Below are 144,179 nucleotides of genomic sequence, written 5' to 3'. Positions count from 1 at the left end.
CCCATGTCATACACACATGTGTACCCATGTTAGTACATATCTGTAGTAGAATGCATACTGGCCATCGAAAGATACCATGAGATGTTAACAATGTGTACAACAGGGTGTGTCGCACATCCCACGTGTCCACTATGCACGTACATGCAGACAGTGTGCACACACCATGTTCACAGATGTACACCTGCTAATTTGTAATGCACACATCACACACGTACTGTCCACTCACTAACACATGCTAGCAACACTGTACACTTCAGCCAAGTGGCACATGGGTGGACAATACATACTCAGACCTAACACTGGTATAAACAATGCTACAATGACTATCAGAGCCGTGATGCATAATGCCTTCTCAGATATACCTACAAGGATATCAGTACACTTTCCTGCTGGCAACGTGCTACTATTGCTACACTGCTATAATGTCACCCTGTGCATCAGAACCATGTTAGCCTATTTCTGCATCAATGTGACAGATGACAGGAGGTGGCACAGGTGTCATCATATGCACAGGGTGTGTTGTTGGTTTGCCAGAGCCCGACATTGACCCATCCGATCGACATGTCTGTGTGTGTGTGTGTGTGTGTGTGTGTGTGTGTGTGTGTGTGTGTGTGTGTGTGTGTGTGTGTGTGTGTGTGTGTGTGAGGGACAACAGTACAGCATGGGCCAATGTTGATGTAATGTGTGTGTGTATGTGTGAGCCCTAGTTGTTTGGTTAATGTGTGTGTTTCTGCATGCACACAACTCCACCATGTGGCTGCCATATACGGGCAGTTGTGGGACAGCCACAGACTGTACATGCCAGGCCATACAGATCACCGTCTCTGGCCACAGACACAGTACCTGTGCCTGGCAGGGGTGCTATGGGCAGTATTGGGTACCAACCCTGACTGGGTGCTATCATCAGAGGCAGAGGTATGATGACTGGACCCATGTCCCTGCTGGGATTGGCCAGTGCCACGTGCACGTGGTCTAGTAGGACGGTTAATGGACAGGCCAGCTCCAGCATTGCTGGGGCTGCTCCTGCCACTACAGGAGCAGCTGTGATCTGTGGTCCGTCCACAATGACTGCCAGCTGTTGCTGTTGCTGGCATGCATCAGAGTCAGCTTCCCATCTGTCCCGCATGGTCCTGGCTCATGGCTAACACATTGTGGAGGACATCTAATGTCTCCCTCAAATGACTATCAATGACCTCGGTGTAATTCCAGATGGCACCGGCAAGGTCACAGATGCTGTCATTGATAGCAGTGTAATGGGCCCTCTGCGCCCTTAGTCCCTGTCAGGTGTACCGTTCCATACGTGCCTGTGCCTGCATTACAGGCCGGAACATACTGGAGGTTGTAATACCTCTGGGGGCATGTCTGCCAGGGGCAATACGTCCAGTGGTGCTCCCCTGAGAACCCCTGGACATCCGCCTATGTAGTACCATTCCAGTAATCTGGCTATGGCTGCTGTGAGGGGATGCATGTGCCATGGGTACCACACTCTCCTGGTCAATGCTGACTGTATGCTGTCCCTCAGCTAAGGCCATTGGTGATGAGGGATGTATTGGCAGTATGAGTGTGCGCATAGATGGGGTTGAACGCTGTGTACTGTCAATTGGTGGACCAACGACAGACCCTGACAGACCTTCCTCTACCACAATACATGTCTCATCATCTCCACTATTAGTGGCAGTGACATCAGGTTCCCTGCTGCATTCAGACACCCCTAACTCAGCACCTGTGGAAGGAAGACAGGAAACACACTTCACAATCTGTACATGATGTTAGCACACATGCACTCATGAGCACATGCACACATGCACACATGCACACATGCACACATGAGCACATGAGCACATGCACACATGCACACATGAGCACATGCACACATGCACACATGCACACATGAGCACATGCACACATGCACACATGAGCACATGCACACATGTACACATGCACACATGAACACAAATACACTGCTCACCACAGCACATAAACACACACACCAGCAATCCAACACATACACAATAGTGGGTGAAGGTGGGTGACAGTATCACAGGGCAAACAGTCACTTCACACGTGTCAGCATGCAGAATATGTGTTGCTCAAGACCATGTAGTGCAAGTGCTGACGGCCCTATTTAATGACATTATACATGGCTGTGATGCATGTGTGTAGTTGTTCAGTGATTGACTACACCCTGGAACACAATGTGTACATGGACATAACATTGCTGTGCAAGCATTATCTGCTCTGCAATGTCCTGTGCACCACCACTCAATGGTATACATAACATGGCTGCATGTGTTATCTTGTGACACATAGATTGCCATGTCTGCTTACAGTGTCTGTGTCCATAGCGAATAATAGTGGGCACAGGTGTAGCAAATGCATGCAATGTACAGATATGGGATGAGTGGTGCATGAAGACGTGAAGTAATCCCAATGCTCGACATGGCCATTGTACAGTGGTTATGGTGAATGAGGGACATATTGCAGATACGTCGGTGCCAGCCATGACATGGCATGCTACACGACTGCAACATTAAACACCACACATACCCAATGTGTGTCATGTGACCTATACACCCAATAGCATTCCCGGACATTTATATGACTAGACAGATGGTGACAGCTGTACATATTGTGTATACTGGCATATGTAAGCGCACACATAACATGCTATGCACATTGTGTATAGGTGCATATATTTGCACACACACAACAATGAGGTGCAAAGCAAAGACTATTATGTGTAGTACTGTGGTCACTGTAACTGGATGGGGTGTGCTTCCATGTGCCATCATCATCATCATCATGCAACTTGTGGTCATTCATGGCTACTACTGTGTGACAGACCACCGCCTAGCATGCTGTACCTGAACTGCAGTGCTGTAGCTACGTTCACTATTACACAGCCACTTTGTACATGGGTGTATGAGGTGCCCAATAGGGAGCATTGTCTAACATGACTGTGTTATGTGTTGAAGAGTGTTGCATTGCCCCATGATAGGCCTCTACCCCTGAGGTACATCATGTGTGTGTGGATGACATGGGGGATACTGAGGTGTGACCTTACAGTGGGTGTGTGATTACGCCATATGTAGCATGTCTTTGCGTACTGTGTATGATAAAAGTGTTATGTTGTGTACAGGTGTTGCAACTATGCCTATCCAATGTGCAGTACGGGGTTGCCACAACTGTGTCTTATGCTCTGTGTATTGCATGTCAATGAGGCAGCTACTGACATTACTGAGCTGTGCAACATCTTACAGCAAACATGCATGGCACGCATTATGCGTAGGTGTGTTACGTGTACATGGCCTACACCTCCCCTATGACATGCATATTTCATTACCAACATTGCAGTTATAACACACTCACCAGCATGGATCGGCTGCCCTGCTGTCACACCAGAGGGACCTACGAGAATATGAGAGAGTTAGTCAGCGGCCACAACTGTGGCATTGCTACAGTGGGTATGCTAAACTGCAGTATAACAACAGTCAACAGTCACAGTTGTAGAGATATTATTCGAAATATCAGTATTGCACAACACTAGGCAGCAGAACTGCTAAACACACAGTACACATCTCACGTAGACATAATCTAACACTACAGTTAACTGTCATCTACAGATAGGGCATGTTACCTGCTTGCTCCGGGTGGATATGCTGGGTGGCTCTGGCCTCCATGACAACACATGTCAGAGGTTGATGTTGCTGTTGTCCAGGAGCCACCACGCTTAGGAGGAGCTCCTCCACTCTGGTGAGGGGGGGGGTGAATGGCCACCCCACCACCTGTGGCATGCTGTTGTCTTTGGATATTAGACGCATGCCGCTGGACATGTCTAATTAAATCACTGCAGTGATGGCGTACCTGCTCATATGTCCGGTTATGCATGCCTATGTCATTTACCCGACGAACAAGTTCCTGCCACAGTGCAGTCCGCTCCTGCTGGTGCTGGCGACTTCTAGAGAAAAGTATTGTGTACTGCTGCAATAGTCTTTGTAGTATTACCTCTTCCTCATCTGCTGTGTATGATGGATTGCGTTGGTGGGCCATCTGGCTGAAAAAGATATGAACAATATGTGTGAGCGAGTCCTGTGGCACACTTTACACCTTTAACCACAGATATCACTTTACTGACATATATACCATCCTATTGTCTGTCAGAGGTTACACACGTTCAATACCACTTAGTGGTTCTCAGCTCACAACTAACTAACAGTGCCTGGCACACTCTATATATCACACCACTATACAACAGTACCTGACACACTGTTTGTGACACATTGCAAAACCTGAAGACAGGGGTGTATATCACACCAATGCACGAACAGAGATGTCATCCATTGCAATGGATGTAGAGTACAGGTACAGTAGTACCAGTCAACCACCCTAGTCATTGATGCCATAGCCCTGCCTAACAGATGTGTACAGTTGTTACTATAGGTGGCATACTGCTGTAACAGAGTATATATATTGCTGGATACACACGTATACCCTGTAACACATATAGGATTGCAGCCATTGTACAGGCATGATTACACACATCAGACAAACATACAACACACCACTGTATGCCAACACAGATGAGCATTACCTGTGTACCATACAGTACTGTGTGCCACTACTTACACACCTTTATGCCTGAGTTTTGTCCTCTTTGCAGACTACAGGAAACACAGATGACAGTGTTTCCAAGCAATGTGAACACACACCATACTGTGCATTTTAGGCCTACAGCTTCTGGTAGTACTACCGTTCATATGGGAGTTAGATTCACCAGCAGTACCACTCACTAAGCATACATGTATTGCTTTAGCCTACAATGAGACACCACATTCGTCAAAAAGGAACTATGTCACATCATATGCCATACAACTATGTCTTCCTAACAGTACATTACACATCATTTGCTGTCCTCACAGCTAGGATAGACACTACCATGTCAGATACAACTTCACACTAAGCTATCAAACCTTTACAGACCTTGCACACATTCAGCGTTACACTTATTCAACCTCACATAGCAGGTATTGCATTGAGTACATGTGTGAGTGCATAGTGTCATAGGGAGGTAATATGCTGCTAGCCCTAGGGCCTAAGACAGCCTAGCCATATGCTACCCTGGCCTTTGACACACATGTACTTTGATTTCACTTGCCCCTGCCAACCAGAACCACAGAAGTGTTTCCTGGGGTGTATTACCAATCTCCCACACAATCATCAGGGGTTTTTATGACAACTGCTAAGGAGGAGCTTTGTTTGCTATTGCTAGGTGGTCTATTCTGGTGTATGGCATATCTCTGAAATGGGAAACTGTCCCTCCAGCATGTGCTGTTTAGTGAGCTGACAAGGTTTAGGGCTCTAGAGCGTGTATCCCGGAGGGATTGTGATATGTTGCCATGGTGGTTGTCACCCAGCTATGGGTGTGACATACCTCTGTATGTCCGGTAGAGGTCACCTCTGTGTGGCCAGTATGCAACACAGTGTAGATGTGGTTTTGTGAGTCAGTCTGCATAGGGCATCTCTTTGCTGCCAGTATTACCCTTTGGGAGGTATGTCTGTGGCTTTTTCACCTGGTGTAGTTGTCATGTGAGGTACATACCACACAGGCATCGTGATGGGTAGAGGGGAACATTGCCCTATATTTCTATAGATGACACACCTGTTGTCATGACACATAACCCACAGACTGATTACAGGTGTAGTGTGGCACTGTCTTCATCAAAGCGGAGGCTACTGTCCACCTGTGTCCCATATTCCCTTATCACGCCTTCACTGTTAGGTAGATCTCTACCTATGTGGTAGTTAATGGGTGCAGTGTTTTGGAAAGGAGGAATCGCACTGCAGTATCAACACTTGTCTACAGTCCATGCCATGGTCACCACACACCTGTTGCAGTACATATGACCCCATGTCACTCCGTCTCTCCCTCTCTCTCTATATGGCTATATATATATATATATATATATATATATATATATATATATATATATATATATATATATATATATCTATATCTATCTATATATATATATATATATATATATATATATATATATATATATATATAATATATATGCATATCTATACACATACATATACACATCCATTGCTGTACACATGGATGTACATATAGGCACATGTACAGTCCACCTTTCATGGTGGGGATATCACTTATGCGACAGTTGAGGGATGTACAGTTATGTGATTATATTGCACAGTGTTGTGCAGAATGCATGTGGGTGTCCTCAGCCCATGTAGCATTAGCAGGCTTCACTGGCTGTAACACAGTAGATCTGACAAATCAGTCCCAAAGCATTTAACCACCACATGACAAATATCAGCACTGCATGCTGTTTTCTAGGCCAAACACTATGACCTACATAGATATATGCACATATCAACCTTCAATGACAGATATCTGTCCACCCTTCACTAACAGTTGCAGTATGTCCCTTGCCCTATGCACATGTGTGGATACAGATAGATACGTACTGCTGCCACACATGGATGATTTGCAGTGTGTAGAGTACTCTTCAGGAGCATCTACTACATGCCAACACATACATGTGAGTTACATACCTTACCTTTGTATTTCCCTGCTCTGTGTGTTACGGTTTTGTAGGTTTTTTTTTTTTTTTTTTTGGTTGTTTGTTTTGGGTTTCCCCCCTCTATTTTGGTTTATGTCTCAGTTTCTCTCTCTGTTGTGTCTCTGTCTTTGTATAGGTCTGTGTCCGTGTCTCTCACTCTCTCTCTCTATCTCCCAGCACCTGCAATGATAGAATTGCATGTGTGGACTGCAGGTACAGCCTGCTTTTCTAGGTATCTGCACTTGTGCATGTGACAGCCTCAGCACCAAATGCTGCCCACCATTCAGTAATTTACTAAGTTACCTGGCACTAAGTTACCTGGCACTTGCTCACTAAAGCAATTATATAAGTCAGCACTAAAAATTAAAAGCACTACATCCTCACTCCCCACTGGCCCTTGTTTTCAATTATTAAGGAATTCCCAATATTATTCTAGCATGTCCAAAGGTCAGTTGTCAATCTCCTCTCCGGTCCAGCTGGTGAATCTGGGAATCTTGAGGCAATGTTGCAACTGCCTCATGTACACAGACAACCCTCTCCTCCTCCCAACAAATTCCAACACATGTGAGAGATGCAACCATATAGCCAAACCGGAGGCTAAGCTCTCTAAACTCAGTACTGGCATAACCAGTCAGGAGGAGAAGGAAACCACACTCACTACAATTCCAGTCTCACATAGACCTACCACGACAGCAAACCAAACACATAATCACACAAAAACATACTCAGAGGCTCTAAATAAAGATCTGCCTAAGCAGCAGAGACCTCCAAAGCAGACACCCAAGCAACCGCTACACCAAAACAAAACACGTGCAACACATATCTCACAAAGCCAGTGTGCCGAACAGTCACTGCCCATAAGACTAAACAACACACCTGATACACTTGTAATAGGTGACTCTATCAGGCACACTGGCGTCCCGCTCACCAGGCTGAACAAGGAGAGGGTCACGGTGAGCAGCCTGTCGGGCGCTAGGATCCGCCACATAACACAAGCACTCAGGTCACTCCAAGGCAAGTACAAATATGACTCAGTCATTGTCCATGCTGGTGTGAATCACCTGAGATGTACCTCCCTGGACTACATGCAAAGAGACATAAAGGAGCTTTCTGAGCATGTAGCCCAGGCTATGACCCTGACCTTGAGTAGCATCTTCAACTCACCAAGAATGATGCCACAATATGAAGACAAGATGATCAATTTCAACAATTGGCTTAAGTACTGGTGTCATTCAAAGGGGATCCAATGCCTGTCAGCTTGGGATGATATGCTCGACAAGCCACGATGCTTTGCTAGGACGGCTTGCACCTGTCACCCTGGGCTTTCGGATATTGGCAAAGGCTCTTGCTACCCCCATAGTGCCTTTTAGGCAAGGCTCAAAGACAAACCCACCTCCATAGGTATCACAAGGGATAAGAAACTAAGAGTAATGCTACTCAACGCCAGAAGTCTAAACCTCAAGATGCACGCACTCAAAACTCTCCTTAGCATGGAGAACATCAATATCTGTGCAGTAACAGAAACCTGGTTCAGGGCTCCCAGAGCACCCCAGCACTACCAGGTTATACCTCATACCATGCCTTTCGCCCCAAAACTTGGACGAACCACAAAAGGAGGAGTATAAATATTCATCAAAGATACCCACACCTCCAGGTTGGTGGCAAAGCAAAGCATTAGAGACTATCCATGTGCAACTAACAGTGGGTAAAACTGCCTTCCAGTTTATAGCCTGCTACAGACCACCCTCCCAAACCCAGGAACCCCACTCGGCCTTCCTGAGAACACTGGAAAATATGAAGGTCTCTCCAAACACCATTATATTGGGTGACTTCAACTACCCAAACATAGACTGGGAGCATTACTCTAGCTCCAACACCCTAGCCCAAAGGTTCCTAGAATTTATAAACTCAAATGCTATAGAACAACTTGTTACCACTCCCACAAGAGGGGAAAACATACTGGACCTGATCATCACCAACATGGGGACTCTATGCTCCAGACCAGAAGTGTATCCCTCACTGGTAAGATCAGACCATAAACTAATCTCACTGGATTATCACATCCTGACCCCACCCCCTGCCCAGAAAACCACAGTGAAAAACTTCTCTAAAGCAAATTTCACACTCCTCAAAACTGAGGTGGAATCCTTCAAAGCCCCCGGGCCTGTGGAAAATACGGCCCAGTCTGCAGAATCCTTTATAAACGCATTCTATGAACACCTTCAGGAATGCATGAATCATGCGATCCCAAATAAAACCAAGACCCAATCCTCTAAAGGTAGACGTCCTGTCTGGTGGACCCCAGCCATAAACAAACTATACAATAGGAGGAGGAAGCTACTAAATGATAGAGCAAAATCCCAAAAAGGGAAGGCATCACTGATCAGTATACGCAAAAAACTACGGGCACTCATAAAATTGTTTAAGGCCAGCTTCGAGAGAAAAATTGCACAGGACACTAAGGATAATCACAAGGCTTTCTTTAGTTATGTTAGGAACCTGGGTGGTAATTCCCAGATATGCTCAGAATTAGTCCAAAATGACAAAAAATACACTGAACCCACAGACATTGCCAACATCCTAGCTGACAGGTTCAGCAAACTTCTCCCCTCCCACCAAAGGGCAAATATGTATCCCAGCAGAGTGCTGCCCCCCTGACATCTCAGATGCTCAGGTAAGAGCTGCCCTCTCCAAAGCAAAAAACACAGCATCAATGGGACCAGATGGTGTCCCAGGCTGCGTCCTACATGAACTCCAAGAGGAGCTAAACCCAAACATAAAACTACTGTTCAATCTCAGCCTTACTACAGGATATGTGCCCAAAGAGTGGCGTACAGCAACAGTGGTCCCTCTCCATAAAGGTGGTGCCTCAACAGATCCTGGAAACTATTGCCCCATAAGCCTGACTAGCTTGGTCTTCAAAGCTATGGTAAGGATCATCATGGACCTCATAAATAATGATATTGGGGACCTACAGACACTGGATCCTACCCAGTTTGGCTTTGTTAAGGGCAGATCCTGCCTCTTCAACCTGGTTGATTTCTTTGAAACAGTCACCAAGGCGATTGACAAGGGGAAGGTGGTCCACACAGCCTACCTGGACCTCGCAAAAGCCTTCGATACAATACCCCACTCGGGCATTATAGATAAGCTCACCAGCTTAAATATAAACCCCTATGTCACTAGATGGATTGCAAACTGGCTCAAGGACAGAACCCACATGGTTAGAATTGCTGGAGCCATGTCAGACTCCAAACCAGTTACAAGTGGTGTCCCACAAGGCTCAGTCCTGGGACCTCTCTTGTTCGGTATATATTTCTCGGAGGTACAGGCCAACACGGAAGGACTGTGGCTGACCAAGTTCGCAGATGACTGCAAACTGGGCACCATAATCGACTCTCCAGCAGACACAAGCATCCTCCAAAAGGGCCTCATAGAAACAGACAACTGGAGCCAGAGCCATGGCCTCAAGCTAAATGCCAAAAAGTATATAGTCATCCCCTTTGGCAAAAACAAAGTGCCCACAAATTACCACATAGCTGGTAATCCATTAAGTACAGAAGAAGTAATTAGGGACCTGGGGACCCAAGTTGATAGCAATCTCTCATTTGACAACCACGTGGCCAAAGTGGTTAGAAAAACATTTTATATAGCCCACCTAATTATGAAGGGATTCACTTCTAGATCAGGGGAGGTCATCATGCCTCTTTACTCATCCCTCATCAGGCCCATAATTGAGTACAATGCCCCTTTTGGGATGTACCTTATCAGACACCTGCAGCAACTGGAAAGACCCCAAAAGTACCTCACCAAGAGGATCAAAGGGCTCAAACAGATGCCATATGCTGCCCGGTTAAAGAAACTCCAGCTCTACTCAGTGGCATACCGCCTGTTCAGAGGCGATCTGTGCCTGATGTATAAAGCCATGTCCCACCCGGAATTAATGGACATGCTGCACCTCAGAAAATCCAAATCCCATCAAGCTACGCGCTCGAGAGACTTGAACCTCAGCACTGCAATAAATAGGACATGCTGGAGGGACAGATTCATAAACCAGAGGCTCCCTTCACTCTGGAATAAAATCCCAGTCCAGGTTAGGCAGAGTCCCTCATTGACTCTCTTCAAGAGGAATCTTGATGAGTGGATGGGAGATCGTAGGTTTACCCTGGGTATCACTTCTGTGTCACTGTTAGACAGAGGCACAGTATACTAACCTCGAAAAAGGGCATAGCAAAATAAATTTAAAATGGGTGGCGAAGGCCAAACACATTCTGGCTAGGCTTATAAATGCCCTAGGGCAGATAGCCTAGTATGAACCTATGAACCTATAATTGCATGCAGCCTGCTGTGTGGTGATTGCATTACTCACTGTGATTGCAGCCCACTGCTATAAAATGCTAGGTTAGGTAGGCATAGCCCTTTCAGCTGTCCAAGGTGGGGCCCATGCTTGTTTGCTCTGGACACCGTTGCGTCATTCAGAAGGTTGGTATATGTCTCTTATCTGAAGCTAGGGTTGTAGCCAGTTATATGCATGTTGTACTCAAACCTGAATGTTGCTGCTTCCAGTACACACTTCTCAGTGTAGACATGTACTCACCCCTCCAAATGCTAACACAGGATACATGGGAGTATGTACTTTATTTCTGACTTACACAATTAACTGCCATACAAATGTGGTTATTGCACTGTATTCCTGTGGCCAGTATTTACCCTGGTCTGATACTGTGTAGTGTTTGTAAGGTGCTACTGTAACATTATTCCCTGCTAGGATGGCTGGTTCTCCTTTCATAGTCATGTCATGCAATTTCACAACAACTGCTGTTAAAGACCCACAAAACAGGATTTGTGTTATACCATTCCTGATTTCCATTTACATTCCCTCATTGTAATGCATGATATATTTATTTCAGAACTCAGTTATTTGTATATCTGCTGTGGCTTAGTGGTAATTCTTGCAGTCTATTGTGTCAATGGTCAGGGGTTCGAGAATGGCAGAGGGTTTTTCTTTTGCTGCTGAGCAGAACAAGGGCCCTGCCATAGAGTGTCTAAGGCACTTTTAATCAGTTGTAAGCGGGTTTGCATGGGTTTGCACGATGCTTAGCGAGGCTTAGCTAAGCATACACATGTGCACACTTACTTAAACCCACTTACTACCGCTTAAAAGTGCTTACTCCTACTAACCCCCATGCTAATTTCTTTTAAAGAAAAGAAAATGGGGAGCTAGGAAAGTGGTGAAAAAGGGGGCACAAAGAGGGACAGACAGTAGGTAAACAAGCTCAGGATGTGCAGGACGGGTGTAGGGAAGGTCCATAGCTGCCCATTTCTTTACCAGAAACAGCTGTGCATATGCAATAAATTTGGAGTGATATTTGAAACCTTCCACCCCTGGGAGTGGGGTGAGGACAACAAAGTATGTTGTACTGCCAATTATAATTATCAGTTTACATGTCCAAAGGACATATGTGCGAAATGGGCAGCTATGTATGGGGCGTAATTTTTTGTGGGTACAGATTGGGAGGTAAACAGACAAGACAGATGCATACAGGGGTGGTGAATGACACATGGGGTGGGTGAACACAATTGACAGGATCGGATGTTTGGAAATCGCAAGCCCATGAGTCCACGGATGGTAACAGTGGAACTGAGATCCCCACCCATGGGCAGTCACCACTGCACCTTCACATCCCCAAGGGTGGCTGAGCTGGGGGCTGCATAGGATGGGCAGGCTCATCCATGAGACACACCACTCTCACCTCAAGCTGATGTAGGAGATCAGTAACTGAACACTGGATCTCCCTACGCACCACAACCCGGACCCTTTTAAGGGTGACACGTAGCCCTTCTCCACCCACGCTTGCACGGGGGGGACGAGCCTCAACCCCTGCAGCGCTTCCACTCGAAGGTGGCACAGGACCAACGGAGGAAGGGAGCCAGGGCTGGTCACCAGACCTGCTGGTGCCAGGTGCACTCGCCAGCTGAGGAGGGACAGGTGGGTCCGCTGGGACCTGCCTTCCCATACGTTCGGTGATTAGGTGTGTTTAATTACAACATAAACAACAGCATTCCAGATTAGCTGTAACAACATGCAGTAATATTCCCATTAACCCAACACACAAAGGTTCCAACAGCTGAACAGCAAGCATAACACATGCATATATTGAACCACAGTGGATATTCCAACAGCATGCAGGGATGTTTTTTAGCAACAGGCCACCATGATTTTGGTGTTTAAACAGGGCACATGCATCAACGTGACTGCAAATATCTATAGAACAATAGATTATATGTCCCAACAAATTTTAAGATTACACATACACATTGAGGCGTGGAATTGCATAGTTTATGCACATACAGTAGGGTGTAGAAAAAAACTTTGGTTAACATCTTATAATTACCTTTTAGTCTACACTACATTCCTAGTGACTGCAGGTGTCTATCCCCTACATGTATTATTACACTTGCCACCATACATTAGGTTGCATAATGGGTTTGGCTAGTCCAATATATGCCTGACCTATATCTGACATACTAACTGTGCAGGATGCAGATGTTACTGCTACATATTTCTTGATTGCATTTCTATTTCTTTATCTATATATCTGGGATGTTTTCACATGACATTTTCACTTTGATTTGTAAAGAACCCTGCATTTCTTGACTCACACTCACATTTCTGGGGATAAACTAAAATGCTACATGTGTGCCAGATTTACTTATGCATGCCAGCCAGTAACTGACTGTTGCGGACTTTATATATGCTTCACAGCTACTAGCACTTCCATCACCCACTTTATATGGGACTGCACAACTCCGGGTTGCCAGCACTTTTTCAAACAGTACTATTTGTATAATGCAAGGGTACAACAATATTTCAAACACTGTGACACAGACACACTCCAGATTTTAGACCTTTATTAATGGCATTACACACTTTTCCACAAGCTCACTCCTTTATTTGTTTTAACAGTGCATATGGCAGACATGTTCCAGACAGATTTTACCTTTATTAATAGGTTAGAACACTTTTTTTTCAGTCTCACTCACTTATTTTATATGACAGTGCCTGCAGAGATAGTATTCCAGACATATGTTACCTTTCTTAATGGGTTACTACACTCTTTTTCTGCCTCTCTGACGTTTTTATCTGACAGTACATGCAGAGGACTTATACAGGAAATTTTATGGCTGTATTATTGGACTACAATACTTTCTTTCATGCTCTCTCCCATATTTTATATAACAATACATGCAGAATGATCACTAACCTGCCTGGTGGAGCAGCCTTAGCAGCCTATCAGCATAGGCTTGCTGATTCGCAGCACGGTCACCTGCAGCTGTAAAGTAACTGAAGGGATATTGAGACATACCTATCCATTATACATACTCAATTATCAATTCTTACATACTGCATTCCATGGCTACATACTCAGTTTTGGGGCATTCTGCATCCCACGGGCCTCCTGTATTCATTGGTTCAGGCGATCCTGCTTCCATCTCTTCAGGTCTGCATGGTGGTGACGGACGTGCTCACCAGTCCGAGGAATGCCTGTGGCACTTGTGAGGTCATGAGCTAACTGGTTCTAAGCCTCTGCCTTGTACTCCATCCCTTGGAACTGGTCCTGCAGGAGTCTTGACTCATGACGGTGGACAAGGAGCCAAACCATGTATTTCGACTCCTCAATGCCCCAATGTTGTGCTCAGAAGCGTGTTCCCTCTCTGACACCAGCCATTCTAACTGCAGATGTGAGCTACAATCAGTTATGGCATGTATTCCCACCTATGGGGCTTAAATATGCTGCATTTCCGACACATTTTTGTGACTGGCCATTTTTTAAAATTCTCGGCTCACTGGAGACCTGCTTAGTAATGGTTAAACTACCATTAGTAAGTATATGTCAGTTAACAGTGGCTGTTTCCCCTAAGTTATCATGGCTTAGTGGTTCTGTACTTTGCTTGTGATGCACAGAGTCCTGTGTTCGAACCTTGTCATTCATTTTATTTTCATACTGTCCAGGCTAGGGGGTGTGGCTGCATTTAAGCAACTTTGCTCTACATTGCTCCTTGGTGCCCTACGGTGCCCTGGTTGGCGAGGCGTGCATGTCTGCGCAAACAGATTGCACTGGTTAAAGTGCTATTTTGCTATGGGCACCTCTATTGCGCTGGGTTAACCGTTATTAAACTATGGGCAACTCTATTGCACTGGGTTAACCGTAATTAAACGATGGGCAACTTTATTGTGCTGGGTGAAGCACTGCTTAGCTGCAGGCAATTATATATCAGGATAATTTAAAATATTTATTTTGTTCACTGTTACATTGGCCATTTCACTGCATTTTACTACTATTTACACATATTTTTGTCTGGTATTATTTCATATACTGATTTAAAAATAAATACGAAGGGGAGTGGAGGGACTCAAACCGTGAATGCCTCTTCCTTGTGCAAATGCCCTACCATTATGCTATTGCGTGCGATTTGCATTCACATTCTTTCTTATGCTCTTCCATGTCTGAATTGCTAACTCTAGTTAAGCAATGGGCACACCCGTGCACACACATGCAAATACGGGCAGCTATTTCGGGTATTTAAAAAAATAAAATTAACTTTTTACTTTTTATAACTGTGATGGGGGTTTACAATATCAAGGAGTGTGGTGTTGGGTGCAAGGACATTTGAGCAGACTCGCTCTTGTGTATTTGCTTTTACTTTTCAATCACTTGCAGGGACGTGGACATTTAGACTGCTCGGCAGTCGGACACGCCCCCTGCTTTCTTACACGGTCCGTGTAAGACTTACAGTTGAGTCAGCGTGCCCTCATGCATATTCATGACATGCTGACATCATACCATTCAACTGCAGCCTCCAAGTAAGACTTATTAAGTCTTACACGGAGGATTCGTGAATCCAGGGGATTGACTATAAAATATATATGACTACACATGCTACTAGAATTCAACAATTTCTTCCATATCTGAATAATGATCAAACTGGATTCATAACAACTGGGAATACTTATGATATCATTAAAAAGATTATAAACCATAATTGATTACACAAATAATACTAAAGATAAGTTGTATATGCCTAGACATTGATAGCCCTTTTGACTCAGTTAATTGAAAATACATTTCCTTGGTCTTAGAGGAATGCAATTTTTCAAATAGTTTTTTATAACTTATAAATCTTTCTTATGAAAACTTCTTTGTTTACATAAAAATAAGTTTGCATATTTTAAAGTCAATTTTGATTTCTAAGGTAACTAAGCAGGGTTGCTCATTGTCATCTCTGCTCTTTACTTTAATTATGGAACCATTTGGAAACTACATAAGATCAATATTCAATATCAAAGGCATACAGACAAACAATAATTTAACCCTAAAATATTATTGTTTGGAGATCATATTGTTTGGACATCATATTCTTTTGACTCTAACTGAAAATAAAAATTATCTTCATGTTGTTTTTCGTACAATACAGACTTTTCAGAAAAAATCTGGCCTTTCTTTAATAAAAAACAATCAAAAAATGTTACCTATGAATACCAGTGTTCATGACATGAAAGAAAGCTTTTCTCAATATTACATGGAAGAGAAAAAAATAAATATTTAGGGAATATAATAAATGTAAATTATAATAACAGCTTAGCCAGTATAAATGCTCATTAATAAATGGAATGAGTTATTTTTTTCCTATGGAAGAGACACTTTCTTTAATAAAAATGATTATTTTCACAAAAGTTTTAAACACAATACGATCACTATCTTTACTTTCTTCCAAACAAAATATAAGAGTTTAATTCCTTCATTTTTAGATTCCTTTTTGTATCTCAATAAATCAAGATTACCACTAAGCCATTAACATATGAGATTGGTCTTATGGTGGCATTGGTTTACCAGATTTAGAATTATAGTCTTTATCACCAATAATAAAAACAATTTCCTTCTGGTCAAATAATTATGAAAAGAAATACAAGAAAGCTTTTGGATAAAATCCAATCATCTAACATACTTACATCAAAATAGTAGACAATACTCATCTTTGGTTATTTGGTTATTAAAATGTTATATTTTACATAATTGGAGCCAATTAATGAATTCTTCCTCTATCTCCATGATAATAACTACTTTCAGAAATTGTATTAAAACATATACTTAAAACAACATTTATACATTTAATTAATCTACAATGACTGCAGTTAAGGAAAATAAATTGATCTATTAGTATCATGGATATAAACTGTTGCAAAACAGTAGAACATATAATGACAAAATTTGATCTAAGTAAGGAAAGATGGGTAGATATCCAAAACTGTAGATATTCAGTAGAAAATAAAATTAACTTAATACCATTATCTGTACAAATTATGTTCCTAAGTTCATTGATATTTTACTTAATTTGATCCATCAGAACTTACTGGAGAAAGGACTTCTATCCAGAATATATAAAGTGCTTAAAATACTTCAAAATATTACTCTGAAAGTTATTGTGTTTATTTCAACTCCATAAATTGATGCTCTCCAAGTGAAGATAAAAACTATTCTGCAATCATCAAAACAAACTACTTCCTCATTAACATGAAAGATATTCTCCTTAAAATTCATGCATACAACTTTCATTACTCCACATAGAATTGAATTAATGTATAAAAAGTAGGATATTGCAGATGTAACTTGAATATTAAAGCAGATTGCCAACATGTGTTTTGACTGTGTAGTTATTAAACCATTCTGGGATATTATTAATGTTTTTTTTTTTTTTTTTTTTTTGCAGACCTTATTTCATGATCAATTTACTTTAACTAAATCATTAGTTCTATTTAATACTCCAATACCTCCTTGTGTCAAAAAATAAATTACTCACTTCTATGGACCATCTTAACAATTGCAAAAATGGTAATTACCAAGAACTGGAACAAATGAATCGACTCCAAATTTGAAAGAATTTATAAATATTGCAAGTGAAATCTATCAATTAGAACATCTACCAGTCAAAACGAGAACAACTAGGATTATCACTTCTTATAACGCTTGGATGAAATTCAAAGAACTGCTAAATAAACAGTCACCAAAATGTCAATAATAAAGACTATTTCATGAATATTTAGAGTTTTTGGTATATAGTAGACACCTCTATAAACTGTTGCTTTTGTTGTGTTTTGATATTCTTTTTTCATTAGTTTAATATATATGTATATGTTTATATATATATATATATATATATATATATATATATATATATATATATATATATATATGTATATGTATGGGTCTACTGCTCTACATCGGAAATACACTTCTTTAAAATAGAGCAGCAGACCCTACACTTCAGCAAAAGTTCACTTCAAAGAAAGTGCACTTTCGCTGAAGTCTAGCTCCCTGGGCGACCCCAACAAAAAAAAACACTAAAACATGTTTTTGCAGGGGGCAAGCCCCCCTGCACCCCACACCCCCCTACTTAAATATAACAACTCCGAGATCGCACTACAGCGGTAAAAGGGAATATTCCCATTCCATGCTGTGGTGTGACTGCTGAAGTCAATGTTCGAAGTTTCACTACTTCGAACAAGTGGACTCTGTGAAGTGGGGATCGAAGTAGTGAAACTTCAAACATATGCACGGATCCCATATATATATATATATATATATATATATATATATATATATATATAATACTGTATTCTGTTATCTAATTGTAAAATTTTTAATAAACTATTTGAGAAAAAAGGTCAACAAGGGCATGCATGGAGAAAAGAGTGTCATCCCACAAACAGATCTGGCCAAGGCATTTGACAAAAATCCACACTGGGGTATTACAGAGATAGTGTCTCAAGTGGGCATAAACACCTACATCACCAACTGGTTAGACAAAAATAACACACACAGAACACATAATGTCGAACTGTGTGAGGCAGAGTTGAGTGACCAGGTCAATACCTCAGGGTTCTGTACTAGGCCATTTCCTGTTCAGTATTTAAGTCTCAGAAGTTAATAAAAACTTAGACATCATTTGTCTAACCAGCTTTGTGGATGACTACAAATGGTAGGCAGTCATTGAATCCAAGAACACTAAAGATATACATGCCAAATGTATTAATACACAAAAATGATTGTTGCCAGAGCCATGGGGACACACTACCTTAAAAAAGGAGGGTTATTTCCTTTTGAAAAAAGTATGAGCTAATTTCAATATAGACAGCACACCATTATGAGCACACCAAGTGGTATGTGACCTGGGCAGTTAGGTAGCTAGTAAGCAGAGCTTCCACAAGCATGTGACCACAGAGGTGACAAATCTCTTGTATGTAGCACGGGTCTACTTTGTTTCATTGAAAGCTCATTTAACTCAATTTCTATTCACCCTGACCAAATCTCTGAAATTTCAAATTGCTGAAAATTCATTTCACCAAATCTCATTTCACTGAAGTGAAGTACTGGCACTGTGTAGAGTTCTGGAAGGCATTTGAAAGGTATATGCCCTTTTCCCCACTGTAGTGAGTTCCTGGAGTTAGTATATATAGTTTGGGGGTGTGTGGGGGCACAGCCCCCCACAATGAGGGGTGTGGAGGGCATAGCCTCCCCACCTAATTTGTTTTTATATTATAATTCACCAAAAGCTTCAGAACAATACATTTTAAACCATAGACATGCATACTTACAGCACCAATGACTAACTCTTTCCAGAAGACAATATAAACCCATTTTTCATTTAGGTACATATTTGTACTTTGGGGCTTTTCTCCCTGGGCCTCCACTGAAAAAGGACACAGTCCCAGTCAGACTATCATGGTCAACATTGTAAAATAAATAAATAAATAAATGATAAGGACAAGAAATGCAAAACTGAAGGCATCTAGGATTAAACTAAGGAAAGATAAGACAGTTGTAATGGTAACAAGTGGGGGAATCAAAAGATGCTGAGAATTGAGATAAAAGGGAAACTAATGAAACAGTTTAACAGCTTCAAAGATCTAGGGGTGGGGGCTGATTCAGGAGAAGGGAAGTCTAAAGGAGAGGTGAAAGCTAGAATCAGAGGAGCTGCAGCCAACTAGCACAAAGTGTCAGGAGTGTTGTGTGACAAAAGAATGCCAAAGAAGATGAAAATTAAGATATACAAAACAGTGATGCTACCAGTACAACTGTATGGTACAGAAACCCGGACAGTAAAGGCAGAGCAGTTGACAAAGCTGGAGATGATGGAGATGAAGTGCTTGAGTGGGTAGTAGGATGAACACAGTGGGACAAATAATGAAATGAGGATATAAGAGCAGAAGCCAAAGTAGCACCAGTTGCAGAAAAGGTCAAAAAGAACAGATTATGGTGGTTTGGACATATGTGCAGAAAAAGCAGAATACATTCTGGTGAAAAGGTTTTGAGACAGACAGGGAAGAAGGTAAGAGAAAATGAGGGAATCCAGCAAAGTGGTAGATGGACTGTGTGAGAGAACACCTGTGACTGTCAGCCATGAGTGTCAAAGAAGGTAGCAGAGTGGCATTGACTAGAGAATGATGATGACAGTTGATATGACATCACAACTTCATGTAGAAAATGGGAAAAAGGTGGTGTTGATGACAATGATGATCATCATCATCAACTCATGCAATGAAATGTCATCAGTTGACATCTTATATGACCTTTTTCCAAGGTTGTGTGGAATCCACCCCCCCTCGGTGGCCTTGTCTATCCTACACACCATCTTGGCATTTAACTCATGACAGCATTGTTTCTGCCACCACGTTTACTCCCTTGACCTCTAAACTGGTCAACAAAAGCCCAAAAAAGCAGGGTATAATTAAACAGAGGGAGATGATCTACCACACAGTGCACCACTAAGTGTAAATTCTCTCCCCTCCCCACCCTTCCTGGTTGTGACAAGGAAACAAAATTTCACAACACAATTTACTGCTTACATATACTAGGCATTGAATAAGAAATACAAACAACATTAAAACCTTGCCAAAAGATAATTCACAACAGATTCTGAACAACCAGAGAGAAATTTAGGTTCATTAAATCATAACCAATATCATGCAAATGTATGCTATCTCGTCAAAACCAAATTGGACCTTTGTCTGGAAAATCTTAGTGGTTAATTCTATGAAATGTCAATGTTGGAGCTGCTCTGCATAATCCTGTGATTCACAAATGTATGCATTGACTCAGTTGCTCTGGAAGATATCATAGTGTCCCAAAGTAGTCTCAAATGATGGCTGATCAACAAGTAATAGTCCTCAGGCAAGCTGACTGTATTAAAATAACATTCTAGAAATTTCAGTGAGTAATCATTTTTGTTAGGAGTCTAATGCCATCACCACTCAGATGCAAAACTAACATCTAATGAATACCAGTCTGATTAATTTCTGCTTATAGCTTGGATAACATATGGATTCGATACAAGCCTGGAAAGCCTCTCAAAATCACCAACACTCCAGCTGGACATAAACCCAAATTACAATTGTTCTAACTGTTACTCCCTTAGACATTAATGCAATGAGGGAATGTCCAAAAATGACATCACAGGCCACTGCTAGGAGAGACACTCACAATTAACACCAGGCACAGGGATTATCTAATATATTTCAAAAAGGCAGGAGAAGACCAATGTTCCACCAACTTCATAACTTATACGGGTTGTCCTTGCCCCACCATATCTGCTCATCTCCCAATATGGAATGAATGTAATGAAATGCCTGTATTTGGTAAATTTTTAATAAGCAATGCTCTGTGGAGAAAGACAGAAATGGACTTGAGCATAATAACCCTGTGGTAGGGGTCCATAAAGACTAAATCATAGGGTGACCTAACAAAGGGAAGACTAAGCAGCACCCTGGCCCAATGAACTGGACATAAATGCTGATATGATACATTGTGAACTTAACTAAGCATACCATGATAGCTGATCAGTTTTCAGTCTTCATAACCAAACAGAGACTGAATTGTCAAGGATATAATCATCCTTCAAGGTAAGACCAAAAAGCAATTCACCAACCCCAAAAGCCCCTCAATACATTTAAGTCATAGGGGTTACATAGAAGGCTTAAGCATGATAATTTGGAATTCTGATATTGAGTAACAAACTTCTGTCAATGAACTGTCTGCTGGTGGAATATTGCCCTCATATTCTTCAGCAGCCCAGAAATGTCCTAGAAACTAACCATGTTTTTTGTGAACTTTGTTTGCCTTACCAGCTTAACCCAAAAACTGAGAGCTGACATGTGGATACAGAGCATCTTGACTGTCTCCGTATGAATGCACCTGGAGATTGAAAACTGAAAACTGACTAGTAAGAGAAGGGAAACAAAATCTATAGGCTACTCATACCTCACCAACAAATTAAAAAAAAATTTTTAAAAAAAGCGTATGTTCTCTTAGTGCTCAGAGACCAAGACTGGGAAATCATAAAGGCTGTTACTCAATTCCAATCATCCAAATAGATGCAGGGATGGCCATGAGTAAATCCTGTACTTCTGGTGCAAGTACCCTGAACTTGTCGATGTGAAATTAGAAAGACAATTAGCAGACTCACTGGTTCTGCCTTGTATATTCAAAACTCTGAAAGATAGATTATTTTGGAAACTATAAAGAATGAGCTGTTGTATTAGGGACTGCACTCTTTCTGATTTTGAGTTTCTGTTGGAAAGGACCCATATTACTGCCATCCTATTACAGTGGAATGCTATCCTACTCTTACAGCGTTGATTATGGCACACCACAGCAGCCACCCAGATAGGCATCAGTTCCAAAAATGTGGGATCCTTACAAGCCTGTTCACTCCAAAAATGTGGCCATGCAGCAGCAAATCATCTACAGTAGAAGTATGCACCCATGACAGACTCTCCATCTCTGTCAGTGTACAGCTGTAACTTCAAAATGGAAACCTGATGCTTTTGCAATAAACATTGCTATTGTAATTCAACAGGAAGGAACACCAGATGGACAAATCTTGCTTCACTTATTGCAAGACCCACATCCAGTGGTACTTTTGCTTTCCCTGAGCAGGTTATTTAATCCCTGACTAAAATTGCTACCCAGAACACTGCCCATCAGGCAAAGTTAAGTAATCTAAGTAATTGCATAACTTGTTAGACTTCCCAGTTTTTTAACTTGTAAAAAATTGTCACTATGGCTTGTCAAATTACTCAGCTTGACTACTGACAATTTAAACATGAATGTGGTTACATCAGTGTCTAATCCCAAAAAAACAAGTGATCTTGTAAGCACCACAACTTTCTTTTTTTTTGATAAGTAGACCACCCAACTCATTACATAACTGAGTAAAGAACAATAAGGCTGTCTTGGCACCCTTAATGCCACTGCCCACAAATAAAAAGTCATTCAGGTAGCGGACCACTAATTGACCCCAGGCTGACTGTTTCCAATTCCAATGGAAGGCTGAACTAAACTTATCAAACTCAGAGCAGGCCACTGATGACATGGTTGTACTGAAGTGATATGCTCCATTAACACACAAACCCAAGCAGGACCAATCCTTTTATATTCATAGATATATCTATATATCTATATCTATATCTATCTATCTATCTATATATATATATATATATATATATATATTTTTTTTTTTATCCTATCTCTCACTCTCTGTATATATATATATATATATATATATATATATATATATATATATATATATATCTATATATATATATATATACACACACACACACACACACACACACACACACACACACACACACACACACACACACACACACACACACACACTCACACACACGCACATGCACACTCACGCTCTTTTATGTTTGTATATACAGAGAATCTGCAACAGTATATATATTATATAGACATACATACAGATATATATATATATATATATATATATATATATATATATATATATATATGGGTCTACTTTGACCCATCAAATTTACATTTCAGAGAAATGCAATTTCGAGAGTCCATTTTTGCGAAAGTGTATTTATGCGAAAATGTTCACCGAAAAGCAAAAGAAAAAATATACTAAACACATTTATGCAGGGAGGGCAAGCCCCCCTGCACCACCATGTGGGGGGTGCCCCCCTACTTATATATTCTGACTCAGAGATCGCACTGCAGTGTGGAAAAGGGAATATTCCCTTATCCTCACTGTGCCGTAATCTACAATAAGCTCCCCTCCCATATTCCAATTAAGAAACACTGTGCCTGCACCACTACAGGATCCTGGAACTGGCAAACTCTCTTTGGTGAACTGATTTTTAGCAAAAGTGCATTTTGGGATAAATGTACTTTAACGAAAATGGACTCATGAAGTTGCATTTTGCTGAAATGTAAATTCGATGGGTCAAAGTAGACCCAGATAGATATATCATTAGGTTCATCTGTGTATACTAGGCTAGCAACCACAAGGACCATTCTAAGCCTAGCAGTGCAATCCAGATGAGACTAACAAATTGAATTTATATAGGGAGTGATTTATTGATTGCATGTGTTCATCAGAGACATATGCGCCAGACCACGGTTGAATTTCCAATAACCAAATATTGGTCCAAATTGCACTTAAATATGATTAAGAAGAAATGCTGATTCACATGGATGGGGAGCCTTTTCTAGAGAATGGGAATTCTCTGAGAAACATATCTGTCCCTCCAATACATACTGTTTATGTCACAAGGTAAGTTTAAGTCTTTTCATCTAGCAGTTCTGATGCTGTTTGTTTTACCTATATGTAAAAGTTTCATCAATACATGGCCCAGGGATGCATTGTATGCCATGCAAAGATCACCTCCCAGAAGTCTGTCTGATACCTTGTAAGGAGACAGGGCTTCAAAGTGATCATTGTAGTACGTTTTGTTTATTCACTATATTTTTTTGTAAGGAACCTTTTCTGAATGTTCCAGTTGTTCCATGTGCATGCTCAAGTACATACTGAAGGGGACATTATACTCTATAATGGGTATGATGAGGGTCAAATACAGTGGTATGATGACCTCTCTGAACCAAGATGCCATGTCCTTACTAATAAGTTAAACAACATAGAAGGATTTTCTTGTTACCTTAGTCACATGTTGGTCGAGGTCTAGGTAACTATCTACATGAGTTCCCAGATCCTAGCCTAAAGAGGGGTAATTTAATTCTCCCATGATTAGGGTGTTAGGTTAAATGGTGAGTGTCTCTAGTAGGTCCAAGTATGCATTGTGCACTTCTTGGAACATAGAGGGTGACCTACAGCTGTCTAGGATATGGTACAAGGTTTTATCTATGCTGATCTACACATCAAGGTACTCCAATGCATCATCCTGTTTGACCAACCTAGAGGTATGCTTGTTATCGGTATATATTAAGACACCTCAGCCTGTAGCCTTTGTCTGTGCAGCTACTAGCTTGAAAGTGTGGAAGACAATGAAACCTTGCACTGCTGGAGTACTCTATGTTACTGTAAACTATGTCCCGGTAACCACACAGATGTCTATATTCTAAAATGGAGTTAGGAGGGCTTGGAAGGAGTAAATATACATATATATATATATATATATATATATATATATATATTTTTTTTTTTTTTTGTATTTAGGCTCCTGGCTTTGAGCAGTAGCACCTTAAGGTTAGGTTTGGTTGAGATTTTGCAATGCTAGTAGGTTTGTCAATTTGGCATTGCCTAAAAAAGGTATCATTGGGATGGATAAAGATGTAGCCAATATTAAAGCCTAGAGGGGACAGGTGAGACCATCCTTGGCAAAGCAATGTGCTCTGTTAACCATGTCCTCCCAAGCTGACAAATATTGCATCCCTTAGAATGACAACCGAAAGATAGCCGATTGCTAAAACTCAATCATCTTTTGCTTATATTGTGGTATCATCCTCAGTTTTGTAATATGCTGCTCAATGAGAGGCTCATACCAGCCTGAGACACATAGTCCCAGGAGGTAAGACTCAGGTTATTTACATCTAAATAGACTATGACAGAATCACCAAAACCACAAAATACACATTCTGTATGAAATAAAATGAACCACAAGCTACAGATCCAAATTTCACTTTATTGTCTCTAGCGCTTCGGTCGAAGACCTTCAAGGAGTAACACCCTTGAAGGTCTTTGACCAAAGCGCTAGAGACAATAAAGTGAAATTTGGATCTGTAGCTTGTGGTTCATTTATTGATGGAATCATACTGGTACCTGTGCTGTATGACTTGAGTGTGTGCTTGATATGGTGGATCCTGTTTTCATATAGGCAGCTGTCATCTTCTCCTTATTCAGCCTGGTTAGAGGGATATCAGTATATCTTACTAAGGAGCCTCTTATGATGAGAGCACTGGACAATATGTGTGCTTGTCTTAGGGGCTTAGTGTTTGGGCTCCACTGATTGAGACTGAATGTGTAGTGTTAGATGTTGTTTTTACTGAGTACCTTTGGGCTTGCTGAAGCATAGCTTTGCCAACAGGTGGTTCAGGCAATCTTTGTTGTTTAGGAAGATTGCTTTTAAAGTGCCCCAACATTTCTGTGTTGTATGCTTTGTGAAATTAGTGTTATGTGTGTGGATTCAGCAACCTGATGTGAACTTTTGTGTGACAGTTTAGCCTCCAGGGTCATTGTGCAGGTACACCTCTCACATATTGTGTCTGTTTCTTTAAGGATTAAGTGGTTGTTGGTAAACGTGAGACGTTGTCTCAAAATGCCTATATCCACCAAGCTGGCTATAGAGAAGTTAGAAAATTGCATATCTGTGCTATCCAATCCATTTTGTTGGATCTGTAAGGGGTTGGTATATTGGAGTTAGAAGTCTATTAAGGGTGCTTTGTGGTGAAGACTAATAAGGGTGCATTACTAGAGCAGATTATGACAAAAAATTCTAAATTCTGCCAATTTTAATGTTTACACAGTACTGAAATCTACTAAATCTAGTAAGTATTGCCACTCAACGCCCAACTATATAATATATTCTTAGCTCTCTGTATTGGTATATATAAGCAGTACAAACTTATATGTATAGTTGGGTGACACTTTGTGAAACAAGACTTCTTAATTGAAGGTGACACATCTAAATAACCTTCCTGTTTTTGTTTGTATTCAACAAACACCTGTGCATAAAACCTTACATCAAATAATAGTTACTTGTGAGACCTATAACATCACTATATAATCAGTCTTGGAATAAGAGAACCTACTAGCATGTGAATACCAGAGATGTGCTTTAAGAAAAACTGCTGTCACTAAAACTTCAGCAGCGGGAAAAGTGCACACAAGTAAAAGTGTTATCCTATGTGAAACCGAGGAAATATCTACTACAAAACCCTATAAGAAAAGCGCTAATGCAAAGATACTTTTACCAATTTTCTTGAACAATCCTGCTTTGATATAAACGTCATGGAATTAACTAATTACAATACCTTGCATGATGTGCATTTGTAAGGAAAGAGCCATTAACTTTACCTACAAAAGATCTAACATTTTAACAATTAATAATCTGGTCTGACTACAATTTAAACATCTTCTTAACACTAATAATACTACTGATAAGTAACTCACTCTCTCTCTTTTCTTTTTTTTTCTTTTCCAAAACAAACAGCTGGACCAGAACCTGTGTCATTTGAGTACAAATTCAATACTGGAACAAAAATTCATCAGTTCACTTGAGTACAAGTGTGATAAAAAATTGGTACATTCCACAATTTAAGCTAGTTGGTCACTGTGGTAAGTGGCTATTTATATCAATCCAACAGCTCTGCCAAAACTGACAAATCTCATTCATTTAGGTGTTAATTAACTCCAACCGCATCCTATCCCCACACCTCATAGATCACTGCATAAACCTCTCAGCAGCAATGAAGAGAAATTGTCAGTTTTTACCATGAAATTGTAGTTCATATAGCTGGCAAGGATTTTAGAATGCAATCACCTTTTTTGGAACTGACGATTTTTCCAGAGTGCATAAGTGGTTAAACTGTAGTTTTACGTTTCTAATCCGAAGACATAAATGTATCAGTGCTGCATGAGTTAGAGCTAGTCACTGTCAGTAATTTGATACCACCCACAGCTCAAGAGGAATATCAAGATGAACTTTCAGGTAACCATTTAAAATGGGACCTGCTAGGGTGATTCCTGAAATGTGGAGACTGAATGGCCAAAAGATTGGACTTTTATATATTAAGGCTGAACTGCCATTTCTCAGAATATTCCCTTCTCTTTGAGGTTTTGCAACACATAGTGGAGTGTAGGGTGGCTTTCCCCACCTGCAAAAAGAAGTTTTAAAGACAAGAGTGATTTTCAAAATTTGATCTCCTGCTTTTCAGTGTTTTTTTTTCATTTCTCATCAGTCAGCATTTTGAGTGCTGATGCTTCAATAGAGAGACTGGATATCCCAAATGTTTAACATTATATGGAAATAGTTAAAACTAGTATTTCTATAAAATGCAACAAAAGAACGCTTTAAGAATATCAATATACTTTTCAAGCAGTAAAGAGCTTTGTAAAGAATAAAGGAAGATTATTTTATGAAGGTGAGCAAATGCAATATTATTTATTTTTATTTTAAGTTTGCATTTATTATTGTAAATGCATTTTATATTAATAGTACTGCAAGGTATGGATTATTTTCATAAATTCATTCACTTTCTTATATAGTGACCTGGAATATTTCTTCTATAATGCCAAACAGCTAATGAAAAACACTGTTGATGCTGAGTTTGTACTCCAGAGATATAAATCTATTAAAAGTGTATACTGTTTATTTTAGTGCAGGCCCATTGAGGGCACATTTTAACAACAGACATGCAAAGAAAGCTAGAAAAAAATAGTCTCAGGCATAAATAAATGCATGTACACAGCTACATATGAATGCTTGTTGCTCGCACATATGTACACACACATACAGTCACATGCAGACTCAGACACATATAAACACAAAGACACACCCCTGGATTCACAAATCCACCGTGTAAGACTCAATAAGTCTTACTCAGAGGCTGCAGTTCAACGGTATGACGTCAGCGTGCCATGAATATGCATGAGGGCACGCTGACTCAACCGTAAGTCTTACACGGACTGTGTAAGAAAGCAGGGGGCGTGTACGACTGCTGAGCAGTCTAAATGTCCACGCCCCTGCAAGTGTTCAAAATAAAAGCAAATAAACAAGAACGAGTCCGCTCAAATGTCCCTGCACCCAACACCACACTGTCTGATATTGTAAACCCCCATCACAGTTCTAAAATGCATAACATTATTTTTTTTTAAATTCCCAAAATAGCTGCCCGTATTTGCATGTGTGTGCGCAGGTGTGCCCATTGCTTAGCTACAGTTAGCAATTCTGACATGGAAGAGCATAAGAAAGAATGTTTATGCAAATCACACTAAATAGTAATAGTGTAATGGTAGAGCATTCACACAAAGAAGAGGCATTCACGGTTTGAATCCCACCACTCCCTTTCGCATTTATTTTTTAAATCAGTATATGGAATAATACCTAACAAATATGTTTAAACATAACTAAAAAGCAGTGAAATGGCCAATGTATCAGTGAACAAAATAAATATTTTAAAGGATCCCAATATAAAATTGCCTGCAGTTAAGCAGTGCTTTACCCAGCACAATAGAGTTGCCCATAGTTCAATAGCGCTTCACCCAGCGCAATAGAGTTGCCCATAGTTTAATAGCGCTTTACCCAGCGCAATGTGTTTGTGCGGACGTGCACCGTAGGGCACCGAGGAGCAATGTAGAGCAAAGTTGCTTAAATGCAGCCACACCCCCTAGCCTGTCTGGACAGTATGAAAATAAAATGAATGACAAGGTTCGAACGCAAGACTCTGTGCATCACAAGCAAAGTACAGAACCACTAAGCTATGACAACATAGGGGAAACAGTCACTGTTAACATTCATATACTTACTAATGTTAGATTAACCATTACTAAGCAGGCCTGCAGTCAGCTGAGAATTTTACAAAATGGCCAATCACAAAAAAGTGTGGGAAATGCGGCATATTTAAGCCCCACAGTTGGGAATACATGCCATAACTGATTGTAGCTTACATCTGCAGTTAGAATGTCTGGTGTCGTAGAGGGAACATGCTTCTGAGCACAACATTGGGGCATCGAAGAGTCGAAATACATAGTTTGGCTCCTTGTCCACCGTTATGAGTCAAGACTCCTGCAGGGCCAGTTCCAAGGGATGGAGTACAAGGCAGAGGCTTGGAACCGGTTAGCTCATGACCTCACCAGTGCCACAGGCATTCCTTGGACTGGTGAACAGGCCTATCACCACCATGCAGACCTGAAGAGACGAAAGCAGGACCACTTGAACCAATGGATACAGGAGGTCTGAGGGATGCGGGATACCCCACAACTGAGTATGTAGCCATGGAATGCAGTAAGTAAGAATTGATAATGGAGTATATATAATGGATAGGTATGTCTCAATATCCCTTCATTTACTTTACAGCTGCAGGTGACCATGCTGTGAATCAGCAAGCCTATGCTGATAGGCTGCTAAGGCTGCAACACCAGGCAGGTTAGTGATTATTCTGCATGTATTGTTATATAAAATATGGGCAAAAGTGTTGTAGTCCAATAATACAGCCATAAAATTGCCTGAATACGTCCTCTGCATGTACTGTCAGATAAAAACGTCAAAGAGTCAGAAAAATAATGTAGTAACCCATTAAGAAAGGTAACATATGCCTGGAATAATATCTCTGCAGGCACTGTCTTATAAAATAAGTGAGTGAGCCAGAAAAAAGAGTGTTCTAACCTATTCATAAAGGTATAATATGTCTTGAACATGTCCGCCATATACACCGTTAAAACAAATAAAGGAGTGAGCCCATGGAAAAGTGTGTAATGTCATTAATAAAGGTCTAAAACCAGGAGTGTGTCTGTGTCACAGAGTTTGAAATGTTGTTGTACCCTTGCATTATACAAACAGTACTGTTTGAAAAGGTGCTGGCAACCCAGAGTTGTGCAGTCCCATATAAAGTGGGTGATGGAAGTGCTAGTAGCTATGAAACATATAGACAGTCCACAACAGTCAGTTACTGGCTGGCATGAATAAGTAAATCTGACACATGTGTAGCATGTTATTTTTCCCCAGAATTGTGAGTGTGTGTCAAGAAATGCAGGGTTCTGTACAAATCGAAGTGAAAATGTCATGTGAAAACATTCCAGATATGTAGATAAAGAAATAGAAATGCAATCAAGAAATATGTAGCTGTAACATCTGCATCCTGGACAGGTAGTATGTCAGATATAGGTCAGGCATATATTGAACTAGCCAAACCTATTACACAACCTAATGTATGGTGGCAAGTGTAATAATACATGTAGGAGATATACACTTGCAGTCACTAGGAATGTAGTGTAGACGAAAAGGTAATTATAAGATGTTAACCGAGGTTTTTTCTACACCCTACTGTATGTGCATAAACCATGCAATTCCACACCTCAATGGGTATGTGTAATCTTAAATATTTGTTGGGACATATGTCCTATTGTTCTATAAATATTTGCATTCACATTGATGCATGTGCCCTGTTTAAACACCACAATCATGGTGGCCTGTTGCTACCAAACATCCCTACATGCTGTTGGAATATCCACTGTGGTTCAATATATGCATGTGTTATGCTTGCTGTTCAAATGTTGTAACCTTGGTGTGTTGGGTTAATGGGAATATTACTGCATCCTGTTGCAACTAATCTGGAATTCTGTTTTGCTCATGTTGTAATTAAACACACCTAATCACAGAACGTATGGGAAGGCCGGTCCCACCTGTCCATCCTCAGCTGGCGAGTGCACCTGGTACCAGCAGGTCTGGTGCCAGCTCGGGCTCCCCTCCTCCATTGTTCCTGTGCCACCTTTGGGTGGAAGTGCTGCAGGGGATGGGGCTTGTCCCCCTGTGCAAGCGTGGGTGGAGAAGGGCCACCTGTCACCCTTTGAAGGGTCTGGGTTGTGGTGCGTAGGGAGATCTTACATTCAGTCGCTGATCCCCAATGCCAGCTCGAGGCGAGAGTGGCGCGTCTCACGGGTGAGCCTGCCCATCCTACGCAGCCCCCAGCACAGCCACCCTTGGGACTGTGAAGGTTCAATGTTGACTGCCCATGGGTGGGGATCTCAGTTCCACTGTTACCATCTGTGGGCTCATGGGCTTGCGATTTCCAAACATCCGACCCCGTCAATTCTGTTCACTCACCCCATGTGTCATACACTACCCCTGTATGTGTCTTGTCTGTCTTGTCTGTCTACCTTCCCAACCTACCTCCCCAGACATACCTACTTCCTCTACCTCATTTCCCACTCTCACCTGAAAAAAAAAAAAAAAAAAAGGGCAATCTGTACCCACAAAAAATTGCGCGCCATACATAGCTGCCCATTTTGCACACATGTCCATTGGACATGTAAGCTGATAATTAGAATTGGCAGTACAACATACTTTGTTGTCCTCACCCCTCTCCCAGGGGTGGAAGGATTCAAATTTCACTCCAAATTCATTGCATATGCACAGCTGTTGCTGTTAAAGAAATGGGCAGCTATGGACCGTCCCTACACCCGTCCTGCACATCCCGAGCTTGTTTACCTACTATCTGTCCCTCTTTGTTCCCCCTTTTTCACCACTTTCCTATCTCCCCATTTTCTTTTCTTTAAAAGAAATTAGTGTGGGGGTTAGCGAGAGTAAGCACTTTTAAGCGGTAGTAAGCGGGTTTAAGTGAGTGTGCGCATGTGTACGCTTAGCTAAGTATCGCTAAGCATCGCGCAAACCTGCGCAAACCCACTTACAACTGCTTAAAAGTCCCTTAGTCATTCTATGGCAGGGCCCTTGTTCTGCTGAGCAGCAAAAGAAAAAAACCTCTGCCAGTCTCGAACCCCAAACCATTGACACAATAAACTACATGAATTACCACTAAGCCACAGCAGATATGCAAATAACTTGGTTCTCAAATAAATATATCATGCATTACAATGAGGGAATGTAAATGGAAATTAGGAATGGTATAACACAAATCATTTTCTGTGGGTCTTTACCAGCAGTGGTTGTGGAATTGCATGACATGACTGTGAAAGGAGAACCAGCCATCCTAGCAGGGAACAATGTTACAGTAGCACCTTACAAACACCACACAGTATCAGACCAGGATAAATACTGGTCACAGGAATACAGTGCAATAACCACATTTGCATGGCAGTTAATTGTGTAAGTGAGAAAAAAGTACATACTCCCATGTATCCTGTGTTAGCATTTGGAGGGATGCGTACATGTCTACACTGAGATGTGTGTAGTGGAAGCAGCAGCATTCAGGTTTGAGTACAACATGCATATAACTGGCTACAACCCTAGCATCAGATAAGAAACATATACTAACCTTCAGACTGACACAACGGTGTCCAGAGCAAACAAGCATGGGCCCCACCTTGGAAATATGAAAGGGCTACGCCTACCTAACCTAGCATTTTATAGCAGTAGGCTGCAATCACAGTGAGTAATGCAATCACCAAACAGCAGGCTGCATGCAATTACTGAATGGTGGGCAGCAATTAGTGCAGAGGCTGTCACATGCACAAGTGCAGATACCTAGAAAAGCAGGCTGTACCTGCAGTCCACCCATGCAATTATATCATTGCAGGTTCTTTAAGATAGAGAGTGAGAGAGAGAGAGACACGGACACAGACAAAGACAGAGACAGAACAGAGTGAGAAATTGAGACAGAAAGTAAAATAGAGGCCAAAAACCCAAAACAAACCACCAATAATAAAAAACTACAAAACCATAACACACAGAGCAGGGAAATACAAAGGTAAGGTATGTAACTCACATGTATGTGTTGGCATGTTGTAGATGTTCCTGAAGAGTACTCTACACACTGCAAATCATCCATGTGTGGCTGCAGTATGTATCTATCTGTATCTGCACATGTGCATAGGGCAAGGGACATACTGCAACTGTTAGTGAAGGGTGGACAGATATCTGTCAGTGAAGGTTGATATGTGCATATATCAATGTAGGTCATAGTGTGTGGCCTAGAAAACAACATGCAGTGCTCAGGAGCGGCCTTAGGTCAACTGGTGCCCTAGGCAAAAGGGCTCTACGGCACCCCCTACCATACCTCCTGGTGCCCCCATCCTTGTCTTACTACACCACATAAATAGTGGAAAAGCACCCCTGCTAGAGGGGTGCCCTAGGTGGCAGCCCAGTTGGCCTATGCCTAAGGCCAGCTATGGTAGTGTTGATATATGTCATGTTGTGGTTAAATGATGTGGGACAGATTTGTCAGTTACAGCCAGTGAGGCCTGCTAATGCTACAAGGGCTGAGGACACTCACATGCATTCTGCACAACACTGTGCAATTTAATCACATACCTGTACATACCACAACTGTCGCATAAGTGATATCCCCACCATGAAAGGTGGACTGTACATGTGCCTATATGTACATCCATGTGTACAGCAATGTATGTGTACATGTATGTGTATAGATATGCATATATATAATATATATATATATATATATATATATATATATATATGTATATGTATATATATATATATATATATATATATATATATATATATATATATATACATATAGAGTGAGAGAAAGAGAGACAAAGAGACAAGGGGTCATATGTACCACAACAGGTGTGTGGTGACCAAGGCATGGACTGTAGACAAGTGTTGATACTGCAGTGCTATTCCACCTTCCCAAAATGGTGTACCCATTAACTACCACATAGGTAGAGATCTACCTAACAGTCAAGGTGTGATAAGGGAACATGGGACACAGATGAACAGTAGCCTCCGCTTTGATGAAGACAATGACACACTACACCTGTAATCTGTCTGTGTGGTATGTGTCATGACAACAGGTGTGTCATCTATGGAAGTATAGGGTAGAGTTCCCCTCTACTCATCACAATGCCCTGTGTGGTATGTACTTCACATGACAACTCCACCAGGTGAACAGGCCACAGACAGACATCCCAAAGGGTAATACTGGCAGCAAACAGATGCCCTATGCAGACTGACTCACAAAACCACAACTACACTGTATTGCATACTGGCCACACAGAGGTGACCTCTGCCGGGCATACAGAGTTATGTCACACCCATACCTGGGTGACAACCACCATGGCAACATATCACAATCCCTCCAGGATACATGCTCTAGGGCCCTAAACCTTGTCAACTCACTAAACAGCACATTCTGGAGGGATAGGTTCCCATCTCAGAGATATGCCATACACTAGAATAGACCACATAGCTATAGCAAACAAGGATCTTCCTTAGCAGTTGTTATAAATACCCCTGATGATTGTGTAGGAGATTGGTAATACACCCCAGGAAACATCTCTGTGATTCAGGTTGGCAGGGGCAAGTGAAATCAAAGTGCATGTGTGTCAAAGGCCAGGGTAGCATATGGCTAGGCTGCCATAGGCCCTAGGGCCAATAGCATATTACCTAGCTATGACACTATGCACTCACACATGTACTTAATGCAATAGCTGCTATGTGAGGTTGAATAAGTGTAACGCTGAATGTGCGCAAGGTCTGTAAATGTGTGATAGCTTAGTGTGATGTTGTATCTGACATGGTAGTGCCTATCCTAGCTGTGAGGACAGCAACTGATGTGTAATGTACTGTTAGGCAGACATAGTAGTACGGCATATGATGTGACGTAGTTCTCCATTGATGAATGTGGTGTCTCATTGAAGGCTAAAGCAATACATGTATGCTTAGTGAGTGGTACTGCTGGTGAATCCATCACCAATATGAACTGTAGTACTACCTGAAGCTGTAGGCCTAAACAGCACAGTATGGTGTGTGTTCACATTGCTTGGAAACACTGGCATGTGTGTTTCCTGTAGTCTGCACAGAGGACAGAATGCAGGCATAAGGGTTTGTAAGTAGTGGCACACAGTACCGTATGGTACACAGGTAATGCTCATCTGTGTTGGCATACAGTTGTGCGTTGTATGTTTGCCTGATGTGTGTGTGATTATGCCTGTACAATGGCTGCAATCATATGTGTGTTACAGGGTAAACGTGTGTATCCAGCAACATATATAGTCTGTTACAGCAGTATGCCACCTATAGTAACAACTGTACACATCTGTTAGGCAGGGCTATGGCATCAATGACTAGGGCGGTAGATTGGTACTACTGTACCTGTACTTTACATCCATTGCAATGGATGACATCTCTGTTCATGCATTGGTGTGATATACACCCCTGTCTTGAGGTTGTGCAATGTGTCACAAACAGTGTGTCGGGCACTGTTGTACAGTGGTGTGATATACAGAGTCTGCCAGGCAGTGTTAGTTAGTTGGGGTCTGAGAACCAATAAGTGGTATTGAACGTGTGAAACCTCTGACAGACAATAGGATGGTATATATGTCAGTAAAGTGATATCTGTGGGTAAAGGTGTAAAGTGTGCCACAGAACACTCTCACACATATTGTTAATATCTTTTTCAGCCAGATGGCCCACCAACGCAACCCAGCATACACAGCGGATGATGAAGAGGTGATACTGCAAAGCCTATTGCAGTGGTACACAATGCTGTTCTCCAGAAGCAGCCAACACCAGCAGGAGCGGACTGCACTGTGGCAGGAACTTGTTCGTTGGGTAAATGACATAGGCATGCATAACTAGACATATGAGCAAGTACGCCATCACTGCAGTGATTTAATTAGAAAAGTCCGGCGGCGTGCTTCTGATATCAAAAGACAGCAGCTTGCCACAGGTGGTGGGGTGGCCATTCATCCCCCCCTCATCAGAGTGGAGGAGCTGCTCCTAAGTGTGGTGGCTCCTGGACAACAGCTACATCAACCTGACATGTGTTGTAATGGAGGCCGGAGCCACCCAGCACATCCACCTGGAGCAAGCAGGTAACATGCCCTATCTGTAGACTACAGTTAACTGTATTGTTAGATTATGTCTATATGAGATGTGTAATGTGTGTTTAGCAGTTCTGCTGTCTAGTGTTGTGCAATACGGATAGTTTGAATAATATCTCTACACCTGTGACTGTTGACTGTTGTTGTACTGCAATTTAGCATACCCACTGTAGCAATGCCACAGTTGTGGCCACTGATGATCTCTCTCATATTCTCGTAGGTCCCCCTGGTGTGACGGCAGGGCAGCTGATCCATGCTGGTGAGTGTGTTATACCTGCAATGTTTGTAACGAAATATGCATGTCATAGGTGAGATGTAGGCCATGTACACGTAACACACCTATGCATAATGCATGCCGTGCATGTTTGCTGTGAGATGTTGCACAGCTCAGTACTCTCAGTAGCTGCCTCAATGACATGCAATACACAGAGCATGACACACAGTTGTGGCAACCCTGTACTGCACATTGGATAGGCATAGTTGCAACACCTATACACAACATAACACATTTATCACATGCAGTACACAAAGTCATGCTACATATGGCATAACCACACACCCACTGTAAGGTCACACTTCAGTATCCCGCATGTCATCCACACACACATGATGTACCTCAGGGGTAGAGGCCAATCATGGGGCTGTGCAACACTCTTCAACACATAACACAGTCATGTTAGGCAATTCTCCCTATTGGGCACCTCATACACACATGTACAAAGTGGCTGTGTAATAGTGAACATAGCTATGGCACTGAAGTTCAGGTACAGCATGCTAGGCTGTGGTCTGTCACACAGTAGTAGCCGTGAGTGACCACAAGATGCATGATGGTGATGATGGTACATGGTACTACACCCCATCCAGTTACAGTGACCACAGTACTACACATAGCAGTCTTTGCTGTGCACCTCATTGTTCTGTGTGTGCAAACATATGCACCTATACACTCTATGCATAGCATGTTGTGTGTGTGCTTACATATGCTAGCATACACATTTTGCACAGCAGTCGCCATCTGTACAAAGAGTCACATATATGTCCTGGAATGCTATTGGGTGTATAGGTCACATGACACACATTGGGTATGTGTGGTGTTTAATGTTGCAGTCGTGTAGCATGCCATGTCATGGCTGGCACCGACATATCTACAATATGTCCCACACTCACCATAACCACTGTACAATGTCCATGTCGAGCACTGGGATTCCTTCACGTCTACATGCACCACTCATCCCATGTCTGTACATTGTATGCATTTGCTAAACCTGTGCCCAATGTTATGTGCTATGGACACAGACACTGTCATTGGACATGGCAATCTATGTGTCACACAGATAACACATGTAGCCATGGTATGTATACCATTGAGTGATGGTGCACATGACATTGCAGAGCAGAAAATACTTGCACAGCAATGTTGTGTCCATGTACCCATTGTGTTCCAGGGTGTAGCAAATCACTGATCAACTACACACATGCATCAAAGCCCTGTATAATGTCATTAGATAGGGCTGTCTACACTTGCACTGCATGGTGTTGAGCAACACATGGTTTGCATGCTGACATGTGTGTGGTGATTGTTTGCCTTGTGATACTGTCAACCACCATCACCCACTATTGTGTATGTGTTGGATTGCTGGTGTGTGTATGTGCTGTGGTGAGCAGTGTATTTCTGTGCATGTGTGTATGTGTGCATGCGTGCATGCATGCATGTGTGCATGTGTGCATGTGTGCATGTGTGCATGTGTGTATGTTTGCATGTGTGCATGTGTTCATGTGTGCATGTGTGCATGTGTGCATGTGTCCATGTGTGCATGTGTGCATGTGTGCATGTGTACATCTGTGCATGTGTGCATGTGTACATGTGTGCATGTGTGCATGTGTGCATGTGTGCATGTGTTCATATGTTCATGTATGCATATGGGCATGTGTGCATGTGTGCTAACATCATGTAGAGATTTTAAAGTGTGTTTCCTGTCTTCCTTCCACAGGTGCCGAGTTAGAGGTGGCTGAATGCAGCAGGGAACCTGATGTCACCGCCACTAATAGTGGAGATGATGAGACATGTATTGTGGCACAGGAAGGTCTGACAGGGTCTGTCATTGGTCCAGCAATCGACAGTACACAGCGGTCAACCTCATCTCTGCGCACACTCATACTGCCAATACATCCCTCGTCACCGATGGCCTTAGCTGAGGGACAGCATACAGTTGGCATTGACCAGGAGAGTGTGGTACCTATGGCACATGCATCCCCTCACAGCAGCCATAGCCAGATTACTGGAATGGTACCACATAGGCGGATGTCCAGGGGTTCTCGGGGGAGCACCACTGGTCGTATTGCCCCTGGCAGACGTACCGCCGGAGGTATTACAACCTCCAGTATGTTCTGGGCTGTAATGCAGGTACAGGCATGTATGGACAGTACACCGGACAGGGACTAAGGGCAGAGGGCCCATTACACTGCTATCAATGACAGCATCCGTGACCTTGCCGGTGCCATCCGGAATTACACTGAGGTCATTGACAGCCATTGGAGGGAGACATTAGATGTCCTCCACAATGTGTTAGCCATGAGCCAGGACTCTGTGGGATGGATGAGAAGCCGACACGGATGCATGCCAGCAACAGCATCAGCTGGCAGTCATCACGGACGGACCATGGATCACAGCCACTCCCGTAGTGGCAGTACCAGCCCCAGAAATGCTGGGGCTGCCCTGTCCATTGACCGTCCTACTAGACCACGTGCATGTGGCACTGACCAGTCCCAGCAGGGACATGGGTCCAGTCATCATACCTCTGCCTCTGATGATAGCACCCAGTCAAGGTTGGTACCCGATATTGCCCGTAACACCCCTGCTAGGCACAGGTACTGTGTCCGTGGCAGGAGACAGTGATCTGTACAGCCTAGCAGGTACAGTCTATGGCTGTCCCACAACCACAAATATAAGGCAGCCACATGGTGGAGTTGTGTGCATGCAGACACACACACATTTACCATACAACTAGGGCTCACACACACACACACACATTACATCAACATTGGCCCATGCAGTACTGTTGTCCCTCACACACACACACACACACACACACACACACACACACACACACACACACACACACACACACACACACACGCGCGCGCGCACACACACACACATGCCGATTGGATAGGTCAGTGTCTGGATCTGGCAAACCTACAACACACCCTATGCATATGATGACACCTGTGCCACCTCCTGTCATCTGTAACATTGATGCAGGAACAGGTTAACATGGTTCTGATGCACAGGGTGACATTATAGTAATGTAGCAATAGTAGCAAGTTGACACTGCTGAATGAACGATGTCCAAACTGCCCAAGATGAAAAATCCAGGTTTATTCTCCAAAACGCACAAGTTAACAGCAACCACAGCACAAAAACAGCAGAACCAATTCACCAATGACTCAGGTTTCGTCTCAAAAACATTGACTTCATCAGATTGGTGAACTAGTACCACCAATATATATCAAAATTGATTGAATAATTACTCTCAATTAACAAAAACATAAAACTCTGAGCAATAACCAGAGTAACCCTTCGATGACCCTAAATATGCTCAATACATACAGTGTTAAAAATGAATTTTAAAATATATATTTGTATAATATAAGATATAGTATGTAAATGTATATCTGTGTAAATGTACAATATTCATAAATATAATCCTATACATAAAAATACTAAATGTATGTAATATATCAAAATAATGGAAACCTGTTCTAAAGGTGTATATTAAAAACAACTATAATTATCAAATACAATTGTACACAATAAACACAATAAAATAACAATATGATCCATAAACAAACTATTTTGACACATATTCCCTTAATGATTAATATAAAAAAATAAGTAAAATTGAAAAATGAAATGAGCATGTTGTATAAAGTGTTAAATCCATAATATTAACGTATGTAAACTAACAACCTTTAATATTTTTAAGTCTAAGCCAGGGCTTGATGGAAATATATTCATTCAACCCTGGATAACTACATGCATCAAGCCTAAGTTGCCATGTGAGCTCGCTCATATCCAGATGGTACTGAGTAATTCTCCCCTGTTGATCCGGTATCCCTTGCTGTATAACACAGAATTTGAAATTATGGGTACTATTAGCTATAACATGTCTTGCCAGAGCATTAATGGATTTTTTATGTTGTATGTCCGAGATGTGTTCTTTTATCCTGTCCCTAAACCTTCTACAGGTCTTCCCAACATAAAATGCCCTGCAATCTTGACATTTAGCTAAATAAATCAAATTTTTTTGTATAACAGTCATAATGACCACTTATTGTAACAACGCAATTGTTTACAATAACTTTTTGTCCTGTTGTCAAAATATGTTTACATGTGGTGCATCTACCACATTTATAATTACCCCTAATTTTGTTTCATACTACCTTGGACTCAGCTGAGCTTTTCTCAAAAATATCCTTCAGTGACATGTCCTTCTTAAAAACGAATTTAGGCTTTTGTAAAAAAAGCGGATGTACTTCCTTACTTTTGTGAAATACTTCCCAATATTTCATAACAGTTTCTACTATAAATTCTGAATCCCCATTGTACTTAAGAATGTACAAAATGGTGTCGCTACCATATGTATTTTGTTCAATATTGCTTTTAGAGTATCCAAATTGGTCTATGTCTGATATCATTATTGGTACCAACACATTATTTGTTCTTTTTTATCCTTGTAGGTATATCTGAGCAGGCATTATGCATCACAGCTGTGATAGTCATTGTAGCATGGTTTATGCCAGTGTTAGGTCTGAGTATGTATTGTCCACCCATGTGCCACTTGGCTGAAGTGTACAGTGTTACCAGCATGTGTTAGTGAGTGGGCAGTACATGTGTGATGTGTGCATTACAAATTAGTGGGTGTACATCTGTGAACATGGTGTGTGTGCACTGTCTGCATGTACGTGCATAGTGGATACATGGGATGTGCGACATACCCTGTTCTATACATTGTTAACATCTCATGGTATCTTTCGATGGCCAGTATGCATTCTACTACAGATATGTACTAACATGGGTACACATGTGTGTATGACATGGGTTGGCACTATGCTGTGGGTGATACTGTTGATATCTGTCAATGATCTGCAGTCTGGTAGTATACACCACCTCAACAGCATGACTATAACCAATCATTAGATGGTGTCCTGACAAATGATTCGCAGTTGTAGGGAACTCAGTAACAGTTGGATCCTTCCAGTACTATACTATAACAGTAACCAGTGGTATTGACCGCCACACTTTCCTGGGACCACACCTGTGTGGTATATAGCCCTCTTAGGTACATGCAAACACACTAGGGATATGCCCATCCACATCTGGAAATGCATGCATTGGCCTACACTGCATTCCCTGGATGGGACGCATATCATACACACGAGTATCATACAGACAGGTACCAGTTGTCCAATACATGCTGTATAGCACTAAGCTGTCTATGGCATAGTCATCCACATTTACTATACATACTATCCCGACCGTACCACATAGGTGGTAGCCCTGAACATGTATGTTGGGTACCAATGTGTACAGACAGACACATGTTATGTCATCTTTCCCTTGGTATCCACATATCCATAGGTAATGTGGGGTCCTTCGGTGTTTCACATAACACATTAGGGGCCTACATGCATATCCACAGGGCTGGTGTACACCTATAATGACTGTCCATTATTGCCAGTCGTTGTTGTGTATGAACATGTCTGACATATACCCCAGCAATTACCCTTGCTCACAGTACTCTATAGTACGTGTCATGGGTGTGTATGGCAGAGATGTCCTTGGCCACAGATGACTACATTGGCCGGGATTGATGCATACATACATATGTGACCTATGATCCGAGAAGCAGCGGCACAATCTGTCGAAGGTTACAAATGTATTCATGTAATATGCAGGCTTCACACCTATGTACTGATTGAGGTCACATGTACACAAATTTATTTGGCACGCAGATACCCGATGTGTGCAATGCACATACTGTTTGAAACATATGTCATACTGTAGTAAAAGCAAAACCCACACTGCATTGACCACCTGTGGCAAACACACACACACACACACCAAACACACACACACACACACACACACACACACACACACACACACACACACACACACACACACACACACACACACACACACACACACACACACACACACACACACACACACTCAGTGTTTGCAGGACTCAAATCCCTACCAAACTATGTTATGATAGTAGAGAGATATGCATTAACATGGCGTGCTATATGCAATACTGGGTGGTTTCTGTTCTCCTTGAAAATTTGTAGGATGCTGACATCATCGAACTTTCCAAAGAGGGATGTACCTCTCTTAATGTGTTTTCCCAGTCTCCAAAAAGGCTACTCCTCTCAAAGGAAGATACGCATTAACATGGCGCGCTATATGCAATACTGGGTGGTTTCTGTTCTCCTTGAACATTTGTATGATGCTGACATCATCAAACTTTCCAAAGAGGGATGTACCTCTCTTAATGTGTTTTCCCAGTCTCCAAAAAGGCTACTCCTCTCAAAGGAAATCACACACATACATGTGTTTTCCCAGTCTCCAAAAAGGTTACTCCTCTCAAAGGAAATCACACACGTACACACCCCACTATATGCATTACTGGGTGGTTGCTGTTCTCCTTGAATATTTGTAGGATGCTGACATCATCAGACTTTACAAAGAGGGATGTACCTCTTTTGATGTGTTTTCCCAGTCTCCAAAAAGGCTACTCCTCTCAAAGGAAATCACACACATACACGTGTTTTCCCAGTCTCCAAAAAGGCTACTCCTCTCAAAGGAATTCACACACATACACACCCCACTATATGCATTACTGGGTGGTTGCTGTTCTCCTTGAATATTTGTAGGATGCTGACATCATCAGACTTTACAAAGAGGGATGTACCTCTTTTGATGTGTTTTCCCAGTCTCCAAAAAGGCTACTCCACTCAAAGGAAATCACACACATACACACCCCACTATCTGCATTACTAGGTGGTTGCTGTTCTCCTTGAATATTTGTAGGATGCTGACATCATCAGACTTTACAAAAAGGGATGTACCTCTTTTGATGTGTTTTCCCAGTCTCCAAAAAGGCTACTCCTCTCAAAGGAAATCACACACATACACGTGTTTTCCCAGTCTCCAAAAAGGCTACACCTCTCAAAGGAAATCATGTACATACACACACCCCCCACACACACTTGGTGTTTTCAGGACTCAAACCCTTACCTATGTTCTGATGCTAGAAAGATACGCATTAACACAGCGTGCTACATGCATTACTATGTGGTTGCTGTTCTCCTTGAAATATTTGTAGGATGTTGACATCATCAGACTTTACAAAGAGGGATGTACCTCTTTTTATGTGTTTTCCCAGACTCCAAAAAGGATACTCCTCTCAAAGGAAATCACACGCATACCCCCAGCCCTTGGCATTTGCAGGACTCAAACCCCTACCTAACTATGTTATGATACTAGAGAGATATGCATTAACACAGCACGCTATATGCTTTACTGGGTGGCTGCTGTTCTCCTGGTATATTTGTAGGATGATGACCTCATCAGACTGGACATGGTAATGTGTGTACACATTTTTATGCAATCCCAGGAATGATCCATGTAGGTCAGCAGGTATCAACAGCTTGTACAGGACCCAGTGAGTCTCACCTTGTGTGATCTATCTGTGGACACATTGACATCCCTTCATATGTCAACACATATCTATGCACAGATTGTTGGTTTTGTGGATACGACATGTGTCTGTGATGTTGATGAAGAGCTGTTCAAAGTCTATGTGGGACATGTGTAGCTCTGTTCCGTGATGTATGTCCTAGGTGGCTGCCTTCCAGATGGTGTAGCATGCTTGGGAACCATGATCTGCACATGAACATACCACAATTGGTAGGGTTGTGTGTTTGTCGGTTTCTAGTAGCTCTGTTTATGACTTCTGCCATGATGTACTCCATGGCCTTGCAGATCAGACTTTATAGGTTTACTGGACTATACTTCCCATGGTGTGCTGGGCACCAACACATGTGGGGAGTGCCATATGTTGCTGTAACACATTCGATGGTTCCAGGTCCTGTGGAGTGGGTGAGGCTCAACAGACTATTCAGGTGCAGGGTCTGTTTGTTCTGTAGTGCATGCATGACACATATTGGGAAACAATGTAATTCAATTGCTGCCATGCTTTTGGCTTTGGGGGGAGCTGTTCAGCCATTCTATACGTGATATCTCCTGGTATGATGTCAGGGACTATCGTCAGTGGGGGGTGGGTATGTATACATGGGCCTGTCTGACAGGATGTTGGCAATGTCAGTAAGGTACAGTTGTCCCTGACTCAGCACATATATGCATGTACATTACTATTTATTACGTAGCTGAAGGACATGTCATGATTCTCAGTCTGGACTCCTTCTCAGCTACTCTTTACAAAACACTGACAAACCTGAGCACAAATCCCGGTTATACTCTTTTACACACTTAACACCCTACTGATCCTTTGTGATCAGGCTACAGAGTATGTCATCGTAATACACTGGTATGTCCAGGGGTCGGTTTCATGTGTACTCTCCAGTCCAGCTAGTGAATATTGTGGTTATGACACAATGTCACATCTGCCTCATGTACACAGACAACTCTCTCCTCCTCACATCACACTCACATATATGTGGGAGATGTAACAATATTGACATACAGGACGCTGAGCTCTCTCAACCCATGAATGGCATAGTCTATCAGGTGGTGAGGGTGACCACACACACCACATATCAGTCTCAAATACACCAATAGTGACAGCAAACAAACCACATTATCACACATACACATATTCAGAGGCTCTACATACACTCTGCCTAAGCAGCAGAGACCTCCAAAGCAGACACACATACAACTGCTACCCCACTACAATGCCTACATGTCACACAGTTCACAATGTCAGTGTGCCACACACTCACTGCCCTTTGGGCTAAACAACACAGCTGATACACTTGTTATAGGTGACACAATGTCAAACACACTATCGTCCCACTCACCAGGCCAAACAAGGGAATAGTCACTTTGAGCTGTCTCTCAGGTGCCAGGATCTGCCACATAACACATGCACTCAGGTCACGCCAAAGCAAGTCCAGGACTGGCTCCATCATTGTCCAAGCTGGTGCATACAACCTCAGACGTTCCTCCCTGGACCACATGACATGAAACATAGAGGAACTCTGTGATCATGTAGCCCAGCCCAGTATTACCCTGACCTTGTCTAGCATCTTACACTCACCAAGTATGATGTCACAGTATACCAACACACTGATCACGTTTAACAGTTGGCTAACATATTGGTGTTATTCAAAGGGGATACAGTGTCTGTCACCCTGGGGTGACATGCTCGACATGCCACGTAGCTTCCTTATGGACAGCTTGCACCTGTCACCCTTGGACTTTCAAATACTGGCTAGGGCACTTGCTGCCACCATACTGCCCTATTTAAGCAGGGCTCAAAGGACAGAACTACCTCCATAGACATTACAGAGTACACGACACTGAGGGTAATGCTGCTCAACACCACATGTATTACCCTCAAATTGTGCCCACTCAGGAATCTCCTCAGTATGGAGGATAGCAATATCTGTGCACTAACAGACACATGGTTCAGGCTCCCACATGCACACCAGCACTACCAGGTTGTATTTTGTACCATGCTTTCTGACCACATAACTCAGAATGGCCAACACAAATAGGGGGAGTATCCATATACATCACAGATACACATACCTCCGGGTTGGTAGCACTGCACAATGCATCACGGAAAATACATATGCACCTAACATTGTGCAAATCTGCCTTTTGGTTTGCTGCCTGCTACAGACCACACTCTCCAACTCAGCAACCTCACTCAGCTTTCCTGGGAACATTGGACAATATGAAGGTTTCCCCAAACACCATTATACTGGGTGACGTCAAATACCCACACATTGACTGTGGATAGTACTCAGGCCCCAACACTCCACCCAACAGTTGCTACTATTTCTAAACTCATATACTATGGCACAACCTGTCACCACACCCATAAGGGCGGACAACATATTGGACATGATCATCACCAACATGGGGACTGTATGTTCCACACCTGCGATATACCCCTCATTGGTAAGGGCAGAACATACTTTATCTCACTGGACATCCATATCCCGTCCCCACACCCATCCTGGGTAATCTTGGTGAACTTCCCAAAAGCAAACGCCACACTCCTCCAAACCATGGTGGTATCCTTCAGAGACCCTGGGTCAGTGGTAAGTATGGCTCAGACTGCTGAATCCTTTACATACACATTCTATGGACACCTAGTGGATCGCATGGATCATTACATCCAAAATAACAACTGGACTCACTCCTCCAGTGGCAGTGGACCTGTCTGGTAGACCCCATCCATTAATACGCTTTACAACAAATGGAGGAAGCTACTACATGATAGAGCACAATCCGTGACAGGGAAGGCATCTGTGATCTGTACTAGCAGACTGCTACAATCACTCGGGTATTTATGTCAGGCACGCTTCTAACGGACAATTGCACCAGACATGTCGGACACTCACAAGGCCTTCTTCAGTTGATTCAGGTACCTGGCTGGACACTCACTGATATGCTGTGTGTTACTGGATACTGATTAAACATACCCTGAACCCACTGACATTGCCATCATCCTGGCAAACAGGTTCAGTGCAGATGTGTACCCCCATCCCCCTAAGGTGGTACTGTCCATACCAACAGAGTGTAACCTCCCAGACATCACGAGTAAACAGGTGAGTGCTGCCCTCCCCACAGCAGACAACACAGCATCAATGGGACCAGACGGTGTCCCGGCCTGTGATGTACATAGCCTTCACGACAAACGTAACACTCACATTATGTCACTGTTAGATATGAGTTACTGCAGGATATGTACCCACGGAATGGCGCACAGCGATAGTGGTCCCGCTCCACTGAATACTGCCACAACAGACCACAGACAATATCGGCCTAAAAGGCTAACTAGCCTGTTCTGCAAAGCTATGGAGTGTATTGTAATTGGACACATGCACATAGACATGGGAGACCTACAGACACTGGGTCCTACACATTACAGCATTGTTGTGGCAGATCTTGCCTGTTGGAGCTGTTCATATTCTTTCAACAGTTACCAGGTCCATCAGTGCTGGGACGGTTGTCCACACAGCCTGCCTGGACCTTGCACAACCCTTCAACACAATACCCCACTCGGCCATTATGCATAGCCTCACCAGCATCAATATCGACACATATCTGACACAATGGATTGCTACCTGGAGCAGGGATAGCACCCACATGCTCAGTGTTGCAGGTGCCATGTCTGACTATACACCAGTTACACATGGCATCCCACAAGGCTCAGTCCTGGGACCTCTCTTGTTCAGTATATATTTGTGTGATGTACAGGCTATCACAGGAGGGATATGGCTGCCCATGTTCGCAGATGACTGCAAACTGGGTGCCATAATCAGCTATCCTGCTGGCACATGCATACTCATACAGGGTCTCACAGAGATAGGTTGACTGGTGCCTGAGCCATGGCCCATGGCTACATGCCATTACTTGCATAGTCATCCCCTTTGAGGATGACAAGATGCCCACACATTACCACATAGGTTGTAATCCATTACATACAGTAGCAGTTGTTAAGGGTTTGGGGACACGACCTGTTCGTACTCTTGCCTTTGACAATCCTATTGCCATAGTGGTTAGACAGTACGTCTACATAGCCCACCATATCCCACATGGTTTCACATGTTGATCATGTGTGGTCATTGTGCCCCTATACTCTTCACAACCATGCTTGGTTACTATGCCACCTTTGGGATGTACCTTACCCAACACCTGCAGCAACTGTAATGGCCACAAATGTTACTTTTCGAGCAGATGTAAGGACTCACACAGATGCCCTGCACAGTTCCGATACAGTAACTCTAGCACTACTCAGTCACTTACCACCTACACGGATGTGTTGTGTGCCTGTAGTTGAAGGCAATATCTGACCCAGACTAACTGGACATGCTCCACCTCAGGATATCTGACTCCCTTGGTGCTACACACTCTAGGGGCATATACCTCAGCACTGATGTTAAAAGGACATGCTGGGGGGACAGATTATTATCAGAAAGCCTCCATTCACTCCAGAGTATAGTCCCTGTTTTGCATAGGTAGAGCCACCCACTGACCACCTAAAGGTGACATCTTGACAAGTGGATGGGTGATCGCATGTTTACCCAATGGATATCTTCTGGGTCCCTGCTAGACAGAGGCACAATACACTGAATGTAAATGGGCTATCTTGTGTGACCTACTATTCACAGGCACAGTGCTCTGATTTGACTGGGTTGCAGTAGCCAAACACACTCTGGCTATGCTTGTAGATGCCCTAGGGCAGATAGCCTAATATCAACCTCTGAACCTATGATAATTTTCATGATGCACAATGTTATTGCTGATACTGTTTGCAGGTTTTTATCATCTTTGCTTTCACACTTTATATGAACCGCTTAGGTATCTGCAGAACATATTTGCTTATGGCAGTGTTCCACTATATTATATAAGTGTCTGTTGTCATATAAGTGTGTGCACAGGGCAGATTGCTGTATAGTAAGAGGTTCCTGGGTTAACACATGCAACTGCCTGTTATGTGTGGCCCAATGCTGCAATGCTGTACTCCAATATGGCCTTAGTTGTGAGCATGCCCAGTTCAGACTGTCAGTGTTCTGTTGCCTGACATTTGTCTCATGTATTCAAGTGTGTGAGCATGCCCAGTGTGACCTTTCAGTATGTTGCTGTCTGAGGTACACTACATTTGTTGATGTATGTCTACATGTCCATTATTAACATTTGTACTGTGTGTGTTGAAAGTCAGGTTCTATTCTTACTGCAGGACTAACCTTTGTGTCATAACTCGACAGGGATTATGATGTGCCTGCAGGGTTTCTGTGAAATACTTTGCATAGACTTATCAACATTTCTTCACACAGGTTAACCACCACACTACTGTCATGGTTTAGTGGTTCAGTACTATGACTATAGTGCACAATATCCTGGGTTTGAGGCCCAGTGCCACTTATATTTTCATACTGAGCAGACCAGACTGCTTAGGGGCCAGTAGAGCAAATCTGAGCATGTTGGCTTTTGTTCAGCTATGCCCTACCTAGACACAGCTTGTCCAACATTGCTCAGTATTAACCATCATTGCTGGACATTGGCCAATATTGCACTACATTGACCACATCTGTAGTAGCTGGTGTATGCGATTTTGTTTACATTGACTTCATGATGGTAAACGCTGTTTAGCACTACTTTATATTGCTTAACACATGGCAATCATGCCTCAGGTGTTGATGCAGGGCTGCCTATGTCGGATGCACATACTACACTCCCTATACATGTTTGAAAGCAGGTAGTGTCAATGTAGGCATCCCTTTTACTATATGTGCGGGTCAGAGAGAGGTATCATTTCCAGAGTTCCTACTGAGCCAGTGTATGTGCTATGCATTGCCTCTTTGCCAAGGCCAAAGCATACTGGGCATGCCTCCTTCTGCCTACTGGGGCAGGCTCAGGTTGTTCCTCCTCCGAGTCATGCTCTACCTGTGATGGCCTTGGCAATGGTGGGGGGCTGTTTGGCCCAGGCCTATGCTGGTCCTGCTGCAGCTGCTTTCACAGGATCATATTATGTAGCATAGCACATACCATGACAATTTGGGTACATGTAGTTGGTGAGTACTGCAAGGCTCCACCAGATGTGTCCAGGCACCGGAACCATGACTTGAGCAGCCCAAACACATGCTCAATTACATTTCATGTTTGTGCGTGTGTCTCATTATGGCGTTCCTGTTCAGGTGTGTGTGCGTTTCTGATGGGTGTCATCAGCCACGGCTCCAGTGCATAGTCAGCATCCCCCACTAGGTGACCATGTGGGATGTCCCCATTGGCAAATGTCTGGTACAGCTGCGTCAGATGCCAGATATGGGAATCATGGTAGCTTCCAGGGTAGCCAGCACACACATTCAGTATTATGACCTGGGCATCACACACGACCTGGCGGTTGATGGAGGGGAAGCCCTTGCAGTTGAAGTAGACCCTACCCCGCTCACCGGCTGGTGTGTTGATGCATATGTGTGTGCAGTCTATTGCACCCACTACCTCAGGGTTTTCCGCTATTTGCTGGAAGAGACGCATATTTCTGGCCAATACCTCATGGGAATTGGGGAAATATACATGATCACCAACATATGCTGACATGGCATCCAGGAACTAGTGCAATACCCTGGATGCTGATGCCTGTGATATCCCCATCATATCACCAGTTGGTCTCTGGAAGGTACCTGTTGCTAATATTCTTAGGCCAACACATACCTTAGTTTCCACTGAGATGGGTTCCCCTCTGATGGTTCTGTGTGTGAGGCGTGGCCTGCACAGCTCAACAATTTGCTGCAAAAGGTCTCTGTCCACTCTATAGAGCTCCACTATCTCCAGCCCATGTAGCCCCTGGTAGGTAACCCTGGGCCTGTACACTCTTCTCCATCTCCTCACTGTGGGTTGTCCGGCAGCATTTGCATTATCACCACCCTCAGCATGTTGCATATGTTGCCTTATAACAGCAGTGGCAGCCCCTAACATTTTTTGTCTCAGTGAAGCCTTTTCAGTTTTCACTTCTATTAGCTTACTGCAGTGTTGCAGTGTCTCTTGAGAGAAACATAATGGACTGTTGTTTGCAGACTTTTAAGTGCTGAGCTGGGTTGGGCTAGTGTTCTGCCTGGGTAATTGCCTGATTCTGATTGTTTTCACCTGCTAGCTCTGCTAGTACTCCCTGGTAACTTCCACTATTTGGTGTGCTTCCTATTTCCTTACTGTTTCCTTGGGAAGGGGGGCGCCATGCACACAAGAGCAAACATGCACACAGCAGCTAACACACATGCACACATGCTTACATGGACTAAAGCTTGCTTATTCTTCTTAAAACGCGTGCACACCAGTGCAAACGCACTTACAACTGTTTACACAGCCTTACATATGCCTACTCCGGCTTGCATGCTCGCACACACGCTAACATGCGTGCATACTGTCTTACTTGGGTTTACTAGCGCACACATGCATGCATGCATGCTCAGCAAGAAACTTTGGTGTTATCCATGGCATACACCTTCGATTTCTTGACTTTACCTGGCCTACCTGTTGACACACCTCTTTCACTGTTATATAAATGTAAGCTGACACATGACAGTCTGCTCCAATGAGTTTCACTTCTTTCATACATACCCTCCTCGTGATGTCACCTATCTTCTATTCTGTTACTCCCCTTTTCCTACTCCTACACTCCACTGACTCTGCTCATTTGCTATGTCAACTTGAAATTCACTATTCTAACTCTCATTTGCATAGGATTGCCTTCTAATGCTTAGTTATATCTCTTAGACTGAGCTTCCCCCCTTAGCAACCTCTACTCAGTGGCCATGTTGTCTTCAGCCTGCCATTCCCTTGCATTGTAAATTAATTTTAGCTACAAAATCCACATTTGTGGATCTTGATTATTAATTTTCTGCTTTTTAGGACGCAGCACGTTTGCGCGGTGCTGCGCTATGGTTAAACCCTGGAGATCGGGATAAAAAAAAAAGTTATTTTATTTTTAATTTGCATCACTTCCCATTGCCAATGGCCATATTTCTGGCCATTGGTATGCTTCCTCCTGTGAATGCATGCTTTTTTTCCAGCTGACACAGCTCCATTTTGCTATTTGCAGAACCGCACTCAGTTATCAACTGAGTACATTTCTGCAAATAACATTACTCCTACTCGGACAGGTTTGGGTTTCCTGGATTGCAAATTTACCTCATTTGCATGGCTTTCACCTGAAATTGAGGTAATTTGCATATCCCAGCCCTGTCCATATAGGACTAGTTTGGAGAACTCAATTGCACACCCCTACCGGCTGTTCCTGGATCGCTCGGCGGACATGTTGGCTGCATGGAGTCTTACTCTACTCTAAGACTCCGTGCAAGCATTCGTGAATCCGGCCCACAGACAAACCATGCATGTCACACAGACACACACACACACACACACACACACACACACACACACACACACACACACACACACACACACACACACACACACACACACGCAAAGACACACACATACGCATTTTCTAAAAAGCTATGTTAAACACGGAGCTGTTAGACATGCTACACCTAAAGAAATCCCAGTCCCTCCAAGCTACACACTCTAAGGACCTAAACCTTGTCACCAAAATAAACAGGACATGCCGGGTGGATAGATCCCTGTCCCAGAGACTTCCTATACTCCAGAACAAGCTACCCATCTATGTCAAGCAAAGTTTGTCATTACCACTCTTCAAGAAAAATCTTGATGAGTTGATGGGAAATAGGAAATACACCCCAGGGATCACTTTTGTGGCTCTGCTGGATGGCGTAAGCCAGGGAACCTTGTTGGCTAGGCTTACTTAGGCCCTTGGGCTGATAGCCTAGTATCTACCTATGAACTTATGAACCTATGAATTGTATTAACTCATGCAATTATGGTAATTTATTATGAAACATAACTGCAACCTGCTTTGATTATTGTTAGGTTTTTCCTATCTTATTTAACTTATTGAACATGGCAGCTGATAGCATTGTAATATATTCTAATTAACAACTATAAATGTAGAGCTGTTTCCTTCTTCTTGCCAAACTTATAATCAAAACAGCCACCCCATTGTTTTCAAATGCTTATCAATTAATTCTGTAGCAATCTAGGTAAGTAATATACAATATCAGGATGAGCGTTTTTCCCATTCCAGATGAAAAGGAAGATTGTAGGGCGATATAATGATAAAGGCACTTACTTCACAAGTATAAGATATAGGGTTTACTTCTCACATTTGGGAAAATTGGCTATGCTGAAAATGGTCTGCAAGGGCAGCTAGCCTAGTACTTACTTATACATTTGTTTCTGTTTTATCAACTCAAAGATACATTAAGTGTTGTACTACAGTTTGTTTCAAAATGCATTCAATGCTGATAAAAAATTCTGTATTGACAAAACAATAGCACAACACACTCACATTTATATTAAGTACTTATATCCAAATGTTAAAGATTTTGGAATAAAACAGTAAGCTGTATACTGATTGTAAAACTGAGAGGCAAAATGCATACATCGAAAAAAATCACTGCTCTTAAATTTAGATTTGTTCATTAATACATATGAATGTATGGGTCTATATTAGAACATCAACTTTTTAAAACGTCGAATGTTCTAATATCGACCCCTATACAGAGAATGCTGACAATATCAAACATGCAGAACAGCGATTTTTTTTCCCAGAGAACAAAATTTGCTGTTCTGACACACATACACGCAATACACAAGCACACCAAACAAACAGCAATCCACACACATACACCTAAAATCCTACATCTAACCCTACACTAAACTGTACATACACCACTATCTATCCACTTACCTTAACCCAAACCCTCATCCTAAGGTCTATCACTATTGCACACTCACCTCACCCATGCCCTAACCCTAACTCACCTACCCCGCCCTAACCCTCACGTCCACACAATCGCACACTTACCTGACCCATGCTCTAACCCTAACTCACCTACCCCGTGCCCTAACCATCACGTCCACACAATTGCACACTTACCTGATCCTGACCCGTAACTTTCCACCACAGTGCTGAAAATAGCGAAGCCACAGGAATGGCCAACCGAATTCCTTCTCTAGGAAGAAATTCGGTGTTCTGCAGCTTCGCTATTTTCAGCGTTCACTGAATAGGGGTTGATATTAGAACATTCGAAGTTGTGAAACTTCGATGTTCTAATATAGACCCAAATGTACATGTGTTTGCACACAGAGAATGAAAAAAAAAATGTCAATGCAAAACAGGTGAATATTTTTAATTTTCCTCTTAAGAAACAGTAATATTCTAGTTTATATTAACACAAAAGTAAAAACAGACTAAATTCTAGCCTATTGAATGTATGTATGATTCTCCTTTATGGTCCAAAAATATGCCCACAGCTGAATATATATTCTTCCAAGCAGAAAGATGTTTGCATTTGTTATCAAAAAAGAGCAGAACAGTACAATATTACAAAGGAAAACTACATGCGTATTTAAATATTAAACACTTGTATAGCTTTGATATTTTATGTACTGTAGAGAGGATTAAAATAACAAAAGCACAGTAGGTGGTCCCATTATTTTCACAGCTAAAGCATTGTCGTAAAATTATGCATATACTCTTTCTGTGCATTTCTGTTTTCTCTGAAAGTTAACAAGTTTTCTGTATTGTAAGCAAAAGACAATTTATGTTTCTCTTGTTTTGGGCAAGAATTTTGCATGGTACTAAAATATATTTTTCTTTGTAAGATTAAAAGAAAAAAAAAATGAAAAGCTCACAGACCAGACATTGCTGAAAGGAGTTTAATATCATTTGTGCTCTTTTTTTTTAAACTCAGATGTTTTCTTTCTGAAATCTTTTCATCTAAAAGTATTAACAGCTTGCTAGCTAAGAAACAATCTTATTTTCTTCATCAAAGATGCAATCATTTTGCATTTTTAATCCTGCGATAAGGTTATTCTACTTGAACAACTGTAAGGAGGACATTTCACCAACACAGCAACAAACTGAATAATCTGTTGGACGACCCGGTTCACAAGCATTACATCAAGACTGTCTTCTTACAAAAGAATCAAGAAGGTGGTTAGTTTGGTTTTGTGGGATTTGTTTTATGTTAAGTATCCTCTATTGTATTCTTCAGAAAGGAAATAGCATGAGATTAGTTAAAAAGGCCAGTTGAAAGATTAATGCATTAACCATGTTCTAACAAATACTTTTTTTAATAAGAACTTGAACATTTGTCTGCATCAGTGACAAATTTAAATTCTTGTTTTAGCAAACCTGAAGTGAATGGATGAGTTCAGTGTGTAAACAAATGTCTTTCAAATGTTTGTCACTTTAAATTTCCTTTACTTCCACTATGCCGGCAAAGTGCCCTAGCATTATTTGCCTGACATGAATGGGCATATAAATAGCTCTGTCAGATCTGTTTGCCTAGAGTATGATTCCCAGTTTCTTTAATATGGATTTGGTAGATGATGTAAGCCTAGTATTTCACATTCTAGGATCAGTATTTCTTAGTCAAAAAAGTGTCACAGAAATGTGTACTTCCAAGTTACACATCATTTTTCTCTAAATAAATAGAATACCAGGTTTGGTATATATACTGGTGGCATAGGAGACTCAGCGAGAAGGACAGAAAAATTTGTTAGTGTGGATTTTACCTTTTAAAACATACCTTCTTCATATTTCTACTGTGGCAAGCCAGCACTGACCAATATGTCTATTTTAAACAGTAATTATTTAAACTCAGATTTGCCACAAAGTAAGCATAATCTAAGAATAATATGTATACCTCTAACAGAATGGAGTTTTAGATTCACGTGCAATATAAAACATATTATCTTGTGTTGTTTACTCTGCTGAAAGCAGTCCTATACTACAGTGTTATAGGACATTGACAAAAAAGCAATATAGTTTGCTTTCATGATGCATAAAATTAAAATGCCTGCTTAAGAACAAAAGCAAGAAACATACTTTTGAACATTATGTATCAGAGTGAATGCACCCCACAGCATTAGTGCTAAAGCCAATATGCCAACCCCTATCCCTAAACATCTCACTGATCCTAGACTCATTCTAACTCTAACCATAATTTGAATCTTAACACAAAATTAATTAGAAAATTAAGATCTTTGTTGCTGAGATTTACAAATATTATGGTGACTAGAGCTCAGACTGACACTTCCAACATGGCAATATTTATAGAAAATAAATTCAACCAACAGGGCTTAATATTATTTGCTCTCATGATTGTGATACAGCAATGTATCAGGGTGACAGACAATGGACTGATGTGAGGTGCATGTGTATAGTTTTATGATCATGTATTTCAGACTGAGTGATATTCGCAGGGCCTGAGGTGGCGTGGATTTCATTGCAAATCCTCACACTGGTAAAAAGCACTAAATATCTTAAATGCACAAACAATTTATATTCCTACTAAAAAAAGGTTCCCACATTACTTTTGAGTTGGAATTCTGTATAAATATTGTCAAAATATCAGACCCATTTTTGCAGGGGAAGTGTGTTTGCCTGTTATGGTGGTGATATGGACTTAACTAGAAACTGGGGAAACAAGAGGGCTGGGAGAGTGAAGACTTGATGGCAGATGGCAAGCCCAATTAACAGGGGTTGAGGGGATCATGGAATTTAGGGCATAATGCTTCTCTATAGTCAAGTATGGAGAAAAAACATTAGTGCCACACAGGCATGTGTGTAAATAGAGGAGATGGCAGACACCAGCATGAACACCCATAGCTAAATGCTTAAATCATTAAATGCCCCTCACCATAGTAAACTATTCTACATGCAAAAATGCCCTGTTGTTAGAAGAAAATGACACAGGGTCAGGACACCTCAGTCTACTCACACAATCCTTAAATTTTAGTGGTCCTTGTTAAGGGGCAAGGAGGGTTGGGAAAGAAATGCACTGACTACCTGCAGATAATCATCCTAGCCAAAGGGAACAAAACTAGATTTCTAAATACATGTAGATATTTAATAAAATGTATTTCTCCGCATTCTATGCTGTATTTCTTTGTATTACGTTAGTACAAAATATATTACTGTACTTGTTTTTTTTCAAAGTGCAAGACCATTTCACTTTGTTTAAGCACTACTCAGTTGTCTTTTTTTCATGTCCCAAGCCAGCACACTTTATTGTTACAACTGCACCATATTTATTGAAATGTAGTTCTTTAAGTACTTTTTACCCTTGTTACTGTTTGTGAAACCTGTCAAACTTCTTAGCAGTCTTTCACACTTGGAATATTTGGAGTGTATGGTCTGAAGTTTTGATGCTGATCCATTCAGAATTACTACAAATAAGTCTCCATCAGACTGTTACATACAGAATATCCTGTTCCTTATTTGATCTGAGCTGAAATGAGGTGGACTACCAGCCACAACTCTGAGCTGAGATACCAAATGACTAGAGGCTTCTGAGGTTCCCAAAAAACATCAGCTGCCTATTTTTTTGCATGACTGTACTAATTACTCAACTTTTTTTATTGTACTCTGCCTATTTAATACTGTTTTTAATACTGTAAATTGAACAGCACTATCTGTACTGCATTTGTCTTACCTTACTGTGCCTGTTAAATCATATCCATTGCTGTTTTCAATGTTTGCAAAGCTTTTTTGCTATTTTCGCTGTTTGCAAAGTAATTGTTGCTACTTTTCACTGTTTGCACAGCATCTGTTCTTTGTTCTATTTTCACACCTAGGAATGTTTTAATAGACATTTTGTTTGTTGTTTAAAACATTCTTTTGCATTTCCTTGCTGTTTTTAGCTGTTTAAAACATTATCTATTGCCTCACTGCTGTTTTTTCTGCTGTTTAAAACATTTTTAGTGTTTTCCCACCTAAATTAGTGTAGCAAGTAGCTGTAGTATCATCTGGATACAGATTTGCTTCATCTGGATCTCTCTGTAGTGGCTTTTGTATTCTGAGCACATTTTACAGGCCATCTTTGATTGGAAGGGGCATTTCTGCACTCTTGTGAGATAAGTGTGCTGATTGGAACCTGTCTATTGAAGGGTGCTTGGTCTAGGGCTTGGCATAAGCACCCTCAGTGGCTCTTTTGAGTTTTTTTAAAGGCTTTTTTTATGTTTTTAGCTGTTGGTATTTAAGCCTTGCATTTGAGCAGGTTTCTGCTTGTTTGATCCAAGCTGAACTGAGGTGGGCTACCAGCCACAACTCTGAGCTGAGATACCAGATGGCTAGAGGCTTCTGAGCTTCCTAAAAAACATAACTTGCCTGATTTTTGGTTGATTAGACTATTTACTGAACTTTTTATTGTACTCTACCTAATACTGTTTTTAATAGAGTAAACTAAACAGCACTGTTTGTACAACATTTGTATGCCTTACTGTGCCTGATAAATCCTAATTTGTCGCTGTTTTCACTGTTTGCAAAACTTTTTTTTCTATTTTTCACTGTTTGCAATCTAATTGTTGCTACTTTTCACTGCAAAACATCTGTTCTGTTTGTTCTATTTGCTTGCCAAGCATTGTTTTAAATTAATAATTTTTAAGTTGTTTAAAACATTCCTTAGTGCCTCCTTGCTGTTTTCAACTGTTTAAAAACATTATTTAGTGTCTCACTGTTGTTTTGCTACTGTTTAAAACATTGTTTTAGTGTTTCCCACCTAAATTAATGTAGCTAGCAACTGTAGCATAGTCCGGATACAGATGTGCTGCATCTGGATCTGTTTGTAGTGGCTTTTGTATTCTGAGCATATTTTCCAAGCCATCTTTGATTGGAAGGGGCCTTTCTGCACCCTTGTGAGAGAAATGTGCTGACTGGAACCTGTCTGTTGAAGGGTGCTTGGTCTAGGGCTTGGAGTAAGCACCCTCATTGGATCTTTTGAGTTTTTTAAATATATATATTTTTTTAACGTTTTTAGTTTCTGGTATTTAAGCCCTGCATTTAAGCAGGTTTCTGCTTGTTAGTTGCGAGCTGGACTGAGGTGAGCTACATGCCACAACTCTGACATAAGACACCAGATAACTAGCGGCTTCTGAGCGTCCCAGAAATGATAACTTACCTGTTTTTTTACTTGATTACACTATTTACTGGACTTTTTATTGTACTCTGCCTATTTAATACTGTTTTTTAACACAGTAAACTAAACGGCACTGTTTGTAAGGCATTTGTTTGCCTTACTGTGCCTATTAAATCCTAATTTGTTGCTGTTTTCACTGTTTGCAAAGCTTTTTTTTCTATTCTCACTGTTTGCAAACAAATTGGTACTTTTCACTTTTTGCAAAGCATCTTTTCTGTTTGCTCGCCAAGCAGTGGTTCAAATATTTGATTTTTTTGTTGTTTAAAACATTTGTTAGTACACCCTTGCTGATTTTTTAGCTGTTTAAAAACATTATTTAGTGTTTCAGTTTTCAGTTTCTGTTGTTTGAAACATTGCTTTAGTATTATAGGTTCATAGGTTCATAGGCCGGTACTAGGCTAGCTGCCCTAGGGCCTATACAAGCCTAGCCATAACAATTCCTTGGCTATTTCTTCCCACAATATTTACTTACCTGGACCCCTGTCTAGCAGGGTGACTAACATAATCCCCAGGGTGAATTTCCTATCTTCCATCCAATCGTCAAGGTTCCTTTTGAACAGGGCCAAAGCGGTCCTCTGCTTGACATGTATGGGCAGTCTATTCCAGAGTCTATGGAGTCTCTGGGTCAGGAACCTATCCCTCCAGCATGTTTTGTTCATTGTGATGACAAGGTTTAGATCCCTGGAACATGTAGCTCTGAGGGATTGGGATTTCTTTAAGTGTAGCATGTCCAACAGCTGTGTGTTTGACATGGCCTTGTATGTTAAACAGAGATGGCCACTGAGTAGACAATATGTGACAGAATATAGCAGAGAGCAGAAAATGTGACTTTCTTGATTATAAGTATTTTTTAGCATTTTTTATTGCTGTTTTCGATCTATTGTGCTTTTCGACCACTGTTTGTGCTTATTTTGCTGTTATATTACCTGTTTTCCTGTTTTTCTGTGCTTAAATTGTTGATTGCACTTCTTGGCTAAAGTTTTGCTTAAAAGTTAACAAACAGGCTAATACACTCAAGTGCACTAGCCTTTGATAGCAATTTAGTCGAATAACAAAGCATTTACTGTATTTTCTGTTGTTTGTTCAAAAAAACTAAAAAAAACCCCAAAAAAATACTTCTGCTTTCCTAACTTTCCTAGCTAGTTGTTCCAGAGACCAGATTTGCTGATCCCTGGGCTTTGTATTTGGTTCCTGTGTTCCTCCATTTTCTTGTGTGGCCAGAGGGAAGTTTCTTTACTCACCAGTGAGAGTGGGGAGTACTGAGCTGCCTGTTTGTCCTCAGAGGAGTGGTTAGAGACAGCAACTAGTAATTCATTGGCCATTTTGGGTCATTTCCTGTTTTTTCCAGCCCCCTGCTATAAAGCGCGCATTAGCGGGCTTTTCTGGCATTAGAGAACTTGGCATAGCTCCTCGTGGTCCCCTGCAGAGTTCCTAAGGCAGCAGAGAGCAGAAAAAGCGACTTTCTTGATTATAAGTATTTTTTAGCATTTTTTATTGCTGTTTTCGATCTATTGTGCTTTTCGACCACTCTTTGTGCTTATTTTGCTGTTATATTACCTGTTTTCCTGTTTTTCTGTGCTTAAATTGTTGATTGCACTTCTTGGCTAAAGTTTTGCTTAAAAGTTAACAAACAGGCTAATACACTCAAGTGCACTAGCCTTTGATAGCAATTTAGTCGAATAACAAAGCATTTACTGTATTTTCTGTTGTTTGTTCAAAACAAACTAAAAAAACAAAAAATACTTCTGCTTTCCTAACTTTCCTAGCTAGTTGTTCCAGAGACCAGATTTGCTGATCCCTGGGCTTTGTATTTGGTTCCTGTGTTCCTCCATTTTCTTGTGTGGCCAGAGGGAAGTTTCTTTACTCACCAGTGAGAGTGGGGAGTACTGAGCTGCCTGTTTGTCCTCAGAGGAGTGGTTAGAGACAGCAACTAGTAATTCATTGGCCATTTTGGGTAATTTCCTGTTTTTTCCAGCCCCCTGCTATAAAGCGCACGTTAGAGCGCTTTAGCGCGGAGTTGCCACAGGGGCACACAAGAGCAGTGGCGGTTAATCAAGGTTAAACTATTTGGGCTACCTAAAGTCCACTCTTCAAATTTTCCCTTAAAACAGCCTTCCTTGAACTATACTACTGATCTAACCAGCGTATCCTATAACTAAAAAGTTCATCTCTACTTGATTCCCAAGTAGACTATTCTCTATCTGTAAAGCCTAGCACTTGCTCCTACAGTACGTTTCATCTTGATATAGCACTTTTATTATAGATAGTACCCCACCAGCCTAAAACCCCTTTCTCGATCACCCACATCCCCTGGAGTCTTTTTTTAAGTTTTTTGTCTAATCCTTCTAGCATGTCGAGGGATCAGTTGCTAGTGTCCTCTCCTGCTCAGCTGGTGAACCTGGAAATATTGAGGCAATGTTACAATTGCCTCATGTACACAGACAACCCTCTCCTTCTCCCACAAAACACAAATACATGCAAGAGATGCAACTATACAGCCAAACTGGAGGCTGAGCTCTCTCAACATAGGACTGGCAAGACCAGATAGGAGGAGAAGGTAACCACACACACCACATACCCAGTCTCACATAGTACTATCACAACTTCAAATCATACACATAAACACACAAAGACATACTCGGAGGCTCTGATCAAAAATCTACCAAAACAGCAGAGGCCACCAAATCAGACACCCAAACAACTACCACCTCAGGACACAACACAAGCAACACATAGACCACAAAGTCAGTGTGCCAAACAGTCACAGCCCTTAAGGCCAAACACAATGCCAGACACACTCGTCATTGGTGACTCCATAGTCAGACACACTGATGTCCCGCTCACCAGATTGAGTAAGGAGAAGGTCACAGTAAGCTGCCTGTCAGGCGCTAGAATCCACCACATAATGCAAGCACTCAGGTCTCTCAACAGCAGGTACAAGTACGACACAGTCATTGTCCACGCTGGTGTAAACGACCTGAGACGTACCTCCTTGGACTACATGAAAAGAGACATTGAGGAGCTCTCTGATTATGTAGCCCAGGCAGGTATGACCCTGACCTTGAGCAGTATCCTACCTTCACCAAGAATGATGCTACAATACAGAGATAAGATGATCAGCTTTAATAATTGGCTTAAACTCTGGTGTCATTCAAAGGGGATCCAATGTCTGTCTGCCTGGGATGACATGCTGGACAAGCCACGCTGCCAAGGGATGGCTTGCACCTGTCACCCTGGGCTTCCGGATATTGGCAAAGGCTCTTGCCACCCCATAGTGCCTTTTTTAGGCAAGGCTCAAATTCTAAACCTACCACCCTAGAACACAAAAAAGGAAAAAAACTAAGGGTAATGCTGCTCAATGCCAGAAGTCTCAACCTCAAGATGCATGCACTCGAGGCCCTTCTCAATATGGAGAACATCAATGTCTGTGCTGTGGCTGAAACCTGGTTCAAGGCTCCTGAGAGCACCCCAGCACTATCAGGTTTTACCTCATATCATGCATTCAGGCCCCAAAATCCGGACAACACCAAGAAAGGAGGGGGGGTGTCCATATTCATCAAGGACACCCACACCTCAAGGTTGGTGGCAACACACGATGCATCAGAGACCATCCAGGTGCAATTAACCACAGGCAAGACTGCTCTGCAAATTGTAGCATGTTACAGGCCACCCTCTCAAACTCAGGAAACTCACATAGCTTTCCTGAAAACACTGGAGGGGATAAATGTATCCCCAAACACCATCATACTAGGTGACTTCAACTACCCTAATATAGACTGGGATCACTACTCAAGCTGAAACACTCTAGCCCAAAGGTTCCTGGAGTTCATAAACTCAAATGCCATGGAACAACTAGTCACCATCCCCACAAGAGGTGAAAACATACTTGATCTCATCATCATGAACATGGGATCACAATGTTCAACACCGGAAGTATACCCCTCACTGGTGAGATCAGATCATAAACTAATCTCACTGGAGGTCCTCATCCCGCCCCCACCTGAGATAAAAAAGACCACAGTGAAGAACTTCTCAAAAGCCGACTTCACACTTCTAAAGACTAGTGTGGTCTCTTTTAAGGCCCCGAGCCGGTGGTAAACATTACTCAAGCCACTGAATCACCTACAAATGCCTTCTACCAGCACCTACAGGACTGCATGGATCAGGCAATCCCAAACAAAACAAAGACTCTTTGTACCAAAGGCAAGCGTCCAGTCTGGTGGACCCCAGCCATAAACAAGCTCTACAACAAAAGGAGGAAGCTACTACAAGATAGAGCAAAATCCTTAAAAGGTAAGACACCTTTGATCATTATAAGTAAAAAACTAAGAGCTCTCATAAAATCAGCCAAGGCAAATTTTGAGAGAAAAATCGCTAAGGACTCAAAAGACAATCATAAGGCCTTCTTTAGCTATGTTAGAAACCTGGGTGGAAACTCCCAGATATGCTCAGAATTAGTTCAAAATGATGTGAAAATTACTGAACCTACAGACATTGCCAATATACTGGCTGACAAGTTCAGTGCAAACTTCTCCCCCCCCCCCAAAAAGGAGATATATCTATACCAGAGGATTGTAGCCCCCCAAACATCTCTAACGCCCAGGTGAGAACTGCTCTCTGTAAGGTGAAAAACACAGCATCCATGGGACCGGATGGTGTCCCCAGCTGTGTGCTCCACGAACTCAATGAGGAATTAAACCCGCAGTTAGGACAGCTGTTTAATCTCAGCCTCACCTCAGGATATGTACCCAAGGAGTGGCGCACGGCAACTGTGGTCCCACTTCACAAAGGCGGTGCCTCCACCGACCCTGGAAATTACCGTCCCATCAGCTTGACAAGCCTGATCTGCAAAGCCATGGAGAGGATCATAATGGAACTCATAAATAAAGACATAGGGAACTTGCAGACTTTGGATCCAACCCAGTTTGGCTTTGTCAAAGGCAGATCATGCCTTTTAAACTTGGTTGACTTTTTGAAACAGTCACCAAGGCCATTGATGAGAGTCCATACAGCCTACCTCGACCTGGCAAAGGCCACAATACCCCACTCAGGTATCATCGAAAAACTCATCAGCTTAAATGTAAACCCATACTTCACAAGTTGGGTTGCAAACTGGCTAAGTGACAGAACCCACAGGGTCAGAGTTGCTGGCGCCATGTCAGACTCAAAGCCTGTCACAAGTGGTGTCCCACAGGGCTCAGTCCTGGGCCCACTCTTGTTCGGCATCTACTTTTCTGAAGTACAAGCAAACACAGGAGGGTTATGGCTGACAAAGTTTGCAGATGACTGCAAACTCGGCGCCATAGTCGAAAACACATCTGACACAGATATCCTTCAGAAGCGTCTCATAGAAATGGATAACTGGTGCCAGAGCCATGGCCTAAAGTTAAACACCAAGAAATGCATAGTCATACCCTTCGGGAAAAACAAGGTTACCCCTAGCTACCATATAGGTGGCAATCCACTGAGCACAGAAGACGTTATCAGGGATCTGGGGACCCAGGTTGACAGTAACCTTTCATTTGACACTCACGTTGCTAAAGTAGTTAGGAAGACCTTCTACATTGCCCACCTGATCATGAAGGGATTCACATCTAGATCAAGGGAGGTCATCGTCCCCCTGTACTCATCACTCATCAGACCAATGATTGAGTACAATGCCCCATTCGGAATGTATCTGACCCGACACCTGCAGCAGCTGGAAAGACCCCAAAAGTTCCTCACCAAAAGGATAAAGGGTCTCAAAAATATGTCTTATGCTGCCCGACTGAAAGAACTCCAGCTCTATTCAGTCGCTTACCGCTTGCTCAGAGGTGACCTGTGCCTGACATACAAGGCCATGTCAAACCCAGATTTAATCAACATGCTTCACCTCAAAAAATCTAGATCCCTCACAACTACAAGGGTGGGAGACTTAAACCTTGACACGGTTATTAATAGGACATGCTGGAGGGACAGATTCATCACCCAGAGACTCCCTATGCTGTGGAACAAAATCCCGGTACATGTGAGGCAGAGCACCTCGCTGGCCGTGTTCAAGAGAAATCTTGACCAATGGATGGGAGATCGCAGATATACCCCAGGGATTACCTCAGTGTCACTGCTTGACAGAGGCACAGCAATATAATGGGCATAGCTTTCTTCAAACTAAAGGGGTGGCGAAAGCCACAAAAACTCTGGGCTAGGCTTATAAATGCCCTTGGGCAGATAGCCTAGTATGAACCTATGAACCTATGAACCTATAGCTGGAGTTTCTTTAGATGGTCAGCATAGGGCATCTGCTTTAGGCATGTGATTCTTTTAGTGAGAAATTTCTGCGGCCTTTCCAGTTGTTGCAGATGTCTTGAAAGGTACATACCAAACAAGGTGTTGTATTCTATAATGGGTCTAATGAGGGAAGAGTACAGTGGGACAATGACCTCCTTTTTTCTGGATGAAAAGCCCTTAGTGATGAGGTGTGCCACATAGAAGAATTTCCTGACTGTTGAGGAAATGTGGTTATCGAAGGTGAGACCACTGTCTACTTGTGTCCCTAAGCCTCTTATCACACTTTCGGTGTTTAGTGTACTACCACCTATGTGGTAATTTATGGGTACATGCTTTTTCCCAAAGGGGATAACTATACATTCCTTGGCATTGAGCTTGAGCCCATGGCTCTGGCACCAAGCATCTGTTTCTGTAAGGCCCTTTTATAGAATATCCACATAATTTGGGGATTCAATAATGGGTCCCAGTTTTCAGTCATCTGCAAACGTTGTTAGCCAGAGTCCCTTAGTGTTGGCCTATACTTCAGAGAAGTAGATGCCAAAGAAGAGCAGTCCCAGGACTGAACCCTGAGGTACTCCATTTGTCACTTGTCTGGAGGTGGATTTGGAGTCAGCTACTTTTACAGTGTGGGGTCTGTCGGTAAGCCAGTTGGCAACCCATCGAGTGACATAGTGATCAATGCCCAGCTTAGTAAGTTTATCTATGATTCCAGAGTGGGGGATGGTGTTGAAGGCATTGGCAAGGTCCAGATAGGCTGTTTGGACCACCTTACCTTTGTCCACAGCTCTGGAAACTTATTCGAAGAAGTCAATCAGGTTTAGGAGACTAGGTCAGCCCTTCACAAACCCAAACTGGGTGGGGTCCAGTCTTTGGAGGTTGCCAATATCATTATTTATAAGTTCCATGATAATAAGTTCCATTGCCTTGCAGATCAGGCTCATCAGACTGATGGGGTGGAAGTTGCCAGGATCCAAGGTAGATCCCCCCTTGTGGCATGGGATAACTGTAGCTGTGCACCACTAGGTGGGCACAAAGCCTGAAGTGAGGCTATGATTAAACATGACACTTAGGTGAGGTGCCAGTTCATTTTGTAGTTCATGTAGTACAAAGCCTGGGGTGTTGTCTGGTCCCATGGATGCTGTATTCTTAGCTTTGGAGACTGCAGTTTTTACCTGTGTGGCCATTATTACCAGAATTTGACAATCTTTTGGTATTGAGATGGGCCCTTTAGGGGGTGAGAGGGGGGTGAAGTTGACACTGAATTGATCTGCCAGGGATCAGTATATTTAATGCCATTCTGTTGTAGCTCAGAGCAGATCTGAGCATTGCCATTTAGATTCTTGCCATAGCTATAGAATGACTTGTGATTGGGCAGGATTCACAAAGCCTCTGTGTAAGAGTTACAAGGCTTACTCGGAGGCTGCAGTTAAACGGTGTGACGGCAGCATGCCATGCATATGCATGAGGGCATGCTGAATCACACCTACGGCTAACACGATCCATGTAAGACAGTAGGGGGCGTGTCCATAGGGCGAGCCCTGCAAATGGACACGCCCCCCAGAAGAGTAAAAGTCCAGAAAGTAAACCCCCATGACAGAGTCCGTGTAAATGTGAATAAACACAACACAATACATGCCCCTACAGACTATGAACATAAAATGTAGAAATGAACATCTTATATTTTTTTTTTATAAGTTGTAAAGATGTTTGCCCATGAGTGCGCTCATTTGCACTGGCGTGCCCGTTGCTTAGCCACAGTTAGCAGTCTGTGGAAAAGCATATAAGAACTAAATATGCAAAGTAAGCCAAGAAGCAATAGCGTAGAGGTAGAGATGTTGGCTGAAGAGGAGGCAGTCATGGTTCGAGCCCCCACAACATCAATTTTTATTTTCAGTGAAATAAGCATGAAAAAAGTCCCTGACATATATGTACATATATAAAATTATATTTTATGTAAAATGTAATGAAATGGGCCATGTATTTTGAAGAAATGTGAGATAAAAAAAAAATGTCAGATGTGCCTATAGCTGAGCTACAGTCTAACAAGTTGAGGATACCTGCTTGTAGGTGAGTAGTGTTTTAACAGGTGTAAAATGAGTGTCCATAGGTGAGCAGTGTTTTAACAGGTGTAAAATGAGTGCCCGTAGGTGAGCAGTGTTTTAACAGGTGTAAAATGAGTGCCCGTAGGTGAGCAGTGGTTTAATAGGTGTAAAATCAGTGCCCGGGGTTGAGCAGCATTTTAACACGCTGAAACTGTGTGCCCGTAGCTGAGCTGAGCGTAATATGCATGCTGACAGCCAAACGACGCGTAAACCAGCTTGATCCATTTGCGCGGAGCTGCACACTGCTCCAACAAGCTAACCGACGGGCAACATTGAGCAAGCTGTATCAAAACTGCCTTTACACAGACACACCTCCTAGCCTGTGTAGACAGTCATATAATATAAAAAGCAATGGCCAGGTTCGAACCCAAGATACCATGCACCATAGTTAAAGTACTGAACCACTAAGCCATGACAGTTGCACTTATAAATGCAGTAATAACATATATATAGGAATGAATAGAAAGAGGAACATGACAAAGCAGGTTTTGTGAAGCTGATACAATTCCAAAATGGCCAATCATAGATAAGTGTGGGAAAAATGGCATATATAAGCCCCATAGGCGGAATACACAGCATAACCGATTGTTGAACTGACTTGCAGCCAGGATGTCAGGTGTAGGAGAGGGTAGTTGCTTCCGAGCACAGAGGTGGGGCATTGAGGAGTCCAAATATATGGTTTGGCTCCTCGTCCATGATCATGAGGCCCAACTCATGCAGGGCCAGGTTCTGTGGGGAGCATATAGGGCTGAGGCATGGGACCGGTTGGCACATGATCTCACCAGTGCCACAGGAATACCAAGGACTGGTGAACAGGTCTGTCACCACCATGTGGACCTGAAGAGATGGAAGCAGGACCAACTGAACCGTTGGATCCAGGAGGCCCGGCAAATGCCCAATGCCCTACTACTGAGTAAGTTACATGTAATTATTTAAGTAAGAAATTAACCTAGCTGATATTATGGAATGTGTGTTCCAATATTACTTCATTTATATTACAGCTGCAGGTGTCCGTTCCATCAACCATCGCGCCTATGCCGATAGGCTGGTGCAGTTGCACCACCAGGCAGGTCAGTAATTCTCTCCCTGTAACTGTAAAAAAATATATAAGTATGACAGTTAGCAAAAGAGTGCAGTGTAGTCACTTATTAATAAAATGTGCAAGTAACAGTGTAAGAGAGTTTGCAAGTATTGCTTGATTACAAAAGTGTGATGCAGCCTGTAATCCAAACATAAAAATGAAACAAGTCTGAAATAAAGATGTCCCACCTGTAATATAATAGTACATAACCTGCAGCAGGCTGAAAAGTACAGCTGCAGAAGCTGAGTAAAACACGTGTGAAATATATCCCTGTTGAAATTCTGAAACATGACATAAGTGAGACTGTTGGAAAGGATTGTTATAACTAAAAGTAAAACATGTCAATAAAGCCTAGAATTAAGTACCATCCTAAATTGTAAAAATAAAACAAGTGAGAGAGTGTGAGAAAGAGGTATGAATCCACCAATAAAGTAGTAATAACTCCTGAATAAAGTATACTGCAGTCAGTACAGAATGAAATGAATGTGACAGGCAGAACCAAACAGCAACATGTGTTGAAAAAATTACTGAAGCTGGAATGTGTGTCCCAAAATCTGGATATGTTGCTCTCAGTTTGCAATATGCAGATAGTATGGTTGTCTGAAATAACAAACATCCACAGTTGTCTATAGCCATATAAAGCAAATGTAGCAGGATGATGTAGCTGAACAAAGCCAGATATGAATGTGTATGAATAAATATGAAATGTACATTGATGTAGCAGTAACATTCCTATCACCAACCTGAATTAGTTATCACATAGGAAACTGTAGTCTGACCTGTAGTGTGTATACATCTGCAGCTAGTAGAAATGTACAGCATATGTATAGGTATTTGAAGTTGTTAATGAAATATTTCTTCACCCTACCCTATAACCACAAATAATCCATTCCACGCGAAATGGGTATGTGCATTCACAATTAACACCCCTGGACATTTGTCCTGTTGGTTCATACATATTTGCATGTACATTGATGCATGTGCCCTGTTCATACATCGAAACCTGATGGCCTGTTGCCATCAATCAACCCTGCATGTTGTTGGATTGTGTATTGCTGTTCAAATTATGCATGTGTTATGCTTGCTGTTCAATAGCTTGAATTTATGGGTGTTTGGTTAATGGGAATACTAATGCATGCTGTTACAACTAATTGTGAATGGTATTGTACGTTACTAACCCAAACTGTCATAACATAATGCAAAACATAGGACGACAGGGAAGGCGGGTTCCAGCAGACCCACCTCTCCCACCTCAGCTGGCGAGTGCACCTGGCAGTAGTGCCCAGGCCGGACCCTCCTCCGGTGGCCCTGTGCCACCTGCGGGTGGAAGCGCCGCAGGGGATGGGGCTCATCCCCCCTCTGCAAGTGTGGCCGGAGGAGAACATCCACTCACCCTCCGTAGTGTCCGAACTGTGGTGCGTATGGAGATCCGGCATTCTGTGCTTGGGCCCCTATGCCAGCTTGAGGCATGGGTGGCACAACTCACGGGCGTGCCTGCTGCCCAGCCTACACAGCCCCCAGCACAGCCCCGTCCTGGGCAGTGAAGGCACAGTGGCAACTGCCCATGGGTGGGGATCTCAGTTCTACTGTTGCCATCTGTGGGCTCATGGGCTTGAGATATCCAAACATCCATCCCCGTCAATTGTGTAACCCCCCCACATGTGTCATACACTACCCCTGTATGCGTCTTGTTTGTCTTGTCTGTTAACCTCCCCTACCTACCTCTCCAGCTATACCGAGTTCCTGTACCTGACATACCACTCTCACCTGAAAAAAAAAAAAGGGGGCACTCTGTACCCACAAAAAAATTATGCCCCATACATAGCTGCCCATTTTGCACACGTCTGCTGGACATGTAAACTGGAAATTACAATTGGCTGTACAACAAATATTATTGTTGTCCTCACACCTCTCTCAGGGATGGAAGGTTTCAAATTTCACACCAAATTACAAACATACGAACAGCTGTTGCTGACGAAGAAATGGGCAGCTATGGGCCTTTCCTACATCCCTCCTGCAAAACCCAAGCTAGTTTTCCTACTGTCCTACCCTCTTTGTGCCCCCTTTTTCACCACTGTCCTATCTCCCCATTTTCTTTTCTTTAAAAGAAAATAGCGCGTGTGTGTGCGAGAGTAAGCACTTTTAAGCAGTAGTAAGCGGGTACGCGCTTCTGTGCGCTTAGCTAAGCATGTATGCACGAAGCTAAGCGGCAGTGCACGTGTGACATCCACGCAAACCAGCGCTAACCCACTTACAACTGCTTAAAAGTGCCTTAGTCACTCTGAATGACAAGGCCTGTAGTTTTCTCAGCAGCAAAATAAAATACCTCCCTCAGTCTCGAACCCAGGACCTTGGAAACACTAGTCTGCATTACATACCACTAAGCCATGACTGCTATACAAGAACATTGTGCTGAAAGAAATATATCATAAAATAGTAGGAATTAATGTAAAGGGAATATAGCAAGTCTAGTACACAAAGCATGTCATGTATATTTACTGTCAAATCTAGTGGATTTGTAAAATAGTACTGTGTGCTGAGAAACAGTCATGCTAGTTGGTAGCTACTAGGTAATAATGTCACAGTAGCATCTGGCAAGCCACACACATACTCAGAGCAGGATAAACACTGCCGTAGTTGAATAGTTAAGAGATCAGACATAGCAACTGTGACTGAGTTACAGGGATGTCCCTGATGTGAAAACAAATGTCATCTGTGCCCCACTGACACACTGTCAAATGTACTAACAGTAGGCAGAAAGGTGTAACTACACATGCAATGGTAACTATGACTGACTGAAGGTATGCACCACCTGCACGGCAGAAATGGTGTACTAATACATATGCTTGAAATAACCCGCAGTCACAACTGCAGAGTATCAGAATATGTCATTGGAGTAACCCACTGCTATGTACCATTCCATGAGACTGATAAAAGATGCACCGGAGAGTATCTGAGGCCTGCTCAGCAGCATGATCAAATACCCCTGTAAGTGTCAAGGCCCACACCATGGCCAGACCACACTGCATGCAGTAACACCCTACCACAACAAACACATAGGGAATTGCTGCTCAAACAGATTTAGCAAGCATTACAAGCTGTGAATGTAAATGGAAAATAGGAAAGCCATAGCAACACATTACAGGAAAGACACCTAGCAGGCATACAACGAGTGAATGTAAAGAACAAATATTGAAGCCATAGCAACAGATTGCAAGAGCCACTGCTATACACCAGTTACACCACAATCCCCACAGGAAAGCACACACACACCCATATACACAGTATTACTAGCCGTAGGTGTCAGTTTACATACAAACGGAGAACAGGACACTGGAGGAAGGAATACTCATCTTACAGAACAACATGCATTGCAGTGTCTACAACACAGCCTGAAATATGAGAGACATACCAACCATTACACTCACAGAACAGTGTCCACAGCAAACCAGCATGGTCCCCACCCTGATAATCTGAAAGGGCTACGCCTACCTGACAGACCTTTTTATAGCACAGTCCTGTAATCACAGTGAGAACTGCAATCACTACACAACAGGCTGCATGCAATTAGTAAATGCTGGCTAACAATTGGTGCAGAGGCCATCACATGGACATGTTCAGATACCTACAAAAGCATCCTGTACTCCCAGTCCACACATGCAATACTGTCATTGCACCCACTGGAGGTAGAGAGAGAGGCAGAGAGAGAGAGAGAGAGAAAACAAAATAAAGAAAGAAAGAAAGAAAGAGAAAGAAAAAAAAAACTGAAACAACAAAGCAGCAAGCAACTGCAAGCCTACACAAACAGCTGCAACAAATACAGGTAATGTAAAGTACTACTATAATACTCTACATACTGTGAACCCTCCAGATGTGTTATTGGTCTGTATCTATGTATATGAAGATGTGCATAGGGCTGGGGACATACTGAAACTGTCGCTGAAGGCTCCACATACATATGTATGTGACGGTAGCTATGTGCACATAGCAATGTATGTTGTAGTGCATTGTACAAGTAGGTTACACAGTAATGGATGTTCAGCAGTACGTTACTGTGTGTATACATATGTGGAACTAAAAAGGAGTGTATATACATATATATATATATATATATATATATATATATATATATATATAAAACATGTATATACGTATGTATATCGAGATATGTATGTATATATGTATATATATATATATATATATATATATATATATATATATATATATATATATATATTATGCATATGTGTATACATAGATAGAGAGGAATGTAGAAATAGATAGACATATATAGTTTCACAGTGTCATTGTGTAGTACTAGGCTATCTGCAGACAGTGTATAAAATAGATTTAGAAACTTGCGCCTCTGTATAGTAATGACACAGTGAAGATCCCCCTACATAACAGCATTAGTTTATTGTGCCTCTGTCTAGTAGTGACACAGAGAAGACCCCTGCTGTAAACCTATGATCTCCCATCCAATTGTCAAGAATGCACATGAAGAGTGTCAGTGAGGGTCTCTGCCTAACATGAACTGGGATCCTGTTCCACAGTATGGGAAGCCTCTTAGTGATGGATCTGTCCCTACAGTATGTCCTATTCATATGTGTGCTGAGGTTTAAATCCATAGCTGTTGTGCTTCTGATGGATTTGAATTGTATGAGGTGGAACATCTCCATCAATACCAGATTGGACATGGCCTACTACATCAGGCACAGATCACCCCTACGTAGGCAGTACGCTATGGAATAGAGCATGAGTTACGTTAGTCTGGCAGCATATGACAGTTGTTGCAGACCCTTGATCCTCCTGGTGATGTACTTATGGGGTCCCCCTAGCTATTGCAAGTGCCAGGTGAGGTACATACCAAATGGGGCATAGTACACAGTCATGGGCCTGATAAGGGAGGAGTATAGGGGTACAATGACCCCTTTTGATGTGGATATGAATCCCTTCATGATAAGGTGGGCAAGGTAGGAAGTCCATCCAACCACTTTGGCAATGTGGGTGTCAAATGAGAGGTCAGCATTGAACAGTGTCACCAGGTCTCCGATTACTTTGTGGGTTATTGTCTATGTGATAATATGTAGGTACCTTGTCCGTCCAAAAAGGTATGAGTATAAATTTCGTGGCATGCAGTGTAAGGCCATGACTCCGGCACCAGTTGTTGGTGTCCGTGAGGCCTGTTAGTAGGATGTATGTGTCAGCAGGTGTATCGCCTATGGCGCCTAGTATGCAGTCATCTTTGAACATTGTCAGCCACTACCCTCCCATGTCTGCTTCCACATCTGAGAATGATATGCCAAACATGAGCAGTCCCAGGACAGAGCCCTGTGGGACACCACATGTGACTGGCTCTGAGTCTGACATGGCACCAGTGAATTTGACTGTAGGATTTCTATCTGTTAGCCGGTTTGCAACCCATGATGTGACATATGGATTTACATTTCAGCTGTTGATCATGTCTATGATGCCAGAGTGCGGTATTGTGTCGAAAGCCGTAGGCAAGTCCAGGTAGGCTGCATGGACCACTGTGCCCTCATCAATGGCTCTAGTGACTGATTTGAAAAGGTCAACCAGGTTCATAAGGCAGGATCTGCCCTCTACAAAGCCAAACCAGGTGGGATCAAATGTCTAAGTCACCAATGTCTCTGTGTCTGGGTACCATAATGATCCTTTCCATAGTGTTGCAGATCAGGCTGGTTAAGCTTATGGGGCGGTAGTTACCAGGGTCTGTAGAGGTGCCTCCTGTGTGGAGTGGGACTACTGTTGCTGTATGCCAGTGTCCAGGTACATATGCTGTAGTAAGGCTATGGCTGAATAGCATGTAATGTGCATGTGTAGCTCCTCTTGCAGTTCACGTAGCATGCAACCTGCAATACTGTTGGGTTCCAGCTCTGCTGAGGGTGGTTCCCAGCTGGACATCTGAGATGACAGGGAGGTTACAGTCAGCTGGGATAAGTAATTCCACATATGTGGGTGAGGGAGGGGAGAAACCTGCACTGAACCTGTCTGCCAGAATGTTGGCATTATCTGTGTGTTCAGTGTAGCGTTTGTCACTGTAAACTAACTGTGAACACAACTGAGGGTTCCCACCCAGGTGTGTAACATAGCAGAGGAAGGCCTTGTGGTTATCTGTAGTGACCATAGCGATGTCCCTCTCATTGTTGGCCTTGCATGTTTGTACGACAAAACGTATCTTTCTACTACTGCTGATCAGAGATGCTGTAGCTCTATGGAAGTATGCTCTGCCGTGCAGTAGCTACCTTCTGTTGTTATACAATTTGTTCAATGCTGGGTTCCACCAGGCAGGATGCCTGCCCTTGGTGGAGAGGGTCACGGTTTCATTTGTGATTGCATGATCCATGCATTCTTGGTGATGTCTGTAGAAAGCATATGTGAAGGTGTCTGCATTGTGGGAAGTGGTTTACACTGGCCCAGTGGGCATTAAGGATACCAACTCAGTTATAAGAAGTGTAAAGTCAGCATGTGAGAGGTTTCCCACTGTAGTCTCTTGTGTTGTGGGGGAGGTGGGATATGTATATCCAGGGGGATTAGTCTGTGGTCAGATGTGACTAGTGAGGGGTATACTTTCAGTGTGTAGCACATTGTCCCCATGTTTGTGATGATCAGGTCTAGTATATTATCTCCTGTTGTGAGAGAGGTGACTAGCTGCTCCATTGCATGTGACATAGTGAATTCCGGGAACCTTTGGGCTAGGGTGTTTGGGGTAGAATAATGCGCCCAGTGTATGTTAGGGTAGTCGCAGTATCCCAATATGATGGTGTGTGGTGGGACATTCATATCCTCCACTGTCTACAGGAAGGCTGACTGTGGTCCCTAAGATTGGGAGGGTGGTCTGTAACATGCTACCAGTTGTATAGCAGGTTTGCCTTCAGTTATCTGCACCTGGATGGTCTGTGATGCTTCATGTGTTGCCACTAACCAGGAGGTGTGTGTGTGTCCTCCATGACTATGGACACACCCCCTCCCTTTTTGTTTTGTCCCGAGTCCTGGGGCCAAAACGCATGATACGGTGTATAGCCTGGTACTGCTGGTGTGCTCTCAGGAGCCTTGAACCAGGTTCTCACTTAATGCACAGACATCGAGATTGGTAGAATATGTATGTACAGATATATGTAATACACACATACATATATAGATATCTGTAGAGACTTATACATATGCAGATAGATCTGATTGACAACAGATACGTCTGTATATGACTATCTCTCTCTCTCTGTCCCACCCCCTCACACTCTCACTCACCCTGTGTCTCTCTCTCACTCTCTCCCCCTCTCTCCCCACATCTATATGTATATATCTACATCTATATATACATATTTTATATACATATATACAAACAGATATATATCCATATACAGATATAAATATATCAATATATATATATATATATATATATATATATATATATATATAGACTGTGTGAGGCACATGTGTACAGATGTCTTGCAACAGGTGCCTGGTCTCACAAGCATGGAGTGAACACCAGTGTGGATACTGGAGTATCATACCCCATTCAAAAACACTGACACCAGTAACCACCACATATGTACATGCCTGCCCACCACTGCATGTGTCAGGGGGGAACAGGGTCAACAAGTGTACAATAGGCTCCACATCAATATACACAGTGGCACACTAGTCCTGTAATACCTGTACATGGAATGTGTCAGCGGACATGGTGTGTCAGCTAAGGACATGTAGGTCACTGTACCCCTCCACACCCCACAATGTCCTACATGGTATGTACCTCCCATGACAGCTACAGATATGGAGAAGGACACAGACATATGCAAGTAACTGTGTCAATGCACTCAAACACCACAGAGCGCGCACAGACTACCTACATTGAGTTTACCACTGCTGGATATACATAGTTCGGTCACACCCATGACAGTTGTCTAACAACCATGGTAACACCTCCAACATCCACAACACAAATTACCTATGTCTGTCGTCCTTGTCACTGCAGTATAGAGCACATGGTGGAGGTACAGGACCCTACCCACAGAAATGACATACCCTGTAGTAGACCACACAGAATTAAGAAGCAAGGCTCCCCATGAGTAGATGCCAGACATACCCCTGCTGAATGTTATGCAGATAGGTAATATGCCATATGAATCACCCTGTTTAACTGTTTGTAAGGAGCAGGTACGATCATAACACATGTGTCACAATGGGCAGGGTAGCATAACAGTATGCTGCTGTAGGCCCAGGGCCAAAAGCACACTACCTACCTAGGACACAATGCACACCCATGAACACATTGCAAATGGAATATGTGAGGTGGAATGAGTGTGCTAGAGACTGGGTGCATGTTGTGTACTGGTGTGATTGCTCACCATGACTGTCTGTCTGTCATGTTAGTGTGTGTCCTTGGTGTGAGGCCAGAGACAGGTGTGTGAGGTATTGCGATCAACACATACTACATTGCCATATGCTGTGCTGTGTTACCCTGTATGTCACTGTGGTGTAGGTAGGGTTATGGCAAGTAAGAGTAGGGTGCATTACCAGTGAAATATGTAACGTGCATTGTGTGCAGTGCATGGGCTGATAATGTTCCCCATACAGTACCTTGATACAAACCCCCAGTGTGAGGTTGTGTATTGTACCTGAAACAGTGTGTTGACTGCTGCAGTATACTAGTCTGTTGTATGGAGTGTGCCAGTACTGTTGCACAGTTGTTGGATGAGCACTGATATCTGGTCATGTACATGTGTATCCCCCAATAGACAGATGCTATATATGGTGCTTAAGTTATATCACTGCAGTCAAGTATTATGTGTATTATGTGTGCTATAGTTTGCTGACAGATATTGCTGACATATTTTCCTTCTCCTTTTCAGGGCCATGGTTCACCAGCGGAACCCTGTCTACTCCACTGCAGAGGAGGAGGAGATACACCAGAGCTTGGTGCGGGATTTCGCTGTACTCTTTTCCTGCACCAGCCAGAACCAGCAGGAGAGGGCTGCACTGTGGCAAGACCTGGTCCATCGGGTAAATGACATAGGCACACATAACTGGACATATGAGCAGGTACGCCATCACTGCAGTGATTTAATTAGAAATGTCCGTCAGCGTGCGTTGGATATCCACAGGCAGCAGCTTGCCACAGGTGGTGGGGTGGCTAGACATCCTCCCCTCACCAGACTGGAGGGACTACTCCTGAGTGTTGTGGCTCCAGCACAGCAGCAACAACAACAGCATACATGTGTAATGATGGAGGCTGGAGCCACACAGCAGAAGGACACAGAGCGTGCAGGTAACATGCCAAGTGTATAGTTGACCATTCTGTACACTGTTAGATTATGCATGTGTGAGGTGTGTCCTCGTTTTGTAGCTGTAATCTTGGTAATTATTATGCATTAGTGATATCCTCAATATCTGCAGTACACCTGTGGAAGCTAACTGTTGCACTACTGAACTGTATCATGCCCACAGTATCAATGGCACAGTTGTGCCAATGATGATAAATGTCTCTTTTCTGCAGGTCCCTCTGGTGTAACAGCAAGGCAGCCTATCCATGCTGGTGAGTGTGTAATACCATTACCTTCAATACTCTGTATACTAATAGTAATAATAGGCTGAAGCAGTAGTGCTATGTGTTTGATTGCAGGTGTGTTTGTGTGTGGGTTGATATCTCATATACTGAGGTGTGTGCATGTGTGCATGTGTGCATGTGTGCATGTGCCCATGTGCCAATGTGTGCATGTGCCCATGTGTGCATGTGTGCATGTGCCCATGTGTGCATGTGTGCATGTGTGCATGTGCCCATGTGCCCATGTGTGCATGTGTGCATGTGCCCATGTGCCCATGTGTGCATGTGTGCATGTGTGCATGTGCCCATGTGTGCATGTGTGCATGTGTGCATCAGTGGTGGCATTGTGTACACATTGTAAACTGTGTTTCCTGTCTTACTCCCACAGGTTCTGGTGCTGCTCTGGTGTCGTGCAGCAGGGAACCTGAATCAGCAGCTGTGGATAGTGATAATGATGATACCTGTGTAATGGCACAGGTAGGTGTGCCAGGGTCCATCATTGGTCAGCCAATTGACACTACACAGCTGTCGACCACATCAATGCACACAGTCATCCTGCCAATACATCCTTTGTCACCAATGTCCCTAGGTGATGGACAGGATACAGTGGGCATTGACCAGGGTAATGTGGTACCAGTGGCACATGCATCCCCACACTGCAGCCATGGTCAGGGTCCTGACACGGTACCACACAGGCAGATGTCCATGGGTTCTCGTGGGAGCATCCGTGGGCGTACCACCCCTGTCAGACATGCCCACAGAGGTCTTTCAAACCCAGCTATGTTGCGGGCTTTAATGCAGGCACAGTCATGTATGGAATGGTACACCAGACAGGGTCTGAGGGAGTTGAGAGCATGTCGCACAGCCATGAGTGACAGTATGCGTGATGTTGTGGCTGCCATCTGCAACTTCACCGAGGTCATTGACAGATGTTGGGGGGACACATTAGATCTGTTCCACAACTATATGTCCATGAGCCAGGGCAATGGTGGATGGTTGAGGTGTTGACGTGGCCATATGCCAGCAACAGCAGCAGCTGGCAGCCATCGCAGATGACAACAGGGCCGCGGCCGCTCACATAGTGCCAGCAGCAGCCCCAGCAAAGCTGGGTCTGTGCTGTCATCGGATCGCCCCAGGAGACCATGTGCACGTGGCACTGGACAGTCCCAATAGGGACCTGTCCCCATTCAACAAACACCTGCTTTTGATGACAGTACCCAGTCTGGCTTAATACCTGATGCGGTCCGTAGCACCCCTGCCAGGCACAGGTACCATGTCCGTGGCCAGAGACAGTGATCTGTATGACCTGGCAGGTACAGTCTGTGGCTGTCCACAAACACCTGTATATGGCAGCCATGAGGTGGGACTGTGTGCATTCATACACACATGCAAAGTGATAACACCTAGGGCTACCGCATACATGCACACACTGCATCAACATTGCCCCATATTGTACTGCTGTCCCTCACCAACACACACACACAGACATGTCAATTGGTTGTATCAGTGGCAGACTCAGGCATACCAGGTACACACCCTGTGCATATTATGAAACTGTGCCACCTCCTGCAATCTGTAAAATCGGTGCAGGAACAGGTTAACATGGTGCTGATGCACAGGGTGAGTACATAGACGTATTGTAATAGTATGATGTTGACAACAGTACAGTATAATGATAGCATTGTGGGTATATACCAGCATGCCTGATGCAGTTACAGTATGAATGTCATTGTGTTGTTTTGTACACCCATAGTAATTACCACAGTGTTCTGTCTGCACATCTTTGCATACTGGTGGTGAGGCTGTGACGGGATGGCCACCTACATAGGTAGCACAGGGGATACAACAATGTACGTATTGATACTCAATGATGGCCATGTCAACTGCGAGTTGCATGCTGTCCACACACGACTCTGCAATGCAGATGTTTCAGGATGTTGATATCTGTGCAGTACTACACAACAGGTTCAAGGCTCACAAGAGCACACTAGCACTACAAGGTCACACCTCATACCATGCATAACAGCACCAAAACACAGAACTAACTATGACAGGAGGGACAGTGTCCATACATGTCAAGGATACTGTGGTGCCAGAACAGGTAGCATACATCATACTAAGTCTGGAACTGCTGAGTGAGGGCTCAGTGTCTGTTATTTGACATGTGCATTATTACAGGTATGAGCACTTGGGTATCAGGCCAGTTATTTACCATTACAAAGGTACATGGTCTATACACTTGTGTGGAGTGTGGCTGGACCCAGCCCATCTGACCTGGGAATGTCTGGGTACTGGCTTATAGTGCCTGCATATATGCACTGTTACCTAGTGGAAGTCGTACACCTTGTTTGTTGTAGCATGGTCTACATACAGGCCTGCTGACTGTAGCTTTGCTTGTATGCATGTTTGCCTGTTATGTTCCTGAAACACTGATTACACCTGCAGTGCAGATATACAGTGCCTCTGTGGATCCCTAGTGACATCCGTGTTGCTTACTGTACTGATGTCCATGTGTCACTTGACAGAACATCACTGTTTGTCCTGTTTGCATGTAGCTTGCCTGTAACACATTGCATATGACTTACCTCACATTTGCTCAAGACAGCATTCATATATGCCAGCACTAACAAATCAGGAGCACTACACCCTCACATAGTCACCTTGAGTACCTTGTTCCCCATTGGCCCTATGTGTCGTTACTTAGTATGGGAGTCACAGTGCTATGGTAGCATATGCAAATGTCATCTGTCGATCTACTTTCAGGTCCAGTTGGTGAATCTGTGAGTCATGTGGCAATGTTACAGCTGCCTCATGTACACAGACAACCCTCTCCCCTTCCCATGCCCGTGCAACACATGTGAGAGATGCAACTACATAGCCAAACTGGGGGCTAAGCTCTGTTTACACAGCACTGGCATTCCCTGTCAGGTGGAGTGGGATACTACAGTGAATACAGTACCAGTCTCCCATAGACCTGCCACGACCACAATCCAAACACAGAAACACACAGGTACATTATTGGGCTCTCAGAATAGCATCCTGCCTGAGCAGCTGACACCTGCAAAGCAGACACACAAGCAAACGTTAAGCCAGAGCAGAGCACATGCAACACATAGCTCACAAAGCCTGTGTGCCAAACAGTCACAGGCCATACGGCTAGACAACACACCTGCTACAGTTGTATGAGGTACCTCTATCGTCATGTACACTGAGGTCCTGCTCTCAGGCTGAACAAGGTGACGGTCACGCTGAGCTGCCCATCGGGCACTATGATCCACCACATAACACAAGCATACCGGTCACTCCAAGGCATGTAGAAGTATGACTCAGTCATTGTCTGTACCAGTGTGTATGACCTCTGACGCACCTCCCTGGACTACATGTTAGCGGACATAGAGGGGCTTTCTGAGCTTGTGGCACAGGCTGGTATGACCCTGGCCTTGAGTAGCATCTCACCCTCACCATGAATGTTGCCACAATATGTAGACAGGATCATCAGTTTCTGCAATTAACATATCTTTCAGTGACATTCAAAGGGGATCCAATGCCTGTCAGTGTGGGATTACATGCTGGACATGCCACATTGCTTTGCTTGGGACAGCTTGCACCTATCACCCATGGGCCGTTGTATATTGGCAGAGGCTGTTGCTACACACATAGTGCCTTTGTATGCAAGGCTGACATTACATAGCCACCTACACAGGTATCACACGGGATGGGACACTAATAGCAATGTGACTCAACAGCAGCAGTGTAAACCTCAATATGCATGCAGTGGAAACTGTCATTAGCATGGGGTACAGCAATATCCATGCAGTAACAGACTCCTGGTACAAGGCTCCCAGGTGCACACCATCAGTGCCAGGTCATTCCTGATACCATGCTTGTCATCCCCTACACATGCACCAAACCAGAACAGGGGGGATGTATCCAAAGGCACCTCAGATATACACACCCCCAGGTTGGTGGCACTGCACAAAACATCAGAGCCTCTCCATGTGCAACACACAGTGGGTTAGACTGCCTTCAGGTTCATAGCCTGGCACACACCACACTCCCATACCCAGGAAACCCACTTGGCCTTCCTGACAACACTGGGAATATGACGGACTCTACACACACCATTATATGGTTGTACAGCGACCACCCTAACATACAGTGTGAGCATTATTCTAGCTGCAAGACCCTATCTGAAGAGGTAGAAAAACACAAGGATAAGGACCACCACGATTATGCAGCAAAAACAGTTCTTCTTTATTGAATATAAAACAGGAGAGATGAGCGCTTTCACGTACTAGGTTGTACGCTTCTTCAGATCTAAATAACTATACCTAAGATAGTGCTTATATAGTGCATTTAATTGATATGTAATTGTATCTATTAGTTAATTAATCAATTTGCATAGTAATCATTACCTAAAACAGAAGAGCTGTTGCTTCTGGTAGTAACTGTTATTTGAACATAAAACACTTGCTATCTCTGAAGAAAAACATTGAAAGTATCTATCTAAAAATTCACTCTAAACATATAAAATCAAAATACACTGATAATATTTAAAGTGTACATGTAAAACACCTGTATAAAATCAATGACGAGTTTACAGAATCATAGTAATAATAAAGCATAATATGTACATGTAAAAGTTGGCAACAAGGTAACATATTATATTCATAGCATTATCATCAGCACAGAAAGCTATGTTACTATGAAAAATAAACAGTAGTGACCAACCATAAACTGATTGCGTGTATAGAAAAAATGTATAAAATGTATAATACCTCCATGAGGCAATTCTCCTAACCAACAAAACATATATCGCTAAAAAATATATAAAGAATATATGTAGCTTAAAAGCTCTGAATGCTTACTTGGACTAAGATATGTAACCTGAACATTGTATGCTGTGTTGAAAGACCCCTAGTGTAACTAAGTACTCTGTGGCTAATCGAAGTCCGCCAAGAAAAATATATAAATATATATCTAATGAAAAGAGAACCTAAGGAGCTGCTTGAGTATAGCTATGTAACCGTCACAGCTAGCGTCTCCTTTCCGTTGATAACGCATTATCTGAAGGGTTCTTATCATTCATTCCCTGCATTGCTATGGAACAACCTGTTACCACTCCCACAAGTGGTGACAACATGCTGCACCTGTTCATCACCAACATGTGGACTATATGCTCCAGACTAATCATGTATCCCTCGCTGGTGGGATGACACCATCTACAACCCACACTGTATAGTCACATACCACATGCAGCCCCTGCACAGAACACCACAGTCAGACAGTTGTCTGATGCATACTCCATGTATTCACATGAGGCAGGCATCGGACATGGGAACTCTTGAAGTTCACAGGTACATATGTGTAGGTGGCGCACACATACATCATGTGTGCATTGACATTACTAATATAATGTATATCATGCAATATTGGGAACAACACCCCACACTCATGGACAAACTGTGTGACAAAAATACACATGGCATTTGTAGGATTCAAACCCCTACCTAACTATGTTATGACACTTGTGAGAGACACATTAGCAGAGCGCTCTACTTGCATTACTGGGGGGATTGCTTTCTCTTGCTTTACTTATAGGGTGCTGACATCATCAGTGTTTAGACAGTGGAATATGCAGCATGTGTTGTGTAGTACTAGTTGCCAAAAGGGGCATTTCTCATACACATGGAATTGCATACACTACTCCCCCACACACATTCACACTGGGTACTTGCAGGATTCAAACCCTTACCTAATTATGTTATGTCACTTGCGAGAGATGCATTAGCAGAGCGCGCTACTTACATTACTGGGGGGATTGCTTTCTCCTGCTGTACTTATAGGGTGCTGACATCATCGGTGTTTAGATAGCGGAATATGCAGCATGTGTTGTGTAGTACTAGTTGCCAAAAGGGACATTTCTCATACACATGGAATTGCACACACTACTCCCCCACACACATACTGAGCACTTGCAGGATTCAAACCCCTACCTAACTATGTTATGACATTTGTTAGAGACGCAGTAGCGGAGTGCACTATTCACATTACTGGGTGTAATTTCTGCTCCTGACATATGTAGAGTGTGCTGACATCATTATGGATGAAGAGGTATGTACATCTGTGACTATCCATCAGTACAGGGGAGAGCATATCTATGCATTAACTTTGCACAGGCACAGTGGCCTACTGTACTGTGGAGGCAAATGGCAAATACACTGTGGATAGCCTTCTGTATTCCCTAGGGACAACAGCCAGGTTTTGCACTCTACGGCCATATGTTTACCTGTCAGATGCAAGTATCTGTTGCTCATATACTGTTTGTGGGTATTTATTGCCATAGCCTTTCCTATCTCTATAAACAACATGTGTACTGTGGGAGATGTTTGCATATGAGCAGGATCCAGTACTTTACTTATGTCTCTGTTGTAACTTCGCTGTGTGCACTGGGCAGATGTCTGTATTGTGGGAGGTTCCTGTGTTAACACATAGAAATGCCAGATATGTGTGTGCAACTGTTGAACTGTGACATGGCCTAAGTGTGTGAGCATGCCCAGTTCACAGTTTGTATGGCTTCTTGACTGCCACATCTCATTTATCTAAGTGTGCGAGCATGCCCAGTGTGACCTTTCCTTATGTTGGGATTTGTGGACCACCACATTTGTGTTTGTGTGTGGACGCCATCTATAGATCACATGTACAGTTGAGTGTTGGACATCAGGTTGTGTTCTTACTGCCCAACTGCTTTGTGTCTGAACCTAACAGGCATTATGCTGTGCCTGCAGGGTCACCATGAGATAGTTTGCATACAGTTGTCATCATCCTTTCCTGCTGACCAAACAGTTGTATTGTCGTATAGTGTACTGGTGCAGTACTTTCACTGTGGTGGACAGTATAATCAGTTTCAGTCCTATCACTGCTTGTAATATTTATAGTGAGCACACCAGATTGGTTGAGGGCCAGTTGTGCAGATATGACCATGTTGCATTTTGTTCAGATATGGACAGCATAGTACATGATTGTCCAACATTGTTAATGTATTCCACAACTTGTGTGGACAGTGACAAACAATGTCCATGTGCCCTAGTCCATTTGTAATGCTAGTCAGAGAGTGTTTGTCCTTCAACACACATTTACTGGTGTTTGCCATGACATATGTCACGGTTAGTGTGCTGTGCCTCTGTCTACCTGTGACATACAGGTGATATCCAGGGTACACCTGCCATCTCCCATCCAGTCATCATGATTCCTCTTGATGACAGTCACTAAGGGACTCCCTGGATATCCTGTAGTGGGAGTTTAGTCATGAGTGGAGTGAGCTTCTGGGTTATGGACCAATTGGTACAGCATGTCCTGTTTATGTCTGTGCTGGGGTTCAGGCCTGTCAGCTGCATAGGTCCCCAGCATTCAGTGTTTACATGGTGCCAATTGTCCATTGATACCAGGTTGGTCATGGCTCTATACATCAGGCACAGTTCACCTCCAGCCAGGCAGTATGGCACTGTGTGGAGCTGCAGTTTCTTTACTCAGGTGACACATGGCGTCTGTTGCAGCTCTGCGATCCTCCTGGTAGGGTATTTGTGTGGTCTTTCCAGTTGCTGCAGTTGTCTGCTACGGTACATCCCTGAAGGGCCATTGTACACAATTGTGGGGCTGCTGATGGATGACTGGAGAGGCACATTACCCTAACTTACCAAGCTGTGGTTACATTCATGATTTGGTGGGTATATGGTATGTTTCTGTAACCACTACAGACACATGGTTGTCACATGCAGGATATCTATCACCTTGTGTCCCCAGGTCTGTTATTTCTCCTGATGTACTTACTGGGTAACACCTATGTGGTAATTTCTTGCCATATACTGTGTTTCCACAGGGGTTGACTATACACTATTCTGCATTTAGCTTGTTGACATGTCTGTGGCACCACTTGTGTGTTTTTATGTGTGCCTTTTGTAGGTTGCTTGTGTCAGCTGGAGGGTCCGATATGGCGGCCAATTTGTAGTCCTCTGCAAACCTGTTCAGACAGAGTCCGTCCATATTGGCCTGTACCTATGTGACATATCTAGCATACAAGAGAGGTCCCAGGACCATGCCTTGTGGGATGCCAGTTGTACCTGGTTTGCAGTCTGCCATGGCTACAGCATGTCTGCCAGGTCAGTCCTGTCCTTGAGCTGGTTTGCAACCCATCCACTTGCATAGGGGTTTATAGTTAGGCTGGTGAGCTTATCTGTACTGCCAACTAGGGTATTGTATGGAAGGGTTTAGCAAGGTCCAAATAGGCTGTGTGATCAACATTCCCCACATCACTGGGCTTGGTGCATGTTTCACATGAGTCAGACGTGTACGGGGCAGGATCTTCCCTATGACAGCCACACTGGGTAGGCTCCAATGTCTGTAGGTACCCAATCTCGTTTTTCATGGGATCCATGATCATCCTCTCCATTACTTTGCCAACCTAGATAGTTGGGGTTGAGGGGTGATAGTTTGTAGTATCCATTCAGGCACCCCCTTTGTGGTGTGGGACCACTGTTGCTGTACACTGCTCTTTGCGTACATATCCTGTGGTAGGACTGATAGTGCACAGTAATGATATTTGCTGTTCCATTCTTCTTACAGTACTTGTTGGACACAACCCAGGACACCATCTGGTACCATTGATGCTGTGTGCTGTGCTTTGTGGATGCTGGCTGTTACCTCAGCATCTGCAATGTCGGGGGGGCAGCACTCTCCTGGGATAGATATTTGGCAGTTAGTTGCTGGTGGGGAGGTTAGAAGGAATCTGTTTGACAGGCTGTTGGCAATGTGTGTGGGTTTGGTGTATTGTTTGTGATATTAGAGTGCTGCAGAGCATATCTGTGGATTATCACCATGGTTCCTACCATCAGGTAGGAGAGCTGTGTGATAATCCTTTGTGTCCTGCACAATTTGTATCATCATAGGTTCATACTAGGCTATCTGCCCTGGCCTTGTTTGAGCACGGACAGACTGTGTGTGGGTCTCAACACCCCTTGCAATGTGCATATTATGCCCACGTAGGGTTTACTTTCCTAGATGTGACACAGGGATGGCCCCCAGTGTACACCTGCTATCTCCCATGCACTTCACCGGATTTCTCTTGTTGAGTTTGTGTATGTAGCTCAGCCTATCATGGACTGGGATTCTGTTCCAGAGTGTCCTGAGCCTCTGGGTTATGGATCTGTCCCTCCAGCACATCCTATTAATCTATGTGTAGAGGTTCAGATATCTCACTGTGGTGTGTCTGCTGGATTTGGGGTTTCTGCAGTGGAGCATGTCCATTCATTCTGGATTGGACACGGCCTTGTACATCAGGCATACATCACCTCTGACTGTGCAGTATGCTTCTGAATTGGGCTGTGGTTTCTTCAGCCAGGCTGCAGATGTCCAATGTTTGGACCCTTTATCCTGTTGGTGGGGTACATTTGGGGTCTTTCTGACTGCTGCATGTGTAAGGTAAGATGCATCCGAACTGGGGCGTAGTTGTCACGTATGGGCCTGATAAGGGAAGGGTATGGGGGCACAGTGACCTCTGTAGCTCTACATGTGCATCCTTTCATATTAAGGTGGGCAATATAGCAGGTCTTCCTGGCCACCTTGGCAATGTGAGTGTCACATGACAGGTTACCGTCCACTTGTGTCCCTAGGTTCATGATTACTTCTTCCATACAAAATGGATTGCCACCTATGTCATACTTTGTGTGTGCCTTGTTTGGTATTTGTTAAGACATTCATACTCTGAAGTGTCTTCAGGAAGGCTGGCTAGGGTACCTGGGTTTGTATGTGGGGTCTGTAGCAGGCTTTACACAGGTACACAGTTTGAGACAGTGTTACTTGCCCGTGGATAGTCCATGCTGCTTCTTGCTGTGGTACCAGCCTGGGGGTGTGGTTATTCTTGATAATTACTGGTAGCCACACTCCTATTGTCCTGTGTTCCATCTTTTGGAGCTGTAGATCATGGTATGAGGCATAACCTGGTAGTATTAGGATGCTCTTCTGGGCCTTGCCCAGGTTTCTGTTACAGAACACATATTACTATTCTCCATGCTGTGGTAGGTTTGGTCTGCATGCACCTTGCAGGTTAGACTTCTGGCGTTGGGTAGCATTACATCCAGGTTATTATCCCTTGTGCTACCTATGGTGGTGGGTTTGTGTTTCCAGACTTACCTATTCCAGGCACAGTGGCGGTGACAACAGCCTTTTCCAGTATCTACACAGCCAGGTGTGCTGGGTGCGTGCATCCCTAACAGGTGGGGCATCATGTCTTGCTCGGCATGTCAGCCCAGGCTGTCAGCCATGTGTTCCCCCTTGCTAACAGCAATACCTCAGCCAATTATTGTACTTGATCTTGTTGTCTTCATAGTGTGGCATCATGCTTGGTGAGGGTGAGATGTTAGGTTTGGTCTTCATGTTTGCATATACTAGATGGTGTTACATTGCTTAACACATGGCAATCATGCCTCAGGTGGTGCTGCAGGGCTGCCTCTGTCGGATGCACATACTACACTCCCTGTACATGTTTGAGAGCAGGTTATGTCATGTTAGGCATCCCTGTTACTATATGAGTGAGTCTGAGAGGGGTATCATTCCCAGGGTTCCTACTGAGCCAGTGTATGTGCTATGCGTTGCCTCTTTGCCAAGGCCAGGGCATACTGGGCATGCCTCCTTCTGCCTACTGGGGCAGGCTCAGGTTGTTCCTCCTCTGAGTCATGCTCTGCCTGTGATGGCCTTGGCAATGGTGGGAGGCTGTTTGTCCCGGCCCTATGCTGGTCCTGTAGCAGCTGTTTTCGCAGGATCATATTATGTAGCATAGCACAAACCATGACAATTTGGGTACATGTAGTTGGTGAGTACTGCAAGGCTCCACCAGATGTGTCCAGGCACCGGAACCATGACTTGAGCAGCCCAAACACACGCTCTATTACATTACGTGTTTGTGCGTGTGCCTCATTATGGCATTCCTATTCAGGTGTGTGTGCGTTTCTGATGGGTGTCATCACCCACGGCTCCAGTGCATAACCAGCATCCCCCACTATGTGACCATGTGGGATGTCCCCATTGGCAAATGTCTGGTACAGCTGCGTCAAATGCCAGATATGGGAATCATGGTAGCTCCCAGGGCAGCCAGCACACACATTCATTATTATGCCCTGGACATCACACACAACCTGGCAGTTGATGGAGGGGAAGCCCTTGCGGTTAATGTAGGCCCTACCCTACTCACCGGCTGATGCTTTGATGTGTATGTGCGTGCAGTCTAATGCACCCACTAACTCAGGGTATTCCGCTATTTGCTGGAAGAGTCGCATATTGCTGGCCAATACCTCATGGGCATTGGGGAAATATACATGATCACCGACATGTGCTGACATGGCATCCAGGAACTGGTGCAGTACCTTGGAGGCTGATGCCTGTGATATCCCCACCATATCACCAGTTGGTCTCTGGAAGGTACCTGTTGCTAGTATTCTTAGGCTGACACATACCTTGGTTTCCACTGGGATAGGTTCCCCTATGTTGGTTCTGTGTATGAGGTGTGGTCTGCACAGCTCAACAATTTGCTGCAGGAGGTCTCTGTCCACTCTATAGCGCTCCACTATCTCCAGCTCATGTAAACCCTGGTAGGTGACCCTGGGCCTGTACACTCTTCTCCATCTCCTCACTGTGGGTTGTCTGGCAGCATTTCCATTGTCACCACCCTCAGCAAGTCTCCTATGTCTCCTTATGACAGCTATGGCAGCCCCTAGCATGTTTGGTCTGAGTGCAGCTTTTTCAGTTTTCACTTCTACTAGCCTACTCCTGTCTTGCAGTGTCTCTTGAGAGAAACATACTGTAATGCTGTTTGCAGTGTTTTAAGTGCTAGGCTGGGCTTGTATTCTGCCTGTGTAATTGTCTGCTTCTAATTGTTTTCACTTGCTACCTCTACAAGTATTCCCTGCTAGTTTCCTACTATTTCTTCTGCTTCCTTTTCCTCTCTGTTTCCTCAGGGGGGAGCAGTGCGCATACCAGCGAAAACACGCTCACAGTGGCTACCACGCGTGCACACATGCTTACTCGGACCAGAATCTGCTTATTCAGATTATAACGCACGCACACCAGTGCAAACAGGTCTACAGATCTTTAAACAGGCTCCTACATGCTTACTTTGTCTTACACGCGCGCACTCTGTCCTACTCGCTCCCAGCTGCAGTAACGCAGCGCATGCGCACAGCAAGAAACTTTGGTGTTGGCCACAGTGTACACCTTCCATTTCTTGACTTTCCCATGCTTATCTGTTGACACTCCTCTTTTTCTGCTGTGTGATTGACATGTTTCACATACCGCTTTGCTCCAATGAGCTTGATTTCTTCCTGAAATTCCCCCCTGTGATGTCACCTATCTCCTACTCTGTTACTCCCCCTTATCTAACTCTTACACTACACGGAATGTGCTCATTTGCTATGTGACAGTGTGATTCACTATCCTACCACTCATTTACATAGGATTGCCTACTAATGCTTAGTTACATGTCTTAGACTCAGCTTCCCCCCTTAGCAACCACTAGACGGTGGCCATGTTGTTTTTGGTCTGCTAGTCCCTGCATTGCAAATCCATGCATTACATAAAACCCACATTTGTGGGTTTCAAACCTTTATTTTTATGTTTTATATAGCGCAGCCCTTTTGCGCGGGGCTGCGCTGCGTTTAAACATTGCCAATCTCCGAAAAAAAAAAAAATTATTTCATGTTTGCATTGGGTTACCATGCCAATGGCCACATATTTGGCCATTGGCATGCTGACTGCAACATTTGCACACTTTATTTGGAGCTGTCATGGCTCCATTGTGTTATTTGCAGTAACATACCCAGTTGTCAACTGAGTACATTTCTGCAACTAACACGACTCTTACACGGGCTGGTTTCAGCTTCGTGGTTCGCTAATCTACCTCATTTGCATGCCTTTCGGCTGCAAGTGGGGTGATTAGCATATCCACGCCCTGCCCATGTAAGAGTTGTTTTAGCTGTCTCTTACACAGGATTTCGGGCTGTTCCTGGATCGCGATGGCTGCATGGAGTCTTACACGACTCTTAGACTCCGTGCAAGCCATTGTGAATCCTGCCCAGTGTTTTTATTTTTATCCAAAATGGTTGACATATTTGATGTAACAACTCATACCTGGTTGATTATCCCCTTTTAGTGCATTAGATGTAGATACAGATTAGTGGAATTCCAAATATCTCATTGTACACCAATTGTAGTGGCACTGGTTTTGCCTTAGAAAAGTTCAGTCTTTAATCATTAATATGGATCAAGCTGATCATTCAAATATTAGTCTATACTTCTTCCCAATATGTTATATCAATGCAAGAATGAATAGTGCTGTAGCAAATCTGCACATGTCTATTCTAATGATATGGTGGCATTAATGAGTATGATACACTGATATAAGAAAAGAATGCTTGCTTTCTTACATCTCTGCATTTCTTTGTCTTCAGATTCAAGTGTAGCATCGAGTGGAAAATCGCGTCTATATCACGTTATCGAAAGTTTACTTAATCGAATCAATAAAGGTTGAACTTTATTGATTGATTAAGTAAAACATCGAATAATATAAGAAAAAAACAAATTTAAAACAAATAAATCTAAATGGCGTACCCCCACTTAAATATACCAACTCCAAGACTGCACTACATTTAGATAAACGGAAATCGTGCCAGCAATATCAGACTCTATATAGTCAGCTTACGACAACGTGAAGTAAACCTGGAAAAGCAACTCAGTATACCTTCCATTATGAGAAATGTTTCAAAAGACATTGAAAGTTAATAATTAGTAAGACCCAAGCAGTATTTGGATACCCTTGACTTTCCATGCAAAAGTAGCACTTTGAGCTCCTTCCCATTAGAAACTCTAGGATAACTACCAGCAACATCATACCCTCCATGAAAGACCTTCTAAAGAGAGACTGTTCTTATTAACCACACTCTTGTCTGATTGATGTGGCAACATCAAGGTAAGAAAAGAACTCATTGTACATCACATGAACAGTCATTAAATATATAAGTAACAAGCATTCCCAGTAAATAACGAGGTCTATATGCTTGCTGTGTACTTTATCTATACATTATTTCTTCTGGCACTATCAGTGATAATGTATCTGCCATCTTCACTGAAAAGACATTGTAGGATTATGTTAACTATATTAATAACACCAGACTGTCAGTATTACTGAGAAGAGGAAAGCTTTACATTGCTAATGGTTCTTGCTTCAGACTGCAACGATGCCAACAGCATTTCTTAACCAATAAGTGTCTTATTCTCCAACATCAGAGCCATAGCAGGAGGGGAGTGAAGACAGCACATGCACCAGACACCAACTTTTAGCAAGGGGAAGACTTAAAAGGCAATCATGATCATATACAGGGACTTTGGAAACTGTCAATCAAATTGTTATTTTAAAAATGAAATAGTTTGACAGACAGTTTAAACATGTTCTATATATGATAATGATAAATTATTAATGACTTGTGGATTTTATGAGACCTCCCTGTGGGCATTTTAAAGTGTGCAGAATTTCTTATTTGGAGCTTCGGGTAAACAATGAAATAAATATTATAAATTGCTTGCATTTTTTATTTTATTCTAGATGTGTTAAATGTTCCTTTGTCAAATCTATAAACAATATTTAGCATTTTATTTATTCAGCAATAGACAGACACAAACATATAAACAAATATATACATACTTATCTGTATATTTATCTAAATGTGTGTGTGTTTGTGTGTGTGTAGGTATATATATATATATATATATATATATATATATATATATATATCTATATATATATTTATACATACATATCTTCATTTATATCTATCTATACATATATATATGTCTACATATAATCATAGATATAAATCTCTGTCTCTCTCTCTCTCTCTCATTCTGTCTCTGTATAAATGTCTACTGAAAATTATCAACAGACCCAAGTGATCATGTCTATAACTCCACCCAGAAAATGTCAAAAATGCAAATGTCAACAGCAAAGTATACAGGTGCTGAGCAATGACCTTGGTGGACAAAAAATTAAAATTAATAAACATTTTTAAAAAGTAATTGTTTTTTGCAAGGGGAAATCCTCTGTACATCCCAGCCTCTTTCTAATTATATATACTCACTCTGAGATTATACAATACTGGGGAAAGGACATATTCCCCAACCATCAGAATTGTGCAGTTTCACACACGTCCACCATCTGAAACCTTGTTTCAACCATATTCAGTTCTCATACCTCTCTCTCTCTCTCTCTTTCTCTCTCTCTCTCTCTCTCTCTCTCTCTATATATATATATATATATATATATAGATCTATACATATATAGCCACACACAAATTCTTATTACCAATGTTGCATTTTCATTTTTACATGGGTTTCTGTCATACCCTCTTTTGCAAAAAAGGTAGGGTCATAATCTCATGAGTGTATACCTAATGATTTAAAACTAGAAGAACATGATTTATTCTAAATATATTTATCTAACTGAAACATAAAACAAGTTCATACCAACAAAGGGATTTGTGATCCATTTATGAATTGAACATTTCACTTAATTAAAGTGCGCTCATTTTGTTTATCTAATAAACAGTATATTTAAATAATTCAGTACAATTTAAATGAGTTCCTTAACAAATAAGTGATATTTTCTGGTTTCTTGTATTATGTGGCTTTGTTTTCTCTTTTCTTTTTTTTTTTTTTTTTATGGGCATAGCACCTATCATTTCATGTCATAGTATAGTTATTTTCTCCAGCAGCTACATTTTCTCCATTACTTTGTTTTATTTAAGTGCCCACTTATGTTTTTTGCCACTTATCCTATTGTCACTCATGAGTATGAGTGAGCCACAAGCAATTGTTGCCTCATACGGTACATTGTGTCTCATACCAACACATTATGAGATGTCGCCTTTGATATCTGAATCTTCTGCCACAGATTTAGGAGACTTGTTCAGTTTAGCAAAGCAAGTAACCTTTTCCATTTATGTCTGTTCTGATGCTGCCACTGACATATGCTAGCCTCCTGTAATAAGCATCATGTAGTCATGTAGTTCATATTACCCAAAATGTGTAATGAACTACAGTATGTCCTTGTACAACTTGATGCATGCTTCCGTTTTTTTCTGCATTCTAAATTCTGAATTATGCAGAAGCATCATTAAACATACACCTGTAACCCCATTTTTGGCTGATTAGCTGTTCAGGTGCTGGAGGACAAGGGTGAGAGTAAACAGCAGACACCAGCTCGCATATCCTGGTGTGACAAAGGTGAAGTGTCCTGCTGCAAATTCATCACCCTATGAAGCATGTGTGCCGTGGATGTGCTCTTGGTTTTGTAATGATGAGAGCACAAGGGTGCATTCAAGGCATGGTTTTGAGAACACATACCACCACAGCAGTAGGTACTGTCAACCCTCCATCTCCCAGCACAGTTCAATTGCTAAAGTAAGGTCTAGTGTCAGAATAAAAAAAAAAAACACTTTGATGGCTGTTTGAATAAATGTTTTCCTATGTTTGCTTCTCACTCACAGAGGATGAACTGGGTTGATGGATGGCAGGCAGCAGAGGATACAAATGAATATAGAAAAAAAATAATGTGCTACAAAACTATAGTCATTCTCTGAGGTAAAAAAAATGGATGCTGTTTATACAGATATCTTGAACACTTGCTAATTTTTGTACATCAATATATGTTTGTAAAAGTAAATATAAACAGCACACATGATATTTCAGTTATGTTATTAAAATTCTTTGGGAGAACTTAAATAATCTTCCTTGATTTCTAAATTCTTAATAGCAAGATAGTTCCCATTCATAGACGTTTGAGATATTCAAGCCCTTATGGCCGTGCCCCCTTTCATGGTATTTCATAAGGATAGGGTATCCTTGAGAACAAATCCTTCCTTTATGCCAAAAGTGGTTAATGAGTTATTTTCCACCATCAGTTTCTCTTTCACATTCTGGACACTTCAAACATCATCAGTAAAATGGATATTTGTGTTGTTTACCAATAGCACTGTATAAAGATTGTTTGATACTCTAGCTTTGCATGCAAGCAACCTGGTACAATATAAATATATATGTACTTTGTCCAGATTAGACAAATTCACAGTATTTTTTACATCACTGGTGCTGCTTTGCTATGTGCAACAGGACTAGTAAAGAACTTCTGCCTCCTGTTGCATTCAATTCTGTTATAGGAGTTCCAAAAGCTGATTTGTATGATGAATGAATATTAGATTCTATTCACCACATCTGCAGATTCACAGTTACAATAAAGGAAAAAAATACTATTAAAATACTATTAATAAAAATAATATTAATAGAATGCATGTTATGAAAGTATATATATATATATATATATATATATATATATATATATATATATATATACATATACATATATGAACAGAAACAAACATTGCCATTTCTAGTTGAAGCCTTTTCAATATATTTTTCTCAAATGTAATGCATTTTTAGTAATTATATTTTCAATATGTGCCTAAGATTCAGAACTGTACTGTATAAAGAGAATTTGTTCTTGAATCTGGGTCAAATACTCATTTCATGCCAGTTGCAATATTGTATTATGCTGGATTTTTTTTTCATTAAAAAGGAAAAAAATCTAGTAATCCCTATAGCATCAACATATTGTAAGTAACATATTGTCTTAGGCTTACAGCCACCAAGAAAATTAAATTTCAGCCCTCAGATAATAAACATACATACATTACAGTACAATTCAATGAGGCATACAAAAATCAATCCAGTGCATATACAGCAATTTCACCTTTTACTTATTTTAGATTTTAATGAAGAACAATTTAGAACTTAATGGTATGATCTTACCAAGTTACTTCTTTAGAGTAAAACATTATGCAATGAAAGTCAAACCAAAACACATGTAGTTGAGCTTCAGATGAATATATATGCATGTACAATATCTTTAACATAGTCATGTATTCCTTACAGAAGTATCCAATGCCTTTTGCTTGAAGTGTTGCTCTGAAAATTGCTTCAAAATGTGAAGAAGGAAAGAGAGGTATCCATAAATCAATATTTCTAAAGCAAGCATCTATTAATGAAGCAAAAATATTGTGTGAACAAACTAATACATAAATCAAATGAGTTTTGTAAGGCAATACTGTGATAAGCATATAATGGGAAACATATATAGAAAAGAAGTTACTAACATGTATTTTGAAGTGTGATAGAGGATATTGTGAGAGCAAACATATACAAAAGAATATTGTGCACAGATTTAACATATGTACTTGTCATAACTGAATAGGTTTATCTTCTGTAACAATATGAATCTTGCAAAACAATTGCAGTATCCCAGACTATAGGAAGTCTAAGTGTCTGTTCCACTGCAGGTTGTGATATATGTTAATAGGTTCATAGTTATGTGCTAGTCTAATGACAAGGTCCATTATAAGCCTAGCTGTTCACTCCAACCCAATAGTGTCTCTGTATATCATGGCCATTTATTTGGAGGGTATAAGTTAGCTAGAAAATGTATAGTTATGTGGGTGAAGAAGAATATTAATTTGGGCATAGGACATGAGACACGGGGGCTAGACCCAGGGTGAATTTCCAGTTTTGTATCCATTGGTCAAATATACATTTAAATAGGGTTAGGACTGGAGTCTGCTTCACATGGATGGGGAGGCTGTCTCAGAGCATGGGGATCCTCTGGAACACATATCTCTCTAACCACCATGTCTTATTTATGTCACAAGTGAAATTTAAATACTTGGATCAAGTGGTTCTGACGATGTTCATTTTGCAGATGTGCAAAAGATCAATCAGAGCTTGATCCAAGGATGCCTTGTATAGCAGGCATAGATCGCATCTGAGTATCCTGTAGGAGACAAAGTATAGGGATTTAAGGTGACCTGTATTGGGCAATTTGTTTATACACTGGATTATCCTGGTAATGAATCTTTGTGGATGTTCCAACTGTTGCATATTTCTGGTCAGGTACATGCCAAAGGGGGCATTATACTCAATGATGGGTCTGATAAACATGGAATAAAGTGTCACTATGACTTCTTTTGACCTGGACGTCATGCCCTTATTTATAAGTTGGACAAACTAGAATGATTTTCTTACTACTTTGGCCACATATCGGTCAAAGGCCAGATTACTGCCAGAATATGTTCCCAAATCCCTGACAACTAGGTCATCTCTTAATGGTGCGTTATCAATGGAGTAATTAGCCTAGTAGTAGTTTTCCTGAAAGCCACTATGCTGCATTTCTCGGCATTGAGTTTTAGTGACTTTGGCACCAGTCATTTAACAGTGTTAGACCCTCATGTAAGATGTTTGTGTCATGAGTGGAATCTATGATAATTCCAAATTTGCAGTAATCTGTGAACTTGGTCAGCCTAAGGCCCTTGACATTAGCCTTTATCTCTGAGAAGTAGATGCCAAATAGAAGAGGTCCCAGCACAGAGCACTGAGCTACAACAGAATGGCATTAAATATACTGATCCCAATGATATTGCCAATATCCTGGCAGATCAATTTAGTGCCAACTTCATCCCCCTCTCACCCCCTAAACGACCCATCTCAATACCAAAAGATTGCCAAATTCTGGTAATCACGGCCACACAGGTAGAAACCGCACTCTCCAAAGCTAAAAATACAGCATCCATGGAACCAGATGAAATCTCGGGCTGTGTACTACATGAACTCCAAAATTAACTGGCACCTCACCTAAGTGTCATGTTTAATCATAGCCTCACCTCAGGCTTCATGCCCACTGAGTGGTGCACAGCTACAGTTATCCCAGTCCACAAGGGGGGATGCACCTTGGATCCCGGAAACTTCCGCCCATCAGTCTGACAAGCCTGATCTGCAAGGCCATGGAATATATTATCATGGAACTTATAAACAAAGACATTGGCAACCTTATAACACTGGACCCCACCCAGTTTGGGTTCATGAAGGGCCGATCTTGTCTCCTGAACCTGACTGACTTCTTTGAATCAGTCTCCAGAGCTGTGGACGAGGGCAAGGCAGTTCACACAGCCTATCTGGACCTCGCCAAGGCCTTCAACACCATCCCCCACTCTGGAATCATAGATAAACTTACTAAGCTGGGCATAAATCCCTACATCACTCGATGGGTTACCAACTAGCTTAGTGACAGAACCCAGACTGTAAAAGTAGCCGACTCCAAATCCAGCTCCAGACAAGTGATAAGTGGAGTACCTCAGGTTTCAGTCCTGGGACCGCTCTTGTTTGGCATCTACTTCTCTGAAGTACAGGCCAGCACTAAGGGACTCTGGCTAACAAAGTTCGCAGATGACTGCAAACTGGAAGACTTTACTGAATCCCCAAATGATGTGGATATTCTACAAAATGGCCTTACAGAAACAGATGCTTGGTGCCAGAGCCATGGGCTCAAGCTTAATGCCAAGAAATGTATAGTTATCCCCTTTGGGAAAAAAACATGTACCCATGAATTACCACATAGGTGGCAGTACACTAAACACTGAACATGTGATAAGAGACTTAAGGACACAGGTGGACAGTGGTCTCACCTTTGATAACCACATCGCCACAACAGTCAGTAAATCCTTCTATGTGGCACACCTCATCACTAAGGGCTTTTCATCCAGAAAAAAAGGAGGTCATTGTCCCACTGTACTCATCCCTCATTAGACCCATTATAGAGTACAATGCCCCATTTGGTATGTACCTCACTAGACATCTGCAACAGCTGGAAAGGATGCAGAAATACCTCACTAAAGGAATCAGAGGCCTAAAGCAGATGCCCTATGCTGAACGTCTAAAAAAATTCCAGCTATACTCTGTGGCATATCGTCTACTCACAGGTGATCTCTGCTTAACATACAAGGCCATGCAAAACACTGAGCTGTTGGACATGCTCCACTTAAAGATATCCCAATCCCTCAGAGCCACATGCTCCAGGGATCTAAACCTTGTCATCACAGTGAACAAAACATGCTGGAGGGATAGGTTCCTGACCCAGAGACTCCCCATACTCTGGAATAGACTGCCCATACGTGTCAAGCAGAGCGTCTCCTTGGCCCTCTTCAAAAGGAACCTTGACGATTGGATGGGAGATAGGAAATTAACCCCAGGGATTACGTCAGCAGCCCTGCTAGACAGGAGTCCAGGGAAGTAAATATTGTGGGAAGAAATATCCGGGGAATTGTTTGGCTAGTCTTGTATAGGCCCTAGGGCCAATAGCCTAGTACCAACCTATGAATCTATGAACCCCACTGATGACCAGTCTCTTTGTAGTGGTGGTCTCACAAATCCTGACTTCCTGGGTTGTGTCTGTAAGCTGGCTGGCAATAAAATGAGTTATATAGGTGTTCATGCTCATTTTGGTGAGTTTGTCAACTATAGCTAAGTAGGATTTTGTATTGGATGCCTGAACTAGGTCCAGGAAGGTGGTCTGCACCATCTTCCCCTCATTCATTGTCTTGGAGACCTTCTCAAAGAATTCCATTAGGTTTAGTAGGCATGATCTTCCCTTGACAAAGCCAGAATGGGTTGGATCCAGTGTCTGAAGGTTGCCTATATCTTTGCTGATTATTTCCATGATACTTCATCCAATGGTTTTGCATATTAGATTAGTCACACTAATGTCTCTATAGTTTCTGGGGTCAAATGATGGTCCACCCTTGTGAAGTGGGATAACCATTGCAGTCCTCCATTCTCATCGTACAAAGCTTGTTTTGAGGCTATAGTTGAAAAGCAACTCACGTGTTCCTGATAGGTCATGCTTCCATCTATTTAGGAGGCATCCTGTGGTTGTTGTTGAAGTACATTTGATCTCTGCTTTTTGGCCTTAGCAAGCGCCACCAGGATCTGCTCCCTGTCGATAGTTGTGTGTGTGGGGAGGTTATGCTAGCAGGTATTTCATGGAGAGAGGCAGGTGGAGTAGTGGTGAAGTATGAGCTAAGTTTGTCAACCAGCAAGTTCACTATGTCATTCTGCACAGTGAAAGTGGCACCACTGAGCACCAATTTGGCACACTGTTGTGTGCTGCCTTCTAGGTTTCAGACATAGCTGTAAAAAGGCTTTGTGGTTTTCTTTAGCATGTGAGGCAATTTTGACTTTATAAATGGCCTTGTTGGACTTAATTACTCCTTTTTGTTTCCTGTTTAGTTTAACTAGAGATCTCCTATCATTATGGGAGTTGCTCTTCCTGGTTTTAGCCATGATTTTTTTGTCATATACCTTATCAAGTTTAGGATTCCTCCAGTGATGTTTGTTTTTACAGTTTGTTGCTGGGCTTACTTTTAGTAGATACATCAGCCAATGTATAGCCATTTACATGTTGTAAAGGGCCTCAGTGAATAATTCTGCATAGGTTGCTGTGAACTCTGGGTTGGAAGAGGTATTGAATTTTGATAAGCTACCGCTGAATAGGATGTGGTTTGCTATGGAATAGATCCTATTTGTTACAGGCTTTGCTGGGGGTACAAAGTTGATTTTTATTTTGAAGGACACAGCTTTGTGGTACAACTTCACCAGTGATGATGTGACAGTTGTGGTGGGGGGGGGGTGTAGCACTCTCCCATATTGGTGAGTACCAGGTACAGTATGTTTGAACCTGTGGTGGGTGTGTGCACTGTCTTGTCTAATATATTTGTTAATAAAGTCCAGGAAGCATTGTGCCCAGTCTATAGAGGAGCACTTAGAGTCTCCCAGGAATAGGGTATTTGGTTTAATGGTTAGTGTCTCAAGTGTGTCTAGGTATGAGCTATGGGATTCCATGGGAATCCAACTGTGTTTGAAGAGAGGCAGTGAAGGGCTATGCTTAGTGTGAATAGGAAGCCTGTTACAAAGAAGGGACAAGCTCTGAGACACATATCTGTTTCTCCAGCATGTTTTGTTTGAGTAGGTGACTAAGTTTAGATCTCTAGATCAGCAGCCTTCCTACTGTTTGACTTACAGATGTGTAGCAGCTCCATCAGGACTGGATTTGTGAGTGCCTTGTAGGTCAGACATAGGTCACCCCTTAATAGCTGGTAGGAGACAGAGTAAAGGGATAGGGCTTCTAGTCTATCTGCATAGTTAATGTTGTTTACACTATGTATTTTCTTTGTGAGAAAACTCTAAGGTCACTCTAGCTTCTGTAAGTGCCTACTCAAGTTCATGCCAAGTAGTGCATTGTACTCAGTTATTAGTCTAATGAGGGTTGAGTACAGTGGGACAATAAGTTGTGCCTCATAAAAGGATTTCCTCACCACTGTGTATACATAGCAGTCAAAGTTCAGGCTACTATCTATCTGGTGATTTGCAGATGGATAAATTCCAGGCACTGTCCTATTCAACCAATATATATATCTTTTATACCAACTGGACTCCCTCATATTTTGTCACTGTCTGTGCAGCTGATGTTCTAAATGTGTGGAAAGCAATGAAGCGCTGCACTGAGTACTTTCTGCAGATTTAAACCTTGTCTTGGTAACTGACAAGATGTCTATATTGTCCAGAGTGATGAGAGCTTGTAGGGTGTGAAGTTTTTTGTTTAGGCTTCTAGCATTGATCAGTAACACCTTTAGATTTCTTTAGGTTTTATTTGCTATGCCAGTGGGTTTATCAATTTGGCATTGCCTAAAAAGGCTCTAAGGGAGTAGATAAAAGTTTTAGTCAGTACTTCAGAGGCCTAGGATAGACAGTTGTAAATCATCCTTTGCAAAGCAATGTGGTCTGTAAGCCATGTCCTCCCATGCTGACAAATACTGAACCCACCCTGGTAAGACAACAAAAACTAAGCCTATTATCAAAGTCAATCAAATTTTGTTCATACTGTGGCATCATCTATGGTGGAGGTAGAATGTTGCTCAATGCAAAACATGTACCTGCAAGAGACACATATTCAGGGAGATCAGTAATGTCTCTCTTCATATACTCCTGGGAAGTAGGTCTTGAGTCATTTACTCCTAAATGGACTATGATAGAATCATAATTGTACCTGCTGTGTAGTGACTTGAGTGCATGTGTAACTCGGCAGATCCTGGCTTCAGATGAGTGACTAACCATTATTTTCTCCTTTTTCAGTCTGGTGAGTGTGGCATCTGTGTGTCATACAATGGAGTCCCCTATGACAAGTGTCCAGGGTAATGTGTTGGATTGCTTTTTGGGATATGGTCTTGGGGCTGCATTCAGTGTAGGAGTATGTGTGGTGTTTGGTATTGCATTTAGTGAGTGCGTTACAGATTGCTGAGTTACAAGCTTAGGAGGTCTTTGACATTTGGGAAAATTGTTTGTTAGAGCCTCATCATAGGTTGGTCTATGTATGTCATAGTCACTATGAGTGGTGGATGTAGTGTGTGTGGTCTTGACAATCTTGTTTGTAAGCAAGATTTGTTTCCTTCAGTGAAACTGTGTATGCACATCTCTTGCATACTGTGTTTGTTTTTTTTAAATTTAAAAGGTTGTCTGTGAACATGAGACAATTGCTATATTGTCTCAGGATGTCCATATCTACCAAGTCGGATATCCATGTTGTCCAGACTTGTATTTGGGTGGGCTACTATAGGTCAGGGATTGGGTTATACAGATGTCTTCTTGGGTGGTCTCTGGGGTTCAGCACTACACTAGATTAGATTGTGCTAAGATTTGATGCTAGTGTTACTTAATGTGCAAACTAACTGCTCTAAGCTTGTTTCTCCACAATGGCTTTGTTTTAGCCACACTAAGTTACAGGGTTTAGTTCTAAGGGAAATGTTATAGATAAAATGTACTTTTTGGGTGTTTGTGTCTCTATAGGGCACTGCTAACATCTTGATGTAATAACACCAAGAAAGAATGCTCACAACTGTAATGCAACAACAAAACTTAAACTACCACGACAAGGTAATTTCAAGTATCAGGGACCTTACCAATTATTTAAAGGCAAAATCAACAGAAAAAAACAAAAATAAAGCAGCACCACTCTAAACAGTTAACTGAAATGCAAAACAGTAAAATAAATTTCATGAGTAGAAGACAATTTGCTGTAAAGGAGGTTTACTCAAATGCAATACTGGTTTGCTTGCTGGGCACTTATATTAAGGATATATGGAAAACAATGGGTGAGAAAGTACTTAAACAGGCGACATAACAAGCAATAGCAATGAAAGAGGGGAGGGAGGAACTTGGGAAGTCAGATTGCCATAAGGGGAGAAAGCCAGAGACACATTAACTGCAGATCAAGTCCTGTGCTTAGAATTTCAGAAACTTTTATTTTAATGCTTCCATGAGGGGTGGGGCAGCCTCAAAGAACAGGTGAGAAACAGTGACATGTTGATGCAAAACAGCATTTATCCACGAGCGCGTAACCATTCTTTTTTACTGTTAGCATAAAATGAACATTATCACTTTAATGTCAGTGAAGTTTTCCTTTCAAGCCAGTGTTCTTGTGGCCATCATACCATTTCAAAGTCTTGCTCTGGAATTATAAACTAACCAAGGGGAATAGCCTGGAGTCATTAATGGTGTAATTTGAATTTTGTGTCATCAAAGACAGCTGGAAATGTAAATAATGTGCAAAAATCTTGTCACCCATCTAACATGAGATATTCTGAAAATGAAAAAAGGCATAGAGGGAACTGATTTCATGGACTATAAACAACATAAGAAATAGCTTGTGGTCAGTGATGGTATAACTTCTCCTGTACTAGCAATGACATTCCATAACTAAGGCTTTAGTGTGGATAAACCAGTGAGCGAACACAAGCATGACTTTATTTTAAAGCTTTGGCTTGAACCTTACAACAACAGCAAATTAAACATTTTAGAGACTTTGGCAGTAGATAGGATTAAATCACCTTTGTCTAGTTTTATAAATACATGGGTACTGCAATGTGATCTCAAGAAATCTGATTAGCTTGTAACTTTAGTACAGTATTTGCTGGTTAATAACAGCTTACATAAAATTGTTTGATTCTAAGGCTAAACATCCAGCAGGAAATGCACTTTTCTTTTTGAAATAGAAAACAGCGAGTATCGTGTTAAGTTCTTATAAATGTGGTGGATATTCACATTACTGAGTTATATGCTGGTAACACTTAAGAGAATCCTAATGACAGAAACGTGAAAACTGAAATACATGCTTTAATTGAATTTGTTCCAAGAACTAGGATAACTGAATCAGCCATCAGTCTTTGTGTTATAGACAAGTTAGTAAAGTGTAGCATTTTTGGAAATTAGGCAGGTTCAAACTATTATATTGTGGAAGTATGATTTGTCTTGCAAAGGGTCTTTAGGTACACAAGCATAAGATTATTAGCAAACAAAATGTGGAGGTAATTTGCAGTTGTTGTGGCACAGTGGATACTGTTGCTGTCTGACTTGGATACTGTTGTTGCCTCCAAGCCAGAGGTTCTCTGGTTCAATTTTCGGTTGCGGTGCTTTCAGTGCTGAATCTGCATGTTCTCCCTTTATTTGCGTGGGTTTCCTCCCACATTCCAAAGACATGCAATAGGTGGACTGTACACCCTTAACTGGCCATAGGTGTGAATGTGAATATGAGTGTGTGGTATAGAAGAACAGTTGTGGCAGGGCTAGCCACCCAGTGGTGTAAACCATGGCTCTAGATGATTCTCACTGTTGAAGTGACACCTGACCTCATATGTAAAAATGGAAAAAAGGAGATATGAATGAATGGATGGATAGATGGATGGGGTAAGACATAAGTAATCTGATAACACATTCAGAAATTCAAATAGTATTTGGAGAACTGTTCCATCTTGTGGCTGTAGCAATATTAGGGTACAACCTAACACCCTAATAGTGGGCGATTTCAACTACCCCACCATTAACTGGGAAAACTACTCATGTACTAACTCTTGTGCTCAACATTTTCTGCAATTCATAAATTCCAATGCCTTGGATCAACTTATCCACACCCCCACCAGGGGCAGCAATATCCTAGACCTGGTCATTACCAACATGGGCAACCAGTGTTCCACACCAGAGGTCAATTCCTCGTAGGTCAGATCCGGCCACAAGCTAATCACCCTAGACATCCACATTCCACCCCCACCCCCCATTAGGGAAACCACCATAAAAAATTCTCCAGAGACAACTTCACGCTTCTTAAGACAGAAGTGGCAAACTTCACGACACCCATGCTGACGGACAATAGAGGTACAACTGCTGAATCCTATATAAATGCACTGTATAAGCACTTACAGAAGTGCATGGATTGTGCAATTCCCTAACAGAACCAAGATGCTATCCTCCAAAAAAAGGAGGTCAATCTGGTGGTCCCCTACCATAAACAAACTCTACAACAGAAGAAAGAAAATGTTGCAAAAAAGAGTAAAATCCCATGATTGGAGGAACTCCCAGGTCAGCCTCAGTAAGAAGTTGAGATCCCTCATAAAATCCTCCAAAGCTAGTTACGAAAACAAAATCACCACTGATTCTACAGATAACCACAAAGCATTCTATAGCTATGTCAAGAATTTCAATGACAACACTCTGATCTGCTCTGATTTACAGCACAATGGCACTAAATATACAGAACCAACTGATAATGCCAACATCCTGGCAGATAGGTTCAGTGCTAACTTTACCCCTCACTCACTCCCTAAAGGGCCCATCTCTATACCGGAAGAAGGCAAAGTTCCTGTAATCACGGCTGCACAGGTAAAAACACACTCTCCAAAGCCAAGAACACAGCATCCATAGTACCTGACAACATCCCAGGCTATGTTCTACATGAACTGCAGAACGAACTGGCACCCCACTTAAGTACCATGTTCAGTAATAGCCTCACCTCAGGCTTTGTGCCCACAGAAAGGTGCTCAGTGACGGTTATCCCACTCCACAAAGGGGGAGCCATCACAGACCCTGGGAACTACCGCCCAATTATCTTCATGGAACTTATAAACAATAACATTGGTAATCTCCAGACTTTGGACCCTACCCAGTTCGAGTTTATAAAAGGCAGCTCATGTCTTCTAAACCTGATAGACTTCTTTGAAGTGGTCACCAAAGCCATAGATGAGGGTAAGGTGGTTCACACAGCCTATCTAGATCTCACCAAGAATTTCAACACCATCCCCCACTCTGGAATTATAGATAAACTCACTAAACTAGGTATAAATCCTTATGCCACAAGATGGGTTGCCAACTGGCTCACTGACAGAACCCACACTGTGAAAGTAGCAGACTGCCAACATACTGGCTGACAGGTTCAGTGCAAACTTCTCCCCCCCCTCCCCCCCAAAAGGAGAGATATCTATACCAAGCGATTGCAGCCCCCCAAACATCTCCAACGCCCAAGTGAGAACTGCTCTCCAAAGCAAAAACACAGCATCCATGGGACCTGATGGTGTCCCCGGCTGTGTGCTCCCTCAACGAGAATTAAACCCACAGCTAGGACAGCTGTTTAATCATAGTCTTACCTCTGGATACATACCCAGGAGTGGCGCACTGCAACTGTGGTCCAAATTACCGCCCATTAGCTTGACAAGCCTTATCTGCAAAGCCCTGGAGAGGATCATAATGGACCTCATAAATAAAGACATAGGGAATTTGCAGACTTTGGATCCATCTCAGTTTGGCTTTGTCAAAGGCAGATCATGCCTTCTAAACTTGGTTGACTTTTTCGAAACAGTCACCAAAGCCATTGATGAGGGAAAGGCAGTCCATACAGCCTACCTTTGATACAATACCCCACTCGGGTATCACTGAAAAACTCATCAGCTTAAATGTTAACCCATACATCACAAGATGGGTTAAACTGGCTGCGCCATGTCTGACTCAAAGCCTGTCACAAGTGGTGTACCACAGGGCTCAGTCCTTGTTTGGCATCTACTTTTAGAAAACACATCTGACACAGATATCCTTCAGAAGGGTCTCACAGAAACGGATAACTGGTGCCAGAGCCATGGCCTAAAGTTAAATGCCAAAAATGCATAAAAACAAGGTTACCCCTAGCTACCAAATAGGTGGCAATCCACTGAGTACAGAAGAAGTTATCAGGGACCTGGGGACCCAGGTTGATAGTAGTCTGTCATTCGACACCCATGTAGCTAAAGTAGTTAGGAAGACCTTCTACATTGCCCACCTTATCATGAAGGGATTCTCATCTAGATCAAGGGAGGTCACATCACTCATCAGACCAATGATTGAGTACAATGCCCCATTCGGAATGTATCTGACCCGACACTTGCAGCAGCTGGAGAGGCCACAAAAGTTCCTCACCAAAAGGATAAAGGGTCTCAAACATCTGTCCTATGCTGCCTGACTGAAAGAACTCTAGGACATGCTGGAGGGATAGATTCATCACCCAAAGACTTATGTGAGGCAGAGCACCGCTGGCCTTGTTCAAGAGAAATCTTGACCAATGGATGGGAGATCGCAGATATACCCCAGGGATTACCTCAGTGTCACTGCTCAACAGAGGCACAGCAAAATAATGAGCCTAGTATGAACCTATGAACCTATGAACTTTAAATCCAACTTCAGACCAGTGACAAGTGGAGTACCACAGATTATAGTCCTGGGTACTTTCCTGTTTGGTATCTACTTCTCTGAAGTACAGGCTAACACAGAAGGTCTTTGCCAAACAAAGTTTGCAGATGACTGCAAACTAGGAGCCATAATCAAAACTCCTAATGATGTAGACATCCTACAAAAGGGCCTCACTGAGACAGATGCCTGGTGTCAAAGCCATGGCCTCAAGCTCAATGCCAAAAAGTTCATTGTCATCCCTTTTGGTAAAACTCTGTACCCATGAGCTACCACATAGGCGGTAGTCTATTTAACACCGTAAGTGTGATAAGAGACCTTAAGACACAGGTGGACAGTAGTCTCTCCTTTGATAATCACATCACCACAGTAGTCAGGAAATCCTTCTACGTGGCACACCTCATCACAAAAGGTTTCTCATCCAGGAAAAAGAGGTAATTGTTCCCCTCTACTCATCACTCATTAGATCCATTAATAGAGTACAACACCCATTTTGGTATGTACCTCACAAGACATCTACAACAACTGGAAATGTCACAGAAATACCTCACAAAGAGGAATACTGGCCTCAAACAGATGCCCTATGCAGACTGTCTCAGAAAACTCCAGCTTTACTCTGCCACATATCGCCTACTCAGAGGTGATCTCTGCCTAACATTCAAAGCTATGTCAAACCCAGAGTTGTTAGACATGTTCCACTTAAAGAAATCCCAATCCCTCCAAGCTACATGCTCTAGGGACCTAAACCTTGTCACCACAATAAACAGAACATGCTTAAAGGATAGATTCCTGTCCCAGAGACTTCCCATACTCCGGAACAAACTAGCTATCTTTATCAAACAACACTCCTCATTAGCACTCTTCAAGAAAAATCTTGATGATCGGATGGGAGATAGGAAATTCACCCTGGGGATCACTTCTGTGGCTCTGCTCAACAGGGGGCACAGGAAAATAATTCTCTTGGGTGGCAAAAGCCAGGGTACCGTTTGGCTAGGCTTATATAGGGCCTAGGGCAAATAGCCTAGTACCTACCTATGAACCTATAATGTAAAATTTGGAATTATTTCTTCCATCTTAAAGAATTGTGGAAATGTCGACAGAAGGTCAATCCTTGCACACACTGTTGCAGGCTGGTTGACATGGGACATCAGCATCATGATAAGATGAGGGTGGAGAGCAGAGCAGTGAAACTCGTAGATATCCTGATTAGAAACTGAGAGAAAACATTTGGGTAGAAACTGGAATAACACTTGATTATGGTGAGACAGCAAAAACGATCTTGTCTGTTATCAGAAGTATGCTACAATGATAGAAAAACTGAAACCCAAAAATGTAAGAAAATTATTTTCAGGAAGTGAAGTTGAACTGATGTTAACTTTTGAATTAAAACTCAGTTTAAGAAAGAAACGCACATTAAAAAATTCACGAACTGTTAGCACAAAAAGAGAGATTGAGAGAGAGAGTATAAACAGAAAAAAAGAAAGGCTTTTAAGTGAGGACCCTCAGAACAAAGTAAATACAGAAGTTAGTTAAGCAACATAATGCAAAGTTCTAATCCTTATTCTGTTAGTGCAAAGCCGAACATGCAAGTAAATGCTGTTTATGCCTGCTAACAGAAAAGAAGTAACGCTGATGATATTTGTGCTGATAAACCCCTTTACAGTAAAAGACCAGAAAAAGTGAAGGTAAAATGCTGATAGTGAATACAATAAAAAGAAAGCAATTATTATTTAGAACTACACTTTGCAGTGGAACATGAAGAAGAAGCTTCTGTACCAGTACTCTTTTGGATGAAAGCTATACTTTCCCACTTGAGGCAAGTTATGGAGAAAATAGTTATCCTGGGTTAATGGAGTTCATCAGAAAATACATAAACTTAAATAAGGCACAGTGAAAGGATAATATTTTACATATAGCAAGAGAGACTATAATCAAGGTTGTATGTGAAGAGAGAAAACAGCATATTCTGACTATTTCTTAGCCCAAATTTGATTAAATGGATGCACCCTTTTATAGAGACAGTGAAGAAATTTTGCCTCAGTTAGTAGTGACAAAATCTTACATGATAATAATCAAAATAGCTCATAAATTAGGTTTGACAAAAAACCAAGTTGTCCTGAGACATCTTCAAGAAAGGATAGGCTGATATATTAGTGGGAGTAAGTGGGTTGGGGAAGGAAAAGAGTTAAATGGAGGGAGGGATGATTGGGAGGAAATGAGATAAGGGGAGGGGCTTAAGGGGTTTAGACAAGTGTAGCTGTGTAAGTAATCACATTTTTGCATGAGCTTGCTACTACAAGTATGATGTCCATGACGACCAGTAGGTACTGTGGAGTAAGTAGGCCTTGGGTTGTGACGAAAGGGGGATAATGTTTGGTAAGTGGCCATGATCAGTGGGAAGTGTTTGGGGATGGCATGGGGCAGAGTTATTATTTGCTATATTTTTGGTCTGGGTAGTCTGGATGTGATAATTACTTGTGAGTATATGATGGATGAGGCAGTGTCAGTTTGTTGGGCCTGGGTTTTTGGTGTCATGTGGTATGTGTGGGAAGGGGTAGTGGTGTGTACTCTCAAGACAGGACTTAGGCAGGATGATGTGGTGGGGTGAATACATGCTGGGCTTTATTGTTGATGGTTGTGAGGTGCTTGATATTCTCTCTTTCTCTCTCTCTCTCTCTCTCTCTCTCGTTCGTCTCAAATTTGTAGTTTTCGTTAAAATAGCAATCGTGATTCTCTCTCTCTACCTTCCCGTTCTTCCTCTTAAATGTGTATTTTCAGTTGAAATGGGAATTGCGATTTACCATGTGGTGACACAATCTGTTGCTGTGAGGTACAGCCTGTACCCCTGTACTTTTTAGTAGGCAGGACAGAGTAACTGCAGTGGGCAGGAGTGGAGTGTGACTGTCTTTCCCAGGCAGTACGTTTACTTCTGGAGTCTCGGGTTACTTTCAGAGGTCAGCTGTACTAAGCTCCGTCTTGTGCAATCCCTGCTTTTTCAATCAAATAAAGGGTTAGCTGAGGTCCAGTAAGCTCATTACATTCAATCTGGAATTCATGGGTCGCTTTGCCTTTCACAGTGTAACCAAATACCCCGGTTTTATCAGCGAGCATGTATAAAGGGGTTGAATCTATTACAATATAGGTTGAAGTACAGAGCAACAGTCATTAGTAATGGTCATTGGTCTATGCGATCACTCGGATGGTTATCACGAACACAAAATTGGGAGCGTGGGCCAAACATCTTAACTGTACACACTGGTGCATGCTTTGAAGCATAGATGAATTAAAAAAAAAAAAAAGGGTCAGACCGAACAGTCCTGTGAAGTTGGTCATTATAGTCTCAGGCTCTCCTGATGGGAAGCAGTTTTCTCATAAACAAAATGGAGACTGAATACAGGTGCAGGTTTTGGTTTCTCCTTAAAGTGGCTGTTATACTTTTACATCTTGCACTAGGAAGCATTTTAGACACAAATATTTTCCTTACGTGAAAGGCAATTAGCTACATCAGTACTGGATGACTAATTCATGCAGTCGGTGGTTTTCGTGGGCTTGGAGCTGGTTGTGGAAGGTTATTGTGCGAATGTTAGGTGGCTCACAGTATGAGGAGAGGTGTCATATCTCAACTATCAATATTTGGTCAGTATTTCATTATATTAACAAATAAAGTAAATGTGAGGTGCTTGATGTGGAGAACTGTTAAATACATAACACTTTACATAAGGGGGGGGGGTTGATGACAGTTTACAGCTTGATCTTATACTTTTTAACCATGCAGCTGTCTGTAGAATGGTTAGGTTTTTGCCTCGTGGTGGGGTCTGTTTTGCATGAGAGTGTGGTTTGTGACAGCTGGTGGCAGATCGCTAGAGATTGAAGTTAGCAATGACAGACATTGAAGTTCAACAGACATCTGAGGGGGTAGATCATGTCCCTCAGAGAATGCAGGCTACTGCAAACCTGTTGTTACATCAACTGGCTAAGTCGAACTTCCATTCACTCAAAATTGTGAATGGGAGCTATAGGTTTAAAAAAAGAAAATTAAAAAAAGAAAATAGAATGGGAGCCTTAGGTTTAAAAAAAATAAAAAGTTAACTTACCTTATTGCAGGAGGCCAGGTCCCCCATACCCTAGTAGTTTAAATGCGAATGTTCTGTGACCACACTATAGTGGAGGAATGGAAAATCTTCTGTTTTGCGCTTATGAGTATAGCGCGGAATGGGAGACTTCCCTTTCCTTCACTATAGTGCAATACGAGTAGGTATATTTAAGTAGGGGGATGTGGGGGGTGCAGGCCCCCCTGCAAAAACATTTGAAAGGTGTTCATTTTTTTTTGTCCGTTTCATATGTTCAAGTTTCTCTAAATTCGAGATTATGGTTTTGAGTTTATGAATTTCGAGTTTAGAGAAATTTGATCATATGTATATATATATATATATATATATATATATATATATATATATATATATATATATATATAGGTTTACAATCACATAGTCGATTACACTTTGTGCAATGAACGTATGTGCGTAAATCAGGTAGCAGAACCATTAGTGCAAGTACTATATTGTCAAACCTTACAATAGTGAACAGCCGCTATAGCAAGGTTTGACAGTGTAGTGCAGATCGCACTGTAGTGGGGAGTGGGAAATGCACCCTTTCCTCAGTGTAGTGTGATCTCAGAGTTTGCATATATAAGTAGGGGGGGTAGGGGTGCAGGGGGGGCTTGCCCCCCTGCAAAACATGTTAAAATATGTTTAGCGGCTAAGAGAATTTCAGTGAAGTTGAAATGTTCGACATTCGACTTCACTGAAATGCTCAGTTCGGCATTTACTGTGGTCAGTGCTGTGATTTCTGAACATTTTCTTCGGATATATACACTTTCGGCCACAGTAGTGTTAAACATGTGATAGTAAATATATATATATATATATATATATATATATATATATATATAGATATAGATATAGATATATACATATATATAATTTAATAAATAAAACTGGAGGGAAATATGAATGACAGAGGCTCGAGCTTTGGACCTCGTACCCTTTAGACATTTCAAATATGCCAGGCCCATTGTTTTATCAGTTTTATAGCTTTATGAGAGTGGTTCATTTTCTAGGCTGGTAGGGGTGGTGTTTGGTTGTTTATGTCTGTATGTAATCATAGATGGCCTAGTGGAATCTTTTCTGACTATAGTGTCTATAAGTTTTTTTTTTTTTTCTCCCAACTGTTGATTGAATAATATGCCGGAAGTGTCAAGGTATATGGAGGTACTAGTGTGTTCAGCGCTGGAAGAGAACACATCGCGCTGTGGAAGGAAATCCATTTGAGATTTTTAGTTTATGATGTCACTACTCTGCCATTTATGCTTAGTCAAAAGCCTGAGGGGTCATGCGGCATACACAGAAGGTACTGGATTGATCTCCAATTTTCTTTGGAGGGGTCACAGAACTTGTAGGTGTGAAGGGTTTGAATTGGTAAACTATGAGGAAAGATGTGTTGCTCCATAATGAGATATACTGCTTTAAGCTCAGTAACTTTATTGTTGAGCACAGGTTGCAGTTATAGCCTTTGTTGTTATAAGAGGGGTCATTGTGTTAAGTCTGATGCATGTACACAAGGCTTAGGATTTAAAAGCTCATCTTTGCTCACTTTTGGGAAGGCTTGCTGTTTACTTTATTTTCTTTTGCAGATTGCAAGGTATAGAAATGGAGCAGTCATTGGCTGATGAACGGAAGGGCATCTGGAAGGTAATGGAGACTGTTTCAATGGATGTCCCGGTTGTTTGGGTGGTGCATAGAGGTCACAGACGTGGGGGGCACAGAAGGAACCATGGTTATGGCCCTGACAGAAGGGGATTGGAAGGTAATTGATTTTGGTTGCAGGGAGGTTGTGTTTGTTGGAATGGTGCACAATAGGGTTGCAGTAATCTGCCTGTGGGGGCTGTTAAGCCACATCAGAGTTAGAGGTGGTGTAGGTGTAACTTGAGGTAGGTAGGTTGACATGGTAATGCTGGGATGGGGATTGTTGAGGATTCTGTGGTTTCACGGGGGTGGGGGGACCTTGCAATTGTAGTATCATAGACGGCAACTAGGTTAATGGTTCTAGGGCCTTTGTGAGCTGGCCTCAGGCCTATGCCAATAACTGGCTTGTTTCAAGTTGGGCTTTCTGTATAAACAAATGTAATATTGGTATAATGGCTAATTGATAGACCACACTGGGGGTGGCAGAAGGCTTTTAATGCACTGAACAAAACATATTGTAAATTAAGCATTTTAAGCAATAAGGCAGTCAAATCTTACAATATTGTTTTGTAGTAAAGACCTGTAAGACTTAGGGAAGCAGAGAAAAGAGGGAACAGTCAGTTATAGTAATAAAAAAAAAATTAAATAAAGGGGTGGGGGAAATGTAGCACCACTATTACGCTTCCAAAACTAACTGTTTTCACAGACATTTTATGAAACCACAGAGGACTGGGTGAAGACACAGAACCTTTTTTGGTGGCACTACCATCTGTACCGGTTTCCCAGAGCTTCATGGAAAAGAATCTGCTGATAGAGTGCTCAGTATAGTGTTTCAGCAGTTCATCTCAGCATTCAGTTTACAAGTGGGTATATCTTTTCACGGTTTGTGGACTGTTTCAAGGGGTAGTTATACCACTGCTTAATAGAAGTGGTCAGGGTAATTAGAAATAAATATATTGTCCATTTTAGATAAGGCACGTAAAGTTGGAAGCGGGGTAATATGCTGTAGCTGATGTAAGATTGTATTAGAAGTTTCCTTGTTGAATTTTGTGTTTCAGACTCTGTACCCATTGGAAGATCAAGAATGTCGATATAGGGTGTATGGAAGTGGGTCTCCTTGATAGCATGCAGGTTAAGACATTGTTTTTGTTGCAGTGAATTTACAGTTTATTTTCTTGTACAGATCCTTGATGAAGGTGCTCACAGTGGACATTGTGCTGGTGGCTGGAGTGATGGGCAAGGAGGTCATAAAGGATGTGTCCAGAGTCACAGTTGCTTACCTGAAGGCATGTTAATTGGTTAATACTTCATCAAGTTAGTTATCATAGTTGTGGATGGGAGAATTTTCCCTTTCTTGTTTGTTTTGTGTGTTTTACCATCTGTGATTGGGGGTCATGGGAGTCTCAGTGCTGGTATGTGTAAAGGTGAGCTGGTAAGCACGACCTATAAAGAGGACTGTCGGTGTCGTCTTTTGTGAGTAGGAATGGCCAAATGAGGATGGTGGCTTCTCAGGGAGCAGGTGCCACTACTACCTGCATGCTGCTTTCTGAAAACTTATACCTCTAGTAATTCTGGGGGGGTATGGTAGGTAGAGTCCCCCCTTTAACAATGGTGCCAATTCCAGACCCTTTGCTTTTACTGGGAAGAAAGGTTTTGAAACAGGGGAGTACAAGGGTATGTGAAATCATTGCTGTGGATGGGGTTAAGTCTGATGGTATTAGTAATTTTGAACAATAGGTAAGGTTTGAGGTGTTATTGGTTTATTGCCTAAATGCAAGGGGACCTCTGGGTGTTAAGTTTCCTTACTTCTTAGGTTTTAGGTAGCTCATGGTGGCCTAGTTGCAGTAGTGTATGGCCTTTGGGTTTAATGTGTCGGTGTTGACTTTGGCGGGTAATGCGCTGCGATAACGGCAGAATAGGGGTAGGTTAAATATGATACAATAACACACTATTTTATGGACAGGACTATTGAGGGACAGGGATTCACACAGATTTTGGCAAGTGGTAGACAAGATGTTAAACCAGCAGAGCTGATAGATATCCAAATAAGTATTGTTTTGCTTTAAGGACAACATGCTTACCTTGTTTCTCTTTTGCAGGAAGCATTGCAGGTATAGGGGTGCTTTGGGTATATTGTGGGAGCAGGGTGCTTTGTTACATGAGGATAGAGGGTTTAAGCAAGGCATGTCTTGCAGTTGTGCAGAAGTCGGCCAGGTCGTATTTCTTTTATTTGGGACTAGGGTTTAGCCAGGAGGGGCCTTAGCAGGTACTGATTTGGAGGGTGTTTAAGGTTATGCAGATGTTACCTGTTGCTAGCAATCAGCACCTTAATCAGGAGCATTGTATTGCACTATCATGATTTTGGTGGGTTTTCAGTGGTTTGATGGGTTGGCTTGGGTAGAGTAGGTAGAGGGACAGATGTTGAATACTGTACGTTGGGTTTTCTTTGACTGGGTGCAGATTTGAGTTCAAGGGGTTATAGTTTCTGTGGCATTTGTTATGGTTATAGGTTGTCATTCTGGAAAGGTTGAGCCATGGTTAGTGGCTTGAAGGAAGTGGAGTAAAAGTGAATGTATTCTCTTGGAGTGGATGTTCTGATGTGGTACAATGGGTCACGGGTAATCCTACTTTATTTAGTTTCATTAAGACTTGTTTCAGTGCTGGTATGTCAAGGCATGGGGTTGATTATGGAGTTCTAAAGTACTTTACAGATGATGAGTACACCGAATGATGCTTGGCTTAACCTTCCTATTTATGGGAGGTATTGGTTGAACAATTTTGGGTAGAAGGGAGGGGGAACAGCCTGGTCAGGCTGGTTGGCAGAGTAGAAGGACAGGCTTGCCCTCTTCTATTCCCCCGCTGGTGTCTGGATGTTCATTTCAAGGAATTGGGGGAAAGGAAAATGAGCAGCTGGAGGAAGATTGCTGGATAGATAAGCAAGCAGAGGTAAGGATGCTGCTTATTTAGTTGGAAGGTAATTCAATGAATGGTGTATGTAGTGAGATGGCATGCTGCTTCATAAGTAAAGATAAATGGGATATGAATAAAGTGAGTCTTGGACGCTGCTTCATAAGTAAAGTAAGTGAGCAAAGATATGGACGCTGCATATTGGAGCACGATGAGTAGGTACGCTGTCCTGATTAACATTACAAGGATGTTTATGCTGTATTTAAAATCAACTATACTATATCCAGTTGTAATTAATAAAATCAAAACTATGTTATGGAAGTTTTAATAAAGGTCGTCAAGTGTCATTCGGTGTGATGTGTTTATTGAAGGGGATCCGGACAAATGAGGTTTGGCAACAAACCAAGTTGTCCTGGGACATCTTCAGGATAGGTTAGGCTGATATATTAGTGGGAGTTAAGTGGGTTGGGGAAGGGAAAGGGTTAAATGGAGGGAGGGATGATTGGGAGGAAATGAGATAAGGGGAGGGGCTTAATGGGTTTAGACAAGTGTATCTGGGTAAGTAATCACATTTTGGCATGAACTTGCTACCCTCCCACCCTCCCTTTTTTGTTGGTGGGTTGGTGGGGATTGTGGTTATTTTATTAGTCGGGATAGGTGGGGAAGATGGACAGGCTTGCCCTCTTCTGTTCCCCCTATGATGTCTAGATGTTTATTTCAAGGATTTGGGGAAAGGAAAATGAGCAGCTGGAGGAAGTTTGCTGAATAGATAAGCAAGCTGAGGTAAGGATACTGCTTATTTGGTTGGAAAGTAACTCATTGAATGGTTTATGAAGTGATAAAATAGACACTGCTTCATAAGTAAAGATAAATGGGATATGAAGTAAGTCTCGGACGCTGCTTCATAAGTAAAGTAAGCGAGCAAAGGTATGGATGCTGCTTATTGGGGCAGGATGAGTAGGTACGCTGTCCTGATTAACATTACAAGGATGTTTATGCTGTGTTTAGAATCAACCATACTATGTCCAGTTGTAATTAATAAATTTTGGTAATCAAAGCTATGTTATGGAAGTTTTAATAAAGGTCGTCAAATGTCATTCGGTGTGATGTGTTTATCGAAGGTGACCATGGCAACCAAATGTTATTATGACCAATACCGAATGAAGTAGGTATGGAATATATAAGACAACTTTTGACCAAAGAAACTGCTTTTACTAATGATAGGATTATCTTATTGTGTCAACTCTTGGAGCTTGTATTATCTAACAATGTGTTTGGCTTACAGGTATTATTTAGAGGGGCAGGGGTAGCCACCCCCTGTGCAAATACCTATGCCAATTTGGTAGTTTTGTGGTGGGAAAAGCTATTTTTGTTCAATAATGAGAAGTTCAAATATGTAAAATTCTATAGGCGGTTTGTAGATGACATTATAATTGTTTGGGAAGGTACCCTACCCTGGACTCTTTTGAACCACTTAGAAACGACTACTACATTTCTAAGGTTCACCAAGGAGACTTCCCTCACACACATTAGTTTTCTTGATGTCACACTTAGTTTATATCATTTCCACATTATATAGGAAATGTCTTTTGATAGCATGCACCCGAGGCATGTTTTCCAAGGCATAGTGAAAAGTCAATTTGTGAGGATAGTTAAGTTATGCAGCAGAGTTGAAGATTTAACTAAAGAAGCTATTTCCTTAGAAAGATTATTTATCAACAGAGGATATGATCCATTGATGGTCCGAAAAATCAAACAGGAGATACTAGGGGGGATAATACCAACAGAGCTAATTGACACAGAAGTAGGTCACATAAAATATTATCCTAATAATCATAGAAAAGAAAATTTAGCTAGAAGCCCGGTTAGATACACCATCACATACACTAGTGATATAAAAAATGTACAACAAATCGTTCATGACAATTGGCACATATTAACTATTGACACTCAAACCAGAGATATTGTTGGCAGGAACCCCACATTTCTTTATAAAAACAGCAAAAATCTTAAAAGAATTTTATGTGGTGACCATTGTCTTACATTAAACAAGGAAGTTAATACAATGAATAATTTTCATTCCAAACATCAAGGCACGTTTCCCTGTTACAGTTGTAATAGATGTAAATATATAACCAAAGAACAAGTCTTTACACATCCTCATATGGATTATACTTTTAAACCATATTTCTATGCCAACTGTAACACTCGCAATTTGATATATCTTGCCACATGCATAAAATGCCAGGCATTTTATGTAGGATTAACCAAAAGAAAGCTTCAATATACAATCATTTGTATGATATAATGCGAACTAATGCATAAGCGAAACATATCATAAATTTCCATCTCATTCTTTTTGTTTTAGGTTTTGCAGGTGGCACGCCATGGTAGGGATGAGTGATACAGAGAATGACCTGGCTCTCAGATTGAATTGGATTTTTTTTTAGAATTTTACATATGGCACCAAGGAATAAATAATTTTTATCTAATAAGCCTGTATTATTATCTAAATGATGATATATATTCAAGTATATACATATATTTTTTACATGACATATATTCATATTATACTTATACATTGTTATTTTATATTATATTTTATTTTATATTTATTTATGAATTTGTACATAAATTTGTGAATGCATTCTATATGCTATGATCAGCTCAACATGCAGTCTGGTTGGTCAGCATCTCAGACTTAGTGCAATGTTCCATGCATATATATTTTGTCATATATATATTAGATTATTGAAGCAATGTTTTATGCATATACATTTTATTACACATATATACATTTTTATATATGTATATAAGATGCTTATTTTTATAATAGGGTCTTTATAGGGTCCAGTGTTATAATGATACCTCTGACAGCCGCTCATTAGTTGGTCATCATTATTGTTTTCATTGTCATCGTCATTAAGTGAGTGCATTATATGGTAGGCACTGGCTATTCATGAATTTTATTCGTTCATGACATTTTAACCAATCTGACACATTGTTAATACACATGTTTCTTGCAGAAATTTATATATGAGAGACAAATATATTCAATGGTTCTATGTAATTTAAGTAAGTATTTTCAGCCTGTTAGCGTTTCTGAAAATTCATAGCAATTATGTATGATTGTATTTGTGCATTTTGTTATTAGCGCGCTGATTCTACCGTTTTACAATTGGCCATTTTTATGCTTGGGCTTTTATGTTATGCCAGGTTACATTCAATGGGAAATAATAAGCAATAATGATATTTTATTATACTATTATTAAGAGTGCATAGCTCAATGAATATTGGTCATTTACTTATATGTTATATTTATGTCTGATATCCACGTTTGACATTTCTAAAAGACCTTTACCTTGGTCTCATCTATGCTAATGGGATTACTTTATATAAGTGCGGTTGGTTTTTCTCATCTATTGATATAGTCGATGTTGGTGCATAATCATGTTTCAAAATTATTAGTTACTAACATATATTTACAGAGAAGTCATTTATTATTTTATAGAATAAGTATTGAGTATAATTTAGAAAGAGTCTTCAGCGGATGTATACGTGAGTTTCCAGTGTCTTTTGATTGGACATCAGTGATTTATCAAGAACTTTTCCACCTGCATTCCTTGTGGTTGGTATCTCACTATACTATTTACATTGGGCTTCAGTTTATTTGGTGAGAGAACCATTCAGCAGGGACACCGGCTACCTTTTTGCGTTTTTATGACCAAAACTAGGAAAATAGATAGATGCCTCAAGCTTCAACTGAGTTTACCCCATTTGAACCTGTTTATAGCAAACATCCAATGGGGCTTCTTGAAAAACATGGGAAGAGAAAAATGTGCTATTTAAAAGTATTATATAACATGGTGTTAGTTTGCAGGGTAGCTTAATGATGGTAATGTCCATACTATGCAAGATATTCAGAAAGCACAAGAAATGCAACCATAACTTTATAATAAGAATGCCTAATTTGGACAATTTAACCCAGCAGACCAGGTACTGTTGATAGTGTCCTCCAAGGAAAACAATTTTTTGGCCAAACAGCAAGGGGCATTTGAGGTAATGGAAAGAATAGATGACGTTTAATATAAGTTAGACAGCCATAAAAAAGAAAGATATAGCAAGAATATCACATTAATATTTTGAAGCCACTTAATGATATACAGGGTTCTTCAGAGAACTTACTTGATGTAGTTCATATAGGAGAAACATAGCAATCTCTGCTCAATAGAGACATTTATGCTAAACTACAAAAACAGGAAATGTTAGAATTTGTATCATAAAACAAAGGAACATTTTGAGCAACACCAGCAGATCTACAGTAGTCTAACAATATAGAAATAACACACAGAGTGACATTTAGAAAAAGACTGTTGCTATAATGCCTAACATAAATATACTAAGTCCATTGTTGCACAATGGAATTTAATTGACACACTTTACCACACACACACACACACACACACACACACACACACACACACACACACACACACACACACACACACACACATTCTGTGTTTGGCTATGTGTGTACATATATCTCTGTGTATGTAAGTGTGCACATGACTTCATGTGTGTTTGTGAGTGATAGTGTGATATGGGTTTTGCACAGCTTGGACTGCATGATGTTGACTTTACCTTAGAGCATGCTGTCCACACAGACTGTGGCAGTCCGACAGGAGGCACACCAGCTATGTTAGGATGCAGACCACCATCCAGTAGCAGTTGCCACAGAATTTAATGGGCTGAGAAAGATGTGTTATGATCTGCTTTGACTCCAATATCTCACTGCATGCTATCCTGCATGTGCTGTCTGTGCTTACCTAAGTACAGCTGCCTCTGGATTGTACCTCCACCAGAGATGGATAGCTTTACATTCAACCCCATTTCTTTCATGCCTGTGGTAATTCAGGCATGCAATGCAACATCCTCTATCTGTACATGGACGACCTTTATTACTATGTGTAGACCCTCTCAGCAGCTGACAAAACATGGTGCCATCCACACATCTGATCCTTGTTAATCAGCAGAGAAGAATGTGTGTACCTCGCAATCAAATAAGGCTAATGAATCTACATGGAGGTGGCTAATAGCAGGGCCATCTATCTGTTATGCATGCCAAGGTAGAGACTCAAGGGTACTATGTTGTTTCTTGTGTCCTAGCCAGCATGGTTATGGTGTATTGTGCAGCATGCTCTTTGTCACTAGGTTAGGTACTAATAACATTTTAACTGAACCCTTGCTAAATATATCATTATTGTGAGCATGGATGTCAAACTTTAGAATATATTTTACTGTCAGAGTCTATACATGTATAAATGGCATTTAGCACAGAGGATTGTCTGGCAGATTGTGCAGGGGATTAAGACTATGAACTGTTAATGATCTACTTCCTGACAAGGTCTGATTGTTGTGTGATGTTGAGCAAGTCACTGAACCAGACAATGTTCTGGGGTAATTTGGAATTTGGACTTGGGTCCTTAATGATCTTTTACACTGCATGCCTAGCAACTACCTATGTCAAAATGGTGTTGTATTATGGTCACCATTGCATTTGGCTTTTCTTGCAGTTATCAAAACTTACCTTTATCCAAATACATGAACAGGTATAGCATCCTGTAGCTGCTGGACTCATAGCAGTCATGCCACCTATGCACACTGTGCTGAGCCAAGTAGTGGTAGTGGTCAATCCCTGCCCTTTACTATACTCCTGATCTGTATCCAGTGCACCCATTGTCATGTTATATAGCATGTCTCAGGCCATAAATATGTGGCAGACCTTCACAAGTGTGCAAAGGAGTGTACCTGCGGGGATATCCAAACAGCAAGAATGCATCTTCAGGTACCCAAAGGCAAATTGTACAATGTCTCAACCAGAGCAATGGACACAGTTAAAGGATCCCTGTGTCTGTTTTTGGAAAGCATATAGATGTTGCCAACCTTGCTCTACCAGGTGTTTTTAATTACCCAATAAAGATCACTGGAGTATTTAACCTGACCTAGATTTATAGCATATGTCATTGTCATGTCACACAATAGCTTGTGACTGCTCCATAGATAGTAAGCAAACATGTCCATGATATGACTTGTATGGTCACATACTATCCTGCAATTCACTGAATAATGTGCTTGCTTAATGAAGTAAGCATTTGAGTAATCCATAGCAGCTTTTATAATGGCTATATTGATGGAATCCATAGCACCAAAAATGCTTGGTAGATAGCATATTGAGTGGAAGTCTCACATGATGGGTATTAGCAACTTTTCATTCCAGAATGTCTTTGCCAGTAAGCAATGCAGAAACTGCATAATGGTGTGGCTAGAAAATGTCTGAAATTTGCCTTTGGTGTCCCCTGTAGGCCATTTGAAAGTGCCTGCAGCCAGGATAGTCACAACAGTTATCTCCCAGGTTTGATAAGCTATTGGTCAGTCACTTCCACTTACCATTTCAGTTGTTTGACACACTTAGTTAAGCTCATCCAAAATGTATTCTCACCATAGATGGCATTCAATCAATGTTCCTACGTTCAAAGCATACTGTAGTAAAAAACAGTTTATTGAGTGATTCATCCAAAATCTGACATAGGACTTCATCAGAATAGTTATTAGCAAAATCAGAAAAGCTATTAGCAAAAACACCCAACATTTAAAACAAATAATTAAAATTACATCATCAGACCATACTTAGAGAGACATCCCATTTGTGAATAACTTAAAATATAAGACAAGTCCAATACAGTGACAACTTATTATTGGGTATGGCAGGTATGAATGATTTATTCAAAGTGACCCCACATGATATGTGACCATGTGATAATAAAATCACTTAGAGAGACAACATCCCATTTGTGAATAACTTAAAATATAAGACAAGTCCAATATAGTGACAACTTATTATTGGGCATGGCAGGTATGAATGATTTATTCAAAGTGACCCCACATGATGTGTGTCTTAAATGCTTTAATTGGCTTAGTGAAGCTTTTCTTTTCTAAAAAAAAATTGGATGGGGCCAAAGCTGATATTTTGTGTACATTAATCAAAATGATATTGAAAAACAATTTAAAAACAAAAAAAGTTTGAATGGAAATATTCTACTAACTTAGAGGGGTAACTATTTTTGCTGTTGCAGCTCCACTGTGTGGGAATATTTACACAGTAGAAGTAGCAAATACTGGTGCATGATTATAACTTATATGACATTTCTGAATAGTAGTTTTATATTGTGGATTGGTTAAATCAACAAACTGACAGAAGGTTTCTCACATTGATACAATTACTGTTATTTTGAAATTCACATATAAATGGTCAAAGAATGTTTGGACATGAGTATTATGAGGGACACTAAAGGTTATTGCTTTGTATTCAACATTTATGAGAAATCAACAAATTCTAAAGCATTTTACATTATGATAGTGATCACTCTGATTGGCTAAAGTGTGATATCATTAAGGGACAAATGATTTAGTTGCTCCATTTGATTTCTTGAGATGAACAATTTAATAATGAGCTATGCATGTCAAAGAACATGATTCTGGAAAGAAATTATCCAAGAGAGATGGCTGAAAACAATGACAGATGAAATCTTGACCTGGAAAGGTAAAGATTTTTTCCCTATTTTAATTAAACCCTGTTGAGAAAAAAGCATGTACAAGTATAAAGTATGGTATACACAACTCTGTGCATACACTGGTTTTGAAGTTTTCATGTCATGGTAGAGCAAGTAAGAAAGCTTTTGGAAAGAACTTGGTATGTCTTTATTTGAAACAAGAGGTGTCAACTAAACTTGGTGAAGAAATAGTATTTGTTTTATGCAACGGCCACAACATTAAACATGAGGACAGATTTAATAGACAAATGGGTAAGAAAAATAGAATGGCAGATTACCTGAGAACTATTGTCTTCTATTGGCGGTACAAATGTATTACCATGGGCAGTGTATACCTGGCCAAACTTCACACCAGACAGGCTTGGAAAGGCTGAATACCAATTTCAGGAAAGAATTTATCAACCTCTCTGTGCTATTAACAGACATGGCAGTAGCAATGCTCTATGTAGGCACTATTCTGAGTGACAATTTTAAACATTTGTGCTCTTTATGTGGGAAATCAGTTGCTGTTCAGCAAGGAAGAGTGGAATGGAAAAACAATACTGAGATATAATTTGTCAGCTTAAGCTTTATGTCTGTGCATATCTGGGCATTAAAGATTACATTTCTATTTCCAGTGTCCCGAAGATTACATCTATAAAATTGTAAATAGGATTTTAAAAATAGCATACAATGCTGTGTTTACATTTCTATATTAAATTTACTTACAGCTGGAATGCTGACATTTTATCACATGGTTCAGTGACATCTTTTTAGTTGATGTCTTAAATGTTGTCCATTTATTTAGTATTAACAGTTCTGAATTCCTGTGTCTGAGTTTTGGTGAAAGCATTCAGAAAATAGTTTATACTACTTCTGAACCTTGCAACATTCCATTGGTGCCATCTATGATGCAGAGAGGTTTTCGTTTTGGAATTTTTATTTGTAAATCTACTTTTTTTCATATTGTCATCCAAAGTGTGGTTATCAATATGCACTTCTTCCATCTGTTCATCTCTGGAAAAAAACTGTACATTATCTACAGAGATTATGGGATAGCAATGATACGGATGACAGGATGCCTGAGTTGTGATGGCTATTGCATCAGCTGCAATATCACTGATTATAAATGCAAAATTACCCATTGCTTCTACCACATATGCATTAATATCCACAGTTCTTCCTTCACAGTTTTACATCCTATCGTGTTTCCAAAAGCACCACTGTGCACACTTCTAATGCTTCAAAGATTCTGATGTTTCACTTCCCTTGATTTCAATAGTCTCACTATAACTTGTTAAAGCAGAAGTACTTTTCTCGCATCCTGATTATGAAGTATTATAAGAAAAGGTCTATGTGTGTTGTCATATGACTGACTGATGAAATTCCATGCTGGTTTGTCATTTATCCCAAGTCTCCTTTTCAATAAATACACCAACACACCACAGAGACCATTTATTATTAGAACTCCAGCAATAGATCAACATACTTAATAACATGACATAGCAAAGATCAGTTCAACAACAAATAACTGTTGGCAGCATAAATCCACTTACTTTCCATATCACACCAGCATTGAGACCCTCTGCTCAGTCTGAATACACAATCAACCTCTAAAGCAGCTTCTCACTGCTTACCTCTGAATGTCAACTTGCCAAGAGGGAAAAATGTGGGGAACAGAAGAAGGGTTCAATTGAAAGCCTCTTACTCCACCCACCAGCCTGACTTTACAAGCTGTCTCCCTCTACCTTTAAGGCCTTTAACCAAATCCTTGAAAATGTGTATACATAAACATTAAACAGATCTAAACTGATATCACAAATGTAAGCTCTTAACCTCATGCCTTCAAAGCAGTCTGGAAATTATCTCAGACAATACTATAACTATCGGAGTGAATCCCTGATTTAAAGCTAATAAACCAACAGTGGTCTTCCTCAACAAAACTCTTTTGGGCAACAGCCCAAAATAATTTCCTCCTAAATGAACAACTATATTCCTATGCAAGCCTGATGCCTCCCACAACTCCTCAAGTCTTCCAAACATTTTTTGCCAACTGAGAACATAACAAACACACCAAAACATTTTCCAAATGTCTTAATCTGAACCCAACATAGCTCAACCATGTTGAATCACAATAACACAAATGGATCTATCTGTAAAACAAACAAGCAAAAAATACAGTCTTATATAAGAAAAATAAGCTTTGGAAGATCATCTCCCTGCCTTACAAATCAACTGTATTGACTTACATTCCTCAGTGAGATCTGACACTTTTATAATCCTAAAAGAATGCACCAAAAATCTATCCATATTAATGCCCTGAGATTCCAAAGAATCTCTTATCTTGCTAATATATTGTGATGTAACTACTGCTTTTCCACCACCTAAATGGAAAACCAAATCCTTTATTCTGCCAACTTGCAACCTCCACAATTGCCTAAACCAGGCCACTGGATATAACAAAATACTTGACATTGATGTACAAAACTACCTGGTGACCATTCCCTACTTGGTCAGTCTTCAATATATTCAACCAAATTACAACTAAAGAACAAATAATGAAATTGTCACTCCATATTAACATCCTGAGGACTTCACCAATACTAAACACCCTGACATACATAAATACTGCCAGAGCCGCCCATACCATATAATCACCTAGATCAGATGCAAACCTAAAGAAACCTTTCATCAAAACCCACAACACCTGTTTATTTAATGAAAAATGGCTAGTCCCTTTTGAACCCTGAACTCTCTGCCAGCTTTTCACCAACCTACTCACTCCTCAAGCCTTCATTAAATCCTGGATACCTACTAACTTTGTGTCTGCACTCAATTTATCAAATGCACTTTGATCCATCTTATTGCCTTGACCAAAAAAAAAAAAAAATGAACCACCTGCTGTGTCAACAACACAACTGACCACTCCCTTTCCTCAATCTGCAGCAACTTAACAAAAGCTGACAAAGCAGCAACAGCTGTGTTGTAAGCCTTCTAACTAAACTCCAACCATAACTTCTGGATTAACCAACCTGCTACACCTAGGCAAGTTCTCATGCTTCAGGGGGCAACACCACAGAACCTTGCCTTGTGTCTGATAATGGGGCAAAAAACCTGCAAATCTGAAGATGAGAAAGGCTGTCCGCCACCACATTAACACAACCAGGGACATGCAGGGCTGAAAGCTAGAATTTGTTAACAACCTGTATAGCATTAATTTCCTCAAAACCAACAGTACTAAAACTACTTCTTTGACTTATTGCCAGAACATGTACCATGGCTTTGCTGTCAGACATAAAACTCACCTTCTTGTTTCACAGCTACTCTGCTAACATCACTGATGCCACCCAAATCAACATGAATTCCAAAATGTGACATCCCATCTCCATTCTTATGGCCTATTCTCTGGCCATGGTACAGTAAACCACACCCCATCAAAAGAAACCCCCAGTCCCTGAGCTCCTGCTGCATCTGTATACAGATTTAATGCTTCATCATTCACTAAAATGTCCTGCCAAAATGACAGTTCATTAAAACCTGGGATAAATTAAACAAAATCCACGTCAGCAGAACCAGCAGCAAAGAGTCCAATATTAAGTGTTTTATTAACATCCAAAGTGGATGTTAATAAACACTTAATATTGGACTCTTTGCTGCTGGTTCTGCTGACGTGGATTTTGTTTAATTTATCTTAGTTTGTTTCAACTTCTGTTGCTTCATTTTATTAAAACCTGCCAAAAATACCACCCAGAGTGACAAATCCTCCTTCACCATCCATGACTCTAGAACCTGATGGTGCTTACTCTTACTACCTTTCAAAAAGTTTGCCACTGACCTACAGAAAGTTCTACAAGGACTTATTAACCACAGCAACCCTGTTTCCCATTAATCCCCACCTTCTTTCTTCCCCCAACTGCATCAGTCTTGGCCTGTAGTGTAACTAAGTTATCAACTGGTAAACAAAATAACTGCTTTCCTACATCCAGCATCAAGCCCAAAAAATGCAACACCTGACTTGGCCCTTCTACATTGTCATCTACTAACGGTAGTCCAAATTCACAACACAAGTATTGTAAAACCACTTTACCTGTTTCAGCCTCCCTCTCAGCCTCACATTTGGACCTGACACCCTGCACTGCCAAATCCACTGCAAAGCTGAACTGAATTTTTCAAAGGTGGTTCATGAAATCACACACCCCATTGATATCACTTTATCATAGTAATTTTCACCCTCCAGATACATAAATAATTGCCAGTCTGATTCCCTGATTGAATTGAAGTAGAAAGTCAGCTCAGTGTCCAATGAACCAATGAAGGGTCCTGAAATTACAAAATTAAATACATTGTGCCCAACAAAGATGCGCATTGAATATGGGCATCAGATCTACACATACAATCATTTACAGAATCCCTTCCCAGATAAGATAATGATGAATCAACCTAATGTCCCCAGGCATCTTCTTAGGAGTTAAACCCAATGGGGAAATATGAAAACTGTCAAACGGCAGCACTCAAAAAAGCCTAACACCCTGCCTAACTCCACCTATTTGTCCAATAATCTGTGAACAACCCCTTCCTTCCCATTGACTGGATTCAAATTGTGGCAAGGCACTCCACTCTCCCCATCCCTTGATTTAAGAGAAACCTTATTTTAAAAACCTCAATAAACTCCTGTTTCACCTGGGCATAAGGGAAGCCACCCAAAAAGTTTTCCAATAGCACTGTGTTAATGGGCGCATGAGAAAACTTGCCATCCCACTTAACTTTGAAATAAAAAGCCAAACGAGTTGATCACAACCCCCAAAAAAATGATGAAATATATAACTATTTAATGAATTCGTCACCAAGAATACAGTAACTTCTTCAGATACCATCCAAGTTACAAGTCTCTTTTTATAAAAAACTTTGTTCAAAAATCACATGATGATAGTAAACCAATCAACCAACAAAAGTTGTATACATCACCACTAGGGTTAAAGTGACAACACAAAAAAATGTTGTTTTTTTTAAAAGATAAATAAATTCTATGTACCAATTTGACAAGCTGATGCCATTACATTAGTGACAAACTTTGTCAATACATAAAAGTTATAACATCCATTTAAACTAAAATTGGATAATTTGTTAGAAAATGAAAATAAAAGTAAAAATAAGAATAAAAAATGAGAATGCTGAATATTGTAATAGATAAATACCCACTAACAGCTTGGACAGATGTTGTTATTAAAGTAGTTTCATCTGTTCAAACTCTTCAGCTTGAGAAGACAAATATTACATGCTTCATTCAAGCCTGGGTTGCAAAAGGCATTCAGCCTTAGTTGCCAGATCAACTCACATTCCTCTAGAAGCAGTCCCTTATGTCCACCACTAATATCAGTTTGAATCTGATCAATAGCTTTAAACTTGAATCTATGCCCCCCAGTTGAATGGGAGTGTTTAGCCAGTGAGTTATCAAGTTTATTTCTATCCAAAGCATATATGTGTTTGTAAACTCTATCACGGAGCCTGCGTTCCATTTTATCAACATAGAACACCATACATGATTGGCATTTGGCCATGTACACAACAAATTTAGAATCACAGTTTAATTTGTGGGCAAGACTGAAATTCATGTGATTGATCATAAAGGACCTTCCTACTTCTACATATTGGCACATCCTACATGTGCCACAGGTGTACATACCTTTCAACCTACTGAAATCAATTGGCATTTTACTCCCCAGAAGGTTTTTAAGGTTAGTGCCCTTTCTAAAAATTAAAATTGGTTTAGTTCCCAATTTTGTAACAAGAAAGTTGTCATTACTAATCAATTCCCAATTTTTAAATAAAATACATCTCACCATAGAACTGTCTTTATAATAAGTAGTTATAAAACTAATTCAATAGTTAGACGTTGAGTTGTCATTCCTACGTCCAACTGTTGGTCCAAACTGTGGGTCAAAATGTTATTAGGTGAACTACTAAATCGGGACTGACAGTGTGAGCACAAAGTATAGGTTTGATTCCCCCTTGGTTCCTTTTGTATTGAACTTCATCTACTAGTGAATTAATTAAATCAATAGGGTAACCTCACTGTTCGAACATGTTACTAAGTAGGATACACTCATTGATGAAGTCAATGTCAAGAGAAACCATTTTGGCCGCCCTGATCAACTGACCCTTAACAATAGAACATTTTTGTGCTAAGGGATGACTGCTAGTGAAATGAAGAAAGGAGTTACTATAGGTTTTTTTCCTGTATATTCTTGACACTAGACTCTTGTTGTTCCTGTCTTTAGACACACTAATATCTAGATAATCAATTGACTTAGTACTAAAATTAGATGTAAATTCCAAAAAGTAGGTAGTATGGTTTAAATAATTAACAAGTGACTGAGCCTGGGACGCATGGTCTGTCATGTGTGGAGAGTTGCTGAAGACAAACTTTCTTTCCTGGTATGCCATAACTAAATTGGCCAAACTGGCCCCACATGGCAATCCCATAGCGACTCCCCTCTTTTGTAAGAAGAACTCTTTACCAAAAATGAAATAGTTGTTAGTTAAAATTATATCTATGAGTTCCTCAATTAAGTGGATCTCAGTCACTGGTGCCCCTTTATATTTTAACAATAAACTCACCCATTCAACTGCTTCAAGGTGGGGAATAGAAGTATAAAGATCTTTGACAGTGATCATTAAAAAGTTGTTCTCGATGTCAAAGTCCATGTCATTTATTTTCTGCAAGAAAGTCCAAGAATCTTACACACTTGAGTTTCAGATTTCAAATACTTCTGTAAGATAGTATCTACCACCTTGGTACAAGGGTAAATGATGGACCCTCTACCATCAATGAGAGGTCTCATGGGTGGATTTGTTAGGTCTTTATGTGTCTTGGGAATAACGAACATGACAGGTGTTTTAGGACATAGAGTTGTCATGTAGTTGTAAGTATCAATATCAATCTTGGCTTCTATAAATAGGTCATTCAAGTAGCCTCTAATGCTGGTTATAAGCTATATTCATTTAATTCAATTAAACTTTAGAGTATACATCACTATTCGACACCGTATACGTTCTAGTGTTATAGTCGTTCAAGTTGAATATAGCTAAATGTATACAACTTTTTTTGGTTGATTGGTTTACTATCATCATGGGATTTTTGAACAAAGTTTTTTAAAAAAAACTTGCAACTTGGATGGTATCTGAAGAAGTTACTGTATTCTTGGTGATGAAAAGCACTTCATTAAATAGTTATATATTTTATAATTTTTTTTGGGCTTGTGGTCAACTCGTTTGGATTTTTGGTTTCTTGTCTTTCACCAGTTTGTTTCAGTGTGACTTTGAAATAAGTTAGCTCTGGACTCAAAAGATAACTGATGCTGAAACTCGGCTCTTGCCTGCCCACTGCCTGCCTAAACCCATCACCACTTCATTTCTGTGTGATTGCCTCTGCACTCCAAATAACATGATTAAACCCACAAGCTGGGCAGGAGCATCGACCATTGTTAAAATCCCAGTATGCCCCTAAAGCGTCCTTTGAGTCTTTCAGTTGTCTACATTGACACCACCCCCCATGCTATCAAACATTGTCATTAGCCATATATTGGCATGCCTAACTTCCCATTGCAACATCTTGTCATCTGTTTTCTTCTTGTGGAAATGCTGGTCTTAGCACAACCTGGAATTATCCAGTTGCAGCCTCTGTGCCTCACAAATCGTCAAAAAATATGCCAACAATGGCAGGTCTGTGACATATCTTTCCCCAGCACTACCCACCATATTGTACATGAAACCCAGGATCTAATTGTCTCAAGTCTGAGCCTTAAATTTACATGGCCTCACTTTACTCATAACTGCCACTGCAGTCAGCCACCAATTCTTTGGTCTACAGACTGTCTGAATCAGTCAATCTCTGACCCTGTCCACATCATTCAAGTCAAATATATCTGCAAACTCCCCTTTCCAGATCTTCTCATTAACCGCAACCATGACATGGGTGTAATAAACACCCCAGCCCCACCTTCCCAAAAAAGACTGGGTTGCAGGACAATCCTCTGTTTATGCCAGCATGTCCTCCACACTATCCTGAACCATCTGCCTGAACTCCTCACACTGGCCCATAAGTGGATCCGAGCTGTCTCCACTTTCACCCCCCCCCCGTGTTCCCTCCATCTACCTGCCTAGTAGCTTCTTGCACTTGTTCATCAAATAACATCAGTTGCTGTGACCTGGCCCTCTCTGAACTTAGTAAACCTTTCAGCAACTGATCTAACCTATTATCCTCCTCCCTAACCTCACATTGTACAATAGCATTGTTACCTGGAAGTGGCTGGGGTTCCACCACCAAATCTCAGCAGGCCCCTTTCCTCCCATGTCTGGGTGATTCCTCAATATCTTCTCTGCTATGCTGCTCCAGTGCTCCTGGACTCTTCCACTGTTTTGTGTTTCTTTTGTCATCTTGTATGACTTTTCTGCAGCTGGCTCCACTGATGACTCCACACTGGAATAGCCAGATAAACCTGCATCCTTGAAATGCTCCTCTACCTGGGACACAAACCTGCACACCACTCTTTCAGTGCTTGCAAATTGACCATCTGTAAAACAAAAGGAAAATTAATCCCCGAATGTATCAGTGCAAAACATAATTATTCACCTTTCTCATCCATGGCATCCGCCTTGCCCTCTACTTCATTACTGCCTGAAAACAAAGTGGTACTCCCCCCATGGGGGGTAGTGTTTCCATATTCATAAAGGATGTGCACACCTCCAGACTGGAAGCCCAACATAACACATCAGAGATACTTCAGGTACAGCTAACATTGGGTAAGACATTGGGTAAGACAGCAATTCAGGTCGTCGCCTGCTACAGGTCCCCAACCATGTGCCAAGACTCACATTCCATGTTCCTAAGCACCCTGGAGAACATTAGGGTCCAAAATAACACTGTTATACTGAGCAACTTCTACTACCCCTCCATTAACTGGGAAAACTACTCATGTACCAATACAATTGCCCCTTTACTGGAGTTCATTAATTCAAATGCCCTGGACCAGCTCTTTCTTACCCCCACTAGAGGTAGCAACATCCTTGACCTGGTCATTACTAACATGGGTGACCATTGCTCTACACCAATAGTCATCTCCACCCTGGTTAGATCCGACCACAAACTAATCACCTTGGAAATCCACAGCCCTCCCACCCACCCCCACCCCCCCCATACAGGTAACTCCCATGAAAAACTTCTCCAAAGCTAACTTTGGGCTCCGAAAAACAGAGGTGGCTAACTTCATCACATTCATGCAAATGGAGAATAGTTACATGACCACCAAATCATACACAAATGCACCCTATGAACATGTACAAAAATGCATGGATCTCACCATACCCAATAGAACCAAGACACTCTCCTCCAATAAAAGGAAGCCAATCTGGTGGTCCCCTGCCATAAACAAACTCTACAATAGAAGGAGGAAACTGATGCGGAAAAAGGTGAAGTCCCAAGACTGGAAAAACTTCCTTATCAGCCTCAACAAAAAGTTGAGATCCCTCATCAAATCCTCTAATGCTAGCTATGAAAACAGAATTGCAGCAGATAGTAAGGATAACCATAAGGCCTTCTATAGTTATGTAAAGAATCTCCACGGCAATACACAGATTTGCTCTGAGCTACTGCACAATGGTACCTCCTATACTGAGACAACAGATATTGTCAGTATATTGGCCGACAGATTCAGTGCTAACTTTACTCCTCTCTCCATCACCAAAGGACTAATCACAATACCAGTAGACTGCCAGTCACCCAGTATTACTGCTGCAGAGGTTAAAACAGCACTGTCCAAGGCCAAGAATAATGCTTCTATGGGACCTGACAATATCCCTGGCTGTGTTCTACATGAACTACAGAGTGAACTGGCACCACACTTGTGTGCCATGTTCTATCACAACATCACCTCAGGCTTTGTCCCTACCAAATGGTGCACTGCTACAGTCATCCCTCTCCACAAAGGAGGAGTGACTACAGACCCTGGGAACTATTGCCCCATTAGCCTGATGAATCTGATATGCAAAGTTGTGAAACACATCATCATGGAGCTAATAAACAAGAATATAGGGAATCTCCAAACTCTGGATCCCACACAGTTTGGTTTTGTGAAGGTTAGATCCTGCCTACTCAACCTGGTCGACTTCTTTGAGTCGGTCGCCAGAGCTGTGGATGAAGGCAAGGTGATTCATACAGCTTACCCTGATCTGGCCAAGGCCTTTGGTACCATTCACCACTCAGGAATCATAGAAAAACTCACTAAGCCAAGCATCAACCCCTATATCACTAGGTGGGTTGCAAACTGGCTCAGAGATAGAACCCACCGTGAGAAAGTAACTGACTCCAAGTCAGACTGCTGACCTGTCACGAGTGGAGTCCCACAGGGTTTGGTCCTGAGTCCTCTCCTGGTTGGTATCTACTTCTCTGAAGTCCAGGCCAACACAAAAGGACTCTGACTGACAAAGTTTGCAGCTGATTGTAAGTTGGGAGCTATTATTAACTCCCCAAGTGATGTTGACATCCTACAGAAAGGCCTCACTGAGACCAACAACTGGTGTCAAAACCATGGCCTTAAGCTCAATGCCAAAAAATGTGTTGTCATCCCCTTTGGGAAAAACCTGGTTCCCATGAATTACCACATCAATGGTAGTCCACTGAACACAAAAGGAGTTATAAGAGATCTGAGAGCACAGGTTGACAGCAACCTCTCTTTTGACTCCCACATTGTCACTGTGGTCAGAAAGTCCTTCTAAGTGGCACATCTCATTACTAAGGGTTTTGCATCCAAGAAGAAAGAGGTCATTGTCTCCCTCTACTCTTCCCTCATCAGGCCAATCATAGAGCACAATGCCCCATTTGGCATGTACCTCACTAGACACCTTCAACAACTGGAGAGGCCACAAAAGTACCTCACAAAGCGGATCCTAGGCCTTAAACACTTGTCCTATATGGACAGACTCAAAAAACTCCAACTATTCTGTGTCTCATATCGCCTACTTAGAGGCGATCTCTGCTTGACTTACAAATCCATGTCTAACCCAGCTCTGTTAGAAATGCTACATCTAAAGAAATCCCAATCCCTCCACACCACATTCTCCAGAGACCTCAACCTCATTACCACAATCAACAGAACAAGCTGAAGGGACAGGTTCATAACCCAGAGACTGCCCATGCTATGGAATAGACTTCCCATACATGTTAAACAGAGCACCTCACTAGCCCTTTTCAAGAGAAATCTTGATGAGTGAATAGAAAATTCACCCCATGGATCATTCCAGTGGCTCTACTCGACAGAGGCACTGGGAACTAAGGTCGGGTGGCACGATGCCAGGGTAATCCTATGGGCTAGGCTTGTAAAGACTCCAGGGCTATTAGCCTAGTACACACTTATGAACCTATGAACCTATAACAGCATGTTCCATGTTGGAAACATCTAAGTCCCATTTATGTCCGACTAACCTTCTCTGGGCACCCAGCATCTTCTCACCAAGGTAGGTCTGCTGTCAGCTACTGCAGTCTATCACAACTTCATATGACTGGCACCTACATGCATATCACCTTTTTACCTTCTTCTAGCCTGGCCCATATTTATATTCCCTTGTCATTAGCTTTACATCTTCTTCAGCAGCAAATGCAAAACCCTTCGCTAAAGCTGCAGTTTGTGTAGTATCTCCTGCTAGGGGTATATAGCTATCATGCATCAAACAGTTCCTAACTGCATAAACCTGCTGCTGTGCAGTACTGCTATTGTCACTTTATATATTCTTAGGTAAATACCAGACTATTAGACTGCAGTAGAACCAATAAGCAAGGAGGGGGTGGCTATCATTTACAATGAACTACTAAACCTGTCCCCTCTCTCCATCTCTGTTTCATCTTACTCACCTGCAAAAATCCTTATCATTAACTGTCACCTAAACCCACACAACAAAAAATTGCATAGTCTCTATATACATTCCCCCTGGCAATAATATTCCAATCCTAGAGAACTTTATCTCCTGGCTCACTCAACATGTCCCCTATGAAACCATCATACTTGGAGACATTAACATAGATTGGTCAGAACTGTCCCCCTCATCCCCTACCCATAGTCTCAACCTCTATGGATTTTACCAACACATTTTTCCCCCACTAGAACTAACAAAAACTCCTCTTCTGGACCTATCCTTGATTGGATTCTTACCTCAGCTCCCAACCATTACCACATCCCTCAGCCTTTATTCATACATTCACTCAACATTTTCCCAAAGACCATACTTACAGAATATGCCAGAATGTTATCCACTTTGACCCAGACACTTTTAACTCTAAACTATCTGGCATCAATTGGTCCTTCTTATACCACCTCCCTCTCAATGAGGCTGTAAAGTCCTTCAGTAAGATTTTCCTTGACACTCTTGATTCTATCGCCCCTTCTAGAAAAATCAGAATTAAATTGACCTATGTCCCCTGGCTTACAAAACAAACCCGACTGATCATGCTCAAAAGAGATAGCACCTGGAAATTCTGGGTTAAAAATAAATCCCCTCCCTTACTTCAGACATACAAAGAGCTCAGAAATCAGACCAAAAAACTAGTCATCAAAGATAAGAGAGCTTATTTTTCCTCTAACCAATGCAGCCCTCACAAAAATCCAAAAAAAAAAAAAAATTCTGGACCTCCATCAACAACCTGCTCCACCCAGAAAAATCCACTACTCCCAATCCCTTTCCGCACAACACTTCCACTGAAACTGCCACTCTCCTCAACAACTATTTCATAAAACTATCCAAAAGCTCACACAAAATAATACATCTCACCCAACCACTCTGTCACCTCTTAACAAAACTTTTCCCAATACATTTTCTTTCCAACCAGTCCCAATTACCACTATTAAATCTCTTCTAAATAAACTTAAGCGTTGCTCCCCCTCTGTGGACCAAGTACCCTCCCACTTCCTAAAAATAGCTGCACAATCCATCACCTACCCTGTCACTATACTTATTAATTGTTCCACCTATGAAGCCCTTGTCTCAGATATTTGGACATCAATTTATACAATCCCTCATCACAAAGGCAGCAACTCTGCTAATCCCTCTGACTTTAGACCCATTCACCATAGCACAGCCACTGCATTACTCTCCTTTACTCAAGCAATAGCTGAAGCCTGTGGCACTAACTTTCTCATCTCCTGTCTGTTCCTTGATCTTTCAAAGGCTTTTGATACTGTCTCTCACTGTAAAGTCCTTACTAAATTTTCTGATCTACATCTCTTTTCCTCCTCCATCAACTGGTTCTCTACTTACCTCTCCAGCAGGCAGCAATCTATCCACTGGCAAACTGTCCTTTCTTCATTACTCCCTGTAAATGCTGGAGTTCCCCAAGGATCAATTCTAGGCCCCCTTCTGTTCAATATATTCACTAACAAACTTCACTCTGCTACTAACCTCTCTACACTTCTACAATATGCTGATGACTCCACCTTTATCACCTCTGCCAACAACATCTCTGAAATCCCAGCTCTCACTCAACAAACCTTCACCTCTGTCGAAAACTGGCTTTCTGATAGCCAACTAAAACTAAATCCAAAAAAAACTAAACTTATTCTCTTCTTCCCTAAAACAGTCACCCAGAACAAACTCTCTTTCTCTGTCACCTCTCTTTATAACACCATCACCAAACCCGAACCCTATACCAAACTACTTGGCCTAATTATTGATTATGAACTAAAATTTGATACTCATATGCAACAATATATAAAAAAGACCTACCAGTGACTTCTCTATCGCAAGCAGAAATTTTTGGCACCTTCTTCCAAACCTTCCCTTGCTCAGTCCCTTCTTCTACCCTGTCTTCTATATGCTGCTTCTGTCCTTAATAATTTTAAAACTTCACTTTTCACTAAACTAGAGCACTTATCACAAAATAGCTAGGTTTGCCTTTAATCTCCCATATAAATCCCACCACTGTCTCGCCCTTAAATCACTCCACTGGCCAGAATTATCTAAACAACTACTTCTTCCCCAATTTCACATTACACACTCTAACCTGGATGACCCCTCTTTCTGCCCTTCCATCTCCAATGTAGTCTGTACTACAACCCCCATCGTCACCTTCATACTACCAGCAAACACCTCCTTGACATATATAAACCCAATAAAAATATAGGAAAGTCCCTCTACAAATAATCTGTTGCACATGCTTGGAAGTCACTTCCTCAAAACGTAAGAATTCATCAAAAACACCTGTTCAAAAAAGAACTTAATTTTTTTCCTCAGAGTACACGGTCCTGCCATTTAACCCCCACTTGATCTAGCCTCTTCTCTTCTCACCATTAACTCCTTTTTCCTATTCTATTCTTTATTTCCTTGTACTTGCCTCATATACCTTTATACCTCGGGATGTATATGTATACTAATGCCTCAATTACACATGCACATACACACACACACACACACACACACACACACACACACACACACATACACACTTGCTAACCTGTCTGATTAAGTGTTTTGCTTTGAGTCGCACAATAGGCAAAAGATGTTGCAAAGAATTAAAACCTCTATTCATGGAATAGGAAGCAAAGCAGTTCAATAACAGCTCAGAGCTTTCCTCACTAATGTAGGATGAAAGCAAGAGACAGTCTTAACATGCATACTAGCCTATGAAATATTCATTGACTATCTGATTAAACTACATTTGTTCTTATTGGAAAAATGCACAAAATTAGTTCTTTAAAATACTATATATGAGGCAAAATGCAGAAATCCCTAGGAGATCCTTCTTGGAAAACATCTCATGGGAAACAATCTTTTTTTTTTTTTTTTTTTGCAAGAATATTCAATTCTGATTAAACAAACTTTTTTTATGATGTATTTATTATATAAATCCTATCTTTTTATTTAAAGCTGAAACATACTGCTAATACAAATTGGTGCACTGTCCTTGTCAGATATTGTTTTTGTCCATACATGAATATCCTTCTTATATTTTATTGATGATACTCTATCAGATTGCCATGACTTTTACTACATCATAATTCCCCATGCTAGTTAGAGAAATTATCTGTACTGATACATTTTTTCATTAGTATGTTTGTCTTCAGATATATGTATAACCAATTAGAATTAATTGTCAGCATATTTGCAGTGTGTCTGTTAACATTACCTCCCAATGTCCAACAGCTTGCTAATGTTGGTCCTGCCTGACTGTATAATGCACATTTTGTCCTAAATTAGGTCTGCTGTAAGATCTTACTTTCACTGTTTATTTTGCCCCTGCAAACTAATAATTCTTCAAGCAGCAAAATCAACATTTGGTAATCTGGTTTCTTAGTATTCTAGGTCTAAACTATTGTACATTAATGATATTAATTAGAATTTCCTCAAACAGCTTGCATATTCAGTTATTGGACACAGTCTTTTCTGTAAACTGTGATTCATGTAGATGTGTAATCAATTGTTATACATGAACAAGATACTTAATGAAAGAATGCATAAAATAACTCAGTTTTTAATTGATCATTGTCAAGAAAATAATGGTATGGAAGAGCAGTGATAAATAATTATATTCCAAAATTCATAGTTCAAGATTTTATTTTAACAGTGTCTTATCGAGGGCAGAGTCCAGGCAAAAATAAGTGTCTTAGCTGTTTTCAAGTACTGACAACACTCCTCCGAAAGTTGTTGTCACTATTAAAGTGTAATGGTTGAATTAGAAGCAAGGGCTTTAAGTGACAGGGATAGCAAATAATTCAAGTGTGTGTGTGCATGTGTGTGTGTGCATATGTGTGTGCATGTGTGTGTGTGTGTGTGTGTGTGTGTGTGGGGGGGTGCGTGTGTATGTGGGGGGGGTGGCACAGCAGCATGTTTTCTTTGGAGAGAAAAATGGGACACAATGTGAGGTGAACTCCATACATTGCTCACAGCGTTGTAAGAAGGAGATACAAAGACATCCAACAGTATTGCTGAGAGAAACTGCAAACACAACTAACGGTATTGTGAAGGAGTACATGCAGACTATTATAACACCATTTATTCCAAACTTTAGGTTTCTATTCGTTGACCTCTAGTTGCCAAGTAAGGAAGTCCCACTGCTACCTTGATAGATAAATCTGGAGTAGTTTTGTGAAGTACATTTTAAACAAAGGAAGTCATGTATACTATTTTGCATTTAATGCAGGCTGTCTAAAAGAAAGCAAAAAAAATGTGAAACATAGTGACTGCATAACCACTCTTTTAATGTAACAATATCAGGCTGGTTTAACTTGAGAGATGTAAACAGATAAAAAACTCATTATCTGCCTCGAATATTTCACAATAAAATTGTCCTCACAATAATTCTAGGGATGCAAAGCTGTTGCTTTATGGATATAATGGTAATAATGAGTATTCTGGTATATTAGAAAGTAAGCTTAGTTTTACGAAAAGATAGATTAAAGTCAAGGGAAATTTTTGAATATAACTGTTCTGTTTTAATGGAAAAGTGACAGTGACTATTATTAGTTGCACTATAGAAACTGTAATAAATTTGCTTATTAAGATTACCACTTCCATATTTCTTATCACTTACTACTTTAGTAATCATTTAGGTCACAAAGACTTCATAAACAGGAATATATATTCTCTTATGTCAATAAATGCAGCACAGTTTTGCATTATGCATGGCAGCAGGAAAATTCTGTATATCAGATTCAGAATGGATTCCATAGCCATTTACTTTTATGTGCAGGCAGAACGTAGCACATACAGAATCTATTCCTATTGTCAGAGTACAATTTTAATTAAAATGATTTTGTCTGTACTTTTATCTCTGAGGAATGATTAATGGCTGGGTCTTTCTTGTAAAGTGTATTAAAAATGCCATCATCTGTTACGTATGGAATCTACTGCAGTGCTTACACTGAGTGATCTGTAATAGTGAAATCCAGGGTACCCTTTTGCCCTAGAGATAAGCAATTTATTTTCATTCTGATAATTAATAATTTAAAACGTATGCTTTCAGAGAACCTTTTCTAGAAAAAAAAGTTGCAGGCTCAACAAAAGTTGCTGCATTCACCCATTATACAGAAATGTTCATTAGTATTCAGAGTGTAAACAGTAGTGTCAATTAATAGAATAAATGTTTTCCTCATTATATTTTCAAACACTGAGAGGAAATGCTAGATTGAGCCTAGGGGAACAAAATTTATTACCGGCATGAAAAATGTTTCAGTCTTGACGCAGTTTTCAAATGACAGCATAATATGTTATGGATCATTTGTTTTTTGTACAAAAACTCTCTTCAGTGCCCAAAAAGGCATATGCTGCTAACGGCATGTGCTGCAGTCCTTTTATATGTGACAGCTGGCAAGTAGCAAATGCCGTTCAAAATGCAAAATGTCAAGCAGAAACATTCCAAATAAAAATATGTGTTGGCTAATAGTACGTAGACGAGTGATGGCAACTTTATGAGATTAATCCTATCAAACACTGACAATAAACCCTAGAAATATTAATCTCTCTACTTTATAAAAATTTTGCATTTCACTAAATCATGCTACTGATAAGAGTAGAGATAGTAGAAGTAGATGTAAATGTACAACAAATTCTGTCTATAATTTGGAGAAAGGCCTCACATAAACATAATTTGATATCAAAATAAAATTCTAAATCGTTAATAAATGGCAAAACAATAAAAGTTTTCTTTATGGCTTGGTTTTCATGCATTCTACAGCACTTTAGCTGTCTTTAACTAGCATTAGTATTTTACTTTTTTAGATATTTTTATGGACATTAAAAGTATTTGGTGTTCTGAGAAATTTGTTCAATTTTCTGAATGGGCTGTAGTTAATAGCCAGTTTAATATTCACTGTCATTTGACATTCATATCGTGTGTGTGTGTGTGTGTGTGTGTGTGTGTGTGTGTGTGTGTGTGTGTGGCTTCCCCAGTTCTCCTAAATAGTTATCACTGCACTGTATCTACACATTATTATGTTTTAATTGATTGTGCAGGTGATTATTGTTTTTTTTTCTTCTCTCAGATGGCATTGCTGTGCATGTATACATGGGACAAACACCAAATGTTTCACAGATCTGAACCCTGATAAGCTTAGTAGTTTATTTCTGCTTCTCATGTTCAGTTTTAGGTTATGTTTAAGAGCAAAACTGTTAAAGCCTGCTTGACCTTTTAGCTTCTAAGGATAAAAATGATACATGTGCCAAGACTTGATTTCTTAGAAAAGGCTTACTCAAGATGTAAGGGCATGTATGAGACTCCTTTAATGAGCCAAAAGTTGCTAGGCAGCATTTTTACAAACATAATAACACACAGCAATACTAGACAAGTAAACACGGGGAACACTGGATGCCTAATGATATACATATTCAGCAGACCCACTTATAAGCTCTTGGAACCTTATAAACACATATAAAAGCCCTCACCCCTCAAACTGAGTTTGGCTGAATATGATAACCCTGGTGTAATTTGTGTCTACCCACCCAGTCATCAAAACTAACCACAAAGGTAACAAGACTGAAATGTATTTAATGTGTTCAGTAATTGCTCTTTCTCCAATAAGAACTGACCTTAGAGGGAGAATATTTAGGAAAATGGAATGTGAGAGTGAGGTTTCCTCATGGGAAGTTCCGAGGGATTGCTTCCCACAAGAAGTTTTCTTTAATTTTATAGATGCTGTTATCGCATAACACAAGCCTCCACTTGAGTTCACGAATTTGACTGTTCTGAATACTCAAGTAATAGTTTAATGCAATGGGTGCTGATGACTTGAGCTAAAGCATTTGTGTTGTGTGGAACTGTGTGCCTCATTTCTAAAAAAAAAAAAAAAAATTGTGAACACCAGGCAAAATCTAACTGGATGGGATCAACTTCACACAGGCATTCCCAGGATTTAGTAAACTCCATGCAGGCATAGTGTAGAGTCTACATGTACATGGTTCGCCCTCTCCAGCGCACCATGCATATTAATCATGACAGGTTGCCTAGGGAGATTCATGGAACATGGGTATTGAATCAATGTAGGGAGTGCAGTTCCAACTGTGTCCACAGATGATTAAGACGCTCCCTGCACTGTCCAACTGTATAATGTCACTTGTTTATTTAATGGTTGTGTTTATTTATTTTCTTAATTTTTTTTTAAAGCATGTTTGTGTGGTGCTGCTCGGAGCACAGCAATGCTAAGCGATGCCGAGGCACCTGCCAGACATCTAAAAATATGCAGGAATGCACCATAATCTGTTGGAGTTCTGTCTCTGAAGGATACTACAGCAGGTGTTGGTGAGGGATGGTGCTTTCAGGTGCAGCGGTAGGCCATCCTGGAGTGAAGAGTCAAGGTTGGACTCCTTGTAAAAAACTGGGAAGGCTGGCTTCTGCAGGGAGGTTACCAGGACTCAGAGTGCAAGGTGGAGGCCTGGGACCAGCTGCCAAGGGACCTCACCAGTGCAACTGGTATCCCCCAAACAAGTGAGCAGTGTTGTCATTACTATGATGACCTGAAGAGATGTAAGGGGGATCTGTTGGACTCCTGGGTCCAAGAATTTCTGGCAGGTGATGTCTCACGTGTATGTATGTACTTTTACCTCTGTACCACCAATATCTAACCAGAATGTATGCTAAACTGGTATGCATAATGGAGTTCTTCTCTCCCAACACCTGCAGAGGACAGTTCTTGTGTTTAGATGTCATAGACTGTTAAAATAATTAGCAAGAATGTGAAAGTACAGCATAACATTAATGAAATAAATATAATAATAAAATAAAATGAAATAAATAACATGTGTAATCTTGGTATGGCTATATGCCTGTAGTTCATGTTCGAAGTTGCTGCAGCCAATTCATACATTCCATGCAGATGTCCTCTGCAGTCACTGCTATTGGGTTCTATCCCCATGCCTACCAATGAAGGCATGATAGTTGTTTAGGGTCTGTACTGTACACATACATGTCTATCAAGTGCCATGCTGTCACATAATGTAATTAGTAGTGCGTAATCCTTCTGTCACAGGATTACCATTGGTATGACTACATAAAATGCAAAGTATCATTGCATCACATTCATAGGTTCATAGGTTTATACTAGGCTATCTGCCATAAGGCATTTATAAGCCTAGCCCAAAGTTTTGTGGCTTACGCCACCCCTTATGTTAA

Source organism: Protopterus annectens, chromosome 2.part1 (assembly GCF_019279795.1).
Source record: "Protopterus annectens isolate FY-2018-M chromosome 2.part1, PAN1.0, whole genome shotgun sequence".
Classification (NCBI taxonomy): Eukaryota; Metazoa; Chordata; order Ceratodontiformes; family Protopteridae; genus Protopterus; species Protopterus annectens.
The sequence above is the reverse complement of the archived record's forward strand: the minus strand, read 5'-3'. Positions refer to the sequence as shown.